The 139,075-nt window shown below is 36.6% G+C and overlaps 1 protein-coding gene and 2 long non-coding RNA genes across 3 annotated transcripts, besides 4 other annotated features; 1 reads left to right on the top strand and 2 right to left on the bottom strand.

Annotated features, from left to right (window-relative positions):
• Nucleotides 1–46,128: 46,128 nt before the first annotated feature.
• Nucleotides 46,129–67,949, bottom strand: LOC124901685 (uncharacterized). Its single transcript, XR_007060402.1, has 3 exons — nucleotides 67,881–67,949; nucleotides 46,529–46,605; nucleotides 46,129–46,256 (listed from the first exon to the last, which is right to left on the bottom strand). It is a non-coding gene; the product is annotated as an uncharacterized LOC124901685 (long non-coding RNA).
• Nucleotides 57,723–58,922: an enhancer, noted in NCBI's record as "MED14-independent group 3 enhancer chr7:80163190-80164389 (GRCh37/hg19 assembly coordinates)". NCBI's record gives its function as "activates an origin of replication core promoter dependent on BRD2, BRD4, P300/CBP and CDK7 cofactors, and independent of MED14, by STARR-seq in HCT116 cells {active_cell/tissue: HCT116}" and the evidence as "EXISTENCE:reporter gene assay evidence [ECO:0000049][PMID:35650434]".
• Nucleotides 59,126–59,627: an enhancer, noted in NCBI's record as "NANOG hESC enhancer chr7:80162485-80162986 (GRCh37/hg19 assembly coordinates)". NCBI's record gives its function as "activates a minimal SCP1, AML or CMV promoter by ChIP-STARR-seq in primed H9 embryonic stem cells {active_cell/tissue: H9 hESC(primed)}" and the evidence as "EXISTENCE:reporter gene assay evidence [ECO:0000049][PMID:30033119]".
• Nucleotides 63,764–64,263: an enhancer, noted in NCBI's record as "H3K27ac hESC enhancer chr7:80157849-80158348 (GRCh37/hg19 assembly coordinates)". NCBI's record gives its function as "activates a minimal SCP1, AML or CMV promoter by ChIP-STARR-seq in naive and primed H9 embryonic stem cells {active_cell/tissue: H9 hESC(naive and primed)}" and the evidence as "EXISTENCE:reporter gene assay evidence [ECO:0000049][PMID:30033119]".
• A 10,248-nt stretch (nucleotides 67,950–78,197) lies between the features above and the next one.
• On the bottom strand, nucleotides 78,198–106,329 carry LOC107986812 (uncharacterized). The gene is made up of 3 exons (XR_001745252.2): nucleotides 106,209–106,329; nucleotides 105,015–105,110; nucleotides 78,198–79,751 (listed from the first exon to the last, which is right to left on the bottom strand). It is a non-coding gene; the product is annotated as an uncharacterized LOC107986812 (long non-coding RNA).
• Nucleotides 80,732–134,161, top strand: GNAT3 (G protein subunit alpha transducin 3). The gene is made up of 8 exons (NM_001102386.3): nucleotides 80,732–80,987; nucleotides 98,149–98,191; nucleotides 104,120–104,261; nucleotides 113,798–113,955; nucleotides 118,417–118,545; nucleotides 130,165–130,294; nucleotides 130,484–130,637; nucleotides 133,935–134,161. The coding sequence occupies exons 1-8, from the start codon at nucleotides 80,870–80,872 to the stop codon at nucleotides 134,123–134,125; spliced, it is 1,065 nt and encodes a 354-aa protein (NP_001095856.1). The 5' UTR covers nucleotides 80,732–80,869; the 3' UTR covers nucleotides 134,126–134,161.
• Nucleotides 113,729–114,023: an enhancer, noted in NCBI's record as "tiled region #1340; HepG2 Activating non-DNase unmatched - State 24:Quies". NCBI's record gives its function as "activates a minimal TATA promoter and a strong SV40 promoter by Sharpr-MPRA in HepG2 cells {active_cell/tissue: HepG2}" and the evidence as "EXISTENCE:reporter gene assay evidence [ECO:0000049][PMID:27701403]".
• Nucleotides 134,162–139,075: the final 4,914 nt, after the last annotated feature.

Raw genomic sequence — 139,075 nt, 5'->3', positions numbered from 1 at the left:
TTTAGTTTTTGTTATTCTTATTTTCAATTAATATTTCTAAACATTTTCTGACCTGTGGCCCATTTTTATATTTATACATAAACCCTCCAGTTCTTAAAAATATTATTAATTTTTACATTATAAGATAAAGTTAGATTTTTAATTATATTAGTAAATTGTTAAGGATTATGTATCGTTAATAATACCCCAATGAAGAGCTAAATTTGATTCTTTCATACTAATAAATAAATTTTACTCTAAAATAATCAGCTAATAAAAGGATAATGTGTTAACACATAAATTATGTTTTAATGTATTGTGTTTTAGTACCAAATATACAGTGAAAAGTAACCTGAAATTTAACTACCGTTTTGGTCATCGAATATAGATAAACACTTCTTTTATTAATTGCTATTTAAATTTTTGTATTTCACATCTTAAATTATATTATTTTGTTTTTCATATTTTGGGTATTTAATTTCTTAATTATGAGGTAAGAAAGAAGGTGCAGTCTGCTTAATAAATATAATAAATATACTTCTCCATCCATGTGAATTGTTTTTATACTAATAAAACATTAAATATGTGTATATATATGTGTGTGTATATATATGCGTGTGCGTATATATATATATATATATATATATATATATGATACATTTTCTTTCTGATAATTGGTTTTGAAATACCAGAGACAACGCTTCTTGCTTTGTTGGAATATGAATCAACTGAATGTAATTTTCAAATCCGATAAAGATGGTGTTGCAAATTTACAGATAGAGATTTCTCTACTTTCAATTGTGGTTTTCAATATACTTATATTTGTCAATACCTTTAACCAATGATATCTAAAATAACTTTATAAAAATAAAGATTTAAAATTGAATAATGTTTGAAGGTCTCCTTATATCTAGGACTGCTCAGTTTGATAAGTTGAATGTGTGCTCATTTGACAACCACTAAGAGGATCTGAAACTGCTGATTTCCTTTTCAAGCAGTTAGAGTCCAAATTGATTTTAAAATCGAAATGGAAACAGACACATTTACCATTTTTGTTATTGTTAATCCCTGAATATTGGAAACTAGTGGTTGGGAAAAACTGTAGTACAATAGTAGATAGATGATAGTTATAATAGAAAGTAGCTAATTATTAAACTGTAAGATATGCATAAATAATTTGCTTTGACATCTCAGAAGGAGATGAGGAAATGCAGAGATAATAGGATATTATGTAAAACTTTGAAAAAATTCATAGGATATGAACATGTGGAAAGGGAAAGAAATGAGCTTCTAGGCAGAGCAAACAGTTTAAAAAAAGACTTGGAGGCCCTTAAACATATGGGATATGTACATGAAGCAGAGAGGCATTAAGTTTGCCTGAAGCTCTGCCAACTCAAGAAGTAGGAAATAATTTTCAAATTTGGGAAAAAAGAAAAAGAAAACTGAGGAAATATCACAGAAAATGTTAAATGCTTGGGCAAGGTATCCATTCAGTAGGAATTGAGGAGACACTGAAAGGGTATGGAAGGTTAGTGCAAAGGTTTATTCTCTTCATGTTTGGCATATCTTGGCTTATAATTGCTCTTTGCTTCATTATTTTCAACTGTCCTTGAAAACCTAAGTGTCTCAGATTTGTAAAAAAAGAACCTTAGAATGATATTCAAGATACCTGTGGTATCTTTTGCCTTGATGTTTCTGTTATTATTATTATTTTAAACTTTGCAATTCCTTATTTTCCACGATCTCCCATTTCCTTATTCACAAATTGGCATCAAATTGCCAGATTTGTATACTTTACTTTGGAACTCTAAGTGTATAAATTGAATATGTTTTGCCATACTATTTTGGGGGTATGATCTAGGTACCTCTAAGAAATACTTTTATTTTAGCAAATATTGTATATCCTTTAGAACAATTTACAATTAGAGGAAGATACGGGGTGGTGGGCATGTCAAGTTCATGTATCTTATTACCAAATTCAGATTATAATCAGTGGTCATGTCCATGGTTCAGGAGGTGACACAACATATAGCCAGAAATCAGTCATAAATACGAGGGTATAGGAGAAGAGATTTCATCTCTATCAAAATTGAAACATTTTTAGCATAAAACCTAAGACCTAATATTATATAACAAGATATCTTTATATTTGTGTGTGAGATACATTTCAAATAGCCATTTAATAACTCATTGCTATAGTCTCTTCGATGATAAAGAAAACTTATACATTTTCTGTTCATACTTGTTTGATATATTATCAAAATTAGGGACTGTAGTCATAGATTCCTGAAAGAAGTGAGCTCAGGATAGTGACATTAACCCTTGCCTTACTGTTTGTAGATGTAATACCAAATTTTAATCTTTGATGGAATGTTTCTGACCAAAATTAGTATGTAAAGTATATGCTAATACTTGGTTTAATTCTGGTTTATTATCTTAATGTCCTAATTGATCCATAAACTTGAACATCTTTTGCATTACAGAGCACACTTGTAAGCAATTTTGGAAGCTCCTAAAATTAGGGTTGGGGACTTTCACTAATATTTTTAGTTCGCTTTTTATCTAGAAGTTATATATTTTGTTTTGTTTACATCAAAAGAAGTACAGAGAATAACATTGTCTGTGTTTTTGCTTTTCCCCTTAAATGATACATAATAGACAAATTTAATATTATAAGGAGAATATTAAGCCATGGAAATACTCAGCTGTATTTTAAAGACAATTATTAAAAGTTTACCTGAATACTAAGATACACTTACAATGCAAATTGGAATGTTTCCCCGTAAGACTTTTTTTTTTTTTTTTTTTGCATGGAGATCACAGTTAAGCAAGTTGGAGTGTGCTGTCTATTTTTTTCTTAGCTTCATCTGGTATCTCCATATACTGTGTCTGTCTCCTTCTCTTTCCCTTTCCACACTTTTCCCTTAGAGCTTCCTTCCTTGTCCCTAAAACATTATTCCAAGCTGCCAGCTCAAGGACTCTATACTGTAATGTCCTGCAAATGACCTCATGGAAGCTATTAGTAGGTATAAATTTTAAGATAAAAAAGAGAAGCAAATAAGAAGCCATAACCTAGTCTAAAGGAAACATCTGGTCCCTACCAGAAGTGATGTGCTAAAAATGAAACACAGAACTGTGGGATTTGAATTTTAAGTTAATAACAATGAACACGATATAGAAATGGGTGATTTAAGCAGCTAAGATTTCAAGGTCTAACTCTTGATTAAGGTTTATATGACATTACCCCTTCCAGGAAACTTAGAAACATAGGAGACTGATTGTCTTTCATGTAAAGGATTAAATGCAAGCAAAATTCATAAAGCAGAAAATATTTGTGATACTTGTGTTTTTTGATTGACAGCAGATACAGTTAGGCCTACTCAGTCTTTCTGTAAACTTTTCTTCCTGTACAGTTACAAGTCAACTTTATACTCATTTTGTTCATAAGGACAATATCTAAAAATATCTTTTATTATTATTTTTTGTCTTTTAACTTTATGTTGTGGACATCTTAGAGAGTAGAGATAATGGTATAACATAGAGCCCAGGTGATCATACCTCAGCTTCAATGTTTATCCACATTTTGCCATTTGGGCAGTAAATCACTTTTAGATATTCAGTCTAAAAACCTTAACATAAAGGACAGACATGATATAAACGGATATTTGAATATTGGAATTTGGAGGCTAAATCAGAGATTAGATAAGAATTGCAATGACCAAGGTCCGAAGTCACTAGGAAAAAACAGTCGCTAAATTTTATGTTTGTATTACATGCATGCTAATTCACAACACAGAACTGATTGGATTTATTTAGCTACTGTGTGCTAATTGTAGTATTAAAACATCTGCAGGATCAAAGAGATCATATACAACACTGAATCCAAAACTGTCACATCTACTTTTCTTGATGATACCTCAAATAAAAACTCTATTCCATTGCCTTAATGCTAAATAGAAGCTTTGGCCCATTACAATATAAATTCCCTTGGAGGTCTGGCAGTTATTTGCAGGTCATGACTCAGCGTTAGCCAGTTTACCCTTGTTCATCTTAGGGCCTGTTACATTGAAGGCTTTCCATGAAATTGACTGAATGAATTGTTTCAATACGGAATGCAATAAAACACATTTCTAGGTACCAGTACAGGCAATTGAGAGATAGATGTGTTCAGATTTTCGATTTCTTAATAATTCAATCTTGGTAGATTGCACATGTTCAGTAATTTATCCATTTCATCTAGGTTTTTCCAAATTGCTAGCGTATAATTGTTCATAATAATTTCTTGTGATCTGTTGTATCTTTTCCCTTAGATCTCAGCATTCTCTCCAACGTCGAGCCATTCTTTGTGACTTCTTTGGTATAGATTTTCTAGATAAGTCTGACTTTTGAGAAAATCTTTGGATGAATTGTGATTATGAAAATCAGACTGACACACACATGCATAAAGTAACTAATTCAAAACAAATGGAAATTAATAGAGCCACCTCAAGTCACACACAAAGCTAAATGCTTTGCTCAGGATTCTACGGCAATTAGAAGCCGACTCCATCAGACTCTTGGTCTTTTGACCACATTGAGCTTTTATGTCCAAAGCATAACTTAGGGCTTATGTTCCCTCATTGTGCAGTTTATACCTATTCTTGTACCACCACTACTTCTACGCCTCCCTTACAGATTATAGTTATCATTAGCCAACAAATTAGAAGCCCCTGGAGAGAAATGATTATGGCTTTGCAGTCATCATTGTGTTTAGTAGTAAGTACCCAATAATATATCTGATTAGCAGTCAGAGAGCTAACACATTAACCATTTCATTTAAGCCTCATTAAATCTCTCATGTAAAGAACACTACAGTGCAGATTATTGACTAGATGAGGAAGCTATCTTATTTATCATCCAGGTATTATTCTTTATCCTTGTTCCCAGACCAAGTGACACCAAATGTCAAAACGTTGTTTGATTATAATATCCTCCCTTATCTTGGTTATCAGCTGTTTTTACCCTTACAACTTCAGTTCTGAATGGAGAATAATTGTCTAATAGATTATCCATGAATCTGTCATACACTGTCAGATATTTTCCAAACACTGTCACTCAAATGACTTCTCAATACTCAGCTGCCTCAATTAACCTTTGAGATCAAAGGCCCCATTTTTTTTTCAGATAGGGTTCACTCTGTCACTCAGGCTAGAGTGCAGTGGTGCAATCTTGCTCACTGTAGCCTCAACCTCTTAGGTTCAAGTGATCCTCCCACCTCAGACTCCCATCACTGAAATTACAGACATGATGTGCCACCATTCTCAGCTAAGTTTTATTTTTACTTTTTTGTAAATATGGGGTCTCACTATATTGCCTAGGCTGGTCTCAAACTCCTGGGCTCAAGCAATCCTCCTGCCTCAGCCTCCTGTGTCACTGGGATTACAGGTATGACCCACCACACCCAAGTCACATTTTCTCATCTGTGAATGAAAGGTGTTAGAATCCTGGGCCCTGAAAGGTTAGATTGTAATTATATGGATTCTAAACTTGGTCTTGAACTCATCACTATATAAATTTGAACTTGACATGCACAAAAGGCCTGAAATTCGAGTCAAAGTTTTTTACTATGCTCTGCAGATATTTGCTATCATCAATATCTAGGAATAGCAGACAAAATGCAATATAGTAAAAGGTATTTGGAAAATCAGAAAAATTCTCCCCCAACCAAATAAAAAAGTGAATCCAGCAGAAGCAAAGCCTAAATGAATGAAGAGGATTAGATTGTCATGATGAATTTAGGAAGTACAACTATGTTAAATCTATGATCCCTTTAAAATTTTAATAACATTTATTATTATTATTTTTATTATTATTATTTTTAAGACTGAGTTTTGCTCTTGTTGCCCACGCTGGAGTGCAATGACGCGATCTTGGCTCACCGCAACTTCCGCCTCCTGGGTTGAAGCGGTTCTCCTGCCTCAGCCTCCTGAGTAGCTGGGATTACAAGCATGCACCACCACGCCCCACTAATTTTGTATTTTTAGTAGAGACAGGGTTTCTCCGTGTTGGTCAGGCTGGTCTCGAACTCCTGACCTCAGGTGATCTACCCGCCTCAGCCTCCCAAAATGTTGGGATTACAGACGTGAGCCACCGCGCCCGGCCCTTTTTTTTTTTCTTTTTTAATTTTTTGATGCTATGCAATAGTTGCTCTTTGCGAAGTGCCACTCTCAAGTAATAATAAGTATCTCACTGGAAAGAAAGATACAAAGGTAAATCGAGTGATTATCCTTAGATAGCAGAATAAATGATATATATATATATATATATATGTTTTCCATTTTAATTATTTGCCTAATTATCTATAAAGAGTGTGTTCAGCTTTATAGAGAAAATAACAAAAACTACTAATATGTAAAATGGAAAATCATGACTAGAAGCACAATATAAAGACAACGGTTTGAATATTGTTCCAAGGAAATATCACTTTAGATAGTTACACCTGCCAGAGTTATTATAACCTGCCAGAGTTATATTTACACTTTTAGTTTATGTAAGAGTATAGCAATAAAAATGCAAATGTTTATTTACATATGTTAGTATAAGAAACTGTCTCACAAATTGGTTTTTATAGTTATCTTATGAGTATTACTTCAGTTTAAAATTAGTATTCATTCAATTTGGGGGGAATTGGTTAAGCAATTGAAGATTCCTTACAGACTTATACAAAATAGTACTTCAAATCATTGACTTCATAGACTTGGATCAGTTTTTTTCCTTCTTGTACCTTCCTCTCCCAAATCATCTACAAAATCCAAGATTTGTACAGCTTTGATAAAAATCTAGTTTCAAAGGCCAAGAACTTGATGGAGAGAGCAAGCAGAATGGCTTACGAACAATTGTCTTTTATCTGGAAGATTCGGTAAATGAAAAGAGAATACATTTCCTTCCTAGAGAAATCAAGCTGCAAATAAACAGAATGAGCTTATATCCTAAATTCCGACATCTTTTGTACACCTCATTCCCAGAATGTCTCTTTTTGCAATACTAACACTATTTCCAAAGTCTTGGGTACAGGTAACTGATAACATTAAAGCTTCTGACAACAGAGATTATTTTTTAAAATGTCATAATGTTTAGCTCTTTGACAAGAGACAGATAAGATACCTTAGTGCTTTTCTCAACTATCCCTCAGCACAGCCATTTTCTAATGTTTGTTGTACATAAAAGTAGAGTGTACTGATCGCCCATTTTTTGCCAAATATGTAAAGATAATGGAAAGTGATTTTGGAGGTGATCAGAAGACAATGGTGTGCAAAATAGGAAAAATCCAATATGAATGGGGAGCCCCTTTCCTTTCAATTTTTTAAAAGGGACATGTCAGAGATTTTATGAAAGAACATTCTAAGACTTTCCCAATCCTCCTATAATTCTTTGGGACAAAACCTGCAATGAATTTCAGATAAAAATGAAGTACAAACAATATCAATGAGTTCACCAGACAACCCCCCCACCTCCACACACACACACACACACACACACACACACACACACACACACACACACAATTCAGGGTGCATGCTCTATGTTGCAAAATATGTACCTATTTCTTGCTTTTGATCATGGATCAAGTGGCCTAATAACTTCTGACATGATTAGATTCAGAGTGTTATTGAAACCTCTTTCTATCAGCAAACTATAACAGCATGGTTGTATCTATTGGGCTTCCAGTGCAATGTGGTAGCTGTTCTGTGAGTTCTTCTTTTCCCCTTTACTTTGCCTTGTTCCTTGGGCTTCTTCTATTCCCTTTGTCCTGTGCCACAGTATCTGATCACATGATCAAGGCACTTAGGCAATGTACTGACACACCTCCTGCCTTCCTGGCACTGTGGTCAGCATACTTAAGGTAGAGATTATCATGGGAATTTCTGACTGGGTCTATGTATTTAAAATGATTGAGCAACACATACAATATCAGCAGCAAAGTGCAAAAAGTGCTTGAAAATAGAGGAAAGGACAGAGAAAAATGGTGAAGCAGTAACAGAAGCAAAGATAAATGGATACAAGATGGAAGAAAATACGACAATGTCTTATAAAAATCATATGTCTAAGGTCTAAATTGTAGTTACTGTTCACAAAGAGCAATGAGAAATTCTGAATTCTATTTTTTATTGTATATAGTGAAGTATTTATTTTTTTAAATTTTCTATATTCATAAGGTACAACATGATGTTTTGATATATTTATACATTGGGGAATGATTAAATCTGGCCTATTAACTTATCCATCACTGCACATACTTATCCATGTTTTGTGGTGAGAACCCTCAAAATCTACTCTCTGGGCAGTTTTCAAAAATACAATACATTGTTATTAACTATCATCCACATGCTGTATAATATAAGTCCCAAACATTCCCCCTGTCTAACTGACACTTTGTATCTTTTAACCAAGAACTCCCCAAGCCCCCCTGGTAACCACCCTTCTAATCTCTCTACCTCTGAGTTCAACTTTTTAAGATTCCACATATAAGTGAGATTGTGCAGTATTGGTCTTTCTGTGTCCGGTTTATTTTACTTAACAGTTCTCTCCATGTTTATCCATGCTGTCAGAAATGACAAGTTCATTCTTGATGCAGTTCTGTCAAAACCATCCCTAAGAACCTCAGGAAAATCACTTGGGCAAGCTCCCTGGGTTCTCTTTTCTGTTAAATGGAAATAAATATATTTGGCCTGCTGATCTTGCAGCCTTGTTCACTGTGGCATGGCCAGTGCCTGTAACAACACGTGGGACTGAGCAGGAGCTCAGTACAGCTGTGAACACCCAGAATGAAAGCCTTGCAAGACTCAAACACCCAGGGCTCTTCCTAAGAAGAAATCTGAAATAAATGGAAGTCTATTTTCACTTCCTTGCCTCCCATTCTCATGAAATTTCACTGTTTTACTATCGGCCTTTCCCCCCTCCCATGACCAGGAGCTCTTGAGTCGTTTCCATTTGTTCTTCTTTTGAAAAGATACACTTACACTGTTTATTTAATTTTTATGGTAGGCAAAACTTAATCATGGGTCATAGAGATATTAGTATGTTAAGGCTCAGTTTTATTTAGAGAAAGGGCTCTCTTTATTTCATAGCTAAAGCCATGTTTTAAATTATTATAGCACTATACTGCTCAATTCAAAGGAAGACAAAGGGACTGAGATCAGGTGTTAATGGCAAAAAAAAAAAAGTGATCCAAGAGAACTGTGTGGGAAGAAGCTGGGAAGGTAAGATTTCAAGGCAGGAAAGTACAGAGCTGGAATTATAATGCAGAGAAGGAAAACAGTCACACAGAAGACACAATGTCACTCTATACTCTGCATTCAGGTTTCCTTGGGTTGTCTAATATTTAAAGCCTGATGCAGCCCAGGCCGAAATCCAGGAAACTTTTTTTAAGGTCTGTGTGAGTGGGAATGGGGACAAGGCAGGCACAGGGGTAGGAGAACTACTTTCATTAAAAATTATATATTTGCCACACAGTTCTCAATAGTATATTACAAATTACATACTCTTGATTTGAAGGGGGTAAATTAATTTTGTATAAATTTGATTTAATTACTTTGTATTAACTAAGACATTCAGTTACCTTTTGAGAGTTACATATCACTTATATTTTAATTATTTTAACCCATATTATCAAGATCCACACATTTTGGAATGTTTTCTATTTTAATGGAACCATGTGGTTTTAAGATGTTCTTCATGGGTGGCTGAAGTATTCTGCTATTTATCTGGAAGAACTTGAAAATTATTTTATTGTTACCTGTAGGTTTACTTTGTTTGGCTAAAGCCATCATAAACTTCATTATTCAATGAGGCTCTTTCACGCTCTTTGGATTGTGATGTGTTTCATCTCAATTGTTAGCTTTTAAACCGAATTTTTTAATGTGGTTAACTGAGATAAGTGAACATGATGGCAAAATACATATATTTCATTGCTTCTTCTGCTATATTCTTTTCAATGTTAAATATTCTATAATTCTAGTAAGTGTATGACTTTATATATTTATGACCAAGTTTTATTGTTAGATTGAGCCCTTAGAGACTCTCTGTTTTCCAAGCAATAATTTATATGTTTTAACAGTTTTAATTTGGAATACTTAAAACATCACTTAGCATGGTTGATTGCATGTAATTACCACCTGTGAATATCTGTTGTGTGAAGAGACTTCAGTTTAGTAATATTAATATTGAAAAAAACAATATAAATATGCTTGCTATTTTGCTGTTTTCTATAAATAATGCTTTGATGTGCAAAAGAGTCTTTAGTTTCCCAGCTGTAGTCCTACTAACCCCTCTAGACTCAAGTGTTACTTCCTAAAAGGTGTCTTCCTGGACCCCTAAAAGTGGGATCTTCCTGTCCTGAGTGCTTCCTGTGCGTATTTCTGTTCCTGCAGTTGTCGTGCTATTTTGTATTAATGCTGCTCTCTCTCTGGGCCTGTTTTTTTCCACCAGACAGTGAACTTCTTAAAGGCCAAAAATGTAGACTATAATTCTTGTACTCTCCATGCCTGGAATATAAAATGTGCTGCGTATTTCTAGAATAAATGGATAAATGAAAATATTGTCTATTTTGCTAGATGAAAATCCATGATTCCACATCTGTATAAACGAACAAATGTGGCTGCGTAAAAGTGAAAATACTCTAGAAGATGGGGTCATTACTTCCTCATTTTAATGTAGCCCTCTATACATGCCCCAATATTTCTATCAGGCAACTTTTGTGCAAGATAAATGTATTCAATGTAACTGTCTGGGAAGATAATTTGTAAGAACATATTTTTCTGAGAATTTCACATTGTGTTCACTTATCTCAGTTAACAACATTAAAAATTCAGTTAAAAAAGTTTTTAAGGACTTTATTATCAGAAGCATAGCTGCCATTGTGTATATGAGTACATGCGTGTTTCTCTTTACTGTCAAGTTTTTCTGATTAGAAGTAAAATCACATTCCTTTTGGAATCCAGATATTTTTAGTGTAAGACAAAACTATTTTTAAATTGGCATATCAACACTCTTAGGCTCCAAGAGATACTCTCCATTCTCCTCAAAATAACTGTATGTGACTAGATTGGTTCTCCAGGTTCTCACACACCGTGTGACCCTAGCATTTGTAGGTGAGAACACTTATTTCATCAGAGGCTTAGTCACTTCCAATATGCTGGACTGGGCTGGCTCACACCTCTAGGTCACAGGAGTGTCCCATGTTCTGGATCAGGGAGCAATTATGCTGCCTCTGTAATAGGCCTTGCTGTTGATGTTGCTTTTACTTTGGTACTCTGGTTTTGAGTACTGGGGTCCATAATTTTGTCTTCATAAATCCTTCTAGGTATTAGATTCTGTACCAGAAAAATCACTTTCAATGAACTAAAGTTCCTGAACTTATTTTCTCCTAACAAGGTCTTAGACAGCTGCTTTGCACATTCTCTAATACATTCTATGCCTAATATAAGAATATTGATTATCTATTTGCACCAGATATGACGGCTTTACATAGACCATCTCATTTGGAATATTTTATCTAATCCAATGAATACCATTCAAACCAAATACTCGTGAGTATTTCTTATGTGAGCTGATGGTAGGGGCTGTTGTTAGGCTCACACAAGAGAGCAAGCCTTGAGGCTGATATTTACCAGTCAGATCTTCCTTACTCTTTGGTACGTCCCATCTAGGGACTCACAACTCCATTAACACCTACATGTTTGATACCCACTGTGATATACCTGGTATCAGGGGCCTACATTGCAACCAAATGGGGTAACTTGCTTTACTGAACCCTATGAAATCAAGACACAAATGCACAGTAGGCTCCCTTCTCCTTGGGCTTTTAAAAAATTTTTCCATAATAAAAATGGAAAATGGGATTGCTGCCTTCATCAGCACTAACCTTATATCTCTGGAATTTTTTTGTTCCAACCAACTATACCATACTGTTAATATTCTGATATCTGTTTTACTTGGTTCTTCAATTCAAATTTTTCTCTTAAGAGCACTAGCTTTAATCCTTAGACTCAGACACACTATAATACTTTGACCCGTAAATCATCTTGGTTGATTTTCTAACATTTGCCCTCTGGCATCAGGCACCATGATGTAAGGACTCAGAACTCTCTGTGCTATCATCACAACTCAAAAATCCTGGCCCATTACTGGCCTGGTCCCCCACTAACTCACAGAATAGCATATTCTCTCTTTTCCTTGCCTATATGAAGCTCCAAATTTTGTAGAAACAGAATTTTCTGAGATATTAATTTTTATCTGTCCCTTCTGTATCTCCTTTTATCCCTCTTCCAAGGAGATACTAAGGCCTTTGAGTTTCCTTGTCAAAAATATTCATTTTTATGGGATAAAAACAAAAGCTGCTTGAGGCCAACTGCTCTTACTGTCTTTTGTAAAAGTTAATGCTCATTGAAAAAGTGATGCTAATGACCTGGAGAAAAATTTTAAAAGTATGGAATATTTTTAAGAGTGAGAATTGTGGGAACAATCTCCAGCTTCTAGGAAGGAGACATGAGACTAGTAAGATGACAAAGACCTGGGTTCCCGCTAATAAGGGGAGACACATTACAGAAGGAATAGAAGATAAAAGAACCACAGGAGCAGGTAGTGGTGGCTCGCACTGATGGAAACAACTTTATGATCATAGCCTCAGGCCTCTCAGTTGGACAGTTAAGTCTGAATGCCACTGAACACTTTTGGAAAGGCAGAGAGATGACACGGCTTCAGACTCCCTGAAAGCAGGCTGCCAAGATGGTGGAAACTGATTTAAAATGGAAAAGCGTAGTCCTGGGTCTTCCATCAACGTGGGGCCCTGTGATGTGCACAGATAGTGTGATGTAAAGGAAGAAACCACCAGATCTCTAATAGTCTTTTTGCACCTGAAAAAGACTATTAGGTTTTATTTCTAGTGCTCTGGCACACACAGTGTCCTGAGGTTGCACGAGAAAATCAAGCCCTGATTTTCATCCATTATGTGCGATAATTTCTTTCTTATACATCTAGAATAGTATTTCTACTACACTGTCTTTTGGAGAATTGTTTTGTGGATCAGATGAGAAACTTGGTTGAGAAAGTCTTCAGCAAGAAAGAGCACTGCCCTCTCTCAAAGAGAAAACATTCCTGATATCATGAAGATGAAAGGGGAGAAGTTGACTTTGGTGGAGGGTGGAGGGTCAGGACTCCAAAAGGCCCCAAAAGAAAACCTTCCTCTAGCTTCATTACCCTTGGGGGAAGTGGTAGGATCAAAATGGTTTCAAGCTGAGCCTTGAGAAGCATCAGAATTCCTTGTTTCAATAAAGGATTTTTGAAGCAACAGAATTCCAGAAACTCAGAGCACCAAGAAGACTTGGTCATTGAACATTTAATAACCATCAGTAAGAAGTGAAGACAAGAGCAGCTTCCAGGGGTTTAAGTGCAGATTAAACTTCAGGACTTATCCGTGACTTGGACAGGAAGGAAAAGAACCTTCATGATCACAGAGATTGAATTAACCTCCAGCCCAGGGGCATGGGTACTCAGAATATAATTAGAGTTAATATAAAGAAATGTGGCCTCCTTTGCATTCTTCGTTTTGTGGCCGTAAGGTCATATTTACTACAAACATACCCACTGACATTGAAGGCACCTTATCTGAGCCCTATTTCTGCTAACTCCTACCAGGTGGTTAGGAGGTAAGGACTTAGTAAGTAAATCTCCCAGAGAGTAATGAAATGTTCACCAATCTCTCATAACTCAAGGGCTCCTTCTTTCTTCCCCTTTTAAACTCAGGCTCCTTTCCTCGGTGAATATAAAGAGTCCCCCTCTTTCTTGATAATGGGGTCCAAGCTTCTCACTGTCATGTTTATTAAGATTTAACCAGCCTTGCCCATTCCTGAGCTTCACTATTTTCTTCAATCTTTGTGCATTTCTATCCTTTCTACAATTATTGATAGCCTGAAATTTCAGTTGCTTCCAGGATATCCATTTTCACGTCTTGCCTTATGCCTACAGAGAGCCCTACAATTCGGATCCTCAATTCCACCAGCCTTTTCTATTATTGTACTCTTGACTCAACCTGATCTCCTTGATACTGACCTGCAGTACAATGCAGCGTCTTCTCTTCTAAGCTTTGAAACTAAAACTGAATAACCACTCCTCCTAATATTCTGCTACTATTACTTGATGTGACATAGAAGCATTGTAGACTGAACAGATGACACTATAAAACCAAAACAATTTAATGACATAAAGGAAACAATAATAGTGGCATAGGTTTTTGGTTTTGTTGGTTTTACTTTTAAATATTTGCTCAATTTTGTTTGTTTTAAATTGACAGTTATATATATTATGTGCAACATGATGTTTTGAAGTATATCTATGCTTCAAAAATATATATATCAATATACTTCAAAACATGTTTTACATGATGCACATCATGTTGCATACACACACACACACACACACACACACACACTGTGGAATGGCTAAATCTAGCTAATTAACATGCAGCATATCTCACATGATTATTTTGTGGCAAGAACAGTTAATATCTGCTCTTTTGCATTTTCCAAGGATACAATATATTGTTATTAACTTTTGTTTTAATGTAAAGCGCATCTCCCTAAGCATAATATGGAACCTATCACATTTATTTCTGCCAACTAATAAGCTTCTGGTAAAACTCATACTATATATCACCAGTGTTTTGGTATTTCTAAAAAACTTAGGTTGCAACAAATATTAGTGAGCAGAACATTAATGTCTTATAAAGGAACTTCTTCATGGACACTATTAATCATATTAATTGTCCTGCCTTTGAAATTTGGGTTCTTCTACACTAAATAAAATTTGGATAACTTAATTCAGGAGAAACCACTAAAAATGGCTAGAAGAATAGAAGTATTAGAAAAGTAAACACACAGTTGGAAAAATTAATATGTATGTAGTACATAAGTGGATATGGTTGGGTGGTGACCATCACTGAAGGTATGGTTTGTTAATTTAAAATACAAATTGATTTCACTTGTATAAACATTACTGAATAATATAAGGCATTAAGCATGGTTTTAGAATTATCTTAAGAATATTCTTTAATACAAAGTAAATCATCTGCCTTAACAAATCATCATGATTCAACAGGCAATTAGAAAGATTGGAAGACCATTCTAGGCAGAGGACACTACAAGGGTTAATACCCAGGAAAAGGCTTTTGGAAACCTTTGGAAAAGCTTTGGACATTAAAGACTAAGAAGACGAGTATTATGAGGATGTAGTAAAGAAGAAGAGATTGATAGAAGATGAAATAGAAGAAAGACAAATCAAATTAGAAAAGGTTTGTAGGCCATGGTAAGAGTTGTGATTTTATCCAATGAGTGTTTGGAAGCAATTTCAAAGTAGGACAATATAAGAGAAAGAGTGGAAGCAAGGGACTCAGCTAAGATACTAGTGTAGAAGGCTATGTTATCTTTCAAATTTAGTGTACAGACATGAATACTAGTAAGGAAACAAAAGGAAAAGCAGTATGCATAGACTGTGCTTTATTGAAATTAGGCCACCATAGTTAATGAAAAAAAAGTAGAGGTTTATAAGGAAAATAATGCCCATTTTATAATGATGGAATGTTCCAGTTTGAAGGATCTTAGAAGTCATCTTGTTTGACTACTTTATTGGGGGAAATTCACCCCTGATATTTCACATAGGTTCTTTTCTATTTTCCCTAAGTGTCAGCCGGTCTGAGAAGTAAAGGGACAGAGTACAAAAGAGAGAAATTTTAAGGCTGGGCATCCGGGGGAGACATCACATGTCGGCAGGTTCCATGATGCCCCCCAAGCCGCAAAACCAGCAAGTTTTTATTAGCAATTTTCAAAAGGGGAGGGAGTGTACGAATAGGGTGTGGGTCACAGAGATCACATGCTTCACAAGGTAATAAAATATCACAAGGCAAATGGAGGCAGGGCAAGATCACAGGACCACAGGACTGGGGCGAAATTAAAATTGCTAATGAAGTTTTGGGCATGCATTGTCATTGATAACATCTTATCAGGAGACAGGGTTTGACAGCAGACAACCAGTCTGACCAAAATTTATTAGGTGGGAATTTCCTCGTCCTAATAAGCCTGGGAGCGCTACAGGAGACAGGGCTTATTTCATCCCTCCGCTACAACCCGCTACGACCCGCTACAGCCATAAAAGACAGCTGTCCCCAAAACAGCCATTTCAGAGGCCTCCCCTCAGGGACGCATTCTCTTTCTCAGGGATGTTCCTTACTGAGAAAAGGAATTCAGCAATATTTCTCACATTTGCTTTTGAAAGAAGAGAAATATGGCTGTGTTCCACCCGGCTCACCGGCCGTCAGAGTTTAAGTTTATCCCTCTTGTTCCCTGAACATTGCTGCTATCCTATTCTTTTTTCAAGGTGCCCAGATATCATATTGTTCAAATACACGTGCTTTACAAACAATTTGTGCAGTTAACAGAATCATCACAGGGTCCTGAGGTGACATACATCCTCCTTAGCTTACGAAATGACGGGATTAAGAGATTAAAGTAAAGACGGGCATAGGAAATCACAAGGGTATTGATTGGGGAAGTGATAAGTGTCCATGAAATCTTCACAATTTATGTTCAGAGATTGCAGTAAAGACAGGTGTAAGAAATTATAAAAGTATTAATTTGGGGAACTAATAAATGTCCATGAAATCTTCACAATTTATGTTCTTCTACCATGGCTTCAGTCGGTCCCTCCGTTCGGAACAAAAGGAAAAGCAGTATGCATAGACTGTGCTTTATTGAAACTGATTAGGCTACCATAGTTAATGAAAAAACTAGAGGTTGATAAGGAAAATAACGCCCATTTTATAGTGATGGAATGTTCCAGTTTGAAGGATCCTAGAAGTCATCTTGTTCAACTACTTCATTTTACATATGGAAGTTGAGCATCAAAATTACTTTAAATTACTTTTAATGTAATTTTGCACAAGTTTTTCTGTCTTTCCCTATTCACTTAAAATTACACATTGAATGGGCTTCAAGATGGCTGAAGAGAGACATCTGGCATTCATCTCCTCCACAAAGAAGAACCAAAAGAGCAAGAAGACAATTCTACTTTGAATAGAGCATTTAATAGCAGACACTGGAATTCAACAGAGAAGTGACAAGAAATATTTGAGACACGGAAGGAGATGGAAGTGAGACAGCCAGCTTACCTGTGATTGGCTGGGGGCTCAAAGAGGCTCCCTAGTTCAGGGAAAGTATAAGTGAGAGATCTGCAGCAGTCCACATTCCTATTGCAGACTTCTGCAACCCTAGACATGAGAGAGGGCCCTGACCCTCACAGGCCCTGAGACTAGCTTAGGGAGCTTCCTGGAGACCATGCAATAGGATTGCTTCATAGAGGGAGCACAGGCTGGGTCCCACACACCTCCAAAGTCCTAAGCAACTGCAACACAGCACCATTTGAAAGCCCAGACTCCACCAGGCTGCATCCTGCCCTTTGGGTAGGGGTCAACAGCCTCTGCATCTCCACACCCTTGGGGGTCAACAGCCTCTGCATCTCCACACTCCTGGAGCCCAACTAACATCTCCCCATATCCACCTACAGGGATGCAGTGGCACAATGATGTTTGGACCCAGCATAGCATCAGGGTCTCTAGTGTTCTGGCACACACAGTGTCCTACACCCCATGTAACAAACAGTGTGGTACACTGGGAGACTGACCCTGAGAGAAAGGGAACCAAAGCGCATACTCTTCCAGAGACTGTATTCTGCCTGTCCGGGACTGGGACCTCTGACAGCAACCCTATCTCCCCATCAGCAGGACTGCAGGGCACTTACATATACCATGGAAACTTGCTCTCCCTGCTGCTGCTGCAGCTGCCACCATTTCCACCACTGCTAGAGGACGAAGCACATGCTCCCTAAAACTTGAGAACTGCCTGTTGATGGTTGCTATCACTAATAACAACCCTGCCCCACTACCCCAGCAGCAGGGCCAGAGTGTACTTGCGTGTGCCCTGAGGAAAGGCTCTCCCTACCCACTGCCACCACTGCTGCCACCACCTGAGTACTCTGCTGGGGTCCTGGGTATCACCTCACCCTGCACATCACAGCCTCCACCTGTGCACACCACTGAGGGTTCTGAAGACTGGCCCTCCAAGCCTGGCACTACTTACCACAATGCCTGAGCACGCTGCCCACAGAACAGACACACAAATGAGGAAAAGAAAGGTCCAATTGTTACCACTACAGAAAACCATCAAATCACAATTATAAACAATAAAACAGAAAGAAAGGAACAAAGATATACAAAAAAAACAGAAAACAATGAATAAAATGACAGGAACAAGTCCTCACATATCAGTTATAACCACGAATGTAAATAGATTACATTTTCCACTTAAAAGTTATAGATAGGCTGAATGTGTTTTTTAAAATGGCCCAACTATATGCTGCTTACAATAAACTCACTTCAACTGTAAAGACACATATAAACAAAGTAAAGGGATTTGAAAAAATGATATTCCATGCAAACAGCAAGAAGGAGTAGCTATAATTATATCAAGTAAAACAAATTATAGGTTAAAAAGAGTCAAAAGAGACAAAGAAGATCATTATATAGTGACAAAGGGATAAACTCAGCAAGAGGATATAAAAATTCTAATTATACATGTACCCAACACTGGAGCACCTAAAACAAATATTATTAGATCTAAAGGGAGAGATCTCTCAGCAGTAGATAGATTATCTAGACAGAAAATTAATGAATAAACATTATATTTAAACTATACTTTAGACCAAATGAACATAAAATACATCTATAGAACATTTTATTCAACAGCTGCAGAATATACATTATTTTCATCAGCACATGGAACATTCTTCGGGATAGATCATAGGTTAGAACACAGAGCAAGTCTCAACAAATTTTTGAAAATCAAAATTATACCAAAATCTTCTCAGAGCATAATGAAATAGAACTAGAAATCAGTGAAAAACAGGAACTTTGGAAACTACAGATACATGGAAATTAAACAGCATGCTCCTGAATGACCACTGGGTCAATAAAGAAATAAAGAAAAAAATAAAAATAAAATCTGAAACAAATGAAAATGGAAATACAACATACCAAAACCTATAGGATACAGCAAAAGCAGCGCTGAAAGGAAACTACATGGCAATAAATGCTTACATCAAATAAATGGAGAAGTTTCAAGTAAACAACCTAATGATGCACCTCAAAGAACTAGAAAAGCCATACTCAGAAATAGAAGGAAGAAACAATAAAGATCAGAGCTAAACAAAATGAAGTCTAAAAAAATGAGAAGTTAGGATTTTGAAAAGATAAACAAAATGGATAAACCACTGACTAGACTAGCCAAGAAAAAAAAAAACAGAGATCTAAATAAATGAAATCAGAAATGAAAAAGGAGCCATTATAACTGGCATGACAGAAATACAAGCGATCATCAAAAACTACTCTGAATACCTCTATGCTCACAAATTGGAAAACCTAGGGAAATCACATAAATTCCTTGATATATACAACCTGCCAGTTTTGAATCCAGAAGAAAGATAAAATGTAAACCGATCAATAACAAGTAAAAAGATTGAATCAGTAACAAAATGTCTCCCAACAAAGGAGATCCCAGGACTAGATTACTTTCAAATTCTACCAAACTTGTAAAGAAGAACTAACACCAGTTCTCAAACTATTCCAAAAAATTGAAGAGGAGGCAATTCTTCCTAACTCATTCAGTAAGGTCTGCATTACCCTGATACCCAAACCAGACAAAGACACACACACACAAAAAGGAAACTACAGGTCAATATCTCTGATGAACATATATGCAAAATTCCTCAACAAAATCCTAGCAAACTTAATCCAACAGCCCATAAAACATAATAGTACACCATGATCAAATGGGATTTATCCCAAGAGTACAAAGATGGTTCAACATATGCAGTCAGTAAATATAATACATCACATCAACAGAATGAAGGACAAAAACCATATGATCACCTCAATAGACACAGAAGCAGCATTTCATAAAATTTGACATCCTTTCATAATAAAAACTCTCAAAGAATCGGGTGGAGTGGAACATACCTTCACATAATAAAGGCCATAAATGAAAAACCCACAGCTAACATCACACTGAATGGGCAAAAGCTGAAAGCCTTCCCCCTAAGAACTGGACCAACATAAGGATGCCCACTTCCACTACTCCTATTTAACATAGTACTGGAAGTCCTCGCCAGGGCAATCAAGAGAGAGAAAGAAGTAAAAGGCATTCAAATTAGAAAAGAGGAAGTCAGATTGTCTCTCTTTGCATATGAGATAATCTTGTATGTGGAAAAAGCTAAAGATTCCATGAAAAAGCTCTTAAATCAGATAAATAAATTTAGTAAAGTTTAAGGATACAAAGCAACATACAAAAATCAGTAGCATTCTGTACACCAATAATAATAAAACTGAAAAAGAAATAAAAAGATAATCCCATTTATAATAGCTATAAAAAATAATAAAATAACTAGGAATAAATATGACCAAGGAGGTAAAAGATCTCTGCAAGAAAAGCTACAAAACACTGATGAAAGAAATCAAAGAGGATACAAACAAGTGGAAAGGCATCTTGTGCTCATGAACCCAAATTAATATTGTTAAAATGACCACACTGCCCAAAGAGTTCTACAAATTCAATGGAGTCCATCAAAATGCCATTGAACGCTTTTCACGAAAACAGGAAAAAATATCCTAAAATTTGTAGGAACCAAAAAAGAGCTCAAAGAGCCAAAGCAAGCCTAAGCAAAATGAACAAAGCTGGAGACATCACACTACTTGACTTCAAAATACATTACAACTCCATAATAACCCAAAGAGCATGGTATTGGTATGAAAATGGACACATAGATCAATAGAATAGAACGGAGAACCCAGAAAACAATCCGCATGTTTGTGGTCAACTGATTTTCAACAAAGGCACCAGGAACATACACTGGGGAAAGGATACTCTCTTCAATACGTGTTGCTGGGGAAACTAAATACCCATTTGCTGAAAATTGGAACTAGACCCTGTCTCTCATCACATACAAAAATTAACCCAAAATGGATTAAAGCCTTAAACCTAAGACCTAAAACTATAAAACTACCAGAAGAAAGATGGAAAAAAACACTACACAACATTGATCTAGGCAAAGATCTTATGGCTAAGATTTCAAAAGCACAAGTAACAAAACAAAAATAGACAAATGGGAGTATATTAAACTAAAAGCTTCTGCACAACAAAGACAACAATCAACAGAATAAAGAGACAACCAGTTGAATGGGATAAAATATTTCCAAACTACTCATATGACAAGGGACTCACATCCAGGATAAACAAGAAACTTGCAGGGAGTGATGGCTCAGGCCTATAATCACAGCACTTTGGGAGGCCGAGGCAGGTGGATCACCTGAGTTCAGGAGTTCGAGACCAGCCTGGCCAACATGGTGAAACCCCATCTCTAGTAAAAATACAAAATTTAGCTAGACGTGGTGTTGGGCACCTGTAATCCCAGTTATTCAGGAGGCTGAGGCAGGAGAATCTCTTAAACCCAGGAGGCAGAGGTTGCAGTGAGCTGAGATTGCACCATCAGACTCCAGCCTGGGTAACAAAAGTAAAACTCCGTCTCAAAAACAAACAAACAAAAGAAACAGAATAGGCTGGGCGTGGTGGTTCACGCCTGTAATCCTAGCACTTTGGGAGGCTGAGGCGGGCAGATCACGAGGTCAGGAGATCGAGACCATCCTAGCTAACACGGTGAAACCCCGTCTCTACTAAAAATACAAAAAATTAGCCAGGCGTGGTGGCAGGCGCCTGTAGTCCCAGCTACTCCGGAGGCTGAGGCAGGAGAATGGTGTGAACCCAGGAGGCAGAGCTTGTAGTGAGCTGAGATGGCGCCACTGCACTCCAGCCTGGGCGACAGAGCGAGACTCCACCTCAAAAAATAAATAAAATAAAATAAACAATATACAAGAAACTCAAGGAAATCAACAAAATAAATAAATAATCTCTTAAAAATTGAGCAAAGAACATGAATAGACATTTATTAAAAAAACACAAGTGGACAACATGAATATGAAAAAATTCTCACCATTACTAATCATCAAGGAAACGCAGGTCAAAACCACATGAACTATTATCTTACCCCAGTTAGAATGGCTATTATTAAAAAGACAAAAAATAACATGAATAGACATTTATTAAAAAATACAATGGACAACATGAATATGAAAAAATTCTCACCATTACTAATCATCAAGGAAACACAGGTCAAAACCACATGAACTATTATCTTACCCCAGTTAGAATGGCTATTATTAAAAAGACAAAAAATAACATGCTGAAGAGGGTGCAGTGAAAAGGGAACTCTTGTACACTGTTGGCAGGAATGCAAATTAGTACACCATTATGGATAAAGGTATAGATATTTCTCACAAAACTAAAAAATAGAACTACCATATGATCTAGAAATCCCACTACTGGGTATTTATCCAAAGGAAAGGAAATTAGTAGATCAAAGAAATACTTGCATTCCCTCTGTTTATTACAGCACTATTCACAGTAGCAAAGATATGGAATCAACCTAAACGTCCATCAATAGATGAATGGATAAAGGAAATCTGGTATAGATACATAATGGAATGCTAATCAGTCATAAAAAAGAATGAAATCCTGTCATTTGCAGCAACATGGATAGAACTGGAGGTTTTTATGTTAAGTGAAATAAGCCAAGCACAGAAAGACAGATATCACATGTTTTCACTCATATGTCAAAGCTAAAAATATTGACCTCACAATAGTAGAGAGTAAAACAATAATTACCAAAAGCTGGGAGGGGCTTTGGAGGAGGTAGGATGAAGAAGGGTTGGTTAATGTGTATGAACATACAGTTAGATAGAAAAAATACGTTTTAATATTCCATGGCAGAGTAGGATGACTATAGTTAACAATGATTCAAGAAATTTTAAAACGACTAGAAGAGAGAACTTGAAATGTTCCTAACATATAGAAATGATAAATGTTCTAGGAGATGGATACCCTAAATACCCTGAGTTGATCATTACAAATTCTATGCATGTAAAAAAAATCATACAAATCCATACAAATGTGTGACTATTATATACCAATAAAAAAATTAAAGCACATCATTTACCCCTCTATCTCACCCTTGATTTCTTTAAAAAAATTTATGGCTTGTAAACTCAAGATACTGGGTAATCTTTCAATATTTCATATTATTTAAAAGCTAATAAAATGAACAAAAGAAGAACTTTCAGTTTATGGAAGGTTTCAACACACTTCTGGAAAGTGGTAAAGGGATAGGAAATTACAGAAAAATAAAGTAGAACCCGGGGAATCATGCCCTGAATATACATAGAAATAGCTGCAGGGAGCAGCCAGACAAGCTGGGTTATGTGAGTTAAATCTTCATTTATCAGTAGAAAATATTCTAAATATATAATTCAAAAAATAGTGATATAACTATAGTATTTAGAAATCTGGAGGTAATGAGACTAGCTAACACCTATTCTACATGTCAAACACTATTCTAAAATATTTTAAAGTACTAGAACTTTTAAAGTTGATACTTTCATCTCTATTTTTTATGACAAAATGGAAACACCAAAAGTTATGCTCAAAGTTGTCAAGCTAACAAATGGGTAAGCCAGGATTTGAGTCCAATAGTTTAGTTCCAGATTCCACATTATTAGCTATCACATTATTCTACCTGTACATAAATTGTGAGGGTAACTACGATAATAAACAAAACTAGAAATAGTTAAAGGAGGCTATGAGAGATGGGAGTAGGAGCAGGCAGAAATAAGACAGAGTTTGCACCTTTGTTTTAAAGGGTCTATGCTGTTTTTTTTTAATTAATTAATTTATGCTATCTTATTTTTTAAACATTTGCTAATTTTCCTTAGACTTAAACAAATATAATAAAAAACCCAGGATATTACAAGCATTGAATAATACTGAGTAATATTAATGTAGTCAGATTGGCCTAATGTAGAATACATGAAAACTTTTCTCTCTTTTTCCTAGTTTCTACTCTAGGTTCATAAAGATTAATTTCAAAAATTTTACAAAAACTTTTACAGAAATACAAAGTGATTCTCCACAAATCAACAGACTCATATTTTTAAGCTTCAAATATTTCTATGACTACCCTGGGTAATATTTTAAAGTATTCATAGGATGAAAAGCTTAGGCCTAAAAAGCCATAACTTAAAATCACAGAGTTTATACAATTCAAACCCTCAGTAACGTTTATCTCCTTTCCCCTACAGACTTAGTTTCTAAGAACAAAATACAGAAAAAAGTTCATTATGTAAAGCAATCAACACCAGGAATTGATGACCTCACTGTGTGAAGGCCACAGAGTCCCAGAGATGATAATTATGTAACACAAACAATAATCACTTAAATTGAAATTAGTATTATTTACAAAGCCCCTAAGCCATCATCTCCATGTATATTTCACATGTTTTAGTGAACCAGGAAAATATAATCAAAACAACACTTTGAAAGTGATAGTTTAAAACAAAGAGAAAATTAATAAACTCCAACAGTTTTCAACCAAGTACAGCAAAAATTAAGTATGAAGTTTTAAAATATATATACAGATGGCTGGGTCATTACTTGGAGACTCTGTTTAGTAGGCTAAGTGTGCTGCAGAGAGATTGACAAAAATAAAATAAACAATAACAAAAACACCTTGACAACTAGAATTTTAAAACATTGATCTGGTTATTGGAGTATCTAAGTTTAAAATAGATTATTTCCTCCTGAAATAATCTGGTGATCCTGCTGGAAATAATAATCTATTCTAAACATACAAAAAGTGTAATATCCAGCCAAAAAGAAAAAGTCAGGAGTTTACTTTATTTGTGCTGTTTCCATAAATTCTAGGAGAAATAAAACAACAAACAGGATAATAGAGAGTATATACATTAAAGAGTACCTTTGGGATATTTTCTGAAACAACTAAAATCAGACAATTTGTTTGTTTTAAGTTTGCCTACCAAGTTTTTGATACTTCTGCCTTCAAGAGGTAGATCTTAATTCCTTTCCTCCTGGGTGTGGGGGCTGAACATGGTGACTTATTTTTCTGAGGTGACTGTGTTTAAGGGAGAGACTGCAACGCTGCAGCAAGCATGTACAATAAAATACTCCACCAATCTTTCTCCAAGGGGACCTCAAACCATTTACCAGAATAGTTGTGCAAAAGGTAGGGAAATTACCTAGACCTTTTCAGGGCCTCAACATATAATTTGTCATTGATAACCTGGAGACATAAAAGGAAGCATGACTCCCCAGTTAGGGTATGGGTTGAAGTAGATACAGGTGATAAAAAAGACTCTAAAGCCCAAGTCCAAGACACTCTGTGGTTATTTCCTTGATCTCTAAGTGCTGAACTGGGGTGGATACATTCTGCAGCTGACAAAATTTTTATATTGGTTTCTTGGCCTGTAGAATGAGTCGTTAGCATATACTAACGACTTAGCATAGGATAAGAAAAAACAAGAGAATCGGATAGCATAGGATAAGAAAAAACAAGAGAATGCCCATAGAATTTCTCACTTCTGAGACTTCAGAAACAAAACCATATTCTGAGTAGAATTGCAAGGTTTAGTACCCTCCTCAAAAATTTACGTGTGATGGTTATCCTGACATTCCCATTTAATTCATTTGAACGGCTTTTGCAAAAACTCTATGGCTGGCAATGGTCTACCACAGACTTAACCGGGTGGCCTCCATTGCAGCTGCAATGTGGATGTGTTGTTTTTATTTGAACACATGAACACAACATATGATACTTAGTGTATATCTATTGATCTGGCATATATATATATATATATATATATATATATGTATTTATATATATATATATGTATTTATATATATATATGGCAATCCCCATCAATAAATACAATAAATAAATCATTATGCTCTTACATAGGAAGGGCAGCGGGCTATGATCATGGACCAGGCTATGTTAAATTGCTTGCTGTCTGTCTCTTTCATAATACAGTACACAGGATGCATAATCATCTTTACATTCTGCAGAATGTCACTCTGTCTACAGTGAAAGAGAATATAACATTATGCAAATTGGACCAGGTAAGTATAAAGTACAAGTATTCTAAGCCTAGTTAGACACAGTGATATTGTGATTTATAATTTAAAAAATATACATTTGGTCTTTGTCCCATTTCTGGCGCAGAGTTTCTAAAACACTTAGAATTTCCTAAGTGATAAGAGCAATAAAGGTAAAGGAGCATTTTCTATTATTCATAATAATCCCTTTTTAACCACATCTGAGTTTATGTTAATGAGGTGATTTTTTGAAAACTCACTAGACCTAAGAAAAGAGATAGACAGCAACATAATAATAGTGGGGTTGGGGAAGAGTGGCCAAGAAGGCCGACTAGAAGTAGTTAATGTGTGTGCCTCTCATGGAGAGGAACAGAAGAGGTAAGTAAATACAACACCTTCAACTGAAACATCTAGGTACTCACATTGGAACTAATCAAGGAAACAATTCAGACCAAGGAGAATGGAGAAAGGCAAGGCTGGGTGAAGGCCCACGCAGGGAGCCAAAGAGAAGCTCCCCTGCCCTGAGAAGCAGTAAAAGAATGTGCGACCCTGGAAACCCATGCTTCTCCCATGGATCTTTGCAACTCTCAGGTCAGGAGGTCCCCTCATGAACCCAGCCCACCAGGGCCTTCAGTTTGACACAAAGAGCTATCTGTCTCAGCAAAGGAGCCACTCATGCATGCATGGAGACGCGGGAGCTTTAAATACTCTGGCTTTCTGGGCATCCCAGCAAAATTAGCTGCAACTTTGTCAAAGTGGGAGGTTAGACCCCTGTACATACCCCTAGGAAAAAGGCTGAATCCAAGGGGCTGAGCAGTGATGGTTTGCAGGTTCTGCTTGGAACAGAACCTTATGTTGCAGGATAAGACACGCTGGCTTGGAATTCCAGCCAGCCATTGGTAACAGCATTGTGCTTCCCTGGGACTCAGCTCCCAGGGGCAGGGGCAGGCCGCCATCTCTGCTGTTTGGGTGGCTTAGCCATTATGGCCTTTGGGCTTTGGAGAGTCCAAACCAACTGAGAGCAAAAGGGATTCCCCCAGTGCAGCACAGCTGCTCTACCAAAACATAGTCAGACTGCTTCTTTAAGTGGGTCCCCAATCCCGTTACTCCTCAGTAGGTGGGACCTCCCAACCAGGGCCTCCAGCCACCCGCACCAGTGTTCTCTGGCCAACAGAGATTTAAAGACTCCCTGGGACAGAGCTCCCAGAGGGAGGGGCAGGCCACCATCTTTGCTGTTTGGGCAACTTAGCCTTTCCAGCCTTCAGGCTTTGGAGAGCCCAAGCTGACCAGGGTTAGAAGTGGTACCCCAGCACAGCACAGCTGCTCTACAAAAATGTGGCCAGACTGCTTTCTAAAGCAGGCCTCAATCCCATTCCTCATCGCTAGGTGGACCCTCCTAATGGGTCTCCACCTATCCCCACCAGTCTTCTCCAGCTGACAGAGGTTTCAGGCCTCCCTGGGACAGAGATCCCAGGGAGAAGGGTGGGCCTCTATCCTTGCTGTTTGGGTGACTTAGCCGTTCCAGCCTTCAGGCTTCAGAGTGTCTGAGGTGACTGGGGGCTGAAGAGGACCCTAAGCACAACACAGCTGCTTTACAAAAACATGGCCAGACTACCTTTTTATGTGGGTCCCTGACCCCATTTCTCCTGACTGGGTGAGACCTCCCAACTTGGGTCTCCAGCTACCTCCTACACGTGTGTTTGTGCTGACAACAGGCCCATACCTCCCTGGGACAGAGCTCCCAGAGGGAGGGGCAGGCTGCCATCTTTTCTGTCTCACAGCCTTCATTGATGATATCTCCAGGTACTAGAAAATCTGAGGTGACTAGGGACTGGAGTAGACCCCCAGCATAGCACAGCAGCCCTAAGGAAAAGTGGCCAGACTGTTACATGGATACCTGTTCCCCTGTCTCCTTACCAGGCAGGTCCTCCAGGTCTGGGCCTCTAGCCACTTTCTGCCAGAGTGACTGAGCCAGTAGCAACTCAGCAGCTCCCCAGACAGAGCCTTTAGAGGCAAGTGAAAGCCTCTCTGCCACTGCCTCTGCAGTGGAAACATTCTTGCTACCCTTGAATTAATAAAGGAGCGAAGACCCTAAGTACCTTGTCCACACCTCCAATAGGCTGCAGTCGAACCAAAGAGACAAGGCAAGTCCATCTCCCACAGTAGGGTCCCACATACCCACAATTCTTGTCACCAGAGAGGGAACCCCTGGCTTGGGCCCACAGCACAGAACAGGGCTGATTACACTGAGCGATTGCTAACCTGTGTCTTTCTGGGGTTGAGCCCCCAGGAGACAAGTAAAGTGATGGATCAGCAAGCCAGCTCATGTTGTGCCCAGAGGGTTTGGTGCAGGAGAGTTTGTAGTTGGGAAGTGGCCAGGGATGGCCATCCCCCTAGGCTCGACTTGCTCCATAAAAGACATTAGCCCTTGGGGAATTATCAAACCTGATCTCTGTGGGGAAGTCTTGTACATCAGATAGGGCTGGTCTGACCTGAGAACTCCTTAGTCTGCTGGCCTCTCTTGGGGCCCCAGCCTGGCCACGCCTACTTACAAGGAAGTCTTGGGTGCCCTGGGGGCCCATACCATAGATAGCTTCTGTGCTAGTGAACCATGCCTGACCAGTGAAGAGTTCCAGCAAGGCAACCCCTAAGGCCATGCACCAGCCCTCACATTTTCTCCCCAGACTGCAGCTTCCCCTGTGCCCATGGCATTTCCCCACATCACTTTGCTGGCACAAGTTTGTACAGGCGGGTTTTGCTTTAATTGCCCCACCAGTACATGGGAGTGCAATATTTCCTCTGACTCCTGTCGACCAGCATTGCAAAAGGAGCCTTGGTGAGCATACAGCCAGCAAGCCCCATCCCTGCCAGCACCCTGCTTTTGTGCTAATGGTGCACAGAGAACAGGGGATCCTCCCACGCAGGTGGTCAGCACCCCATCCCAAACCAACACCACATCCTGTGCAACAGCATACAGTCTCCATCGGGGCACCACCCGCTCCCCCTCCAACTGCCTTGCATCTGCCACTGTGGTGAATGCCCACAGGGAGGCAGGCACCCCTATACCCACTAACACTTGGTTGTGGCTGCTGCACCTTGGTCACCTTGGTCCCCCTGGCATAGTAAACTTCAAACCTCAAGGAGCCAGAAAACAAAGTCGGGGCTCAATACAAGTCCCCCAGAATTACAGCATGCAGTCCAGGAGTTGGGAGCTGAAAGTTCACTCCCTAAAATCCTCCAGAAATGAAGCCAGTTAGCTGAATCCACCTTATATCACAATCAAACCCTCAAGGTCATCAGATAAGATAAAAGAAAAAAAAACCCATCCAAAGGTCAGCAACCTCAAAGTTTGAAGGTAGATAAGCCCACAGAGATGAGAAATAATCAGCACAAGAATGCTGAAAACTAATAAAGCTAGAGTGCCTCCTTTCCTCCAAATGACTGCATCACCTCTCCAGTGAGGGTTCAAAATTTGGCTGAGGCTCAGATGGCTGAAATGACAGAAGTAGAATTCAGAACATGGATAGGAACAAAGTTCACTGAGCTACAGAAGTACACTATAATCCAGTGCAAGGAAGTGAAAGATAAAATAAAACATTGCAGGAGCTGACAGACAAATAGCCAGTATAGAGAAGAAAATAAGCAGTCTGACAGAGCTGAAAAAACACACTACAAGAATTTCATAATGCAATCACAATTATTAATAGCAGAATAGAACAAGCAGAGGAAAGAATCTCAGAGCTTGAAGACTGTCCTTCTGAAATAAGACAGGCAGACAAGAAGAGGGAAAAAGAGTGGAAAAAAAAATGAACAAAACCTCCAAGACATATGGGATCATGCAAAGAGGCTAAGCCTATGACTGATTGGTGTACCTGAAAGAGATGGGAAGAACAGAACCAACCTGGAAAACGTATTTTAGGATATCATCCATGAGAACTTCCCCAACATAGCTAGAAAGACCAACTTTCAAATTCAGGAAATGGAGAGATCCCCAGTAAGATACTCCATCAGAAGATCATCCCCAAGACACATAGTCATCAGATTCTCCAAGGTCAAAATGAAAGAAAAAATGTTAAAAGGCAGCTAGAGAGAAAGGCCAGGTCACCTACTAAGGTAAGCCTGTCAGACTAACAGCAGACCTCTCAGTTGAACCCTACAAGCCAGAAGAGATTGGGGGCTAATATTCAACATTCTTAAAGAAAAGAAATTTCAATCCAGAATTTCATGTGGCCAAACTAATCTTCATAATTGAAGAAGAAATAAGATCCTTTTCAGGCAAGCAAATGCGGAGGGAGTTCGTCACCACCAGGCCTGCCCTGCAAGAGCTCCTGAAGGAAGCACTAATTATGGAAAGGAAAGACCTTTACCAGCCACTAGAAAAACACACTGAAGTACAAAGACCAGTGACACTATAAAGCAACCACATAAACAACTCTGAAAAATAACCAGCTAACATCATTATGACAGGTTCAAATCCACACATATCAATAATAACCTTAAATATAAATGGGCTAAATGTCCTAATTAAAAGACACAAAGTGGCAAGCTGAATAAAGAACCAAGACCCATTGGTATGCTGTCTTCAAGAGACCCATCTCACATGCAATGACATACATAGGTTCAAAATAAAGGGATGGAGAAAAATCTACCAAGCAAATGAAAAACAGAAAAAAGCAGGGTTGCAATCCTAGTTTCTGACAAAACAGACTTTAAACCAAAAAAGAGTAAAAAAAAAAGACAAGGGCATTATGTAATTGTAGAGGGTTCAATTCAGCAAGAAAACCTAACTATCCTGAATATATATCCTAAATATATATGTTCTAAATATATATCCTAAATATATATCCTAAATATATATATATGTTCCCACACAGGAGCACACAGGAGCACCCAGATACATAAAGCAAGTTCTTAGAGACCATCACAGAAACTTAAACTTCCACCTAATAATAGTGGGAGAGTTTAACACCCCACTGACAATATTAGACACTTCATTGAGAGAGAAAATTAACAAAGATATTCAGGACATGAACTCAGCTCTGGATCAAATGGACCTATGGACACACAGAACTCACCACCCAAAAACAGCAGAATATACATTCTTCTCATTGCCAGTGGCACATACTTTAAAATCAATCACATTGTCAGAATAAAACACTCCTCAACATATGTAAAAGAACTGAAGTCATAACAAACAGTCTCTTGGACAGCACAATCAAATTAGAAATCAAGACTAAGACATTCACTCAAAACCATACAATTACATGAAAATCAAATGACCTGTTTTTGAATGACTTTTGTTTTTGTTTGTTTGTTTGTTTCTTTGAGACAGGGTCTCGCTCTGTTCCCCAGGCTGGAGTTCAGTAGTGCAATCTCAGCTCACTGTAACCTCCACCTCCTGGGTTCAAGCAATTCTCCTGACTCAGCCTCCTGAGCAGCTGGGATTACAGGCATGTGTCACCACACCCAGTTAATTCTGAATGACTTTTAGGTAAATAATGAAATAAAGACAGAAATCAAGAAGCTCTTTGAAACAAATGAGAACAAAGATACAACATACTAGAATCTCTGGGACACAGCTAAGGCAGTGTTAAGAGGGAAATTTATAGTACTAAATGCCCACATCAAAAAGTTAGAAAGATCTCAAGTTAACAATCTAACATCACAACTAAAACAACTAGAGAACCATGAACAAACATATCCCAAAGCTAGCAGGAGACAAAAAATAACCAAAATCAGAGTTAAACTGAAGAAGATAGAGACAAAAAAAAAACACCATTCAAAAGATCAATGAATCCAGGAGCTGTTTTTTTGGTGCAAAAATGAATAAAATAGACTGCTAACTAGACTAACAAAAGAAGAAAATAGAGAAGATTCAAATAAGCACAATCAGAAACAACATGGGGGATATTACCACTGACCCCATGGAAATACAAACAGCCATCAGAGAATATTAGGAACACTTCTATGCATATAAGCTAGAAAATTTAAAATAAATAGATAAATTCTTGGGCATATCCATCCTCCTAAGATGGAACCAGGAAGAAACTGAATCCTTGAACAGAACAATAAAGTGCTATGAATAAATAACCTACCAACCAAAAAAAGCTGAGGAACAGATGGATTCACAGCTGATACATTCAGATGTACAAAGAAGAGATGATACCATTTTTACTGAGACTATTCCAAAAAATTGAGGAGGAAGGACTTCTCCCTACCTCATTCTGTGAGGCCAGCATCATCCTGAAACCAAGAGCTGGCGGAGATACAACAAAGAAAGAAAACTTCAGGCCAATATCCTTAATAAACATCAATGCAAAAATCCTCAACAAAGTGCTTCAAACTGAATCCAGCTGCACATCAAAAAGCTTATCTAACACAATCAAGTAGGCTTTATCCCTGGGATGCAAGGTTGGTTCAACATACACAAATCAATAAATGTGATTCATCACAGAAACAGAACTGAAGACAAAAACCACCTGATTGTCTCAAAAGATGTGGAAAAGACTTTTGATAAAAGTCAACAGCTATTCATGTTAAAAACTCTCAATAAACTTGGTATTAAAGGAACATACCTCAAAATAATAACAGCAATATATGACAAGGCCACAGCCAACATTATACTGAAGGGGCAAAAACTGGAAGCATTCCCCTTGAAAATTGTCACAAGACAAGGATGTCCTCTCTCACCACTCCTATTCAAAATAGTATTGGAAGTTCTGGCCAGGGCAATCAGGCAACAGAAAAAACAAAGGCCATCCGAATAGGAAGAGAGGAAGTCAAACTATCTCTGTTTGCAGATGACATTGATCCTATATCTAGAAAAACCCATAGTCTCAGCCCAAAATCTTCTTAAGCTGATAAGCAACTTCAGCAATATCTCAGGATACAAAATCAATGTGCAAAAATCATTAGCATTTCTATACACCAAATCAGTCAAGCTGAGAGGCATATCAGGAATGAACTCCCAGTCACAACTGCCACACACAAAAAAATAAAATACCTAGAACAACTAGGGACGTGAAAGATCTCTACAACAAGAACTACAAACCACTGCTCAAAGAAATCAGGGATGACAAAAACAAATGGAAAAACATTCCATGCTCATGGATAGGAAGAATTAATATTATTAAAATGGCCATACTTCCTAAAGTGATTTATAGATTCAGTACTATGCCTATAAACTACAATTGGCATTCTTCACAGAACTAGAAAAAGCTATTTTAAAATTCATATGGAGAAATAAAGCCTGAATAACCAAAGCAATCCTAAGCAAAAAGAACAAAGTTGGTAGCATCATGCTACCCAACTTCAAACTATACTACAGGTCTACAGTAACCAAAACAGCATGGTACTGGTACAAAACAGACACATAGTCCAATGGAATAAAATAGAGAACCCAGAAATAAGATTGCACACCTACAACTGTCTGATCTTTGACAAATGTGACAAAAAACAAGCACTGGGGAAAGGATTCCCTATTCAATAAATGGTGCTGAGATAACTGGCTAGCCATATGCAGAAGATTGAAACTGGACCCCTTTTATGCACCATATATAGAAATCAACTCAAGATGGATTAAATACTTAAATGTAAAACCCACAACTATAAAAACCTTGGAAAACAGCCTAGACAATACCATTCAGAACATGGGCATGGGCAAAGATTTCATAACAAAGACACCAAAAGCAATTGCAACAAAAGCAAAAAATGACAAATGTGATCTAATTAAACTAAAGAGCTTCTGCACAGCAAAAGAAATGACCAACAGAATAAACAGACAACCTACAGACTGGGAGAAAATTTTTGCAAACTATGCATCTGACAAACGTCTAATATTAATATTCAGCATCTATAAGGAACTTAAATTTATAAGAAAAAAGAAACCACAAAATTAAAAAGTGGGCAAATGACATGAACAGGCAATTTTCAAAATAAGACATACATGTGGCCAATAATCATGAAAAAATGCAAATCAAAACCACAATGAGATATCATCTCATGCTAGTCAGAATGGCTGTTATTAAAAAGTCAAAACACAACAGATGGTGGCAAAGTTTTAGAGAAGAAGTAATGATTATACACTGTTGGTGGGAGTGTAAGTTAGTTCAACCATTGTGAATGACAGCATAGTGATGCCTCAAAGACCTAAAGACAAAAATATAATTTGACCCAGCAATCATATTACTGGGTATATACCCAAAAGAATATAAATCATTCTATTATAAAGACACATGCACGTGTATGTTCACTGAAACACTATTCGCAATAGCAAAAACATGAAATGAACTTAAGTGCTCATCAATGATAGACTGGATTAAAAAAACAGTGGTACATAATACACCATGGAATACTATGCAGTCATGAAAAAGAACAAGATCATGTCCTTTGCAGGGACATGGGTAGAGCTGGAGACCATTATCCTTAGCAAATTAAAGTGGGAACAGAAAACCAAATACCACATGTTCCCACTTATAAGTATAAGCTAAATGATGAGAAAACACAGACACACAGAAGGGAAAAACACACATAGGGCCTATCGAAGTGTGAAGGGTGGGAGGAGGGAGAGGATCAGGTAAAATAAGTTATGGATACTAGGCTTAATACCTGGCTGATGAAATAATCTGTACAACAAACCCCCATGATGCAAGTTTACCTATGTAACAAACCTGCACATATATCCCCTAAAATTAAAAGTTAAAAAAATCATGGATTTTATGTGTTAGAAAAAATAAAATTACATCTGATTATTTTATAATAAAAATGAAAAAAAAACAGAGAGACAAGAAGGATATGCATTCAGGGAAGATAGAAAAAAGGGCAAAAGGTAGCAATAAGGTAATTCACTAAGGGGGATTCTGAATAATTGATAGTTATACTCAATTGCATTTGTAACCCGATAAATAAAATTAAAGCAAAAATAAAATATACGTTTATTCCATGAAGCAGCCAAGAATGAAAAATCTTCAAAATACAAAATTGGTGAAGGTATAAGTTAAGATGAACTCTCATCAGAATGCAAATTACTGTAATTCCTTTGTAAAACACCTTAGTACTACTTTATAATTTTGAAGAAAAATATATCTTACCTACAGACATTATTTTTGACATGACTTCATGTCTGTGCATAAAGAACAAGAAGGTTCATCAAGCTATTGTGTAAGTGGAAAAGTGAGACCAACCTAAAGGAACATCATGGGATGACTGGAAAAATTAAGGTCTGTTCACAAGATGGCATACTATATAGATTAAATCCATTAACTACATCTAAATGTATCAACATGAGTAAGTCTCAAAAACACAATGTTTAATAGTAATTATCAAATGTTACATATACCATGACATAATTTAGTAAATTAAAAACATTGATTCTCTATTTTCTTTTTTGACTTATTTATCACTATGTCAAGACTCCACTATCCTAATTACTATTGTTTTCTATGAGATCTTGATTTGTGTGGGCATATCTCTCTACTTTGATATTCTTCAGTAATAGTTTGTTTATTCCTGGTCTTTCATTCTTTCAAATAAAATGTAAAAGGAATTTGTCAAATAAAAAAAAATAGTGAGGTCTTGAACACTCCACTGACATCACTAGACAGATCATCAAGGCAGAAAGTCAACAAAGCTACACTGGATTTAAACTTCACTCTAGAACAAATGGACCTAACAGTTATATACAGAACATTCTGCCCAATAACTGAAGAGTTTACATTTGTTTCATCAGCACATAGAACATTCTCCAGGACACACCATATGACAGGCCACAAAAACAAGTCTCAATACATTTTTAAAAATCAAAATCATATCAAGGGTCTTCTCAGACCACAGTGAAATAAAACTAGAGATCAATTTCAGAAAGAATCCTCAAAGCTATACAAATACATGGAAATTAAACAATCTGCTCTTAAATGATTTTTGGGTTAACAATGAAATCAAGATAGAAATTGAAAAATTATTTGAATGAATAACAGTGATACAAATTATCAAAACATCTGGGATACAGCAAAAGCAGCGCTAAGAGAGAAGTTTAGAGTGCTAAATGCCTACATCAAGAAGTCTGAAAGATCACAAATTGACAACTAATATCACACCTCAAGAACTAGAGAAACAAGAAGAAACCAAATCTAAAGCTAGCAGAAGAAATGAAATAACAAAGATCAGAGCAGAACTTCATGAAATTGAAAGAAAAAACATACAAAGGTAATGAAACAAAGAGTTGGTTCTTTGAAGATGAGGAAACAAAGTTAAAAGATCATTAACTAAATTAACCAAGAAGAGAGAAGATTCAAATAAGCTCAATTAGAAAAAAAAAGGAGACATTACAACTGACAGCACAGAAATACAAAAAATCATTTGAAAATACTATAAACACCTCTGTGCACACAAACTAGAAAATCTAGAGGAAATAAATAAATTCCTGGATACATATGGCCCTCCTAGTTTGATACAGGGAGAAATAGAAATCCTGAACAGATCAGTTACAAACAGTGAGATTCAATCAGTGATAGAACACTTACCAAAAAAAGAAGGCCTGATTCACAGCTGATTTTTAGCAGACATTCAAAGAAGAATTGATACCAATCGATTGAAACTATTCCAAAAGATTGAGAAAGAGGGAGTCCTCCCTAACTCATTCTATGAAGCCAGTATCATCATGATACCAAATCCAGGAAATGACATAACAAAAAAAAGAAAACTACAGACAAATATCTCTGATGAACATAGATGCAAAACTCCTCAACAAAATACTAGCAAACTGAATCCAACAGCACATCAAAAAGAATCACCATGATCCAAGTGGCTATCATCCCAGAGATGCAGGGATATTTCAACATACATAAATCAATATATGTGATTCATCACATAAGCAGAATTAAAAAGAAAATCTATATGACAAACTTCATGGATGTAGAAAAAGCATTTGATGAAATCCAGTATCCCTTTATGATTAAAAAACCCTCAAAAAACTAGCCATACAAATTATATACCTCAAAAATAATAAAAGCCATGTATGACAAACCTACAACCAACATCACACTGAATGGGGAAAAGTTGAAAGCATTCCCCCTAATAACTGAAACAAGACAAGGATGCCCACTTTTACCACTTCTATTCAACATGGTACTGGAAGTCCTAGGCAGAAAAATCAGGCAAGAGAAAGAAATAAAAGGCATCCAAATTGGAAAAGAGGAAGTCTTAAACTGTCTCTGTTTACTGATTATATGGTTGTATACCTAGAAAACGCTGAAGACTCCTCCAAAAAAGTCCTAGATTTGATAAATGAATTCTGTAAAGTCTATTGTTACAAAATCAGTGGACACCAGTAATGACCAAGCTGAGAATCAAATCAAGAACTCAATCATTTTAACAATAGCTGCAAAAGATACCTAGGAATATACTTAACCAAGGTTGTAATAAACCTGTATAAGGAGAGCTACTAAACACAGCTGAAAAAAATCATAGATGAAACAAACCAATAGAAATGCACCCCATGCTCATGGATTGGAAAAATCAATATCATAAAAATGATCATACCACCCAAAGCAATCTACATATTCAGTGTAATTCCTACCAAAATACTGACATCATTTTTCACACAATCAGATAAAACAATCTTAAAATCAATATGGAACCAACAAAGAGCCTGAATAACCAAAGCAATTCTAAGCACAAAGAACAAATCTGGAGGCATCACAGTACCTGACTTCAAATGATACTACAAGGCTATAATTACCAAAACAGCATAGTACTTGTGTAAAAGTGGAGACATAGATCAATGAAACAGAATAGAAAACACAGAAATAAAGCCAAATACTTACAACTAACCGATCTTCAACAAGGCATACAGAAACCTAAATGGGAGAAAGGACATCCTAGTCTATAAAAGGTACTGGGAAAACTGGATAGCCACACGTAGAAGAACAAAACTGGATTCCTATTTCTCACCAAATACAGAAATCAAATAAAGATGGAGTAAAGACTTAAATCTAATACCTGAAACCATAAAAATTCTAGAAGAAAACCTAGAAAAAATGCTTCTGGACATTAGACTAGGCAAAGAATTTATGCCTGAGACCTCAAAAGCAAATGCAACAAAACCAAAAATAAATAAATAAATGGGACCTACTCAAACTAAAAAGCCTCTGCACAACAAAATAAATGATCATCAGAGTAAACAGACAACCCACACAATGGGAGACAATATTTCTAAACTATGCATCTGACAACGGACCAATATCTAGCATTTACAAGGAACTCAAACAAATTAGCAAGAAAAAAAGCAAAAAGTCTCATTAAAAAGTGGCCAAATACATGAATAGACAGTTCTCAAAAGAAGAATTTCAAATGGTCAACAAACATGAAAAAATACTTGACATTACAAAACATCAGGGAAATGCACATTAAAACCAATATGAGATATCACCTTACTACAGCCAGAATCGCATTAAAAAGTCAAAAAACAGTAGATATTGGCCTATGTGTGGTCAAAAGGGAATGCTTATACACTGCTGTTACGAATGTAAATTAGTACAATCTCTATGGAAAACAGTATGGAGATTTCTCAAAGAACTAAAAACAGATCTACTGTATTAGTCCATTTTCACACTGCTGTAAAGAAATACCTGAGACTGGGTAATTTATAAAGGAAAGAGGTTTAGTGGACTCACAGTTCTGCATAACTGGGGAGCCCTCAGGAAACTTACAATCATTTCAGAAGGCGAAGGCGAAGCAAGGCACATCTTACACAGCAACAGGAGAGAGAGAAAGAAGGTGCCACACTTTTAAACCACCAGATCTTGCGAGAACTCACTATCAGGAGAACAGCAAGGAGTAACACGCCCTCCATGATCCAATCACCTCCACCAGGTCCCTCCCTTGACATGTGGGGATTACAATTTGAGATGAGATCTGTGTGGGGACACAGAGCCAAACCATATCATCTACCATTTGGTCCATCAATCCTAGTACTGGGTATGGAAAAGAATTCATTACATAAAAAAGACACCTGCATGCATATGTTATCACAGGACAATTCACAACTGCAAAGATATGGAACTAACCTAAGTGCCCATCAATTGATGAATGGATAAAGACAATGTGGTTTATATACATTGTGGAATACTATTTAGCCATAAAATAAAAATAAAATAATGTCTTTTGCAGCAACTTGAATGGGACTGGAGGTCATTATTCTAAGTGAAGTAACTCAGGAATGGAAAACTAAATACTGTATGTTCTCACTTATAAGTGGGAGCTAAGCTATGAGTACACAAAGGCATACAAAGTGGTATAATGGACATTGGAGACTCAGAAGAGGGGAAAGGGGGAGCGGGATGAGGGATACAAAATGATATATTGGGTACAATGTATACTATTTAGGTAAGGGATGCACTAAAATTTCAAACTTCACCACTATACAATTAACCCATGTAAACAAAACCCCTAAAGCTATTGAAATAGAAATAAAATAAAATAATGAAAAGAAAAAAAAAAGCATTAGTGAAGCTAAATAAAAACATCAGTAAACAGGCCAGGTGTGGTGACTCATGCCTGTAATCCCAGCACTTTGGGAGGCTGAGGTGGGTGGAACATGAGGTCAAGAGATCGAGACCATCCTGGCCAACATGGTGAAACCCCGTCTCTACTAAAAATACAAAAAATTAGCCGGGCATGGTGGGGGGCACCTGTAGTCCCAGCTACTCGGGAGGCTGAGGCAGGAGAATCACTTGAACCTGGGAGACGAATGTTGCAGTGAGCCGAGATTGCGCCACTGCGCTCCAGCCTGGCGACAGAGCAGGACTCCGTCTCAAAAACAAACGAACAAACAAAAAAATTAGTCAACAGCAAAAGCAAAAATATAACACTATCAGAAAATATGTTTCGACATGAGAAACAAGTGAAAAAATTGGAAAGGAAAATGAAAAATTCTTACAAATTACTGATAATTTTCTAGAGAATTGAAAAAAATTTGTCAATTAGCATTATTCCCTAGCAGATTACTTTGTTATCCAAAAAGTATCTACTGAGATTTGAATATGAGTTTTCAGCCAAGTGGAATCAACATTTATATATCCTCAAACTCCAAAGCCACATAGATCACATGTTTAAACGTGCATGTCATAGGACTCTGAGTCATATGCAGAGAATTGAAGGTCATAAAATTTGGTAAATTGAGCAAAATAAAAAGGTTTTTATTGGAGTTGTGGAAATTGACTGAACAGAAGAGACATGGATGCATAGGAAAAGTAGTGTTTAGATGAATTACTAAGCTATCTAAGAATACATTTGGTCTCATAAATAAAAGTTACCATGGGAGAAATACTTGGAAGTTGAATTAGAACTTTATTTTTGTACTTTTGTTTGCATGAAAACTATTCCTAAGTTCTACAAAATGCTTATGTCAAACTAAGTGTTCAGTCACCCTGAAGAAATAATTGACTCCTTGAATTAGTCCCAAGTTAGCCACACTGTCAGCTTGACATGATGAAATCATTCAGGGATTTGTGACCCAGAGTTGGTGACAGCAGTAAAAAACAGACCTCTTCCTATATTATGGAACCATATTGATTTCTGGATGTCTTATACATTATAACTATAAGTTATATGTCCTGATAGATTATTTAGCATATTTAAAGCATTAAACTATTGAAAGTAAGCATTTTAGAGTAGTATCTTGAGAAATGTCAATACCAGTAGCCCCCATTTCATAGCAACTCAGTCCTTATAGGAGAAATTGTTACTGAATTATTCTTGTTGGAAAAACTTATTATCAGGAAAGGTTATCTCTGGGCCAGTGGGATGAAGGCTAATTCTAAGAGAACAGGAAGATAAACAGAAGGTCTTTCTATATTCCTAATTGAAAGGCAGGAAGTAGCAGAGTGACTTTTCCTCTTGATTTTTATCCCAGTAATTACATGTTTACAGTTGTTCAGCTGTTCGTTAAAGATGCAGAAAGTTCTCTTGACCTAGATAGCAAATATTTCTATAACATCGAAGATGAAAATTAATACTCAAACGAGGTTTTACAAAAAAATCTCTCCCTGATTTGTGGGGTTTTGCCTACAAATTACACCTTTCTGCCTGGTTTTACTCTTTTTTTTTTGAGACCGAGTCTTGCTCTGTCAACCAGGCTGGAGTGCAGTGGCGCGATCTCGGCTCACTGCAAGCTCCGCCTCCCGGGTTCACGCCATTCTCCTGCCTCATCCTCCCAGGCGCCCGCCACCACGCCCGGCTAATTTTTTTTTTTTTTTTTTTTTTGTATTTTTAGTAGAGACGAGGTTTCACCGTGTTAGCCAGGATGGTCTCGATCTCCTGACCTCGTGATCCGCCCGCCTCGGCCTCCCAAAGTGCTGGGATTACAGGCTTGAGCCACCTGCTCCCGGCCCTGGTTTTACTTTTATAAAGTTTATGTGATGCATCAAGCAGTGAAATGAAATGCTTTTCTGCCAGCTGTCCTGTGGAGGAATGAGGCCTTCTTCCTCAATAGTGATCATGTGTTGCTTGATTCTGAGCACCAGATTCACTAAAAATGTTTTAGTGTCTCTTTTCTTCGATATAAATTTACACAGTAGCTTAAGAAAGCCTTAAAAAGATATAAATCTTTTAAGAGCCATTTGAGATATTCCTAACCTCTCTTAAAATTGCAAACTAAATTAAGAAGGGGTTTTGAGACTACATGAAGCAAGCACTGTGCCATGCCTATGAAGTTGTAGAGGGAAAACTTTCTGGTTTTCACTAGGAGAGACTGGATGGCTTTACTTTAAAAGAGTATCCTTCTTCCTCTAAGCTTGCAGATGAAAGACACAATGGGAAGGAGAATGGAGCAGGAGAGTCAGAAAGCAACAAACCTGAAACAGAAGTGAGACTTGAAAAGAGGAGTAGCATCCACTAACACAAAATGGAATGAAACATCCCATGTGTGGAGCATAATTCAGACAAGTGCTTCATGTGTGGAGGTGTAGTGTCTTCCTCACATTCATGTTGTGCATATGCCGGGAGAAGGTATGTGGGGTGGAGAATACTGAAGCAAAAGGAGATGCAGATTACAAACTTGGGCTTTGGAGTTAGAGAGACATGAATTCTAATTTTGGCTCCTCTACTTACTTTGTAAAATTGAGCAAATTACTTAAACTGCTTAGCTTCAATTTCCTCAATATTTAAATGTTAAGAATTACCTACCTCATAGGACAATTCTATTAAGTAATATATTGATGTATAATTTTAAGTAATATTTAATGCATAGAAATCACTATATGGTCAGTATTGTTCAAAATGCTTTATTTCACACAACAAAATAGTGAGGTAAACACCTCTATTATCCCCTTTTTACATGAGAAAACACTGAGTTGAGGATAGCGTATCCAAAGTTCTTAGCATGGTACCTTATACACAAGTGGTCTCAATAAATAAGAACAATTGCTACTTAAAATAATGTCTCTGTATTTTACATTATATAGGGAAGAAAAGTTTCTTAAATGATGCAATAATCTAATTGCTGAAATTATTTGGAAAGAGAATGTGACGACTGACAAAACATTTGGATAGAATGAAAATATCTCAACAAATAATTAAGGAAAACAATAATTATATCTGCCTTAAGACTTATTGAACTAGGAATTGATGTAAATTGATAAAGTCTTCCTTGAAAAAAAAAACAGAGACTCAAAAGACATTACTCACTAAAAGAATAGAATCATAGAAAGGTAAAACTTCCTTCTCTTAGATTTAGCATAGTTTTTCCCCTCTAAGGTTAAAGAATGAAAACATTTGTTTTTAATTTTGATGTCAATAAAATGTAGAGCCCTTAAGTGTAAACACTCTAGGGAGTAAATATCTAGGCAATACCATTTCACACAAAATCGGAATGGAACAATAGATATTTAATGATTTTTGGTTTTTTTAACAAATCAAAGAAATGAGTAAACTTTTTGAGACGTGTAGATTTTCAGAAGTCCTTTATCTCCCAGGAAGCAGGAGAAACAGCTCAGAAAAATTAGTGGATTTCTTACAATTCTCTGTTGACTTCCCTTTCCAATTTAACATGCTCATAATTGTTCAGAAAATATTCTGAAATGCAAATCCCAGTTTTTGATATCTAAACAATGCTCCACGAATTTCAGTCTTCTGTGTGTAATTAATTTTTTCTTCTGGGTTACATTGCAGGTGAAATGTCAAATAGTTCTTTGACACAGCTGTTTTACTCCAAAGTTGAATTGTGAATTCTATGATTAGCCTTAGAGAAGTATTTAGCCATTTGGCTCTAGCAGTTGTCCTGTGCTTGGTAAAAATACTTGCCAAATTGCTCATAGGAGTCAATGTGATTTAAACTTTGCCATTAAAGGCAGCTATCTGGAACCTGACTATCACTGGGGAAATGGAGGAGGATATCACTCCCATTGTACAAGGAAGACAAAAAGTGTTTATTTCCTTTCATGTTGATTAAATTTCAAAGGGAAAGGTTAAAATGGAGAATATGAAAAACAGAACTTTGGTCCCATATGTTCTCATTGCCTTGTGCTGTAAATTTGAAAACACTATGTGAACTGGCAGCCTCCAAGACCTCCAATAGCAGGAACTGATATAATCTAAAATTAGATATTAATGGGGAAAGTTTCTGGGGTTATTCAAAAATGTCCTTTTGTTTGTTTTCTTTTGTGTCACTAAGTAAATGTTATAAATTGCAAGTCAAAGGTTCTGGGATGCTTCCAAAAGACAACTCCCTCTTATACTGAGCACAGATTCTGGGATAATTATGGATAACTAATAGGAATTCATTATGAAAGAGAACAAGACTCATCACAGTAAACTAGTTGTGTTAAAGGAACAAGTGAACAGACAGAACTACCACTTAAGAAAATAAAAATGAGCTTTTGTACAATGATAAGGGGTAGATAGTTACCAACATTAATAGTTGGGAAGTTAATGAAAAAAATATTTATGACATGTACCAATTTGAGAGTAAGAATGAGAGAAAGCTAAAACTAAGAACCTTAGTGAGTAATTGCTTCTGGACAAAATCCCTAGCCTTCAGTCACAAACTCAAGCCTGACTTGTTACCAATTCAATAACACCTTTCCTAAAACTACCCCTCATTCTTGTAGAACAAATATACTCTCTGCAGTTCCTCTGCATAGAATATGTATTTCTATTTCATATTTATATTACTTGGCTTTATACTAAACAAAGTGGACAAATGCCATTCAATTATGCATATTACAAATAATTATTGGTCACATTCTACTTACCAGAAAAATGTACCAGGGTCTTGGTAAATGCCAGTGCAATGGTACTGCTACAGAGGGTTTTACTAGCTAGTGGGGGAGATGGATAATAAATAAATAATAAATTTATGAAGAAAGGGCTTATAAGTCTATTAATTTGACAAACTGGTATGGCATTTCAGATAGAATTAAGAGATTTAAGAATGCAAAAATGTATGATTGGGAGAGAAGGGGACAGAGCAGGCTGGTGAGGAGATGGTGCTGGATAGGAAAGCCAAGACCTGATACAAGGGACCTGAATGCCAGGCCAAGGAATTAGACTTGATTTTCTAGGCCAGAATCTTAATTGGTAGGGATTCAGAAATCTCTATTTTAACAAGCTCTCAGGATGATTCATATGCTAAACTACCCAGCCTAATCAAATAAAAGAACCCTTTGGCCATTATCAGACATCAATAGTATGGCTTATAGATTATTTTTCTAAAATGATATAGCATTATTATTGTCTTCACATTCTTAGAATTATTTGTTGTTAAAGTTATATCAGTGATTTTTAAGTTGAAACAAGAAACTGTCATTTTCATATCTCAAACATTAAAATATCAATAGTTAACATATATTTCAATCTAGTTACTAAAATTTTACAAGTATTTAAAGAGAATAACATCACATATTATAGGGCTTTCATAACCTGGACCTTGATTATTTAACATGTGAGCTTTATCACAAACCCTTCAAAAATTAGGTCTTAATGAATTAATGTATTTATTGCCCATTCATGTATCTCGCTAACATTAGTTGAGTGCCGAATCCAGGGGTCAGGTCTAGTTCTAGACTCTAGAGATACCACAATGAAGGTGACTACAAAATCTCTGTAGTCAGAGAGCTTATGTTAATGGCCTGAAAGATCTTTTTAAAGTGATCTTCCACTAGACTTGAAGTAGGAAAACCTGGATTCTAATTTTGTCTTGGCCCTAAATTTGATGGTTTATTTGAGAAAAATATCCAGATTTTTGATCCATGACATAAAAATGTTTATATGTACTTTTACATAATCTCTAAATATCTCCTAGGCATAAAATTTCAAGCTTCTATTTTTCCACATATTTCATAAACTTCCAGGCTTTTCTCAGATATTTATACCATTAATTTTAATACCTTACTTCACAATATCTTTATTTCCATTTTGTTCATTCTCCTTATAGTATAGTTCTTATAGTTCTATTTTGTTTATTTCTTTTATCACTTTTGTCAATTTTTACAAATTGTCAGATAAAATCGTATGTATTTATCATGTACAACATGTTTCAAGGTGTATTTACATTGTGAAATGACTAAATCTAGCTAATTAACATATGAATTCATTCACATAGTTATATATTTTGTAGTAAGAACACCTATCCACTCTCTTAGCATTTTTCAAGAGTTCTATATATTACTAATCATATTGTAATACATAATAGTATCACTATATTGTACAATAGAGCTCTTGAACTTATTCCTCCCATCTAACTGTACTTTTATATCCTTTGACCAACATCTTCCCAGACCCCTTTCCTCAACTGCCCCAGCCCTTGGTAACACCATTCTACCCTTTGCTTATATGACATCAACTTTTTCAGATTCTACATATGAGTGAGATAATGTGGTATTTGTCTTTTTGTGCCTTGCTTATTTCACTTAACATTATATCCTCCAGGTTTCATATTTTAAAATTGGTACCCCTGACAAGTGTATTTACTGTAGTAGTCCATTTTCACGGTGCTGATAAAGACATACCTGAGACTGGGAAATTTACAAAAGAAAGAGGTTTATTGGACTTACAGTTCTACGTGGCTGGGGAGGCCACACAATCATTGCCGAAGGCAAGGAGGACCAAGTCATATCTTACGTGGATGGAGGCAGGCAAAGAGAGAGACTGTTCAGAGAAACTCCCGTTTTTAAAAACATCAGATTTCATGAGACCCAATCACTATTACAAGAACAGCATGGGAAAGACCCACCCTTATGATTCAATCATCTCTCACTGGGTCCCTCCCACAACACTTGGGAATTATGGGAGCTACAAGATGAGATTTGGGTGGGGACACAGAGCCAAACCATATCATTTCATCTCTGGCCCCTCCCAAATCTCATATCTTCACGTTTCAAAGCCAATCATGCCTTCTCAACAGTCCTCCAAAGTCTCACCTCATTTCAGCGTTAACTCAAAAGTCCACAGTCCAAAGTTTCATATGAGACAAGGCAAGTCCCTTCCGCCTATGAGCCTGTAAAATCAAAAGCAACTTAGTTACTTCCTAGATAGATACAATGGGGGTACAGAAATTGAGTAAATACAGCCATTCCAGATGGGAGAAACTGGCCAAAACAAAGGGCTACAGGCCCCATGCAAGTATGAAATCCAGCAGAGCAGTCAAATCTTAAAGCTCCAAAATGATTTCCTTTGATTCCATGTCTCACATCCAGGTCACGCTAATGCAAGAGGTAGGATCTCAAAGTCTTGGACAGTTCTGGCTCTGTGGCTTTGCAGGGTACAGCCGCCCTCCCAGCTGCCTTCACAAGCTGATGTTGAGTGTCTGTGGCTTTTCCAGGCCCATGGTGCAAGCTGTCAGTGGATCTACCATTCTAGGGTCAGTAGGATAGTGGCCCTCTTCTCACAGCTCCACTAGGCAGTGCCCCAGTAGGGACTCTGTGTGGGGCCTCCCACTCCACCTTTCTCTTCTGCACTGCCTTAGCAGAGATTCTCCATGAGGACCCCACCCCTAGAGCAAACTTCTACCTGGGCATTTAGGTATTTTCTTGGTTCTTCTGAAATCTAGGCAGAGGTTCCCAAACCTCAATTCTTGACTTCTGTGCACTCGCAGGCTCAACACCATGTGGAAGCTGCCAAGGCTTGAGGCTTGCACCCTCTGAAGCCATAGCCCGAGCTCCACATTGGCCCCTTTCAGTCATGGCTGGAGCAGCTGGGATGCAGAGCACCAAGTCCCTAGGCTGTACACAATGCAGAGACATTTCCCCCATTGTCTTAAGGATTAATATTTGGCTCCTCATTACTTATGCAAATTTTTGCAGCTGGCTTGAATTTCTCCTCAGAAAATGGGATTTTCTTTTCTGTTGCACTGTCAGGCAGCAAATTCTCCAAACTTTTATGCTGTGTTTCCCTTTTGAAACTGAATGCCTTTAAGAGCACCCAAGTCACCTCTTGAATGCTGTGCTGCTTAGAAATTTTTTCCACCAGATTCTCTAAATCATCTCATTCAAGTTGAAAGTTCCACAAATCCCTAGGGCAGGCAAAAAATGTCAGCAGTCTCTTTGCTAAGACATAACAAGAGTCACCTTTGTTCCAGTTCCAAACAAGTTCATCATCTCCACCTGAGACCACCTCAGCCTGGACCTTATTGTTCATATCACTATTAACATTTTTGTCAAAGCCATTCACTAAGTCTCTAGGAAGTTCCAAATTTTCCCACATTTTCCTGAGCCCTCCAAACTGTTCCAACCACTGCCTGTTACCCAGTTCTGAAGTTGCTTCCACATTTTTGGATATCTTTTCAGCCATGCCCCACTCTACTGGTGCCAATTTACTATATTAGTCCATTTTCATGGTGCTGATAAAGACATACCTGAGACTGGGCAATTTACAAAAGAAAGAGGTTTATTGAACTTACAGTTCCATGTGGCTGGGGAGGCCTCACAATCATGGTGGAAGGCAAGGAGGACTGTCACATCTTACATGGATGGCAACAGGTGAAGAGAGAGCTTGTGCAGAGAAACTCCTGTTTTTAAAACCACCATCAGATCTCATGGGACCCAATCACCATCATAAGAGTAGCATAGGAAAGACCTGCCTCCATGATTCAATCATCTCCCACTGGGTCCCTCCCACAACAAGTGGGGATTATGAGAGCTACAAGATGAGATTTGATTGGGGACACAGAGCCAAACCATATCAATTACCTATGATTTAATTCCTTCTTATTATAACTGAATCTGTAGACCTTCTATGAGACAGAAAGCAAAATAAAGCATTGCTCAATTGTTTAAGGCTTACAATTTCTGGATGTTCCTTCTTGAAAGCCTTATAGGAGCAGATGAAGAATCATAAGAAACTGTACTCTACTCTCTATGAAAACTACTTCCTCGACTTAAATAAATTGTGTTTTCTTTCAGCATAATATTTCCAAAGCACAAAGGAAAGGAGAAAAAAGAGAGAAAAAGAAAACAATGTTGGTTTCAAATATTTATGAGAGCACACTAGGTTTTGAAACTAGACCAACTGTTCCATAGAACTGATGTTTATAATTTCTTGGAGTAAACATAGAAATTAATCCTCCCAGTCTTACAACTTGAGAGTTACATTTGTCTTACCTGAGTTACCTTCTCAGGAAACCAGCTATCAGGCCTCCCAGATTATACCATGGAGCTGAAACTTACCAGATCACTGCACCTAGACAAAGAGACGCCAGACTCCTCACCCAACATGACTGCACCACCCTGCTGCCTGTTGACCAATTTCTCTGCCTTGTCCATCTCTAATTTCCATTTTCCCACACATGGTTTCATGTCTTCCCTGCTATATAAACCTCTAATTTTAGTCAGTGAGGGAGATGGATTTGAGACTGACCTCCCATCTCCTCAGCCACAGCACCCAATTAAAGCCTTCTTCCCTGACAATACTCATTGTCTCAGTGACTGGTTTTCTGTGTGGTGAGCAGCAGGACCTAGACAAAATCCCCAGTGTTTTGGTAACTTTTTTTTTTACCTAGTTGTCAATTTAAGGCATTTAAATTAACAAGTATTATTAAGTTATAAATTAAAATACTGTTAAGAATTTTTTTTAATTTAAAATACAGTGAAGAATAAGCAAATAGCTAATTACTGTGACTGTTTTCTTAAAATAACTGGAAATAATATAAGAGAGGGCAAGGTAGAAAATTATCTGTAGCAATAAATATGTTCATGTATTCATTTATTTTCTCACTGATATGGACCTTTAATTAGGAATGCAGTCAGATAGCCAATAAATATGTTTTAAGGATCTCCTATTCCTTAGGGACTCTAGAGGAGATAAAGGTTTAAAAAATATTTTAAATCTTTTTTAAGACCATGTCAGGATGGGCATGGCAGCTCATTGTTTTAGTTCCAGCACTTTGGGAGGCCGAGGCAGATGGATCACTTGAGCCCAGGAGTTCGTGACCATCCTGGGCAACATGGCTGGGTAATCCTGTCTCTACAAAAAATATAAAAATTAGCTGGTTGTGGTGGTGTAACCCTGTAGTCCCAGCTACTAGGGAGGCTGAGGTGGGAAGATCACTTGAGCCCAGGAGATCAAGGCTGCAGTGAGCTGTGAGTGTGCCACTGCACTCCAGCCTAGGTGACAGAGCAAGACCCAGTATCAAAAAAAAAAAAGTTAAAATTAAAATTAAACATGTTTTCTGTTCAGAAGGATCTTCCAGGTAAGTGGCCTGACTTCCATAGTTTGTTTTTTGAGAAGTAGGAAAGAAAGAAGACTCTTGGAATCCAGTGGGAGGGAGAAGGAAGTACAGAAAGGATAGGTTCTAACAGAAATTACAGCCTTAGGAAGATGTAATGGGTTTCAAAAAATTTATAACCCCAAACCCCCAAATTTCCCATTCCATACATTTTTCTATGGATTTTAGCTGGGATTTTTAGCTAAATGAAATCAAGAATAACTTTGTACCGAGAAAGGCTTTCCCAAGAGTGTAGAAAAAGCTGACTGTGACTCTTCACTTTGTGTTTGTCTTGAAATTCCTTTTGGCTGGTTGTCAAAGATGAGTCAATAGGCAAAAGCCTTAAGGAAATCAGGCTATAGGCAAATTGCAGATTTCATCAAGGAAAGAAAATGTTTTACAGATTCTTATCAGTCCAATAATGCCCAAGTATTGTGCTCTGCATGCCCATTGCCTAATAAGAAAATAAAATGCAAGAAAATTTATGGTAAGGAGTATTCAAAAGGACATAAATGAACAACTTGGGATTTCTCTGCAAAAATTTCAAGCAAATTTAGCAAAAATAGAATCATTTTTATTCTCATCTGTCTACAACTATTTATATAAGAATGACTAAATCACTGATTGAGGGTGAATTAGCTTAAGGTTTTGGAATCCTTTGGTGTCCTAAACAAAACTGAAATTTTAATTAAATATTATCTTTCACGTGATTCCTTTGCGTTTTTGTCTTAGAGATCTAGTACTAGTCTGCACCGTAAGGGTTTTTAATGCCTTTGAAGAAAGGCGAAAGAACATGTTCATAAATATTTTTTGCATTTGTTTACAAAGATAATTTCAACCGTGTTTAAGGGCCCCAGAGTTGATGAATTGAGGACAGTTAAGACTAGATATAGTCATGTTAAAGAAGTAACTGGACAGAGGAATAAAAGCAAAACTCATTAGTCATATAACTGTGAAGCTACTGTGATGTCCCTTCAGAAAAGACGACCTCAAATTAACCTTTATACACAAAAGCCTCCCATAAAGTGTGATTAATCTCCCCACGTGAGATTTTTGGTGCCCCCATTATGGCCTACTTTGACTGATGTGGATGTGATTTGCTTGATGGAATTGGTCAGCAGATTATCTGTCCTTTATAGTTGGTATATCATGGCTTGTTTGTTGAGAAGATCTTGGAAAACATTTTTTTAAAGTGTAGTTCATTTATTGAGCATCTAGTGTCTTTCACAGAGAAATACTTTGTTAACCTATATTAAAACATTTATTACTTAAAAATTATTTATTTCTGTTGCTTATTGTTCATTTTTATTAATTGTTACCTTTTTGATTACTCACAACAGTCCTGTGAATTTATCTGAGTATTTTGAACCATCCATTTATTGGGAAATCAATTTTAAATCTTTAAAACCACTCAAAAGAATAGATTTTCTATGACTTTCAGAAATCTCTTTAACAATTATGTAATGTTTTAAAGTATTCTCATCAATTCATATGTCCATTCGTTACTCTAATAAGACTTATTGAAGGCCTTGATGTGCCAGGTACTATGAAAGCTTTTTAAAAAATAGAATCACTCTACTCAGGAAGTCCTCAGTTCAATTCTGGAGACATATAATCTTGCTCAAGCAGTGTGGCAATAATTTTAATGGAATAGAGTGACTTCTACCATCTTTTACTTTTTATCAATTAGAAAGATGAATTATTGGAAGATGCTAAAATAAGTGAATGAAATGAGGAGTAAGAATGAGGGATACATATATATATATATATATATAAAATAAAATAGATACGATAGAATTCTGAAAAAAAAAATACATATATATACACACACACCACATCCCTTTCATCATAGGAAAGAAGATGTATTTCCAAGTCGTGGGAAGAAAAATAGCTTTCCTTGACCCTTTCTGAAGGTCCCTTGAGTAGTAATTCCTATGGAACAAGAAAGACAGTGATTGATTTCAGCTGTGCTAATAGTTTTTGGCCTGGGACTGAAGTCTCTCTCTTCCTTTCCTTTCTATTTACAGTTTTAAAATAGCTCAACAATGTGACACTGTTCTTTAAAATTCTGAGAAATGAATAGTAAAAACAGGGGAACAACACAGAGAAACCAATAACATAGCGAAACCAAATAAACAAATTTATTTAATGAGTTAACTTTATAAAAGTACCAAAATAGTTAATTTTTAAAAGTATAGCTAATGTAGGAATGTGAGACACTGGGACGAGTCTGAGGAGAAATTTGAAATCACTTAAATTCTATCAGATATGCATCAATCTGCCTATTCTACTCATTAGCAGAATTGGTCCTGCCTTGAGAATATTGCTTACAGAAGAAGAAAGTCAATGGCTAAACTAGAAAGAAGTTGAGCAATAGTCGGAGATAATTTATATTGTCATTTAACACAATGCCATAATCTGCATTCTCAGTAGTTAAAAGCATTAACAATAAAGTTCTCAAAGTAAGACTTTATCTGTATTTGTGAGAAATAATCTAGAGAATACTAGCACATCAGTTAGGAAGACAAAAATTCCACAAATATCTGGAAAAAACTGGTAATAACGAGATATTTCAAAAAAATAAATAAGGTCTTAGAATTTTACTAGGACTAATCTAAAACATGAAACCTGAAATAAATGTAGTAACTTGCAAGCAATTTACAAACTGTCATCAAAGCCTCCTGTGAGAAAGATTTCCATTTTCACTAATGCATATACATAAAAAGACTATATCCTTTTATACGGGTTTATTCTAGAGGATCACTGGAAATTTAAATAAATAATCACTTCTTTTGAGAAAATAGTTAAATAATGCAAAAGATAAATTACTTAGTTTTATAGAAGAATTTCATTAATGGCAATAGCTTGGATATCTAAATATTCTGAAACACCCAATTATTTACTTTTGTTCATGTAACGGTATATATAAATGCATTTCTGTGGACGAGAAACTGATATAAATGATTATCATGTAATTACACTTAAATACAGATAATTTTTATTTACTTTTTAAATATTCCCCCAAAACTCTATCATCAGCATTCTGTCCTATTCTATGAATACTCTCCGTGTAATTGTATTCACATATAATGTGTCTTAATCCATTCTGGTTGTTATAAAAAACACCAAAAACTGGTAGATTTATAAACAACAAATATTTAATCCTCACAGTTCTGGAAGCTGGTGACCCCAAGATCAAGGCACGAGTGGATTTGGTGTCTGATAAGGCCACTTCCTTGTAAAAGAAGCCTTCTTTTTTTTTTTTTTTTTTTTGAGACGGAGTCTCGCTCTGTCGCCCAGGCTGGAGTGCAGTGGCGGGATCTCGGCTCACTGCAAGCTCCGCCTCCCGGGTTCACGCCATTGTCCTGCCTCAGCCTCCCAAGTAGCTGGGACTACAGGCGCCCCCCACTACGCCCGGCTAATTTTTTGTATTTTTTTTAGTAGAGATGGGGTTTCACCGTTTTATCCGGGATGGTCTCGATCTCCTGACCTCGTGATCCGCCCGCCTCGGCCTCCCAAAGTGCTGGGATTACAGGCGTGAGCCACCGCGCCCGGCCAAAAGAAGCCTTCTTGCTGTGTCTTCACCTAGTAATAGGGGCAAAGAATCACCTTGGAGGCTCTTTTGTAGGGACACTAAGGCCATTCATGAAGGCTCCGCCCTCGTGACCTAAATACCTCCCGAGGCTCCAACTCCAAATACTCTTGCTTTGGGGATTAAGTTTCAACATATACAATTTGGGGTACATAAATATTTAGACTATAGCAGTGAGCAAGAAATAAATCATTATTTCAAGTCACTGAGTTTTGGCATTGTTTGTTAATGCAAGTATGACTGGTTCTATTTTGACAGATGCAGAGCCATACAATTCTATTAAATCAATAATTTCAAGAGAAAAACATTCCAAAAAATTAATGTTCATATCTTAGAACTATGTTTAACCACATTCAAAGCAACAATTTTATTTTTTCAAGAGAGCAAAAAGAATACTCATTTCAATACAGAAACCACTCATTCTTTCAAAAAATTTTGAATGTCTCTGATATGTCAGGCATTATGTCAAGATCCACCACTACAATGGTGAATAACATTTCTAGTCCTTTTGGAGCCTAAGTTTGAAGAGTTAAAAACGAAATTACTCAATTATATGTATTAATGAATGTTATTAGCATGGTAAGCCAAGAGTTTTAGGGGAAAACATAACAGAATATTTGATCTAGTCTAGGGTAGTAGAGAGGGTTTTAAAATTTTTGTTTTAAGAGGATAAGACGTCAAAGTTGCCACTTGAAAGATTAGAAAGAGCTGTCCAAATTGGGGGAGTTTAAGGCAGTGAGGAAGTACAAGGCATAGGGAACAGTTTGTGCAGTATCCTAGAGGGCAGAGAAAAAATGTATATCTGTGAGGTTAAGATGCTTAGTGTGACTAGAGAGGGAGTGTGGTGTTAGAACTTCCTGTTAGTGTCACAACAGGATACGTATGGAGAATTCTAACAAGGTCTCAGCCAACTCTACAAGAAGCTCTGGGATGGTGACCTGAAAAGAGACTGGAAGTTAGGCAAGAGGTGGATAATGCAATAAGTAATAAGGCAAACTGCTGCTGATTAAATTGAGTAGCCAAGTCAAGCAAGCTTTCGATATTGCAGCCTGCATGAATGACTGTGTGTGTGTGTGTGTGTGTGTGTGTGTGTGTGTGTGTCTTCCCCAAGGTATGTGTCTGAACATGTCCAGTTAACTTATGATATTCTTCACTTGTGAGTTACTTGGAAAACTGTTAATGCAAGCAAAACCATAGATGTATTTTTCTCCAAGGACACTTAAGGAGTGTCATAGTGAAGGAAGATGATGAGAAGAGTGTAACAATAAATAAGATCAATTAGTTTCAGAAGAAAATGAGTGGTAGGAAGGCCACTTCTCAATAAACTGGACATTTACTGTTGTCAGTTATGACACCAGTTTATTTTTCTGCCCAATTGCTCCCATTTGGTGTCCTCCTTTCCATATCCTTTACATGCTTCTAAGTCCTCATGGCCTTCTGCTCTAATTTTTAGCAAGACTTGCTTTTAGAAAGTGATCTTTAACCCATTCACTGCCGAGTGGAAAGAATAATAACAACACAAATGACTTTGGTTTCTGGGAATACAACATCATTGGGGAATTTATCTAAGGTTATTTAAAAGTTTATATTTCTCAATACCTTAATTTTTGTGTGTGTGGAGGAAATGGTGATCCTTTGAACAGACAATCTAATAATCTGTCCTCAAAATTATTGTAAATCACAAGTGTGTCCATGTGGCTTTGGTGAAATCACTGTGTGTTAAATACTCCATGTGAATCGATAATAATATATTTTAAACATACTGAACAGGAAGTATAAGAAAATATGAAACCAGTTAATATGTTACTAGAGTAAGTCAGGGATGAACTGTCTGAACAAAAGCAGGAGAAATATGAATGGAAATGAGCCTTAGGCTGGAGAGAAATTATAGAGTTAAAAATGGAAAGACTGTTTCCTTGAATGTGGGAACAAAGTGAAAATGAATAGGATACATTGGGCAATTGAGTCAAAGACAGTACAATTTAACTCATAAAATGCGGTGTGAACAGGTTTGCTGGAGGTGGTAGTGGTGGTGGTGGTGGTTGTCTGCTTTGGACATACTTGGCTTAAAGTATGTTTCTGATGTGGTTCTGTGGGAAGCTGACTCTAAAACAAGCTAACATGAAGGAAGCTTAGGGTCAACACCTGTTGGGGAAGTGACAGTGGCAGAATTACACAGAGAAGGGCTGCAAATGGGCTTCAGTGCAGTAGTAACAAAGTCTCAGCCAACTCCACACTGAGCTCTGAAGCTGGGATGAGCCTTCAGATTTATCCCAATTTGAGGCACCGGTCATTAGACATAGGCTATCCCTCATAGAAGTGTGTGACCATGGGTAAGGTAGACATTTTTGGCCGAGAGAAATTTCTAGAGAGAAATGACAACTCTCTGCTGTTAGCATTCTAGCAACTAGGGAGGGTAAGTCCAGTCTTGTCTGGCTGGGCACAGCATCCATAACAGGATACTGATGGGAAAGTCTAACAAACCTGTCATTAGGCTACGCAATATAAAAGAACTGTGTTGGAGATATAATCATCATTAATTATGTAGGCAGGTGCTATCGGGACAACTCTTTTTGTCACAGGACAAGGAAGAATAAAATTTTGAACAACTGCCATGTGCCAGTTCACTCACTTGTGACAATAGATTTTGATATCATCATGTGTAGTTAAGAAAACTTAAGCCCAGAAAGTTCTGTCTATCACCCCATTATGCTTACTAAGAAAGCTTTGATAACTTCCTTCTTCAGATATAGAATAGGTCTGAGTTATGGTGCTTTGTCTAGTGGAAGAGTTTCGATGAAGTGTATTTTGAAAATGGGAAGTTCTGGGAGGCCTCTGAGTTTTAAGAAGGAATGTGCCGAGAGAGAAGAAATGAACTCTTAAAAGTAAGGTAGAATGATGCAAATAATGATTTTGCTCACTTCACATTAAGGTAACTCTCTCTTTAAAGGGATTGGTTTTAGGTAAAATAAAAGCCAATTGTTGTGCAGTAATGTCAGTTGCCCATACTAAGCAAACTCCATGGAAGATAACAAAGACTTTCTCTACATTCTCCCAATGGTTCATTGTTGCCCATTATAGGAAAAGGTTGGGTTTGCACTACTTCTTGAAGCTAAAACAAAGGAAGGTCAATCTGATTCTTACATATTTTGCATCTGACTCAAATTGTTTGATTCAACAAATAACAAGATATAAATTTAATTGACTGCTAGATCCATGCACACCTAGAAGGAATGTTCTATTTTACATCGCACAAATTTTCAATTTTAAAATAAATACACTCTGATATCCTGAAAATGCATGAGATTTATGATGACATTTCACATTTTAGGACAAAGAGTATGTTTTGATAAATAATTCAAAAGTCCTGGGAGATTTTGCCTGGAACAGCAAAGAACATAACAGAAATGTGATAAGATATAGGACGAGGAGGGTGTATTAGAGTCATATAGCAGAGAGATGAGAATGTCAACCTCCAAAACTATGGAGGTTTTTAAAGGGGGCATAGGAAAATATACTTAGCCATATTATGGAGACTGAATAGGAAAAGTGAGAGCAGCTAGCTAGAAAAACTATTACCATGATCTAAATAGAGTTCATCTTGGTTTGAACTTAAAGATGAAGAATTCCATATTTATATACCTTGAACTTTGGTGTCATCTGAGCCTTAATTCTCTCCCCATACTTAAAACATACTTCATTTTTAAAATAAAATAATGATCTCTCCCTTGAGTATTAGTCATGAATTTTCAAATGCCTATTATATGCTTTCTTATGGAGATCCTGCCATCATATCAAATCAAACAAATAAGTGTTAGTCTTATTATTTTGTATTTCAAATGTGTTTCCCTTTACCCCCAATCTTGTTCATTTACGTTAACATTATCCCAATTTAGAACAAAAGAGAGGCCTTACTATTTTATTATATTACAAGACCATAGCAAACTCACTGGCATGATTACTTTTGTTTTACAGATGAGCTGAGTATATGATTAAAGGCACAAAACTAGGGAAGACACAATTTGAGCCCAAGACTCTCTGACTCCAAAAATAGTGTTCCTTTCACAGCACCAAATTTTCATTCCATGTTCTTTTCCCATCAAGCATCTATTATTATCTTTTTCTTGATATTATTTCTAGTATTTGGACATTTTAAAATTACTTCCCCATATTCAGTTCAGTACCCTAATTCTCATCCTTATTTTCTAATGTTTTAAATATTGTAATAGGACTCTTACTTGATTCTTTATTTTTATTTTCTTTTCTGTCAACCTATATAGTATGGCACAGGTATATTTTTTTCTTAAAATGCTGCTTCTACTTGGCCATTTCCTTACTCAAAAATATCTATTAGCTCCTTCCAACCTGTACCATAATCCCTTACCTTGGAATTTGATGCCAGCCACAATCCTATTTGAATCAGTTTTTAAATATGTATTTGTCTTTTATTGCTCTTCTACACACACAATTCTCAAATCAAACTGACCTGTTCATGGTAATTCACCACACTGTCTCTCAATCTCACCTATGTCTGTGGAAATTCCTGCCTCCAGATCTCAGGATATGTATCTTTCTTCAACTGGAAAAATCATAAATGCTGCTCTATATTGGTCTTCCAGGAACCATGCTAAGAGTTTCTAATATTCAAAAGAGCTTTGTAAGTCTCTAATTTTATAAGGAAGGAAAGTAAAAATTTTCACAAGATTACATAATAACCAAGAAAATAGTATATCCAGGGATGGGTACAGAGGAAAGACCATGTGAGGACACAGCAAGAAAGCAGCTATCTGCAAGCCATGGATGGAAGTCTCAGAAGAAATCCAAACTCCCAACACCTTGAACTTGGATGTCCAGGCTCCAGAACTGTAAGAAAATAAATCCCCATTGTTTCAGCTACCCAGTCTGTAGTATTTTGTTATGGAAGTTCTAGCAAACTAATATATGCCAGTATTTTGTTTCTTTTTTTTTTTTTTTGAGACGGAGACTCACTCTGTTGCCCAGGCTAGACTGGAGTGCAGTGGCACAATCTCAGCTCACTGCAAGCTCTGCCTCCCAGGGTCATGCCATTCTCCTGCCTCAGCCTCCCAAGTAGCTGGGACTACGCACCCGCCACCATGCCCGACTAATTTTTTGTATTTTTAGTAGAGACGGGGTTTCACCGTGTTAGCCACGATGGTCTCAATCTCCTGACCTCGTGATCCACCCGCCTCGGCCTCCCAAAGTGCTGGGATTACAGGCTTGAACCACTGTACCCGGCCGTATTTTTGTTTCTTTATGTTAAAATCAATATTAATTGAAGTTGACAGAGTCAATTTACCTAAAACAATTTAGATTTCCACCAAATATTTTAAGAGCATTCATTTCTCCATATCATAACCAGTAACTGAATTTCTTAATACTACTTTTTGGCAAATATGGTTGTCCTGCAATTCAAACATCCTCAGTATTGCTGGCAGAAGTATGAACTATGTCTCCTGACAATATTCTCTCCATCTTATTGCCTACAGAAATTCATGAAAGGATCAAATGTAAATGGACTGACTTACTCCATTTGTGCTGCTATAGCAAAATACCACACACCAGGGAATTATAAATAACAGAAATGTATTTTCTCACAACTCTGAAGCCTGGCAAGACCAAGATCAAGGTGCCAGTAGGTTTGGTTGTTTGGTGAGGGCTGCGTCCTTTAGAGAGGAGGACCATTGTGTCCTCACTTGGCAGAAGGTGGAAGGAAAAGTGAAAGGTGCATGAAGCCTCTTTTTTAAGGGCCTTAATCCCATTTACCAGAGAGGAGACCTCATTGCCTAATCACCTCTGTATTGTTGGGGAAAAGCTGAGTGTTGGGGAAAAATACTGAGGCAGGGCTTGCCTGTCTGACATAATGTCCTCTGGAATGTGTCTGGACTTGCTGGCTCCTTGCTTCTAGCCCTCCTAGGCTCTGAGATCGATTGTATTCCCATTATCTCAAGTAGCAGAACATGTTCCATATAAATGCTAAACCATCACAGCTGTAGATCATGCACCTGCCCTTTTGACCTCCACATTCTTACAACCTGTTTCTTTGTTGGATTACCAGTAAATAGTGTGGGCTCCCAGAGCTAAGGGCCTTCGCAGCCTCCACAATCGCGATGGCCCCCGGTCCCACTTTACTTCTCAAACTGTCTTTTTCTCAATCCTTTGACTCTGCTGGACTTCATCGCCCCCACGACCTGGTGTTGGGTCTCATCACCCCAACACTGTATTATTCTATTTTCATGCTACTGATAAAGACATACCCAAGACTGGCAATTTACAAAAGAAAGAGGTTTCTTGGACTCACCGTTCCACATGACTGGGGAGGACAAGGGGGAACAAGTCACATTTTATGTGGATGGCACTAGGCAAAAAGAGAGCTTGTGCAAGGAGACTCCTGTTTTTAAAACCATAAGATCTCATGAGACTCATTCACTGTCATGAGACTAGCATGGGAAAGACCCACCCCCATGATTCAATTGTCTGCCATTGGCTCCCTCCCAAAACACATGGGAATTATGGGAGCTACAAGATGAGATTTGGGTGGGGACACAGAGCCAAACCATATCATTCCACCCTGGCCCCTCCCAAATCTCATATCTTCACATTTCAAAACCAATCACGCCTTCCTAGCAGTTGCCCAAAGTCTCAACTCATTTCAGCATTAACTCAAAAGTCCACAGTCCAAAATCTTATCTGAGACAAGGCAAGTCCTTCCGCCTATGAGCCTGTACAATCAAAAGTAAGTTAGTTATTTCCTAGATACAGTGGGGGTACAGGTATTGGGTAAAGACACACATTCCAAATGGGAGAAATTGGCCAAAGCAAAGGGGATACAGGCCCCCTGCCAGTCCAAAATCCAGCGGGGCAGTCACATCTTAAAGCTCCAAAGTGATCTCGTTTGACTCCATGTCTCACATCCAGGTCACACTGATGCAAGAGATAGGTTCCCATGCTCTTGGGCAGCTCTGCCCCTGTGGCTTTCAGGGTACAGCCTTCCTCCCAGCTGCTTTCATAGGCTGGCATTGAGTGTCTGCAGCTCTTCCTCCAGGCACATGGTGCAAGCTGCCAGTGAATCTACCACTCTGGGGACTGGAGGACGGTGGTCCTCTTCTCACAGCTCCACTAGGCAGTGCCCCAGTAGGGACTCCATGTGGGGTCTCTGACCCCACATTTCCCTTTTGCACTGTCCTAGCAGAGGTTCTCCATTAGGGCCCTGCCCCTGCAGAAAACTTCTCCCTGGGCATCCAGGCATCTTCATACATCTTCTGAAATATGAGTGGAGGTTCCCAAACCTCAATTCTTGACTTCTGTGCACTGGCAGGCTCAACACCACATGGAAGCTGCCAAGGTTTGGGGCTTGCAACCTCTGAAGCCGTGGCCCGAGCTCTATGTTGGCCCCTTTCAGCCACAGCTAGAACAGTTGGGATGCAGGGCACCAAGTCCCTAGGCTGCCCACAGTATGGAGACCCTACCCTGGGTCCGGCCCCCAAAACCACATATTTTTTCCTAGGCCTCTGGGTCTATGATAGAAGGGGCTGCTGTGAAGACCTCTAACATTCCCTGGAGACCTTTTCCTCATTGTCTTGGGGATTAACATTCGGCTCCTTGTTACTTATGCAGATTTCTGTAGCCAGCTTGGATTTCTCCTCAGAAAATGGAATTTTCTTTTCTATTGCATTGTCAGGCTACACATTTTCCAAACTTTTATGCTCTGCTTCCCTTATAAAACTGAATGCCTTTAAGAGCACCGAAGTCACTCCTTGAATGCATTGCTGCTTAGAAATTTCTTCCACCAGATACTCTAAATCATCCCTCTCAAGTTCAAAGTTCCACAAATCTCTAGGGCCAGGGCAAAATGCCACCAGTCTCTTTGCTAAGACATAACAAGAGTCACCTTTGCTCCAGTTCCCAACAAGTTTCTCATCTCCATCTGAGACTCCCTCAGCCTGCACTTTATTGTCCATATCACTATCAACATTTTGGGCAAAGTCATTCAACAAGTCTCTAGGAAATTCCAAACTTTCCTACATTTTCCTGTCTTTTTCTGAGCACCCCAAACCCTTCCAACCTCTGCCTGTTACCCAGTTCCAAAGACACTTCCACATTTTTGGGTGTCTTTTTTTCAGCAACACCCCACTCTACTGGTACCAACTTACTGTATTAGTCTATTTTCACACTGCTGATAAAGACATACCTGAGACCTCGTAATTTACAAAAGAAAGAAGTTTAATTGGACTCACAGTTCCACATGGCTGGGAAGGCCTCACAGTCATAGTGGAAGGCAAGGAGAAACAAGTCACATCTTACGTGGATGGCAGCAAGCAAAGGGAGAGTTTGTACAGGGAGACTCCGGTTTTTAAAACCATCGGATCTCATGAGACCCATCAACAATTACGAGAACGGCATGGGGAAGACCCAACCCCATGATTCAATCATCTCCCACTGGGTCCCTCCTACAACACGTGGGAATTATGGGAGCTACAAAATGAGATTTGGGTGGGGACACTAAGCCAAACCATATCAACCTCATAAAGGACCTGCCTCTTAATACTATCCCATTGGCCAAACCTGAATTCAGGTGGTGGCACATTTGAAGCATAGCATGGTGCTAGTATTCACTAAGCCACTTATAACTAATGATGTAACCAGGAGTATAATTCAGATTTTTCTGGTTCCAAACTCTACAGTTTATTAATTAGTATGGGTGATAAATGTATATATACATAATTTAAATACATTGACATAAGTTCTTAGATGTATTGTTGAGTATTGAGTCACTCAATTCTGGAGACTAAGAAGCCCTACAATCTGTTGCCTGCAAGGAGGAGACCCAGAAAAACTGTTGACGTAGTCTGTAGGCATGAGAACCAGAAAGCCAATGATGTAGATTCTTGACAGAGTCTGAAGGTCTAAGAACTAGGATTACTGAGAGCAGGAAAAGACTGATGTTCCAGCTCAAACAGTAGGCCAAGAGCCCCTTTCTCCTCCTATCAATTCTGTGCTTTGCCATGATGGAACTCTTATACAAGCAAGTTTGCTAATCTCCTGCAAACAGCTGCTGTTAGCAATTCCTATGGGGGAAGAATGGGCCAGGATTTTTGCAGTTCCACACTTCAGCATAGAGCTCTAAAAGTCAAAGAGTGCTAAATTTCAGCATGGCTCTTTACAGCATTATGAAGTTACTTTTTCTAAGTAAGAGGAAAAAATATATTTCATTAATAGTCTGTTAGCTTGATTAATAACAAATATTTTGAAATGTAGTACATGTCCCTCAAGTGATACTCCAGCTGAAAATGTTATAGGTCTGGCTGGTTTCAAGAATTAATTTTCAATATATTTTTTAATTGACCATTCACCAGTATTTGACAGACTGAATCACTCCCTTCTCTTAAAACCTTTTCATTACTTGGCTTCTAGGAAAAGAGTACATTCTCCTGACTTTTTAATATTCATATTAGCTGCAACTTCTTAAGCTCCTTTAAGTTATCTTGGACACAGTCTTTGGAATTCTTTTCTTTTCTAGTTTTACATAATCTCTTGATTATCTCAGCTCCTTTTGTAGTTTTAAAGTCCATCAATTGCTGATGACTCCAAAATTACATTCTAGCCATGATTCCGAACTCTAGTCTCATATGTGAGATGGCCTGCTTGAACACTTAATTTGGCTAGTAATTATTTCAAACATATTATATTCAAAATTGAGGTCTTGATTTTCTGCCTTAGTCCACTGTCTGTTGCTATAACTGAATACCACAAACCAAGTAATTTAAAAAGAAAATATGTTTATTTAGCTCGTGATTCTCAAACCAGAAATTCCAAGAGCATGGCATCAACGTCTGGTGAGAGCCTTCTTGCTGCATGATAACATGGCAGATAGCATCACATGTGAGAGAATAAGAGCAAGGGAGCCAGAGAGAGCTTGTTTTGGAAGCAGAGGGATTGTTTCCAATACATAGACTTTTGGGGGACACGTTCAAACTATAGCAGTTTTTCTCCTCCAAATCTGCTCGCTACAGTCTTTCCCATCTCAATTGTTTTGAATTTCTTTAAGGCGGTAGACATAGACATAAATATCTATGTCTTTAGGGTTAGTTACTGGTGATTTCTTTTGTTCGTTTGTGCCATGTTTCCCTGATTTTTCTCGATCCTTGTGTCTGTGCATTGGTGTCTGCATATTTGAAGAAGTAGGAACATTTTTAGTCTTTGCAGACTGGCTTTGTCTGGGAAAATCCTTCACCAGTGATCCTATCCAGAGATTCTGGGGAAGTCATGTAGTATGTAGTCTGTGGTCAGGCTTACTGCTGGAATCTTAGTTGATTGGTTCAGCAGGTGAGTGGGCCTGCCAGGTTCTACGGAGATTGGCCTGAAGCCTGGGTTTACAGGGGCTGACCTGGCACCAGGGTAAGACATGAGCCTGAATCCACAGGGGCTGGCTTGGAGGCTGGCTCTGTAAGGGTGGTCATGGAAGTTCAGTCCATGGGGGCTGGCCTGACCCTAGAGTCTAGTGGGGTGGACCAGATCCTTGGTCTACTGGAGCAGGTCTGGACATTGGATCCACTGGAACCTGAGGCCAGCCTGGTGCTGGGGCGGGTATACAGTCTGAGTTGATAGAGGCCAGTTGGAGGCCTGAGACCATGAGTGCCAGCCTGGAGTCTGGGGCCTTTGAGACCTGTCTGGAGCTAGACCTGTGAGGGCCAGATTGGAAGGTGGCTGTGTGGGTACTGGCCTGGAGGCTAGGTTTGTGATGGCTTGCCTGGGTCTGGGGTTGTGAGAGTGGCCTGAAATCTGGGACTACAGGGGTAGTCTTAGAGCCTGACTTCCTGGGAGCCAGCTCAGTGCTAATACCTACTGGAACAGGCCTAAACCTTAGGTTTGCTTGAACGTGGGGCCACAGGGGCTAGCCTGGAGGGTGGGGCTACAGGAGCTGGCCTGGCACTGGGCAGGCCTGGAGCCTATGAGTGCTGGCCTGGTGACTGAGACCAACCGGGGGTGTCAAGTCAACCTGGCCCTGAAGTGGGCCTGAAACCTGGAGCTATGTGAGCTGACTTTGTTCTGGGTTGGTATGGAGGCTGAGGTGGGCCTGGAGCTTGAGGCTACAGGGCGAGACCTGATGCTAGGGAGGCCTGGAGACTGTATAGCAGGTTACAACTAGGACTGCAGGTACTGGCCTGGTGCTGGGGCTGATGGGATCAGCCTGGTGATTGAATGGACCTGGAGGCTTGGTCTGAGGGTACCAGCCTGGATGGCGGTGGGGGACTGGCCAGTGCTAAATTTTACTGACATGAGCCTAATTTGGGGGTCCAAAGCAAAGCCTTTTGCTTGCTTTTCTCTTCTCCCATGCGGAGGGTATCTCTCTCCACTCTATGCAGCCTGGGGTTAGGAGAGAGGTAGTAATGAGTAATGTAAAACTGTTTCCTAATCTCTTTGATGTGCCTTTTCTTATTTCTGTGCTATACCCAGGTGCTGTAACCTTTCTACCTGGTTTCTCTAGCTGTTGCGAAGGCATGTTCATTCATGGATAGTTATTCAAATTGATGATTCTGCAGAGGGGTAAGCACTGGAAGTCCTACTCCACCATCTTGCTGCTATCTAGCCTCCTTCCACCCCAATATATAGCACATTCTTCCTTACCATTACTCAGGCTCCTTTCTTTTGCTCAAACCCCACATCACATCTTTTAGCAAATCCTGCCAGTTCTACCTGTCAAATGTACCAAAAATCTCACCATTTCTTAACATCGTGATCATCTAGCCTACATCATGTTGCCTTCACCTGGATTATTGCAAATTTTTTCTAATTTTTCTATTTCTGCCCTAGATCACTTCAGTATATCTTCAACATGTTCATATCAGTTTACTCCACTCCTCAAAACCCTGCAATGGTTTTCAGTCTCTCACAGAGAAAAGCCATAGTCCTGACCTAATCTAAGAGTCCCTCAGTGATCTGGACAGCCCACACCTGTGCCCACTAATGCTCCCTCCCTCCCTCCCTTCCTCCCTTCCTTCCTTCCTTCCTCCCTTCCTCCCTTCCTTCCTCTCACCCTCCCTCCCTTCCCTCCTTCTTTTCTCTTTTCTTTTCTTTCATGCAGTCTTGCTCTGTTGCCCATGATGGAGTGCAGTGGCATGATCTCAGCTCACTGCAGCCTCCACCTCCCGGGTTCCAGAGATTCTCCAGCTTCAGCCTCCCAAATAGCTGGGATTACAGGCGCCCACCTCTATGCCTGGCTAAATTTTTTTTCTTTTTTTGTACTTTTAGTAGAAATTAGGTTTCACCACGTTGGCCAGGCTGGTCTAAACTCCTGACCAAGTGATCCATCCGCATCGCCTTCCCAAAGTGCTGGGATTATAGGCGTGAGCCACTGCACCCAGCCTCCACCTTCCTCGTGTACTACTCTTCCCATACCCACTCTACCCCAGACACCCAGATTCCCTTGCAGTTCTCCAAATACACTAGGCAAGTGCCTGCCTCACAGACTTTGCAATTATTATTTTCTTGGCTCAGATTTGTCTTTCTCCTGATGTCTGTGTTTTTCATTTCCTAATTTCTTTAATGTCTTTGCCCAAATGTTACTGGAGTTAATATTCTGCTATACCACCTAAAACCCCTTTCATGACTAAGACACTCATTCTTACAGCTACTGGAAGTATTAACAGCTGAGTTTCCTTCCAGAAATTGTCCTTAACCGAAAGGACTTCCCTGGCCAAGGTTATAACTGAGGGCAGCCACATCCAATGACTCGGATAATGGGAGCATGAGGGTTCACGCTCCTTTCAGTTTTAGCTCTGAAGAGTTTTCCCAGCTATAGACTCCCTTTAGAATCAGCAGAGGACTCTCTTGTACCTCCACTGTAGTTCAACTGTTTCTGCTGCCTGCCTTTTTCATTCTATACAGGTATATCTGCCGATGGCGTATCTTATCACTCTCCCACTTTATGCAAATATCTGCCCTAGACTCTGTTTCCAGGAAGCCTAATCAAAGAGAGTTGGTGCCAGGAGTGGTCCTAGGATGCAGACTCTAGAAAGGGATATTGAAACCAGATTATCCAGCCCGAACCCCACCTCTCAACCAGCTGGGCAATTAGGACCCCATTACTACTTGTAGGTGTGTTACTTGTAGTTCCTGATTTGCAGTAGCAGAACAATTTTTTAAACTTTCATTGATAGTGACCTAAAATGTGATCTGAGTAAGAGGCAATGATGGGTCAAATTTCACAGTTTGAGAGGTGTAGGGAAAGTGGAAATTTTAAGAACTATAGCACTGCATAGTATTCCATGGTGGGGAGGGATAGCATTAGGAGATATACCTAATGTAACTGACGAGTTAACGGGTGCAGCACACCAACATGGCACATGTATACATATGTAACAAACCTGCACGTTGTGCACATGTACCCTAGAACTTAAAGTATAATAAAAAAAATAAAAATATATATAAAGAAAAATCAATAGACAAAAAAAAAAAGAACTATAGCACTGATGGCTATTTGCTGAGAACTACCAATCCACTAGAGAAAGACAACGGAAGGCCAATGGTGGTTAGTCACTAATTTAATGTAAAGTGTAAAAGCCAGAGGGACTTTTTGGCTGCATAAAAACAAGCATTTATCTCCTGGAGTGGAGAAATGGCTTGAAAACACAATGATTAGGTGCAGGACTTAATGAGAAAGATAGCAAGTTCCAGAGAGGACTGAATTTTCAAGCTTTTTAAATCTACTACAACAAGATCAAGGTCTTCACTGGGAAGGAGTGGGACCTTGAGATTTAGAATAAGGATGCCTGGGCTGATGCATCAAAAGATCTTGAATTCTTAAATTCCCCTGGACCCTTTGGGCTGGAAGATGTGGCATACTTCCTTTTTAAAGGCTAGCAATCCCTCTTGCATGAAGCCAATGCCCAGGCTCTTGTCTCATAAGATAACATGCACCTTAAACCTTAGTGGGGATCTATGTTTTCTTCTCCTTCTGGAGAACAAGTTAATAACTGTAATCTACTTACACCATACCTAGTCAGGCAAGTTCTGGACCTGCTAACAGAAGAAAGAGACCATGGACCACCATATACCAAAAGAGCTGCAGAAGCTAGCCAGTGTGAAATTTCAGGAAAGATACTGTGTTCTAAGAGTGCTGAATTAAAGGAAGATAACACATAAAGTTGGATAAAGAAGACATATCAGAGAGAAACCCTTTTTTTGTATCAGATTCAACACCCTGAGAGATAGCATTAATGTTTTCTACGAAGACTCTTGGAAGCCTGAATATAGTGTTGTCCTATGACAAACGGCAGAGGAAGGTGGCAAAAGACTCAGAGTTGACATATTAGAAAGAATAATATTAATACATAAGGCTGGAAAATAAATCAGACTTCAAGAAGTTGCCAGAAAGCTTTATGTGTACTGAAATTTAAAAGGAATTCACTAGTGAGAGGGATTTCAGCCAGGGTTGATAATAGAAAAAACAGTAACAGACCTCTTCTTGTAGCTGAAGGCAGGTTCCACCGCTTGCCGCTTGCCGCTTGCCAAGCCAGTGAACAAGAAGGAAGTGCAGTGGAAGGAAAGTGATTTTATTCTTGAGCTAGCAGTGGGAAAATGGTCAAGTCTCTTGTCTTAAAGAAATCGTTTCAGGCCGGGCGCGGTGGCTCTCACCTGTAATCCTAGCACTTTGGGAGGCTGAGGCGTACGGATCAGAGGTTGAGACCATCCTGGCCAACCTGGTGAAACCCCATTTCTACTAAAAATACAAAAATTAGCTGGGTTTGGTGGCACGTGCCTGTAATCTCAGCTACTTGGGAGGCCAAGGCACAAAAATTGCTTGAACCCAGGAGGAGGAGGTTGCAATGAGAGAAGATTGAGCCACGGCACTCCAGCCTGGTGACAGAGCGAGACTCCATCTCAAAAAAAAAAAAAAAAAAAAAGATAACAAAAAAATCATTTCAAAAGTTTGGGCTGAGGACAGGGATTAAAAAAGGAGAAGCTTGACATGGGAGGCATGCAGAAGTTGTGTAGAGTATAGGGGCTGTCTGTTTTGCTCCAATGCCTATTTTGAGTTATTGCCCACCTGGAGTGCGGCCTGGCATCATCCTGACAGCTACCGAGCTGTAGATTATCCAACTTGAGCCAATCTTTACATGGAGGAGAATTCCGCAGCTGGGCCTTCATGCCTGGTTTGTTTTAAGTTAGCCCCTGGAATTTCTTAAACGTATAGTTAGATGTGTGCATTGTGTAAGTTTAACAAACACACAGTTCGATAAATGTGCATGGGATAAAGGAGTGTATGTGGGAAAGTGACAGGAGTGCAGTTTCACAGTACATTTCAAGGCTATATTTTAAGACTAAGGAAAAATATTTTTAAAGTTTGTTTCAAGGTTACATCTTGAGACTGGGGGAAAGGAGGAAAGAAAAAATAATTTTAAAAATGTGCTTGAAACTACACTACTTGATGAAAGTGTTTCTCGACAGCTAAGCATCCTTTCAAAGCATGGGGATAATAAGATCCCCAAACAATAGAGGCCAGGTGCTAGCATTTAATTATGATAACTGAAGTAAATACAATGTGGTAATGAAAGTCAAAGTCAGAGCAGCAGCCAGGAGATCCGGACTTGCAGAGACCTATGGACATGATCAGTAGAAATGATCAGTGTTCTTGGAGCAAAATAAATGAGCTTCTTACATGAGTATTGCTCAATATAAACAATCAGAAGCATCAAGAGTAATCATTAGGAGGCCAAGGGTAGCCAGTCTATAAAATGGAAGCCATCTACAGGTCAGGAAGAGGTTTCACCAAAAATCAACCCACCGCTACCTTTGTCTCTTACTTTTAGTTTCCAGACCTGTGAGAAAAAGAAATTTCTGCTGTTTAAGTCACCCAGTGTGTGGTATTTTTTTACGGCAACTTCAGCAGACTAATACACCATCCAGTAAAATAAATGAAACCTATGTTGCACCATAGAGGAAATGGCACACATTGTTGTCAGCATAAATATATGAAGGACTCAGGAATAGTGGACCCCATCATATCTTATTTAATTTAGGAGACTAGCTGTACAAGCCAAACAGATCCTGGCAGTTGACAAAGTACTGCTACAAGTGGAGTTAAGTAGTAACATTAATTGCAGTTGCTTTGCCCATTGTGGTATCTTTGCTAGAGCAAATTAACAAAACCTCAAGTACATAGTGTGTGGCCACTGATTTCGTGAAAATCTTTTTTTCCATTCCTATCTGGAAGGAGAAACAGAAATAGTTGTATTCATGTGAGATAAATGGCTGTAAGCATTTATGGACTTGTCCTGATTTGTATTAACATTCTCATACTCTGTCATAAATATTCCAAAGAGTCCTGAACTGTCTTAACATTTCTCAGCACATTGTATAGATCCACTGTATTGATAACATTATGTTAATAAGAAAAGATGAGCAAGAAGTGACAAATATATTTGGAAACCTTGTTAAGACACATTAACTCTAGAAGATGGTCAAAAGCCCTAAAGAGATTCAAGGCCTTGCCAGATCAGCAGAGTTTCTAGGAGTCCAGTAGTATGAAACACGCCAGGGCCTTTGTCTGAAATAAAGAACAAATTATTGACTCTTGTACCTAATGAAACACCACTTGTAAATTTCCTTGGGTTATAAAGACGGCATATTCCAGCTCCACCTTATTGATAAAGTGACGCAAAAGGCTTCCAGAACAACAAAGGGATTTCAGCAAGTTTAGGAAGTCATATGAGAAGTTCTGCTATATGAGCGACTATGTCCCAATAGATTTACAGTACTAGAGCTGGGTTTCTTAACCTCAGTACTATTGACATTTCAGGTCAGATAATTCTTTGTTGTATGTGGCACAGGGGTGAGGGGGTGGGGTGGAGTGTCCTGTGCTTTGTAGAATATTTAGCAGATGACACTAGATGCTGATAGCAACCCCTTTTTCCCACTTGTGCCAACCAAAAATGTCTCTAGACATTCATAAATGAGCTCTGGAGGGCAAAATCACCTGCAGTTGAAAACAATTATATTATAGTTGTCTACAGTGAGAAAAGGTGCCTTGTAGAATTAATGGAAAGCTCAATTGGAGAAACATAAGACAGAACCATAGGGAACAAAGTAATGCCATCTATAGCAGAAATATATACCATTTGGAAGCACTATTTTCACGCTACTGAGCTTTGGTGGAATTGGACTGTTGGAAAATAGGACATCAGGTGACCATGTGATCAGAGCTACTCATCAAGAGATAGGTTTCATAAGACCTACCAAATCATAAACTTGGGTGTGCTTAACAGAAATCCATTGTTCAGTCAGAGTATTATACCCGGCATTTGGCCCAAGCACGGCCAGCAGGCACAAGTAATCTGAATAATCAAGTGGCATAGTCACCAATGCTCCTCCCTTAGCTGACATTTATAGCCAGGTAATGAAGGAGGAAAAAAGCCAAGCTAAGCTCACAGGTGGCTCAGCTTGATAGACAAGTATAAACAATAATGATACAGCTGCTCTGTCATTTGCCTTCTTTGGGTGTAACTGAAAGTCACCTGTGAAAAAGAAAGCCTTCCAATGAGTGGAGCTGTGGTAAATAAACCTGGTTATCCACTTTGTGTGAAAAGATAAATTACTCTTAAAACAAAATGGGCCTGGGTGGTGGCTCATGCCTGTAGTTCCATCACTTTGGGAAGCCAAGGCAGGAGGATCACTTGAGACCTGGAATTCAAGACCAGCCTGATTAACATAGCAAGACCCCATCTCTAACAAAAAATTTAAAAATTAGCCAAGTGTGGTGATGCACACCTGCAGTCCTAACTACTCGGGAGGCCAAGCGTGGGGGGTGGGGGGCGGGGGGGTGGTAGCTTGAGCCCAGGAGCTTGAGGCTGCAACAGTTGTGATTGTGCCACTGCACTCCAGGCCGGGCCACAGAGCAAGACCCTGTCTTAAAAAAAAGAATTTAAAAAAGAATACAATGTAAAAATATATGTATGGATAGCTGTGAATGAATTGGCTGGATGCTCTGGGTCCTGGAAATGAAATGACTAGAAGATGAGGGACAAAGAGGTCTGAGGAAGAGAGTGAATGAACCTGCTGAAGGTTTGTATGGCATGTTAACACCCAGTAATGAGCATTCAGCATGGAAGAGGCTTGGAGTAACCAATAGGCAGACACAAAGATCCCCAGTGCTACACTAATGGGCTTAGGAATGAAGTAGCCGTGGAGACAGGGATGGAGGCTATGCATGAGCCTGACAGCATGACCTCCCACTTACCAAGGCTGACATAATTACTGCCTCTGCCAAATGTTCTACCTTCCAGCAACAAAAATTAACTGACTCCCCTATGGAGCACAATCCCATAAGAATACCAATCATTTGTCTCTACTCTGGAATAGACGGACATCCATTTTGACTGGTTTTATCACTCTCCTGGGGTTTATAGACTATTTGATCTACTGACCCAGAATGCCATAACATTGCATTGGACCAATGGACTCAATTTATAGAAAAGGAGACATAACAGTGGACCTATAACCAGGGAATCTACTTGTCCTATTTCATGTGGCACCACCCAGAATCTGTCAGCTTGCAAATGAAAGCCATCCTCAGGATACAATATACATTCTAGATGCATTTTAAAAAATGATACAGTGCTTGTGTCCCTAAGGTCACAAGGGACACACCTGAGAATTATGGGATGGAAGTAGAGATGGCCTCACTTACCATCTTTCCCAATGTCCCATGTGGGGAATCTGTGCTTCCTATGTCTACAAAATTCGACTTTGTGGGGTCTAGTTCTGGTTTCCAGAAGAGCAATCCTTCCACCAGGTGCACAATAAGGGTCCTATTAAACTGTAAATTACAGCTGTCTTTTTATCACTTCAGGCTTCTTAAGGAGTCACCAACTAGGTGTGAACAATTGACTCTAGTCATTAGGAGCAGGACTGACTGCTGTTACACAATCACATCAGGCCAGCATACACTCAGCACCCAGGTGACCAGATGAGATGTTTATTGATTTATTCCCTGCTCAACCTTAATAGTAAACAGCAAGGGCAGAAGCCACAGACTGTTAACGGTATGATGCTCGGGGGCCTGCAATTCATCATGAAAGAATCTGCATCATCTCAACAGATAAGCCACATACACAAGTACAAGTGTTAGTAAGATGACCACCTTTTCTCAGTTTGCCATGGCTTTCCTAGATTTAGCACTAAAAATCTCACATCCTGAGAAATTCTGTAGTCCCAGTCCCAGTGCTGATTTGCCCAGCACTGTCCCCATTTTAAAAGTAAAAGTCCCAAGTCTCAGGGATTCTTTCAGTCCTGGAAAAACTTGGAGAGATGATCACCCTAGGTGTTAATCTAGCAGAAGGAAACCTCGCATGGGTCGAAGAATAGGGAGATGATGAGTAACAGTTGCAGTTTTGAGACCAGCAAGCATTGACAAGGGCTGTAGTTTGATTCACTGAACACCTTCTTGTAAGTTTCCTTAGGAAAAAGAGTAATTGCAACCCTTGGACATGCCCAGATGTAGTGAGTGTACTAAACTTACCTGCATCCAAGTAATACGGGAGGTGAAAGCCCAAGTACTTTGCCCAGAGTTCCGCTTCAAGATTAAGAAATCACTCCCTTGGCTGACAGGTCACAGCTTAGGCCTTGCTCAGAAATGACCCTCAGAGAAAAGGATCAGTTTTATCCTCTTCCAGGGCAAACATACATTAAATTTCTGTTTCTTGAAAGAGATACAACAGTCCAGTCTTCTTGTCTTTCTTTCATATAAATCTGTACAACTATCTCAGCTTCAGAGCTCCCCACAAGATTGGCTGAGTTCTCTGTTGCAACTGCTGTGTATCCAATTCCTCTCTCTTCTGATATTGCTTCCCTCACTCACCTATAAGGGTGGCTTCCAAGAACACTTTCTAATAAAATTCCTGTATGTGTTTTTCATCTTAAAGTCAGTTTTCAGAGAACGTACTCTAACACAATTTTTTTTTAGTGAGCTTTTTTTCTGGACACGTTATGTGAAATTCTAATCTTTCATCTTCATCTCCATCCCCCTGCTCCTTACCTCTGTTCTCTGTTTGGTTTTTCTTAGCAACTGTCACCATCTATAATTCTATATACTTTACAGATGTATCTTATTGTCTGTGTAAATTTTAACCTTACAGATACATACATACACAGGTACAAATACTAGAAATTAAGCTCTATGAGGGCATGTCTCTAACTATTTTGTTTACTGCTGAAACTCTCATTCCTGACATATAACAGGAGAACATTGTTAGGTAAACAGATTCCTAAAATTCCAGAACTAAAATTTCATATTTGAAATCATTTGGGAAGGAGAATTATGCAATTTTAATACAGAGTAAAGAGCTCTTTAATACTATACATCTATTGATCTTCCACCATTCACCAATGATTTCAACAAACAAAATTTTATTTTATGTACTACCAGCTTAGAACCCACAAATCGAAGAGAAGAACTAGAGAGAATGGCCACTGGAAAGTGTACTGTCTGGGTGATGAGGAAGGACAAACCAATTGCAGCAGATTCCTCTAGAGAGATCTCAGAAGTGAAGAATCGCCCAGGCTGGGCCTGGTGGCTCACACCTATAATAACAGCAGCTTGGGAGGCCAAGGCAGGAGGATCCCAGGAGTTTGAGAGAAGCCTGGGCAATACAGTGAGACATTCTCTCTACAAAAAATTAAAAAATTAGGCAGAGTGCAGTGGCTCACGCCAATAATCCCAGCACTTTAGGAGGCTGAGGTGGGTAGATTGCTTGAGCTCAGGTGTTTGAGAACAGACTGGGCAATATGGCAAAACCCCATCTCTACCAAACATACAAAAAAATTAGCCAGGCATGGTGGTGCACACCTGTGGTTCCACCTACTTGGGAGGCTGAGGTGGGAGGGTCACTGGAGCCTGGGAAGTCAAGGCTGTAGCGAGTTATGATTGTGTCACTGAGCCTGGGTAACAGAGCAATACCTTTTCTCACACACACACACAAAACCTAAAAAATTAAAAATTAGCCAAGTGTAGTGGCATGTGCCTATAGTCCAAGCTACTTGGGAGGCTGGGGTGGGAGGATCACTTGAACCCAGGAGGCTGAGGCTGTAAGTGAGCTGTGATTGTGCCAGCACTATGGCCTGGGTGACAGTGCAAGGCCCTGTCTCAAAAAAAAAAAAAAAAAAAAGAAAAGAAAAGAAAAGAAAATATAAAAGATCAGCCAATGGATGTTAGTAGATGTGAAGTGTAATGGTAGGTTCTTTCTTAATGAATGAGTACTATGCAAAAAAAGTCATCTGTGGAAGAGCAAGATATCCCTAGTGAGGAAAAGAAGAATGAGTAAAAACTAAAATGGGACTCCTAGTTCGGAAAGAGTAAAAGCCCACCTATAATAGAGACTGTTATGAGAAGTACAGGCATAACTCATTTTATTGTGCTTCACTTATTGTGCTTTGCAAATATGGGAGTTTTTTTTTTTTAACAAATTAAAGGTTTTTGTCATCCCTGCTTTGAGCAAGTCTATCAGCATCATTTTTTCAACAGCATGTACTCACTTTGTGTCTGTGTATCATATTTTGGTAACTTTCTCAACATTTCATACTTACAATTATTGTTATATCTATTATAGTGGTATGTGATCTTTGGTATTACTATAGTAATAGCTTTGGGGTACCATGAACAGTGTCCATATAAGACAACAAACGTAATGCACGTGTGTGTTCTGACTGCTCCACCAACTGGCCGTTCCCCTCTCTCTCCCTCTCCTTCGGCATTCCTAGTCCTTGACACAAAACAATACTAAAATTAGGTCAATTAATAACCCTACAATGGCCTGTAGGTATTCAAGTGAAAGGAAGAGTCACATGCCTCTCACTTTAAATCAAAATCTGGAAATGATTAAGCTTAGTGAAGAAGGCAGGTCAAAAGATGAGATGACAAGCTGAAAGCTAGGCCTCTTGGAACAGTTAGCCAAGTTGTGAATATAAAGGAAAAGTTTTGAAATAAATTGAAAGTGCCACTCCAGTGAACACACAACTGATAAGGAAGTGAAACAGGCTTATTGCTGATATGGAGAAAGTTTGAGTGGCCATGGATAGAAGATCAAAACAAACACAACATTCCTTTAAGACAAAGCCTAATCTAGAGTAAGGCTCTAACTCTCTTCAATTCTATGAAGGCTGAAAAAGGTGAGGGAGCTGCAGAAGAAAACTTGGAAGCTAGCAGAGGTTGGTTCATGAGATTTAAGAAATAAGCCGTTTCCAGAAGATAAAAGTGCAAAGCAAAACAGCAAGTGCTGATACAGAAATTGTGGCAAATTATCCAGAAGATCTAGCTAAGATCATTGATGAAGATGGCTACACTAAATGCAGATTTTCAATGTCATTAAGTAGTCATATTACAAGAAGCTGCTACTTAGGACTTTCAAAGCTAGAGAGGGAAGTTAATGTCCAGCTTCAGAGCTTTGAAGGACAGGCTGACACTCTTTTTAAGGGCTAATGCAGCTGGTGACTTTAAGTTGAAGCCAATGCTCATTTAACATTCCAAAAATCCTAGGGTCCTTAAAACTGATACTGCTATGCCTGTGCTCTATAAAAGGAAAAACAAAGCCTGGATGACAGCACATTTGTTTGTAGCCTGGTTTACTAAATATGTTAAGCCCTCTATTGAGACTTACTGCTCAAAATAAAAGATTCCTTTTGAAATATTGAAATTGACAATGCACATGGTAATTCAGAGCTCTGATGATATACAAAAAGATTACTATTTATATACTACTATATAAATACTCCTAAGAAGTTATATAACAAGGACAACAAAAAGTAGTAACTATTTTCTTGTTAGGCTTTATGTAAAAATCAAGTTTGTGTTGTTTTCCAAGTTATCGATATTCCTATACTTTAATTTTAAAAAGTATTGAAACCATGTTCAATGGCCAATGAAACTGCACCTCTTGATGTTTAATATATGGTGTTTATCTGTAAACATTTATTTTGTTAATATTTACACAGTGATTTATAAAAGATTATAAACTGCTGAAGGCTCAGAGGATTGTTAGCATTTTTAGCAATTTTTTTTTGTTAAGGTATGCACATTGCTTTTTTAGACATAGTGCTATTGCACACTTAATAGACTACAGTATAGTATAAACATAATTTTCATATGGCCTGGGAAACTAAAACATTTGTGTGATCACTTTACCGTGATATTCACTTTATTGCGGTGGTCTGGAACAGAATCTGCAGTATCCTTGAGGTCTGCCTGTGATTGGGAAATATATTTGGATAGTTAGATAGTGCTAACTATATTATTGAGTACATGGTATGCTCATGTACTCAGTAATAACATATGTTACAGGAGTAACACAGGAGGAAGTAGTAAATATAGAATCATTTGTTTTTTCCAGCCAGAAAGGAGTAATAATTAAACTTGCCTTTGAGGGAATTTAGCCTGGCACAATCAGACCGATTGGACTGGGATAGAGTGGAGCCTAGAGTAAGGAAACCTAAGTGAGAAGCTGTTGCAACAATCAGGGCTGAAATTGCTGAGAAATATGATTATGGGAGTTAGTAATAGAAATGTGTTAAAGAGCAATATTTTAAAAATCTTAAAAGAGACAGAATTTGAGATAGGAAAAGGCACCCTGGGAAACAGTTGTGACTCTTATCCAATAATCATATATAAAATTCTATCCTAATTCATAAAAAAAATGTAGAAAGGTAGAAATCAACTCCAATGAAAAAAATACATATTTGTGTTACCTATTAGTACATAAGAGCTGTTTAATGTTGGCAATGTAAACTTGTTGCACCATCTGAATGTACTAACTTGAAAGAGTAAGGTTTGCTTTATTCCCTCAAGATCAAAAGATTGCTCTTAGGAAGCCCCAAAAGGCATGAACTCTCTGGAAGAAATACCAGGCTTGGAGCTCCCTGAAGTGTACATTTGAGCACCATTAGCAAAGGAGAGATGGTTTGCCTCAAGTTTCATGGGAATATACAAGGATAAAGGTCATTGCTAAGGCAGCCACAACTCAAACCACCTAGGGATAGAATGCCTGAAATCAAAACCTCCTATAAGATTGGAAACAAAATAAAGAGTAACACTGATCACAGCCTGTTTTGGCAATTTCCAGCATTAGCTGAGCCATTGAGACATCCCTAAGACGTAGCAACCTCAAGTCATTGAAGTCAGCCACAGGTAACATCCCCACGAGCAATTCAGCTTGATGACCGTAGAAACGCAGGTGATACTGGCAAAAGAGACATCTCCAAAAACATAGATTGAAATCTGGTTATTAAAAGCAGGTAGCAAATAATTGCATGTCACCTCTAGCTATATGTTTAATCATCGATGTAAAATAGTGATTACTCACACTTTTTAAAGGCTAATGTTGCTTTCTGAAGATTCCACAGAGATCCTAACCAAAAATAGCAACAGAAAATTTATTTTCATCCTCCATACTTGTGGTATTTCAGTGACTATTGGAGGTTAAGTGTGGTTCAATCTCTGTATTTGTCCTCAAATCAATTTTACTGTGATGCAATAAAGAAACAATATTCTTAAACGTCATTCTCAATGATTATTCTAAAAGACCACTGCACTCCAACACAATCTCTTGCTTTTTGTGTGTGTGCATGGGCTTGTGCATTCACGTTTTTGTGCGTGTCTGTGTGTGCAAGTGTGTGTACACAGGGCAACCATCTCTCCTAGCTGGAACATACATTAAGTTGGTGCAAAAGTAATTGCGGTTTTTGTAATTACTTTTAAAATGACCAAAAGCACAATTACTTTTGCACTGACCTTACATACATGTGTGTATGTCTGTGTGTGTGTATGTATGCATGTATAAAACTCTAACATGATGTTGGTGTTTTGGCTAGCTTCACATTTCTTGTTTTCAAGAACAAACAAAATTTACGGTCACGGCATCTAATTTAGCTTTTTTTTTTTCTGTTGTCATCTTCTATCAGTTTTCCCTTACTGTAGAACAAACAGGGCTTAACAATTGAAAAGGAGGATGCTGCTATTACTTTTAAGACTGAGGAAACAAATGTGTGACTATTGGACTAATAGCTACAATCGTATATACTGACACTATTTAAAACTAAAATTTGGCTTTTTGTTGATTTTTTTGAGTCACTCCAAAATTTTAGAAAAGAAATCCTAAGTATACTGTCACTAAGCACAGGAAAGAAAGGGCCTCCAGCCTCTATCAGTTTGTCAGCAAGAAGTAATTTTGAACATTTACTATAACTAGTACTGTGCCATATACCATGTAGACCATTCAAGCTAGTAAGATATTATCACCACGCTAGCGGAGTTTACTATTTTGATTTTCCTCATTTCTTTACGTACAGAAAGCTATATGACTAAGTGAAGCAATATGAACTAATAGCTGTATTAAGCCCAGCTCATTAATGATGCTGTGTCCGAGGCACCCAGGGGAGAAGGCTGAGAAATGAGTCTTGCTTTCCTCTCTAGCTCTCCCGCTCTCCCTCTCTGTAACACAGACATACCTAGAGTTTTATGTCAAGAATATTTTAATCACTGATGAAAAAATCACCTGATAATCTCATCAAGTTGATGAACATTACTGGTTACAACAGAAAAGTGGAAGTTCATCGTTTTATACAGTGCAGAAAATGTATACTCCTACTCCTGAAAGAGTTGGTCAGTTTTAGTTAGTAATCCCATTAGGAAGCCTTAGTAAAACATGTATGTTCCTAAAAGCAGGGTACGTCTCTGCCAAAAAGCTATGAGGTATATTTATGCTTGTATGCAAATTATATGATGTAGCCTGTCAGTTCGTTTCTGCCATAGAACATGCAAGAATTCTGTTTATTCAGGGTGCTATTATATTCAATTTCTATAAAAAAGCACTAGGCAAAAAGAGATTAAATGTGCTAAGTGTTGCTTTCAGAGTGGACTTTGTGTTCACAGGTGAGCATTAGGCCGTGCAAATCTCCTTCCTTTGGGACAGGCCCTTTGCATTGTAAAAGCAATACCACATGATTTGCACAAATCCTTGCCTATCCACCACTGCACATCTTTATACTATCATAATATGGCTTTGGAAGAACGGAACCCAGGAAGTTTTGACTATGTTTATGTATCTTCAGCCTAATATTTTTGATGTGGAAAAAGTAAACAAAGCAGGACTATGTATTTAATCTGGCAGCCTATTTTCTTGTTGCATGAATATGTAAAAACTCACCTGTTCAAACTTTGCACATGATCCCACAAGAAGAGCACCACTGACAGGTTGGTGGATTGACTGTATTCTGGCATTTTCTGGTTAAGCACATTCACAAATCCCAAAATGCACACTGAAAGATGTGCCACAGGCAACCGACTCTGTTCATAAGGAAAATATTGATTGACTATCTACCAAGCACTTTATGCTTCATATAAATAAAAAATTGTGCAACATAATCTCTGCCCTCAATCCTGAAGATTTTCAAGAAGTACATGGTATCTGTTGGGGTAGTTGAAAGCTATGGAACTTATTTAGGTGTAATTACTGTTTTTAGTTTGTAGGAAAAACCAAATTACCTGCTGTTTCAAAGAACATTGGTTTTTATTCCCTTGGTACCAAATCAGTAAGAGTCCCTCCAGCACAGCAGCTGTTGCTTAATGGCCCTAAAGAGTTAATGCGCTGCCTAAATTGAACATAGTTCAGTGTCTACACCAAGTGGGCCCTCAATTAGTGTTGATGGATTGACTTTCTCACAGGCGGCAAAAGCTCAATTTATAGAGATGGATCCTATGACACTAAAATCAATAATTTAAGAAAACTGTGTTGAATTTTATATTTGTAGCAATACAATATGTACAAATATAAAAACTATATGTATTTGTATCCATTGTTAAAAAAAAGATTTTTTTTGTTCCCTGACAGATGCTAATAGATGCTCAATAGCTTTAAGTAATAATCTAAGCATAGGTAGACCATAAAAGTTGGATAACTTACATGTATATATTCTGATTGTGATATAGGAGTGATTATAAAGAAATTGAAGGGCCAAATATCTGAAGATAAGATGTAAGCATCGCTGATTAGTAATAATAACTTTTAATCACAGTAATAAAAATTGCCCAGTAGTGAGAAACATTCTATTTGAATTGCTTATTGTAGATCATCTCTAGTGTATAGATTTTGACAACTTTCTACATTATTTTATACTATAAAGCAGATAAGCCTGTTTTCGAAGATGTGCCCGAAGCAGTCATTTAATTTGAAAGCATAATGAACTTCCTCTCTAGCCTCCATCAGGGGGGTATGGTTTTACCACCTGATCAGGTGACAGATGAGAAAGCATCTCCTTAGTCAAAGCAGAATCTTAGAGCATTAGGGAATGGACTGCTAGGTACTTCAGCAGAGCATTACTCTTGCCTCCTATGTCCAAACCACAGCTGTGCTCAACATTTGAAAAATCTGAACATATAAACTGACAAGTATCTACCACCACAAGATGGGAAGTGGAATTAGTTCAGAGAGCAAGGAGTCAGCCAAAAGATCAAAAGAACTGGAGAAAAAGCTTCAGGAGGATGCTGAGCGAGATGCAAGAACCGTAAAGCTGCTACTATTAGGTAATTTCTTTTCCCTTTTGCTTTCAAAAACCTGACTTTTTTTTCAATTGTGATATATTTACTTTTCTCAGACTTTAATTTCGAGTGTATTATCATATGGGAAATTTATTATAAAAATGTGTTTGGAAACTTAAGGAAAATTTATTTGTACTCTATCAATATTTAATAATTTTTCTGTTTAGTATTTTATTACCTTTTTGTTAAGCAAGGAGGCAAATATTTATCAGCTAATTTCTCTGTCAGTAATATGGTTTACTATTATTAAAATAAAAATCAGATACATTTATTATTTTATTGCACCCTAATCATTTTCTGAATGTCAGCTTTTTAATACTGAAAGAAATCCTTTAGCTACAAGTTATAAAGAGTTATATTATTTTGTTTAAACAGAAATAGGTTGAATTGTTTGACGTTGAAGTTAATGTTTGTTATTTACTTGTATAGTTAAAAATCAATTAGTCAAGTTAGAGAACAATGATAAGGTACTTTAAATTATATTAACAATATTACTTAGGCTCCTGAATACTGCCTGCAATATTGCCTGTACACTTGAAAAATACTCTACCTAAATCCTTTTAGAGCATTTATATATTCATTCAGGTCAGGATTTATGTCTCTTTTATTTTTTTTTCCTTCTTTCAAAACTCAGCACTGTTTTACCTTGACTATAAATTCAATAAATGTTCAATTAATTGAAAGAATAAAAATAATCCATATGCAGATTTTTTCTATAAAGCATAAAACATTTTACATGCAGTTTCACTGAAACAGAAATATGTTTTTGAAATAAAAATGATGACCTATATAAAGAATACAAAGCAAGCACTTACTTCTGATTCAATTATGAGTTGTACTTTCTCCCTGATTTTGGTTATACACAAAAGGACTTCATCTTATTTCAGAATCGTGCATATTTCACATAACAAATTTCCTCATATTTTAAGTATTTAAACACTTAAATACTTAATATTAAATGAATTAAATACTTAAACTTATTTAAGTATTCCTTCGTTGTGTCTAATTTGCTCCCAGTGGCAAGAGTGTTTCAGAAGCCAACTGTGGGATTCCCAGCACTTGCTCCTTAAAGGAAAGGAAACATCCTTGCCCCTTACACACAGGTTCTGTGCCTGCACACAGGCCCACAGCACTTGTCAGTAACTACCCAGAGGTTGGTGACTTTGAAAGATGTGGGTTAAGTACTAATGACACCAGGAAATATATGCTTCCTAACACACCATAGAATTCTGTTAGTTTCTGAGCAAGAGTGAAAGTAATATGGACACAGGAAAAGCAAATGAAAGGTAAAAGGGAAAGACAAGCATTCTTACAAATTCATTTTTATATTCCTTTTGTACTAAGATCAATGACATAAGAATGGTGATAAAACGTATTAAAAATTTCCGTGTTTAAATAACATTTCAATAGATGTGTGTTTTCAATATACCAATTATCTATTTTTTTACATATTCTCTTATTTTGTAAAAATACAAATGGAAAGCCAAAACAATGAAAGAGCTAATACCACAATTTAGACTAAGACAAAAACTATTAAACATGCCAAAAGCAATGACTCTTGAGATAAGCATATCAGAGCTGCCAGTCAACTAGAGATTCAGTTGTGACGGAAAAGAACAAGGTAGAAAGGTGGTTTCTAGGGGCTAGGGTGGTTGGGGGGAACAAGGGGAAAGGGAGTTGTTGGTCAAAGGACACAAAATTACAGTTAAATAGGAAGAATAAATTTCAAGAGATCTACTGTTCAGCACGGTGACTATAGTTAATGATGATCTATTGTATTCTTGAAAAATGTAAAGAGAGTAGGTGTTATGTGCACTTACCACAAAAATGATAACTGTGAAGTAATACATTTGTTAATTAGCTAGATTTAACCATTCTACACTGTATTTTTACTTCAACATATCGTGTTGGACACAACACAAGCATGGAATGTTATTTGTCAATTTAAAAAAATAAATTAAAAATGTTCAAAAAGAGTATATATAGATGAATGAAAACACATCACTGAAAATTGGGTCAAAAAGGTTCAATGTAATGATGGACAAAAGAAAGATTTTTTTTAAATTTGGAACTGAAAATCAATGGACTACTGATACATACAGGGTTCCAGAATTAGTAAATTTTACCACTCCACAGAGCCATTGACTGGGACCCAACTTATTGTATGCAATGCTATCAAATGAAAAATAAGTCAGATGAATTATTTTTAGACTTAAGTGTTGGTTAGATCAAGAAGAAAGAGCAATATTTGTACCAGAAGTATAAAAGAATCATTAGTGGGACTATTACATGTTTTACTTTCCCAAGGTGTTTACAATTTTATACATACAATTTCATCATTAGTAAGTAAAATACTTGGATTTATTTGGTTCCAACACTATGTGCACTAAACTCCTTTGTCACATTTTATTTATACAAAATAAATGAAATTCTCTTAAGTTGTTCCTATTTCAATTATATTACAAACATCTGGCTAAGTTTCCCTTTTGGAGTCCATCTGAATTCTACATATGATGATACAATTATCAAATTCATAACAGTCTTATAACAGCTCTACTTCATTCTCATGTTTGGATTGAATTCAAATTCTCGAAACTGTAATTTTTATATTCAATTTGACCTCATTAAGACATTATAAAAGTGCTTAGTTGAACTAAACCAAAACTTTCCACTCTCCTACCCTCAAATCTCCTCACCAATGAAATCTATTTAATTTTTCCCATCATTGAAACGATGTTCTCATTCATCAGTGTCGTCTGAATGACACTTTTAAGTTTATCAGTGAGTACATGTCACATGGAACTAACCAGTTTAACCTTAGTAGTGATCAGCTCCTGAGTCAATACCTACATTTACAAAAATAAGAAATCTAAAAAACACTTTTGACAGATTTTTTTTCAGTATGTTGATCTTCATCTAATGAATTTCTAGAAGCTTAAACTCATAACACCAACTTTCCACATTTAACATGTACTGCAAAGCGGATGTAACCATTTGGTATTATCGAACACAAGATTTCACTGAATCTGAAGAGCGGTCAAAGTGCGACTTTACAATTAAAGGATCATCTTGCAGACAGATGCCTTTTTTTATTACACCTTTCAGACCTTCAGTAAAATTACAGAACAGATGCCAAATCTGTGTTTTATTTTAGCAAAAAGTAGGCTTTTAGGAAACACTGGAGATGACTCATACATTGCTGAGCACATTTGATAACTGCAATCAAGAAAATAATGCCACATGCTTTAAAAAATTTACTTGCAAAGATATTCCAGAAAGAGCACATTTTAATAAGAAAAACAAATTCTAACGGATAAAATATTCTCATTTGTATCTAAGTACGTTTTAAAGTTTTATAAACGTTTCATTCAATGGTACTTTTATTCAAAATAATACCTATTATTTAATTGTAAACTCAATATGGATCATGTTTCCATTTTTCCTTTCTCCTCTCTTTATGCTTATTACATCAAATTTCAGTTTGAGTTTATTTTGCTGCATCAGTTTCGTTTGTTTTTTTTGCAAATTTCCATCACATGGGCTGCTTAGATTTGAAGCCCCATGGAAAGCATAGGAAAAAAATTAGCTTTCTTTTTTCTTCATATTCAAAACACCCTCTGCCACATTTATATATATAATTAACATTTATTCTACAATTTTTCACTTTTAGCTAGTGATTTCCAGCATTATCATGGGAAGTTCATCATAGATGTTCTTTTCTTTTAGTTCTAAAACCCTTTATTTTTATTTTTTCTTTGTGCTATATTGTAAGAGTCACACTATTATTATTTTAATGATGTAATCTGAGTTTTACTGTTTTAAACTATTATTCCACTTATCTGGCTTTTAGAAACATGAATAGGGATGGAGTCTAGAGATCAAAAACTACTTCGAAGGTAATATATTTATTGTATTTAACATTTTCAAACTTTTCAAATGGTTTCACTTATTCAACAAATGGATATTCTGGAAGGTATGTAGTAGGAGAATTATGATTTTTGATGCTATCTAAAGGCTTGTCACAAAATAATTAGTAAAATAAAACTCACACAGCAGAATTAGATAAATAGGTTTAACCATGCAGCAGAATGAGGAGAATACAATTTAATACTAGAACAGAATGCATTTTTAAATCACCTGAGGTGGAAATTGATTTATTAATACCTTCATCAACTGTAATGCGTTTTGTACTTCCCAGAGTGACCTTAGGCTAGCCACATAAACTCAGAGAAATAATGGATGTCAAAGTATTTTGTAACTTGTAAAGATCTAGACAAACGTGGTTTATTCTTTGGCATAAGAGATTCCCAAATATGAAATAAATCAAATGTCAATAAATGTGTATCATTATTCTTCCTTTGTCTTTCTTTTACATGTAACTAAGAGAAGTGAGGACTCAAGACTCAGGTTAAATTTAAATGATTATTTTTATTCTATGTGTGCTTTTTAATGTCTTTATTTTTTTTTAATTATCCCTAGATATGAGTGGGAGAGATTCCAGGAAACTAGAGTTGTTTCTGACTTACTGGTTAGATTACAAGTTCATCAACTCTAAGAAACACTATTTTGAAATTTTATTACACCAACATAGTCCATGCCTGTCCATGGATAAGATCAGATAAACACATTCTTTGGAATAATTATATATTAGGATTAACCAATAAGTCCCCTTCTGATCACTGGTAAAAAAGAAGAATCTTCTTAACAACATGTAAAACAAATTCCCAATAATGTTTCCAACTTTTTGTTTTGCCTTATTTATCCAAATTAAAACCATTCTTTCCTTCCTCCAACTATAGTACCTTTTTATTTTAAACATATTTATAAATATTACAAAATATTTTTATATAGCATAATGGCTACAGTTAATGACATCGTATTGCATTCTTGAAAACTGTTGAGAGTGGATAAGTGTTCTCACCACAAAAATAACTACGCAAGGTAATGCATGTTAATTAGCTAGATTTAACAATTTCACAATGTATATATATTTCAAAATGCCATGTTGTACACAACAAATACATACCATTTTCTCTGTCAATTTAAATAAACAAATTATTTATTTTATGTTTCTAGAGGTATCCAATCTTTGGGATGCATGAATATTCTTAATGCGAATGTTTAAAACTGCTTCTCAGTGAAGTGGAAAGAAAACTTTAGGCAGAAAAGACCTACTTGGAGAGTTTAAATTTTTCTCCAAAATGCAAAGGGCTACAACAACTTGAAAGTTCCCGATATTTACAGTTTTCAGAAAAGTTGCCAAATATTTACAATGTTGCATTTATCCATCAGAATGGCCCATGGCAGCATCAAATAGTTTCCAATAATTTCCCTCTTTTCCAACAAGCAAAAGCACATAGACAAATAATTTGTGTATATTTGACTGATTGTTTTAGATGCATTTATCTCAATTGATCAGCACATCTTAAAAGCAGGCTCGTAAGGCACTCGCGTAAAAGATGCAAACCATTTAGTAAAACATTCCACACTTAGCCAAATGATAGTATTTGCTAAGGAGGTTGAAAATTCTGGCTTGCTGACAATGACTCTTGCTAACTACAGTTTAACAAGCTCTCTAGTAATATTACAGAACATATTTATATTCGCATATTTTCATTCGAGCATGAATTATTGACTCAAGACAAATATTTTATCTTTAAAAATATTTATATAAGCAACATGAGCAGTTAACAAGTTATTTACCTCTCCATACTGTTAGAAAGGAAAGGTAGCAAAACACATTTCATAGTGTAAGGATTCCATGATCTGTTTTATATAAAATAAAATATACTTCCGTTTAAGGTATTAGACCCAAGTTCAGAATCCATTCCCTACTTATTAGGTTCGTGCAAAAGTAATTGCAGTTTTTGCCATTGCTTTCAATAATTTTTCTCCAAATACTGGTGTGCAAATATATCAATGTAGAATTTGAACCTAAAGTAGGATTAAAGGTAAAACTGAGTTTAAGAATCCATAAGATATGAAAAATATCCATTCTGTTTATTACAAGATGCAGTGCTAATAAAAAAGGGGGAAGTCATGGGTTTGATTCCTGTCTCAGTATATTTCAATAGAATAAATTTACTACTTAAAATTGTTTTTTAAAGATATCTAGAAATATCGCTCTCTGCCAGGCGCAGTGGCTCACGCCTGTAATCCCAGCACTTTGGGAGGCCAAGGTGGGCAGATCACAAGGTCAGGAGATCGAGACCATCCTGGCTAACACGGTGAAACCCCGTCTATAATAAAAATATAAAAAGTTAGCCGGGCGTGTTGGCGGGCGCCTGTAGTCCCAGCTACTCGGGAGGCTGAGGCAGGAGAATGGCGTGAACCCGGGAGGCGGAGCTTGCAGTGAGCCGAGATTGTGCCACTGCACTCCAGCCTGGGCACAGAGTGAGACTCTGTCTCAAAAAATAAAGAAAAATAAATTTAAAAAATCACTCTCTAACCAGAATTTTATATTCTATTATCTCTCATACTTTTCCATATTTAGTGAATTAGTTGTCTGATTTAATCTACTTCCTTTTAAACAGGGCCAGTCATTTCAGCTGTGTTCCTCCTAAAATTCAGGAGTATTTCACCTCCGTAATCTTCTACCTTAATTGACATTCAAACCCTCAACCCTGGATAATCCCTCAGAGTTCTCCATTTACCATTTTCCTGATACACTTCTCCCAACTGATTTTCTTGAATGTAATGCTGTTTAACAGCTTTTTCAGCTCTTAGTGCTGATCTAACCCTGATCCCTCTGTAAATTCTTACTTTCCTTCATTCCCAGATGTTGTAGAATAAAACAGTGTATCATTTTCAGTCTCCTGGCTGACACATATCACGTTTTAAATTTAGCTGGGCCAATAATTATTTTACTTATTCATTTTCTTCTAAAATGTTCCAAAGGCAGCTCGTCGCACATTTCCAACATCACTTTCATCTTGAATCTCCCCCCAACCTCACCCTAGATGATCACTAATATGCAACAAAACAATTATAAATGATCATCTCCAAATCTCACTAAACATTCACGTATTCTTATATTTTCACTAGTTTTAAAGAAGCAGTATTCCATTTTCATTTCAGATTAGTTTCAGCCTTTGTGCTATAAATTCTATCACCTTTCATATCTTAAAATTTTTGTTCCACTAATTATTTTTCATTTTGTCATCTTCAAAATTATCTATTGGCTTTTTCTTCATGGCAAATACAGATGTTTCTCTTCTTTAGCCCAAGAAAATTTATTTGACTTCAACACACCCTTGAATTCACCTTATATAGATATCTTTTAAAATGTTTTTATATTGAAATACTTCTCAAAGGATGCTATGCTCACTGCTTCTATTTTCTTATCCTGTTTAGTCTCTTTCATTAATTGCAATGTAAGTTGTATATATGCTCTTCTCTAGTAAAAAGTTATCCCTCACAGAGTGCAGATAATGGCCAATTCACAAAATTCACATCTCAATAATTTTCTCTCTCTTTTTTTTTAAAGACAGGGTCTTTTCACCCAGGCTGGAGTGCAGTGGTGCAATTACGTCTCACTGCAGCCCCAACTTCCTGGGCTCAAGTGATCCTCCCACCTCAGCATCCACAGTAGTTGGGACTACAGGCGTGTGCCACCACACCTGGCTAATTTTCCTATTTTTTGTAGAGACAGAGTTTCAGCATGTTGCCCAGGCTGATCTCAAACTTCTGGGCTCAAGCGATCTGCCTGTCTCGGCCTCCCAAAGTGCTGGAATTACAGGCATGAGCCTCCACCCTGAGCGATAACTTTTAAACTAAGTCTGAACTAAACAGTCCTCAATTTTATATCCCTGTATTCCTCTCTTCATTGAAGCTTGCTTCTTCTTTCCATCTATAAGTGGATTCATCTACCACGGTCTGTTCTTAAACCTTGGTGGGTTTTAGTCTGTACTCTCTTATACTCTCTTTTGAGGACCTCATAACAGAACTTAACTGATATGACTCTAAAATTCTTTCTTTTGCTCAATTTGTTGACCCATATTCATAAATTCCTTGTATCTGTCAGTGACCTGATCACACTTTGGGAGATCTCAAAATAATTTCCCAACTTTACTTTGCTGCCCATGTATCTTTATGTTTTCCATGAGGTGCCTTGTTATGTCCTTTCCCATTATATCCACTTGATATTTCAATCCTCCTTAGCTTTATGACTATTCCCTCTCCATTGTCCAAAAGTCAATGTTGTCACAAGATTTAGTTTTAGCTCTATCTCTATTGGCATAAATCTCATATTTTTCTCTTTACTGCTTCTGTTATTGCTTTAATCTATGAGAAAATCTTATGAAATAGATATTACTTTCATGATATAGATAAGAAGAAAATGACAACTTAAGAATATAGTTTGGTTTCCAAATATCAAATGTTTATTTACAGCCAAGCAAAGCCTTTTATTTGTATGTGTCAGTTTTAAGTTAATGTCTGCATTCTAATTTCTATGAGAACAAAGAACATATCTGCTTTTGTTCTTTATTGAATTATGGCACAGGAAAGAATGCATGTATGGTGAATGGAAGAATGACAGAATCAGAATCTAAAATATTCTTGTGATTTGTTCATGGTGGCTAGAACACAGGTATACCTTTGCATGTAGAAATGAGCTAGAAGAAAGTCATTTATATGTTATTGCATAGGAATTTTATTTTGTATCTGTAGTCAATAAGATGATATTGATAGGTTTTTTAACTATGTAACTAAAATGATAGTACTTGGCTTTTTTTAAAAAAAATAAAGACTACCCTGGCTATACTATGGCTCAAAGATTTAATGAGGAGGATAAAGGTAGGTAGGACAATTAGGAAACTGTTACTATTGTGCAAATTCTTGATGCAATTCTGAATTAATGCAGAAATTTTAAGTTTGAAAATAAGATTTGAGGAATGTTAGGAGACAAAGTGACAGAACTTGGTGGCAGACTGCATGTGGACGGTAAATGAGAGGAGTGATTGGGGTGGAATTGGTTATGGTTGATTATGTTATTCACTGGTATGTGAAATGCAGGATAAATATGAGGCTGGGGAAAAGGGAAAGGGATGATAATTTAGGATATTCAAACCTATGTTTTTTTTTTTTAGCAGGACCAAATGGATATCTATTAGATCAACATATGGGTCTGAAAATTAGGAGGGATAACTCTAGTAAGAACTACATGCTTGATAAATTCAATCCTCCATTTTCCTTATTTTATATTTTCCTTTGTCCAGATATCAGTATAGGCAAACCATGTGATTAACCAAGGCCTTTTTAAAAATCGTTGTTGCAATATGTATTTATACTAAAAAATAGTATACATGACTATTCCCACAATTAATGAACACTTAGACAAATATCTGCAACAGACCTGTGTGGGAAAAATCATGTAATTTTGTATTTTAGTGTTGTCATTTTTTAGCCTAAAAGGTATGTTAATAAGAAAAGAAAAATGAAATATCTGTTAAAATGCTTCTCACAATCCAAGAAAGCTCATATAACATTTTTAAACCACTTTATTGAGATATGCTTGATATGCAAAAGCTATACATATTTAATGTATGCCACTTGATGAGCTTGGAGATAAGTATACACCTGTGAAATCGTCACCACAATCCACACAGTAGACTTCTCCGTCACCTATAAAAGTTGTTTCCTGTCCTCTTATTTATTGTCACTATTATTATAAGAACACTTAACATAAGATCTACCCTCTTAGTGAATTTTTAAGTATCCAGTACATTATTGGTAACTATAGGCACTATAAATATTATCAGATATTTTAAAAATAAGTATAAAATGGAAAGTTGGAATATCTAAATAAAAGATCATTAAAAAGGAAAGATAGTATATAGCTACAATATTCTTTCTCATGAATGAAACATACTTAGTTTGGCTGATGAGGAATTTTACAGATTCATGATGCTTATTTTTTCTGTATCACAGAAATAGGTACTTGTAGTCATATAAGTATATCTGACACCATATGTTTACTGATATGACAAACTGAAAATCCACATTATTTATACAATATTCATCTAAAATATTTACATTGAATCTAATCAGAGAATACAGATAATTGAATATATTTAGAAAATTGTCTTAGACTTTAGAAAAATGCCAATGTCAACAAAACAAAATAACAAAAATATTACAAGGAAAATGTTATAAATTAAAAGAGCTTAAAAAGCATAACGACAAAAGAAAGTGTGAAACTTGATTGGATCATGAATACAAGAAACAAAAAAGGTATGGGAAACATTTTTTTGAAACAATCAGATAAATTTGAATATGGAGTATATAGTATTAGATAACATTTAGAATTAATATAAATTTTCTTAAGCATGCAAATAGTATTTTGGTTTTGTAGAAAAATTGTCTTATTCTTAGAAGATGCATTTCAAAATATTTATGGGTAAAATGTCTAATAAAGATTCAGCAAAACAAAACATAAAACTATGTTCATATATGTATATGTAAATGTATACATACATATGAGAAAGAAAGCAAACAGGACAAATAATTCAGAAAGGGGAAGGGTATAAAATGCGGGCTTCCATAACACTATATTCTTGAACTTCTGTAAGTTTTTAAATTAATTATCAAAATAAAAAGTTTGGGAAAAATAAACAATGTGTTTTTTTGGCAAAAGAAAATGTACAAATTTATCTGCAAATTTATTCATATTGCTTTATAAGGGAATTCTATCAAACAGTCCATGGGCAGAGCATTTCAAAATTACATAAACATTTTTAGAAAATTCTTTTCAATTTATTATTTGACAACTTTGACAACAAAATTTGACAAAGACAATGGCAGGTCAATCATCCTCACAGACATAAATATAAAAACCAAAGCCAAATATTAGCCAACCAATGCCAGCAATACATAAAATGCAAAAAGAGAAAAGGTTGGGGGGACTTTTGGGGGAAGATGGATTATCCCAACAATGCATGTTTAAAATACTACTAGAAAATCATTAACATTATTTACTACATTATCAAATTAAAAGAGAAAAATCAAAAGAATGTCAGGAGGTGCCAAAAAATAATTAAATAAAATTCCTTATCAATTCCTGATTGAAAAAACACCAATTAAAGTAGAAATAGAAGAGAATTTCCTTAGTCAGATAAACTGTAGGTACAAAAACCTTCAGTAACTATCATACCTAATGGCCAACATTTAGCATTGTTCACTAGAGATAGTGAACAAGGACTTATGATTAATAGGTTTCCTGTTAACAGAATAGACCCTAGAGTATGACATAGTTTCCTGCCCTTGACCTTCTCTTCAATACTCCTATCAGGGATTTTGGTGAAGGGGGATAAAGCAGGCATTTCAAACTTGAGATTCAGTTTGGAAGGATATAGTGACAAAACCAAGTCAGACTTCCAAATAACCTCTACTAGCAGAAATGCTTGCCGCAAATAAGCAAAATGGAATTTAATAAATATCTTTATTGAGGTTCAAAATCAATTAGATACACGTGGTTTGTGGGAGGATCTGTTTGGTAAGAGATGTGAAAAAAAGTAGAAAAACTTTAATTACCACAAGCTGAGTGTAGGCCAAAAAAAAAAAAGGAGGCAAACTAATCATGGTCTTTATTAAGAAAATTACTTATTTATAAACAAGCCCACCAGGAGTGAGGCAGGTCTAGGTGGCAGAATGTCAGTGCTGTTCATAAATCTGGTATCTACAGCATAATTTTCAGTACTGCATTTCGGAAAGACATTGGCTCTTACATGGGGTATGGTTCAGAGGACAAATAATCTAAAAATCATGTTCCACAAGAAAGGAGTAAAGGAGTGGATCATATTATACTTGAAATATTTCTTTAAAAGGATATGAGCACATTCTTCAAATAATAGAAAATACTTAAAGCTCACTATATATTAGTGTATGTTCTAGGTAATTTATATTTGTGATCTAATCCTCCCAAGTTTTAGCCCAATTTTATAATAGAGGAAACTGACTTTCAGTGAGACCAAATTTGATCAAGACACTTAGTCACAGTCAGAGATGAGTGCAAGCTCATATCTATTTAGTTCCAAAACATGATGAATCCAGCTATGTGATGGGCTGTCATGTGCAAAGGACAGAGAATTTTGATGTCACTCCATAAAAAGGAGAAATAATACATGGAACAAAATTAAGTTGGCTCAAAAGAGACTACCCTAAAAATCTTTTATACCAACAGTCTACCTGTGAATGATAAGCTGACACAGCAATACCAGTATGCCTCTGAAAGTACACTGCTTTCAAGGCCAGGTGTAGGGGCTCATGCTTGTAATTCCAGCAGTTTGTGAGACAGGCAGGAGGATTGCTTGAGGCCAGGAGGCCAAGGCTGCAGTGAGTCATGATCATGCTACTGCACTCAAGCCTGGCAACAGAGCTAGATTCTGTCTCAAAACAAACCAACAAAAAAAGTACACCGCTCTCATACTAATTTATAAAAAATGCATTTAAAATAATTTCTAAAGTGTTGAAACCATTTTGGTATTTATCAGTGCCTACTTAAAAAAGAAAGCGATATGACACAGCTTTAGTAAGAGTCAGAATACATAGTTTCTTTGTTTGAAGACAGATCTGAAACTTTGGATGATTATCATAATCTCTATTGGATTCATTTTTCTCACGCATAGACTGAAGAGATGTGCATAGCTGGTTGATTTCTAAGGTTTCTTTCTACTATACAATTATGTGATTTTTAAGACCACCTACAAAAAAAAATCTTATGTGTGATTACAAGTCACAATGTTGTAATCTCATTTTGCCTGTTTGAACAAGTCATCCAAAATGAGCAATCAAGCCTTGTGTGTGTTCAATTGAAGTTCAGTTACATGTATAAATATTGGGTAGATTTAAAATTCTTTTTAATATTTTCAGATTTAAAAATGTAGAACAGGATTCCTTACTTATTCTTATTAAAAATAAAATAATTTATGAGTATCTAAGTATGAATTAAGTATAAATTTAAATATTTAATTATTTGTAACATTATCTATTTCAAAGAAACAGATGCATATCTTGTTAAAATTCTCTTGGTACCCCTTGACCCAGAAACTAATATTAGCGATGACCACAATTTGGAAGGAAGAGATTATTTCAGGACACCATCAGCGGATGTGAACATGCTGTTATAATGTCTATATTTGGCTCTGTAACATGATCTAATCTCACAAGACTGAAATGACTATTGTGAACTATGACCTAGAATTATTGTGAGAATGGGGCTCAATAATTTATTTTTGAAATAACTTTGCAATAGAGTTCCAAATAATAAATGAGATTTTAAGTAGATAGGCTTTTCTTTAGGAATTTTCCTCTTAATGCTGTAATTGACTATACTGGACCTTTACATAGAAGACTGAAGTCACTACATAAAGCAAGGATGGTACAGACACCTTTTTAAAGGCTTTCAAGGGAAAATATTAACTTTTAATATGTAGTTTCATTTAAAAGTACATGCCATTTTTAAAAAAGTGATTGATTATTCTGCTTACCTTAAACACAGCATGAATTACCAGCTAAGTTACAAATAATTGTTATACAATAACATACCCTGTAGCCTTAGAAATACTTTTGGAAATGCCACAACTTAGTGTTATCTGTATGATTACCAAATGGCCATATTTATGAAGTACAGAAGACCATTCTGAATGTACATTAACTGACACAGTCTAAAAGTCACTTTTTTCACAAATTTATAAATTTTCAACTAGTCAATAACATATAGTGAATAAAATAAAATTCGGTTGTGATTTTTTAATCTGCCTAAAAGTGGTTCTTAATCAATAAAATATTTCTCTATAATACATATGCTGATACAATTCTAGAAAATCATTGACACACTTTTTCTCATTAGGCTCAATATCTCAAGATAGACAATTCATTTAAAAGAAAGTGGTCTAAATTATTTTCACTTTATTGTAGAAATTATATCATCTTTTAAATAAATTTAACTGACATTCAGAAATGAGACTTTTTTCTCATTTCTAGTTGAATACTTTGGTTGAACAAAATACAACATTAAACATACCTGCATGAGCAAGTACTGCAGTTCCTACTGAGCCCATTGACTTTTCTTCCACATCCCCACTGCTCTGTAATTTAAGACAGTGTGTGTGTATATATGTATGTATATACGTATATGTATATACGTATATGTATATACGTATATGTATATACGTATATGTATATACGTATATGTATATACGTATATGTATATACGTATATGTATATACGTATATGTATATACGTATATGTGTATATATATAGAGAGAGAAACAAGATATTCTGATATTCTGTCATTTGTACAGGATGATGCTAGAATTTCGAATATTCAGTTCCATTGTTAGAGATTTTAAAATAAAACCTATCAAGGACAGTTTTATAATATTATTGTATGACTTTTCCCAAAGTGATGCACTTCCTACAGCAAAATAGTGAGTTATTTAAAGCCAGCAAACCAGACTATTGTGCAAAGCTCATTCATTTTTGAATGAGTTGCCACTCTCACAAACAATTCTCAGCCATGCAAAATGATAGGGTCAGTTGTCTTCGGAAAATGGGCAAGATGATTTTATTTTATTCTCAACTGTTTCATTCTTGGGCATTGCAGCCTCTAGTAAATGAGATGGTTATACCCAATCTGTCAGTTTGTGTTTGATTATGTAAAGAAATTTTAGCAAGTTACTTTGATTTTTGCATCTATCAACTTTGTTGTCATATTTCACTATCAGTGATGGAGAGCCAACTAGCATAAAATCATGGAGAGGTGTGTTCTTGAAGTTTTCCCAAGGGAAAGAATCTATATATCACCACCAGAAAATGAAACATAATTTCCCATAGCTTTACCACTCTTATTTCCTCACTATCACATAAGGTGGACAGCTGTTTCAGACAACTGCAGAAACTAGATATATTTACATATGGCTATGACCAAAAAAAAAAAAAGAAAAGTTGTCCTGAATAGAACTAAATTTAGGTGTAGCTATATCTGTTCATCGAGGCTTAAGAAAACATTGTAAATCATGCAGAAACATTTCAGTGAGGAAAAAATGATGCGCAGTACAAAGGACAAAATCTCATTTCTGAAGTATGAGTCAAAGAATTCATTTGTTTTATTGAGATTCTACTGAGTTAGGCACTGTTCTAGGTGCTTTGGCTAAATCAGTGAACAAAGCAGATAGAGATTCTTTGCAACGTGAAATTTACTTTGCAGTGATGAAAGGAACATTTTTAAATAATATATGAATTATTCCTAAGCATGTAGAAGAAGAAAAGTGTTAGGAGAAAAGTGTTAGGAAAGAAGTGAAGGTAGAATAGGGAAATGAAGACTGAGTGGGTGAGAGTCGAATTAGAAATTTAAATAGGGTGGGTTGGGTGCAGTGGCTCATGCCTACAATCCCAGCACTTTGGGAGGCCGAGGCAGGCAGATCACTTGAGGCCAAGAGTTTGAGACTAGCCTAACCAAAATGGTGAAACCCTGTCTCTACTAAAAATACAAAAATTAACTGGGCATGATGGCGCACACCTGTAATCCCAGCTACTCAGGAGGCTGAGGCAGGAGAATCGCTTGAACCCAGGAGGCAAAGGTTGCAGTGAGCAGAGATCTTGCCACTGCACTCCAGCCTGGGTGACAGAGCGAGATTCCATCTCAAAAAGAAAGACTCTTCTGGATATTGGCCTAGGCAAAGAATTTGTGACTAAGACTTCAAAAGCAAGTGTAACAAAAACAAAAATAGGCCAATGGGACAAACGAAAAGCTCTGCACAGAAAAAGAAATAATCAACAGAGTAAACAGACGTCTAAAGAATGGGAGAAAACATTTGCAAGCTATGCATCAAACAAAGGACTAATACCCAGAATCTACAAGGAATTCAAACAACTCAACGAGAAAAAAGCAAATAGCTCCATCAAAAAGTGGGCAAAGGACATGAACAGATATTTTTCAAAGAAGACATACAAATGGCTAACAATCATGTAAGAAAATGTTCACTACAACTAATTGTCAGAGAAATGTAAATTAAAACTACAGTGAAGGCCAGGTGCAGTGGCTCACACCTGTAATCCTGCACTTTGGGAGGCTAAGGCAGGCAGATCACGAGATCAGCAGATCCAGACCATCCTAGCCAACGTAGTAAAACCCGTCTCTACTAAACTACAAAAAATTAGCCAGGCATGGTGGCATGCGCCTGTAATCCCAGGTACTCGGGAGGCTAAGGCATGAGAATCACTTGAACCCAGGAGGTGGAGGTCGCAGTGAGCTGAGATCACGCCACTGCACTCCAGCCTGGTGACAGAGTGGGACTCGATCTCAAAAAAAACAAAAACAAACAAACCAAAAAAAAAAACTACAGTGAGAGACCACCTTACACCAGGTCAAAATGGCTATTATTAAAAAGTCAAAAAACAACAGATACTGGCAGCGATGTAGAGAAAAGGGAACACTTACACAATGTTGGTGGCATGTAAATCAGTACAACCTCTATGAAAAAATAGTATGGATATTTCTCCGAGTTAAAAATAGGACTACCATTTGGTCCAGCCATCCCACTACAGCATATGTACCCAAAGAAAAACATTATTTTTAAAAGGCACTTGCACTTGTATGTTTATTGCAGCACTATTTATAATAGCAAAGTCATGGAATCAACCTAAGTGTCCATCAATGGAAAATTGGACAGAGAAAATCTGATATATATAATTGAATACTACTCAGCCATTAAAAAAAAAATCATGTCTTTGATGTCTTTGCCAGCAAATGGATGGAACTGGAGACCACTATCTTAAGTTAAACAATTCAGAAACAGAAAGTCAAATACCGTATGTTCTCACTTATAAGTGGGAGCTAAACAGTGCACACACATGGACATAAAGAGTAGAATAATAGACACTGGAGACTTGGAAAAGTGAGAGCATGAGAGGGAGGTGAGGAATGAAAAAAATTACCTGTTGGGTACAATGCACACTATTCAGATATTGGGTAAACTAAAAGACCAGACTTCACCACTATGCAGTTTATCCATGTAACAAAACTGCACTTGTACCCCCTAAACCTATTAAAAAAAATTAAAGATTATCCATGAAAAGTGATAGTTTTTAATATCTATTCAAATTTGGTATATCAGTTAATAATATTCCTCTTTTTATGTTGCAGGAGCAGGAGAATCTGGGAAAAGTACTATTGTTAAACAAATGAAGTAGGTATACATCTGTCTCAAGTGTTTAATATTTGATGTCTGTCCATGTATTTGACCATTCTTAAAATACATGCTTTTGTAAATGCTGATTGACAATCTTTTCTAAATCATGGATCATAGAGTGGTCATAGTTCCTGTGCAAATATACCTTGTATCCTTTAGCAGAAAGTGTAGCAGATGAATAATATTATAATTTCCATTTTTTAAAATGTGCCTCTCAATAAGACAAATGCTTAAAGCATTATATTTTAGTCATATTAATCTGGGGATATCAAGGACTTTATAATCTGATCATTAACGGTAAATATTTTAAAATGTCAATCAATCATATATTTGATTTTTTGAGGAAACAGTATTTTTAACCTCATTAGCATTTTGCCTACCTGGGAATAAAATGCTTAATTACTATCATGAATTGTGATGTATTTTTGCATTTGTTTCTCTACTTTTTCCTTTTTATAATGAAATAACTAGACCTGAATTCCTTAATAAGGAAATAATGACAAAAGAATGCAGTGTCTACCTGAATAAAAAGGTAATTGATAAGTAAAGGTAAATGGGTGAAACCTCATGGCTTTGTTACTGCTAGAGAATTTTAAAGGATAATTGTGGCTAAAAAGAAGTAAAAGAAGAAGCAGAAGAAACAGAAGCAGCAGCAACAACAGCAGGAAGAGAAGGAGGAGGAGGAAAGGAGGAGGAGGTGCAGAGAGGAGGAGGAAAGAGGAGGAGGAGGAAAGAGGAGGAGGAGGAAAGAGGAGGAGGAGGAAAGAGGAGGAGGAGGAAAGAGGAGGAGGAGGAAAGAGGAGGAGGAGGAAAGAGGTGGAGGAGGAAAGAGGTGGAGGAGGAAAGAGGTGGAGGAGGAAAGAGGAGGAGGAGGAGGAAAGAGAAGGAGGAGGAACAAAGAGGAGGAGGAGGAAAGAGGAGGAGGAGGAAAGAGGAGGAGGAGGAAAGAGGAGGAGGAGGAGGAAAGAGGAGGAGGAAGAGGAAAGAGGAGGAGGAGGAAAGAGGAGGATGAAGAGGAGGAGGACCATTTTTGAGCATATTTTTAAATTATATGTTAAAGGATCTTGTTCTTTGGGCCATATTTTATAAGGGAGTGATGCCTGCCAGTCAATAATGAAATTGGTTTCAATCTAAGACACTGTTTTCCTTTTATGTGATAATCTCATGTAAGTTTTATATCAACCAATATTTAAGCTTCACTTATCTGCAACCAAACACCTGATCTTTCCTACTGTCTCTGAAGAACAGAGCTCCTTTATTCTGTTCCCTGGGATTGCACCATTTTTGAGTTTTTAGGACCATCCTTGCAACTAAGTCATCTGGCATTCATTTATAACATTTCCACAGTATCTGCCTGCTCTTGTCTCCCAGGCTGTGATCATGCTTGAACCTCTCTTTTTTCATTTCTCCATTCTCTATGAGCTTAAATAAAGAAAAAAAAAGACCAATTATTTGGCTGCGTAAAAAATAAAACTTTTAAATATAGTAAACCGTAAATAAAATTAAGCCAAAATTAGAGAACAAGAAAAAATTTATAATAAATATGATAAATAACTGGTGACTAGTATATAAAGGCCCATAGATTGCTAAGTAAAACAATAAGCTTCCCAATATACATAAATGGGGATAGGCTATGAATAGAGAGTATAGAAATGACAAAATTCAATAGATAATGTATTTTAGTGTAACCTTATTATAAAAGTTAAAAATCAGATCACTAATGAGGTAATTTTTCATTGTAGTAAATTGACAAACAATAATTTTAAAAAATTACCCAATAATAATGAGATTTTGAGAAATGGATATTTTTAATTGCTATTTGTAAAATTATATATTACAGAGAATTTATAAAAATAATATCTTTAATATACATAGTAAGCTGGGAAAATTATTGATCTAAATATGTTTCTGAGAATTGTCAAAAGTAATAAAATATGCATAGGCATGAAAATAAAATAATTCAATAATATAAAAGCCTGTATAAAAGGCTTATATCACTATTTAAGATAATGAAATATGGGATAGAATAAAGTGCCACAAATTAAAATAAAACATAAGCAATTAGGTTGCAAAGTTACAGGACTATTCATTCTTCAATTGCAATATTATATAACTATTACAAATCATGTATTAATCTCATGTATATGAGAAGGTTTTAATATGAGAAAATGCTATGTTTACTAAAAAAACAGGTTACAAAATTGCATTAACATTTTATTTTTTATTTTATTTTATTTATTTATTTAATTTATTTATTTGAGAAAGGGTCTCGCTCTGTCGCCTAGGCTGGAGTGCAGTGGCACAATCTTGGCTCACTGCAACCTCCACCTCTCAGGTTCAAGCAATTCTCCTGCCTCAGCCTTCTGAGCAGCTGGGATTACAGGTGCCTGCCACCATGCCCAGCTAATTTTTTTTTTTTTTTTTTGGTATTTTTAGTAGAGTTGGGGTTTCACCACATTGGCCAGGCTGGTCTCGAACTCCTGACCTCAAGTGATCCACCTGCTTCAGCCTTCCAAAGTGCTGGGATTACAGGCATGAGCCACTGTGCCCGGTGCATGAACATTTTAATCTCAAGTATGATCAAATAGATACTTTTTTAAAATGAGAGAGCATTTACCAGTATTCAAATAAATTTTCTCTCAATAGTGGAATTTAAAGTTCAAAGCACCTTTGCTTTTTAATATTGTTAGGCTTTTCACATTTTCTACAATGAGCACTTCTTTTATTATTTAAAAAGAGCAAGTTTCCTGTTCTGCTTTGTCTTTCCTTTTCTCAGTAGAATTTCTGTAGAAAATAATCAAAATTAGCTCTCTTTACTTTCCACTTTCAGCCATTTTCATCACACTTTTGCCTCTGGTAAGTTGCAGAAGTTGCCCTTACGAAGATTATTTATTATGTCATCTTCGAATAGCCATTTTATTTGAAGTCTCCTTAAGTCCTTATGTTAATTCCAGATGACATCACTTTTCTCACTTAAAACTTTTCTTCAGCTTCTAGAACTCTTTCCCGGTTCGTCTAACTATCTCCTTTATTCTTCTAACTCTATCTCTGACTACATTTAAAATGTTAGTGTCTCTACTGTACCAGGAGATGCTGGCACTTCTCTACTTACTCTGCACCTTCATCAAAATGAAAACTGCTAGAGTTCTATGATTTTCACCAGAATCTTCAAGCTGACTGTTTCAGAATATTTCTTTCAAACTCACACACTTTGTCTAAACTAGAGAGGCAGATACATCTACTGCTATATTCTCTGGCTAGGTCCAAATCAGAATAAACATTAAACTTATCTCCCATCTGGCCTCTATCGCCCTAAAATTAATTACAACAACGCCAGCCTACAACGCAATAAATCTCAGCATAGTTATGCTAAGCCTTCACCCTTTTACCAAGTCATGCCACATCTACACAATTTGTCTCCAAACATGTCATTGATCTCCATTGGTCATCATTTCTGACCTAGATTAATTCAGTATCTTCCTAAGGAGCTTCTACCTCCCTTCTCTTCCCTTCATTGCATTATCCACACTGCCATGAACTGATCCATTTAAAGCTGATTTTATCTCCTGAATTCAACTCTTCACCCTTGCTGTCAAGATCAATCTCCTTGCCATGGCACACAAGACACTGGAGCCCAGTTCTTGCCGATGTCTTCATCCTCCTGTCCTGTAATTTCTCCCCTACTTCCTGCTTCACTAATGCTGACCTTTTATAAGTCTGTAGACTAACACACTATAGAAGGCTGAGCATCATGGCTAAGATCATGGACTGTACATCAGATTGTGTTTGTGGCCCAGGTGTATCACAAACTAACTGAATAAGTTGGGGGTATTTGCTTAATTTATCTATGCTGACATTTCTTACTTATAAAATGTAGATCATAATTGTATCTACTTTAAAGGGCTTATTGTAAGAAATAAGACAGATGAAGTGCTTACAATAGTGCTTGGCACATATTGAACACTTGAAAATTGTGAGCATCTATTTGCTCATACTGATCTTTCTTCCTACAATGATTCTCTCTCCTTTTGACCATCTAGGAATAACTATCCTTGAACAATCAGCTGATTATCACTGCTTCCGGGATGTCTTCTTTGATACCTTACACCTAGTAGAGTTTATCACTTTTTCTTTTCTATAGCATCTTACTATATGCAGAGTTTGTTCCTATGCATTATCATAATGTTTAAAAATCTCTTTATATGCTCTGCCTTCTTATAACTCAGTCCTCTTCAACAGAACTTTGTGGGATGATAGGAAAGTTCTCTATTTTGCCTTGAAATATGGCAGCTGCTAGCCACATGTGGCTTTAGTAGCCACTTGAAATGTTGATAGTGTGATTGAGAAACTAAATTTTTAATTTTACTTAATTTTAATTAATCATCTAGTGACTAATGTATTATACAGAGGAGCTCTAGTCTATGGTTTTGGGAAGGAGAGACTTGTATAATGTATTTCTTTAACACATAACACAGTATGTCACAGAAAATGCACAGTAAAAGCTTATTAATTTCAACAGACCTCAGAACCAACTTTGCAGTTGGAGTGCTCTATCTCACTGAAATTTATATATGCATCTCCTGGAAAAACGATGTTGTTTAAAGTCCCACTTCAACTGGACATTTTAACTTCTGTTTTTATCATTTTTCTTTGTGATAAATGTTTCTTCATCTTCTCATAGTAATCAGAACTTGTTTCATGAAGATAACCTAAGTGCCTCATGTTTATTCACAGTTGCCATTTTAATAATAATTTTCCAAGTTCAATTTGACAGAAAACTGGGATTTCTTTAATAAACTTATTCTTGATCTATCCATAAAGACATTTTACTGCATTTTTTTCTACAGCCTTTGTCTATTTTATTTACTTATGTAAGTTATTTAATGGTTTAATGCAGCAAGACAAACATGACCATGTTTAAAGTAGAAGTTCAGCAATGATTTGTAATCAAATATAAAAAACAACAAATAACAAATATAGGCTGTGCCTTTACTCCTTTCAGTTCAGATTTCTTGTATAGGAAGCTTCTAATATCTTCAAAGACATTAAAGAGGTGTTTATGCTCTTTTCCCCCCATGCTAAAGCCTTTATACGTGTAGACACAATATAAATCTTTAGTAATATGACATCCAAAAAGATGCCTAATGAATACAAAGGACTTCAAGACAATAAGAGAAAATAGAAAGGAACAAAAAAAATTATACAATAAAGATGCAAAAATACGTAACTGGCATATCTAACGATTTTAGCTTTTGATAGGTAAATCTATTTTAAGCTATTATTCGAAAACTACTAGTAAAATCTTGAGTTTGGCTGAATGAGTGGAAGGTAGAGAAGAGTTCAGCCAAATAAAATGTCAGGCATTTCAACTTTTATAACTCAGTGGCACGTACACAGATGGAGAACTGACAAGAAATTTAACAGGGCAATTACGTGTACTAAAAAAGATGCCTTTGTTAATGCTGTAAATAGAAAGCAGGCACTCCTATTTTTCAGCATGATAGGAAAAGTCATGAATGTTCTAAATGACTTCGCTTCCTCTAGACATCAGGTTGTAAACACAAGGTCAAGTTTCAAACTCTGTATATATCTTTGTCCTGGGAATCTAGAAATTTTTCTCTTAAAAAAATAGACTTTCTAAGTATAATGCTTATGATTTACCCATTTTAAAAAAGTATTTTTAAATAACAAATCCTAAGTCTTTTCATATTTATCATGGGTAGCCCAGAAAGAAAATACTGTATAAATGACAATGATAATAAAAGTCCAAAGGCATAAAATTGTTTAGAGTTAGCATATATGTATGGTCAAAATTCCTTTTTAATGAATATATACTGTAATTTTATTCAAGCAACTTAGTTGGATGTGCTTTAGTGTTACAATCAATTATTCAACTCACAGAAACTTTTCATGTTTAAATTATAGGATCATCCATAAGAATGGTTACAGTGAGCAAGAATGCATGGAGTTCAAAGCAGTAATTTACAGTAATACATTGCAATCCATCCTAGCTATTGTGAAAGCCATGACTACCCTTGGAATTGATTATGTAAATCCCAGAAGTGCAGTAAGTATGCAAATAATGACAGCTGTATGTCCTGCAATAGAGTTTGAGCCATAAAATAAGAGGACTTAATAAGTTCATAGTATTAATCTATATCCAAAATTTAAAAATATGAAACATGAATTTTGAAACATTAATTCTGTTTTGTGTAAGATTTCTTATTTTCCTTGAAGTGAAACTTTTTTACTATATACTGTAATATTATTCAACATTAGTTGTTTTCCTGAGGATTAAACTTAATATCAAATAATACACCATAACAAATAAAAATATTGCTTGTGATTGCTAAATACAAAAGAATTTATGGCATAAACACAATTTGCAATATCTCTACATTAATTTTTTTAGTTATGCCATTTCAAAGAGACTAAAAAATGTTTAATAACATAACAATTATAATTAATGTTTGACGATGATTACAAGGTCTGTGTGGCAACAGGGAAATGATTACTTGATAAGTTTTTTTTTAAAAAAGAATTCAAATTGTAGGAGTAAGCAAATGTCTGTATATCAAGTATATTCAAGTAGTCATAGTTCCGTTTGTAAGGTAGCAACAAAATTATTTTCTCCCTACTTTATATTTTGCTATCTAATTATTTTACATTAAATTATATTTGAAATCCACTTACTTTAAAAGTTTATAGGCAGACATATAAAATTATTTGGCAAATGAAACTTACAGTATTATCCAAAGAACCACAGTTGACCCCACCCAAAAAAAAGAGTAACGGAGTAGAATCCACAAGAAGAACTCACCCACTTCCATATGTCCCCTCCAGGAGCAGCTGGGCATCTGGTTACCTCCAGAGGATGCCAGTTGAATGCCTACCAACGTAATTCTTGGAAACCTTGCTATAGAAACAATAAAAATAGAGAGCAAAAGCATAGTAAGGATAAAGAAAGAGGAGTCATTTGAACTCCCTCCCCCAGCTTAGTGGACCTTTTAAATGACCACTGGATCTTGTAAATGACCACCAGAAATCATTACAATTAAAACAAAAACAAAACAAAACAAAGCCTTTTCTGTGCTCTTAATGTAAAGAAAGGGGAAATCCCCCTTTTTCCTGTCACTTTTCTTCAAAGAACAAGGAAATGCTAAGTATGGCCTTCAGGCAGATAGTTTATAAAGCAAGGAGTCAGGTATTTTACTGATTCCCATTTCTAGCTTTCTCCACAGTTTGCTCCAATCTATCTCTCTGGCTACAGTTTCCCTCTCATGTGTAAAAGGGGAACTTGGAGGAGTCGAACTCCAAGATCCTTTTATTCTTTATCTCTCTCTGACTTAGTGATCATGTTCTTATTTAAGTGTAGTTCAGTTATGGATCTGACCTTGGCTTTTCCTAAGAACGTAGGATTTTAAATTGGCTCTTAAGAAACAACATAGTATACCCACCTTAATTTAAAAAAAACAAGGCTCAAAGATTAGTTGGTTTACATTAAGTAGCTCAAGTTTATGGAAAAATCCACTTCTCCTGGATTCCATTATAGTGCTTTTTGCTATTCAAGGATTTAATGATTAGAAATATTTATTTTTTCCTCTTAGGCAATAATAGTTACAAAAATAGACGTACCCTCTGAATTCCTTTGAGAATGATTTAATGATGTTTAAATTTGTAGATGCAATACGGTATTCCATGCATTTGTGTCAGAGAAGTTGGAAATCACAATCTTGCCTATTGCTACTTATTTAAATAGACTGTGTCTTTCATAGAACCCAGAGTTTGTGAAACAGTGACGCTCTGATCACTAAATACTTGATATTTGACCAGATATGGTGTCTCATGCCTATAATCTCAACATCTTGGGAGGCTGAGGCAAGAGGATCGCTTGAGCCCGGGAGTTCCAGACCAGTCTGAACAATATAACCAGACACTGTATCTATAAAAAAAAAAAAAAAAAAAAAAAGGAAAAGAAAAAGAAAAAAAAATAGCTAGGCATGGTGGTGTGTACCTGTAGTCCCAGCTACTTGGGAGGCTGAGGTGGGAGATTCACTTGAGCTTGGGAGGTTGAGGTTGCAGCAGCTGTGATGGCGCCACTGCACTCCAGCCTGGGCAACAGAGCAAGACCCTGTCTTGAAAAAAAAAAAAGTGAGATGAGAGATTTATTAGTAAAAGTCTTAATGAGTTGACATATAGGGGAAGTGAAAATAATAAACTCTACACATTGCTGCCATCATGCTAATTAAAAAATAAAAGTACAGTTCATTCAAACTGTACATTGAATGGCATAAACAGATCAACTTAAGCAGCACTTAGCCATTGTCATAACTTCTCAAGAGTACCTATATTCTCAACTATCAGAACATCACAGTTGTCAGGCACGACATAGTTCATATTTTGATTTCCACTTATGTGAACTCTATCAGTTTCAGCTGCATTCTAGTACTTGGTTTTGAGATTAATATACTCTTGACCTGTTTAAAATTGTTTATTTAACAGATTGATTGCTAAACACTACCTACATGTGACTTTCAGAGTTCTGGTTAGCTCTCAATTATTTATTTATACAAGTGCATATACTTTTATATAGCCATTTGCACATCATCACACAGATTGCCAAAGAGAGAAGTTCTGATAGAAAATTTATGTGAGCTTTATTAGTCACTGGGTCTATAAGTTTGGACAAGTTAACCTCTCTAAATTTCAGTGTCTGCTTCCACAGAATGTTATGGCTTTCCTCCTTGAGTTACAATGACTATTAAAGAAGGAAGCAAAAACATAAGAAATCCACTATATACAGAGTATTATAGAATGTACATTTTCAGTAAATATTAGGTATTATTTTTCAATATTTATTTTGAATATAGGATCATTAAAATTTAGGTAGTGAAATCTATACATCCAACATCATTTGAAAAAATTATTTTTTATTAAACTATTATTTATGTGGTAGACATTTAGTTGGACACCGGGGATGTAGTGAGGGCTCAGCAGTAACTGAGATGGAAATAATATTTGTCATCAGGAGAGGAGAGCTTGATGTTTAACAAGTAACTACAAATATGCTATTTCAAAAAGGCTGTGCAGCTATATGTGGAGCTCAATCCTTGCTTAAAGAAGGAATTACTAAGAAGGGGAACACTAACATTAAATGAGGATGGAAAAGAACTAATTAGTTTGGTTTTGGAATGAGTTTGTAAGTTCTATTTGATATCTACATATGTAAGCAATTACAAATGTGCATTTGAAGCCCAAAATGGACACTTTGTCTAGAGATCTAAATCTAGGTGTTATTGGCATGCCATTATACTATGGCATATAATTCATACTAAGAAAGTAGGATGGAATAGGTGAAGGAAGCACTTAGATTAAGAAGGGAAGGGTATTAGGGATAACAGAGTCTAGGGAAGAGTGTTAAAAAAAAAAAACACACAATATTTTCTGCTCATTTGTTAGGAAAAGAACCTTCAAGGGAGAGGACAGAAGAGTAAAAGGAAATCAGAAGTATGCGAAATCACAGAATTCAAGAGAAGTGTTCCAAAGGGAATTATCCACATTGAAAGGTCTTGAGAGGTCAAGAAAGGAAACTATTAAATAGAATCTATTGGATTTAGAAATATGGAGCCATTGGGAATATAGTGAGAGAGGTTCCAGAAGAATGGTGGACTCCTACTCCTGTGGAATATGTGGAGAAATGAGAATAGGCTATTGGAACAGTTAAGGACAATATTTCAGGACCTATAGCCAAGGAGTAGGAGAGAGATGGGATATGTAGTTAGAGGGGAAGCAGCTAAATCGGGATTGTTCTTATTGGTTGTGGTTTAGTATTTGATAGGCTTAGAATTTCCTAAGCATAGAACTTGAAAAGAGGGTTAACAAACCCTCTTTTTTTGTTACCTATGTAACAAACCTTCATATCCTGAAGAAATAGGAAAGGAGAAATAATGAAGATATTTAGTAAATATCTACTTATCCTTTTGAATATTATTATATCCTATTTTGGAGCATATAGAATCCACTCAACTGACATAAAAGAATGCTGAAAATTGTAACACTTTTACTACATAATTTGAGCACTGTTGTAATCATCTTGGACATAGAACCCTACAAAGTAAACTCTACAATATGAACCAAAAAGCACTGATTCCTCAAGATGTTCTACAATTGAAGTTCTGTGATTAGATTTGTTTGGTATATATGCGTCCAATAACTTGGAAATTTTCAACCAATATTACTACTCAAAGATTCTGAAAACCGAGTAGCCACAAAACATGGTATTTTTAACTCAGCATTTCTCACAATTACTAGGTAAACTATATAGTCTTCCTTTCTTTTGATATTTTTTTCATGATATTTGGAAATATGACTCTAGGGTTCAGAATAAGTTCCACAAAGTTCTAAGACCACCTGGGATCCCTAATATTAACGATGAAGTTCTGAGTAATCTGTAGGGAAAACACATATTTTATTTTCTATACAATGTAGTCCCAAAGTTACACAATCTTAAGAGAATGAAGATGAGTTGATAGGTGCAGGAAACCACCATAGCACATGTATACCTATGTAACAAACCTTCATGTTCTGCACATGTATCCCAGAACTTAAAGTAAAATAAAAATGATGAGTAAATAAAATAAATATTCTTTAAAGAGAGAGAGAGAGAGAATGAGCCATTCCAGGCCCACTGTAATTCCCAAGCTTTTCCAAATACCTCATAGGGAAATAAAACTTCTTTGGGATGCCACTCAAATCCACAGGGTGTTATTTGAAAAATGTGGCAGAAAGGATGATTAGAGAAGGCTTCATTGAGGAGGTGGTATTGGGAAGAGACTTGAGTGAAAAAGGAAGTGAACCACCGAAGGACATGGAGGCAACAACCACTGAAATGCGCTGAAATGAGGGCTTGGTGAGTTCAAGGAGCAACAAATTGTTCAGTGCATCTTGAGTCTTGGTGGCAGGGAGAGAAAGGGAGAAAGGAGGGAAAGAGGGGATCAAAACATGTAGAACCTTGTGAGTCACAGTAAGGGATAAGGGATTTGGGTTTTATGTTGAGTTTTGAGTTTGGTGAGAAATTACTAGAGTTTTTAAAATATAACAATAAAATAGGAGTTAAGTGTTCGATCAGTTTGGCCGTTATGAGGAAGCTAAGTTTTCATAATACCTATACATTTTGGTGTTATATATTTTAAAAATTCACATTTGATGGGTAGGCTCAATCCTTTAAAAGCTTTAAGGAATTTTAAATTTAAAGAATTGTAATTCTTTAAATTATACCAGCTTTTCAATAAGCACAGAAGAACATCAAGAATGGAAATACACTATGTTCAATAAAGTGTTATTTATGGTTAAAAAAATAACAACTGTATATTGCCAGAAATTCTTAATGCAGTCAGAACAGTTGCGTCACCTTGAAGCTTTTAAAAACTACCTTTGCAGGGCCTGACATGCAAGGATGCTGATTCATTTTGTTTGGGTTGCAGTTCTGCTATCAGTACTTTTAAGGGTACACCATATGCTTGTAATGTGCAGCCTGGATTGAAAATCATTACCGTAGGCTCCAACTATGCACGCACAAATTTAAAAAGTAAAAGGTCTGGAGACACAAAAACCAACCTGATAGGATAACTTGCCTTTGTAGGAGGTAGTAGGATTGAAGTGGTCAAGGGAGACTTTGTAACATTGAAGTGTTTAAACTAGAACTATATTCATGATACCTCTACAAATAAAGTATATTGAAATTAAAAATAGAATATTTTTTTAAAAAGGAAGGACAGGTATGGTGGTTCACGCCTGTAATCCTAGCACTTTGGGAGCCCGAGGTGGGCAGATCATGAGGTCAAGAGATCGAGACCATCCTGGCCAACATGGTGAAACCTCGACCCTACTAAAAAAAAAAAAAAAAAAAAAAATTACAAAAATTAGCTGGGTGTGGTGGTGTGCACCTGTAGTCTCAGCTACTTGGGAGGCTGAGGCAGGAGAATCGCTTGAAAGTGGGAGGTGGAGGTTGAAGTGAGCCTAGGTTGTGCCACTGCACTCCAGCCTGCATGACAGAGCAAGACTCCGTCTCAAAAAACAAACAAACAAACAAACAAAAAAACAAAAAAGAAAAAGAAAGAAAAAAGAAAAAGAAAATAAGAAAGAAAAACAGAAAGAAATGAAACAGTATATTTGTTTGGTTTGTAAAGCTATGCTGACAAGATATATAATTTTTTCTCCTTAGGGATAAAACTGTGTAGTGGTTGTTTTATGGCATCATTCCTCCTAAACAGCACTTTAATAGTGGAAGGAGCCAATAGCATGATGCTAGTGAAAGTGACCAGAGCATATTTCACTGAACTTGCAGTTCTCTTTCATATCCATTTAACAGAGAAATGGGGTTTTAAAAATCTATCCTGTGTTGATGCAGGAAAATCAGGTTGAGACTTGATATGGCCATTTGTTGACAAAAAAGCCAAACTCCGTAAAATACTTGAAGAGATTTATTTTGAGCCAAATGTGAGGGCCATGACCCATGGCACAGCCTCAGGAGGTCCTGAGAACATATGCCCAAGGTAGTTAAGTTATTGCCTGATTTTATACATTCTATGGGGATTAAAGTTACAGGCAGATATCAGTCAATACATGCAAGGTCCAGAAAGGCAGGACAATTTGAAGCGGGACCTTCCAGTCATAGGTGGATTCAAACATTTTCTGATTGGTTGAAAAGAATTAAGTTATTTTCTGATTGGTTGAAAGAATTAAGTTATTGTCTAAAGGCCTAGAATCAGTAGAAAGGAGTCTCTAGGTTAAGAGTCTGTGGAGACCAAGGTTCTTATTATGTAGATGAAGCCTCATAGGTGGCACCCTTAGAGGCAATAGATGGCAAATATTTCCTATGTAGACCTTTAAAAAGTGCTAGACTTTCAGCTAATCTCACCAGGATCAGAAAAGGCCTTGAAAAGGGAAGGGGCTTCTCTACACAATGTAAACTTCCCCCACAAAAGACAGCTTTTATTTTCTTGTTATTTTCTTTTATTCTTTTATATATGCCAAAAAAATATATTTGGGGGTAAAATAATTTCTTTCAGGGCCTGCTCTATACTGGAGTCAGTTTGGAATTTGGAATCTTATTGCTATAAAGATTCTGTTTTATCAGTCCTAAGATCTCTGTTTCAATGTTAATGCGGGTGAGTTATGCCTGAATTCCAAAGGGAGGAGGGCCTAATGAGGCATGTCTGACCCCACCCTTCCTATCACAGCCTGACCTAGTTTTTCAGGTTTACTTTGGAATTCTGTTGGCCAAGAGGGATTTCTGTTGGTTGCGGGGCTTAGAATTCTGTTGCTTGGGGGACTTAGAATTTTGTTTTTGGTTTACACATTGAATATGTGGACCAATGACCATCTGATCAGTTTACTTTTAACAATAAAAGCTGATTGTGAAGAAAGATAGAATAAGTTATTTTCTTTTTTTACCCTTACCAGTGTCTCTTTAACAATAAGTGACATATCCTTATTTTTTATACAAAGAACAGATTTTTGATAAAATGGTAGAAAAAAACTGTAGTCAATTCAAAATAATAATAAGCTGAGTTGTATCAGAAAAGCAGCAAGTTCTTATTGAACATACTTCACTGGTAGTGTCAGAGGCATTTGAACCAGAGCAACTTCATCTTAAATAGGAGCTGAGGAAAATGAGAATGAGACCCACTAGGCTTCATTCCCAGACAGTTAAGGCATTCTAAGTTACAGGGTGAGATAAGGAGGTCGGCACAAGATGCAGGTCATAACGACCTTGCTGATAAACAGGCTGCAGTAAGAAGCTGGCCCAAACCCACCCAAACCAAGATGGCCATGAGAGTGACCTCTGCTTGTCCTCACCGCTATACTCCCACCAGCACCATGACAGTTTACAAATGCCATGGCAATGTCAGGAAGTTACCCTATATGCTCTAACAAGGGGAGGCATGAATAATCCACCCCTTGTTTAGCATATCATCAAGAAACCACAAAAATGAACAACCAGCAGCCCTCGGGGCTGCTCTGTATATGGAGTAGCCATTCTTTTATTCCTTCACTTTCTGAATAAACTTGCTTTCATTTTGCCCTATGGACTCGTCCTGAATTCTTTCTTGTGTGAGATCCAAGAACCCTCTCTTGGGATCTGGATTGGGACCCCTTTCCTGTAACAGTAACAGCCTGACATGGCACAAAATGCGCTTGTATTTGACTCTTATTCTGATACTTATTGTATTTACTGGTTTACTCGTTTCTAAAACTCTGAGTTTTAGATTCCTCACATGTAAAATGGAGAAAATATAGTGTCTATCTCATGGTTGTGAGGATTATGTGTGATATTGCATGTGCAGTTTTGTAAATTGTAATAATATGCACTAGGAGGGTTATGAGCTAAAAAAGATATCAGTTTTAGAGGCTGACAACAAGGTTGAGTTCAGACTTCTCCATTTGCCTGGGCTATTACCACAGTCAATTTAGTTATTCTGAAACTCAACATCTTAATTTTTTAAAAAATGATTTGTCATAAAGCTATTTTGATTATTTGTTTAAATAAATTGCAGACTATAGTATTTACTCAGTAAACTTCTATTTCCTTCTTTGCTGGTAACCTCCAAATGTTATCCCAACAGGACTAAGACAATAATTCCTTGCTTTGCATAAAAAACTCTCACCTCTGTCCTACTGATTTGTTCCAAAGGCATATGCAATCAACAATGCCTACAGGGATGTTCAAAAATATTATGTGGATCCAAATGTTTACCATTCTTTATATGATTACGAGGCAGTAACCCGATGACAAAAAAACATTATATATTAATTTTTTGAAACAATACAATTTTAGAATAATGAATTTATTTCCATTTTTACTCTAATTTTTTTTTTTTTTTTTTTTTGAGACAGGGTCTGGCTCTGTCACCTAGGCTGAAATGTAGTGGTGCAATCTCTGCCCACTGCAACCTCTGCCTCCCAAGCTCAAGCAATTCTCCCACCTCAGCCTCCCAAGTAGCTGGGACTACAGACATGTACTACATCCCTGACTAATTTTTTTGTAGAGAAAAATTTTGCCATGTTGCCCAGGCTGGTCTCAGACTCCTGGGCTCAAGTGATCTACCCACCTCGGCCTCCCTAAGTGCTGGGATTATAGGCGTTAGCCACCATGCCCGGTCTACTCTAATTTTTACTTGGCTTTTTTTTTCTAGAAAAATTCATGGCGATGATTAAAAAAAGAAGAAGATACCAGATTAAATCAGCTTAATTTTTATTTTACCTTGGTATAATATGTAGACCTTTTGCAAACTTAGTATGACTACAGCAAAGTATTATTATCCTCCTTGATATCATATTCAGAAGTCAGTGACATATTTCAAAATATGCTAATTTCTTCACATAATATTTTATAGTTTTTGCAAAGGAGAACTCTTCTGGGCATCATCCAGCCATGAAAAACTTTAGTTCTATTTACCTCAATATAGTTCAAAAAGATGTTTGGTGGAATTATTAGCTAAAAGAATAAGATTAAAATTATCCCAGTAAATTACTCTATTAGAAAATAGAATATGTGATTCCAAATAATACATACTTATTCTCACCAAAATATTGTTCTAGGAGGACCAACGACAACTTTATGCAATGGCAAATACCCTGGAAGATGGTGGCATGACACCTCAACTGGCTGAGGTAATAAAACGGCTGTGGAGAGATCCAGGAATTCAGGCCTGCTTTGAAAGGGCATCTGAATATCAGCTCAATGACTCAGCAGCTTAGTAAGTGAATTCACTTTAAGGGGAATTGGAGGTAAAACATTTAAAATTAAGAATTATAATTCTGCATACTTTGCATTTGTAAATTCAAATGAGGAAAATAAATGGTGTTACATTTTATTAGAGTAAAATAAAAAGCAATTAAAGAGAAATGAAAATGAACAAGGTGACATAATGAGATTTAAGAAAATATAACCAGGGGAGCATTTTAAATAACTAAGTTTGAAACTGCCTGAGAAGATTCTATGGTGCAAATATCTTCTCTTGATTAAAAAGTGTTAACCTTTATGCATAGCCTTTCACACTAACACAGACTGGTGACATGCACACTGAGGTTTTGGGCTATTCATTTCATCTCTATCCATATTAGTGAAATCATCTCCTAGATTAATTTCATTAATGACACATGCCTTGGCTCATTGGGTTGATGACCATGATACAAAATTCTAGAAGAAATTAATGAAATGATTTCCAAAATACTTGTATACTAGGAGATTCTTTTGGAGTCTCAAAAAATTCTATAAATTTCACTGCTTGTATCATCCATTTAGCATTAATTAACCATAAGGAAATTAGGGGCTTGTGACACTATTTATAATTTCATTATCAAAGTGATTTAAAATTTTCCTTTAGTGCTGGGCACAGTGGCTCACGCCTGTAATCCCAGCACTTTGGGAGGCCATGGCAGGCAGACAGCTTGAAGTAAGGAATTTGAGACCAGCCTGGGTTACATGGCAAAGCCAAGTTGCTACAAAAAAATACAAAATTAGCCAGGTGTGGTGGCATGTGCCTGTAGTCCCAGCTACTTGGGAAGCTGAGACAGAAGGATTGCTTGAGCGCAGGAGGTCAAGGCTGCAGTAGGCAGAGACTGCACCACTGTACTCCAGTTGGGGCAAAAGAGCAAGACCCTGTCACCAAATTAACCCCAAAAAACAATTATTTTAGCAAGTGGTTCCTAACATAGCCCCTTACTATATGCCTGCAAGATGTGTGCATATGTAAATACAATCTAATTACTCATTTTCTATTTCTGTTCATGCATATGTGTGAAAAAGTGTAAATATAGTTCTTTTGATGAACTCCCCCTCTCCCCGCCAACAGAAGCTGCTAGCATCGTTTAATTAAACAAAAGCAAAACAGTAATGTAAAAGTGAAACAAATGAAAAAGATCGGTTAAGGACAGAACAATGAAGCTTGCATGACACTTCAGATTTTTAATCATTGATGGACAGAATGATTAGGGAGAGAAAATAAGCTATATAAACTCTAGAGAAAAAATTTTCTGTAATTATTCATTCATCTTTATTTTAGACCCCAATTTCAAAGGGCACATTGCTTTTGGAGGAGTTTTTCCTAGCTCTCTGATGGAGAGAATGAGTCTCATTTTGTGATTATATCAACTTGAATAACTTTTCATAAGTGTCTCAGCACCTACCACATTTTAATAGTACAAGGGATCTCTGCAGTGGAGTAAAACATTGCTTTTCTAAACTATTCATTGGTAAAGGTAGTCACAATGAGTAAGAAGCTGAATTGTGGAATATTTCCATAAAATCTTGCTTAGTAAAGCTCTGGGTAGAGAGCTAGAGAGAAAGATAGATTAAAGTGGGCTCTCATTAATATATTTAGTCTTGTACAAACCACATAGTTAAAATGGGCAAATAAATGGCATTTTATTGTATTTTCTAGTATTTAATTTTAGCTTTTTCCTTTATTTAAATACTTAAAGTATGTTTTACACTGGGACTATCTACTCCATTATAGATTCATAGTAAAATTTTAAATCTGTTCATCAAGTTAAAAACAATTAAACAATATCAATTTGCATTCATTTTGTAAATGTTGCCCATATTGTAATAGTTTTCAACTACCCAGATTACTGCAGGTGCAATAGAACAACAACAGAAAAGCTCATTTTCCCTGGGTCTTAGAGAAATTTCATACATAAACAAAAAGTAATAATAATAATAAAGTGGTTTTTTTTTTCTGCTCTTAGGTGTCCTTAAAAGGAAAGCTTGCTGAGAAAGGTAGTTGAATGGTCATTGCTTTCTTCCAGAAATTAAGAGCAGATTTTTTTTTCCAAACACTGAATTACATTAGAAAACTAGATATAAAATGAGATTGGTACTATAATGTGTGTCTATTTCATATACATTATATAGAGCAAGGTCTCTAACACTTTTTTCTTTTTCTGGTAAAAGTAAGATACTTCTTGTTTTCTCAAATCTAGAGATCCTTCAAGTTAAGGCTAACAAAAAAGTGAATATAATCAGAATAAGGGAAAGGAATGCCATAGTTGGCAACATAACCTCATCAGTTCTAGCAAATTGAAAGAAGAGGGGTATGGCAGGGATAATCAGAGGAAACATTTTAGTTGACTGCATGGTTTGCTAATTGCAGCCATCTAGTGTGCCTTTAAAATTCCATGTGCTTTAAGAATTACCATAGACTTCACCAGGAAAAATACTAGTTTAAATAATTGGAAAAGAATTTAGTACTTTTAAATGATTAGATTCATATATGTTAAGGGCCTCTATTTGGTCTAAGCTTTAGATTATAGACTTGAACTCCCACATTCCATATTTGTTTATTTAAACAAGCATTTTAAATGCAAATTTGTCAGTCTGCTAATGCTTCTGCTTTGCTTGAAATCATTCATACATGCAAATAAATGTGTCCTTACCAAGGTTTTCATTTAGGTATCATGAAATGAATTTAATCTTTATTTTGGTAGGTATATTTTTGGGTTTTTTTTGTTTTCTTTTTACTCTTGCGTGAACTAACTGACCAACAACACACCTACCACACATGCAGACTTAATTAATAGAAAATTCACAAAGGGATTTGCTTGCCAAAATAGAAAATAAATACACTAGCAAATCCTGCCAGTACTTTTTCCAATACATTTACATCTTAATGTTTCACTCTTTTTTCAAAAGAAAACTTAAGCTTTTTTAGAATAAAACAATGGTGACAAATTTTCATATTATATATGTTATGTGTTTCTGAGGTGTGATTTTTACTCTCGGCCGAAATCCCTTTGGGACACTTGTCCAACCTTAATTTGTTTCAGCTTAAAAGGAAAAAGATCCTCCAAGAATAAATTACCTATATTAATAATGAATTTTTTTAACTAATAAAATAATTTTGTTTTTTCAATCTTTGTGCTAGGTGCTAAGGCGTAACAGCTTCTCAGCTTAATCACTGAACAAACAATTTTTAACACTGACTAACATTCAGCTGGATTCTACCTCACAAATTCTGTCTCGATGGAAGCACTTGAATCTTATCTTTCTATAAATGTGGTTCAGTGTAATGGCGAAATTTGTCATAAAGGCATTACCATGCTATTACTATTTGTATCTGAAAGTTTTACAGAAATAGTGATATTGCTAAGCCACTAAAAGCTTAGTATCAAAAGTCTAGACCAGTGGTTTTCAAATTATTTTTAAAGCAATAAAACACTTTTTTTTTTTTTTTTTAGTATGAAGACATTATCTCGTTTCAAGAGTTAGGAAGCTGAGAGCAGGTTTTTTTTCCTCTAATTTAGCAGACTGTTATAGCATACACAATTTAATTAGACTTATTCCTGTTCATCACCACACCTAGATCCTGTGAGGGGAAAAAAACACCATATTCAGCCTGTTAATACTAACAATTTTTAATATAGCTTCCTGGAAGGGGTAAAGACACAGTGATGCATTGATGGAAGAGGAGGTGGGAGTGGGGACAGTGGGTACGTTCACCCTTCTGTCCCCAGGAGAGCCAGGTCAGGGTGGGTTTGCAAATTCATGAGTCACTTCCAGCATAGACCAGGAAGAGAGACAAATGGTACTTCTTTTATTGCGCTAACTAGATATTGCAATGGCATTTAATGGAAATGGCTGAGTCTTGATGAGGCAAATTCATGCAAAAATAACAAACAACCTTCAAATTAGTACATTCGAACCAATCACTCTCATAAAACCGAAAATGCCTAAATTCAAACTACAGAATTTCGAGGATAATCTAGCCACTACCACTATAAGGCAACTTTTAGTTTTGTAATGATCCAGGCACTATAAAGAGAAATTTTCTTTCATACTCCTATCCATATACAAGCAAATTTATCACACAAACCACATAAAATACAGGTTAAGGCAATGTTGATTTAGGTGCCTTTAGAAGAGGACGCTGGGGGTCAGCTGTGTGCCACATTCAGCACTCTGCATTCTGCAACATTCCAGCTACCAAACTTTTAATTCGATGAGCATAGTTTGGAAAGCGCCTGTCTAGAATTTATCATTTTTCATAGAACCTACGCTAAAAATTCATTTCTACTGAATCCTGGTTTCTTCAAACGCAAAGTTAAAAATATATATATATACACACACATATATATGTATGTATGTGTGTATATATACATATATGTATGTATTTATGTATTATATATACACATATATAATTTTGTTTTGTCTTTATTAGCTACCTTAATGATTTAGATAGAATAACAGCATCTGGGTATGTGCCAAATGAACAAGATGTTCTCCATTCTCGAGTGAAAACGACTGGAATCATTGAAACTCAATTCTCCTTTAAAGACTTGCACTTCAGGTATGATCAAATATCTTTTCTAACTGTAGACAGAAGTATGCATCAGGCTTAATATTTCCTCATGGAGAAAAGCTCTAGCCCATGTTCAGGTTCAATAATCCTTGGATGTACTCACTAGCTCTAGTTTACCTTCAGTACCGCTGTCCTTTACTGTCCTTCTATAGCCTCTCACCCCAGCCTCTCATCCTGAGCCTCATCCCTCCTTCCAGGCTAAAATGCTTCTGGCTTGAGCAGGTGGGGACTAGATTTTACTTTCCTCATGCTTAAAACTGGCACTGTACTTTGGGGAAAAAAAAGAAAATGTATTTAAATAACATACAAGAAATGGGTGCCAGGAATCCTATTTCCTTTGCCTTTCTATTTTCCTATTTGCTTGAAATATTCCTATAACATCTGTTTCCTTAATTTTAAAAAATGCAAATTACCAAGATGAGAATTATTTGAATATGATACTATTTACTGCAATAACAAGGCATATTTTATAACCATGTTTTGAGTATGAAAATGAATCATTATTTTCATTGCGGTTATATTATCGAGAGCTTCCTAGAAATTCTACTGCAAAATCACTCATTTACTATACCAAGAAATGGAAACCCATACTATAATGTTAGAAAATATCCCTTAATATTTAAATACCTTTTTGTATGGATTGTGGACAATATGGAATATTAAACATTAATAGCAGGTTCTAGCTGCATTGTTTAGTAATGACAAAAATCAATAAAAATATAACTAATAAAATTACTCTTGTATCAAACAATGAGAATAATCTTAAAGAGTAAAAAACTGGAGATAGAGTGGCATGAATTATTCATATCCATTCGTGAGGAAAAAGAAAATGGTAATTAATCAACATCATAAATTTATTTTAGTAAGATAAAAGCTTCAAATATTTTAAAGTATGTGTTATATATAATATCTAAGTAGAATACCTATTATGTAGATAGTATATTTTCAACTAATACGGAAAAACTCTTCAAAATTCGTATCTAAATTTTAGGCCCACAAATAGTTAATTTTCTGAAAGATGAGCCAAAGATTAAACCAGGGTAAAGGGACTGCACCGATTGGGATCAACATCCTCTCTTGGCAAATGTAGGAAAAGTTTGTCGTCAGTCTTGGCTTCACTATTGTATAGTTCTTTTTGGCAACTACTTTCTTCAGACTCCTCACCTTTGATCCAGTTTCTGGGTTTTCCTTTGAGGCCCTGAGTCCAGTTGTTTCTCCCCCTCTGCCCCTCCCACGCCAGTGAAAACATTTTTGACACTGTCCCTTTTCTGTCTTACTCTTTCTTTTCTCCAGATGTCTCACTGAAACAGACTAGAACTGAGTGTGGGCCTTGAGGCTGCCCAGACCAAAGTTCCAATTCCAGGTTACCTAATAATTAGCAGTAGGAGTTAAGAAACACAGTTAACCTTTTCTTTATTTGCTTGCCTAATGAGTTTGTTGTAAAGATTAGATGAAGTAAAGTCCTAGTAGAGAGTTATAACTTGATGTAGCTTACCTTTCATAAGCCAGTAGAACTCTCTGTGTCCTAGATTGTCTGGACCATAAACGGGTTTGGACAAGTGATGTTACCTGTTGAATACCTAAAAGCTCACTACCCAAGTCACTCCCTACAACACCAACCAATTTGGTATTGTCTCAAAAATGATCACTCTCAAAAATTATCTTGTTTATGTATCTGTTCTTTAACATTTCAAGCCTTTGTACTTGCTAGTCTCTTTGCCTAAAGTGCTCTGCCCCTGAATCTGCAAGAAACATCTCCTTCTTATGATTAAGTTCCAAAATCAAATGCATATCCTCATGGAGGCATAACCATCTTATCTATGTACCATCCATGCTTATCCCTGTCACTATACACCCTGCAGCATGCTCATAAATGTTTAACAGCAGGGTTTCTGGGGCAGTAAGGCGATGGAGGGCTGGCTGATTGTAGCTCTTGATTTTTCTGGTGCAAATAACCCCACCATGGTCAATTTCAGTCAACCAAGGTGATGTCACTAAATGCAGAGTTGAGGAGAAATGCAAATAAACAGCTCTCACTAGCTAAGCCAGGGTGAGCCATAGCCACTGCAATATTGATACATCACATTGCTTTCCTTTTAAAAAAAATTATCAATATATGAGATTGCCTTGCTTCTTTATTAGTTTTCTCTTTTTGTTTCTGTTTCTATCTCATATGCCCCCGAGCTCCTGGAGGCTAGGGGCCATGTCTATTTATAGCTCTACTTCCAGTGCTTATTATAGTGGCTAGCATAGAGTAAGAATGAAGGTAATTTTTGCTGAATGAGTAAATGCACTATGCCAAACACTCTACATACACAATCTTTATACTTGCACAGTAACACCATGAGCTGAGTGTTGCTATCGATACTCAGGATAAGCAATCTTGGTTATCCTGAGGCTAACTGGATAGCCTCAAAAACTGGAGGCTATACTGAGATAAAAGATTTCCCCCAAGGTCTTTCACGGAAGTGCTAGAGATGGAATTAAAATGCATATCTTTCTGTCTTCAAAGACCACACTCCTTACACTGTATGGCACTGAGTTGTTAGATAAATTGGGTGAAAACCATTTTTCTGTAGAGTGTTGTTTTCAGTGTTGTTGGTCATTTATAATCTCTTTCAGAGAGAAGGCGGGAGGGAGGATAAAATGACAGCCTTTTGGGGAACTATCTTTAAGTTGGAGGGTCATGTGGTCCTTTATAAGTCAGTGCTTCTAAAACCAGGGTACGAGACAACTGCCAATAAACACGTAAATCCTCAGAAAATCATGGTCATTTTCTGAGACATCTATTTCACTCTGAACAAAGTAATATAAACAATCATAAAATTTTGAAAATTATGAGTATGTGGTGGTTAATACTGAGTGTCAACTTAATTGGATCGAAGGATAAAAAGTATTGATCTTGGGTGTGTCTCTGAGGGTGTTACCAAAGGAGATTAACATTTGAATCAGTGGGCTGGGAAAGGCAGACCCATCCTTAATCTGGGTGGGCACAATCTAATCAGCTGCCAACACAGCTAGAATATAGGCAAGCAGAAAAATGTGAAAAGACAGACTGGCCTAGCCTCCCAGCCTACATCTTTCTTCCGCCTCAGTTCCCCTCAGCTGGTACTGCCACCACATCAGCCGCCCTCCCAGAGATAGAAAGATGTAGGCTGGGAGGCTAGGCCAGCCTCCCTTTTCACATTTTTCTGCTTGCTTATATTCTAGCTGTGCTGGCAGCCGATTAGCTTGTGCCCACCCAGATTAAGGGTGGGTCTGCCTTTCCCAGCCCACTGACTCAAATGTTCATCTCCTTTGGCAACACCCTCACAGACACACCCAGAATCAGTACTTTGTATTCTTCAATCCAGTCAAGTTGACACCCAGTATTAACCATCACAGAGTAGAATATAACATTTGCATTAATGTTTAAAATAAAATATTAATTTTAAAATACATTTTATTCTTACAATAGGACTCTTCAGTTTAGACCTCCAGACCCCCTTTGGTACATAGTCATTTTCCTCTGTCCTTTTGTAGTTTTGTGATTTTGTGAAGCACTATCTTAAATCATATAGGAAGGTGAGCTATTTTGCTTTTGCATATTATTGATCCTTATGAAGCAATGAGGAGGGTTTTGCTAATTCTCTATTACAGTATGAATGCTAAAGTGTAAGGTGTTTGTGAATTGGATTGTGAAGCCCAGCTAGAAATTATTTTGATACGATATTCTCTTGGCTGGGCGTGGTGGCTCACACCTGTAATCCCAGCACTTTGAGAGGCCGAGGCTGGTGGATTACTTGAGGTCAGGAGTTCAGACCAGCCTGGCCAACATGGTGAAACCCCGTCTCTACTAAAAATACAAAAATTAGCGGGGCATGGTGGCACACCCCAGTAATCCCAGCTATGCAGGAGGCTGAGGCTGGTGAATCACTTGAACTCAAAAGGCGGAGGTTGCAGTGAGCCAAGATCGCGCCACTGCGCTCTAGCCTGGGTGACAGAGCAAGACTCTGTCTCAAAAAAAGAAAAAAAAAAAAGAACATTCTCTTTACTGTGCAACTACCACCTCTTCGCTATATACTAAAACAGGTATCAAGCTTGTTTTTTTAAGAGCCTTTGCTTTTCCTCTGACTCAAGACAATGTTATTAAAGGCATTTTCAGTGAGGAAGAGGATGGAAGATACAGTACCTCCTTACTCCAATGCAAGGAATTTTTCTAAAAACAAGTCTTTATTTAAACAATAAAATTTGGAAATATTTAAATTTTGTTACAAAATATTTTAAAATATCTTTTTCTTGAGGAGCTATTTAAAATTATTTAAATACAGTTTTAAGTTTAGTTAGAGCAATTAAGATATATTAATCCTTTAATAAATTCTCACCATTAAATAGCTTTTATTTCAAGTGCTAAATAGGATAGTCCAAAAGTGCACAGGGTTTTAGAGTGTACAATTCTGTAGTATTTCAAAATAGGAAGTATAAAAATAATGTACCTTCCAACTTTTTTTCAGCAAGTGCCCAGGTGTTAAAATATATTACATTAGCATTGATTTGTATTCACATAGCATAAGATGTCTTATGACTATTTAAAACCAAAGGCTCAATTTACATACTAAATTAGATAACTCTAAAATTTTACATAGGAACACCAAAATGAAAAATTATCTCTGCCAATGTACTGTATCATAATTGTGTATCATCTAATTCAGTGGAAATTACTGTAGAGTTCTTATCAAACCAGAACTGCAACTGTCAAACTGATAAAATAAATTATCTTTATAGACATTAATGTACTATGTAAGTGGAAAATGCAGAGCAAATGTGAGCCCTCCTATTGTTACAGAATAATTCCTCAGAACAAATAACTTAGACATGTATTTACAGGGATTTAGCAGACAATTATAGAGAAGAAACTTTCTCCCTAATTTTTCCATGATGGAAAAACAGAATTGAAAGGACTTAAAACTATATGGGAGCTAAGGAAAAAAGGTTAACAATTATTACAACACAGAGCTTTAGATTTCATAAATTACCATAACTGTTTATAAGAATGTTTGAGCAGATCTATGATATAAAAGAAACTACGGTTTTCCTGAGATATGACGTTGAATTGTGTATATCGTGGTCATTTGTGTGGCATATGAATCATCTCAGATAGGAGTGAATCTGGCTGTCCATCCAGCAGCTACATTTCAATTTGGCTTTCCTAGTCTTTATAAGATCTCATAGAGCAATAACTCATATATACTATATATTTGTTTCAGGCATGTTTATGGTTAGTATTACCAAAATAATAAGTTATAAAATATGATGTTTAATTGATTCTAGTGACAGAATTTATTGTGATGGCTTTATGAATTACATTATTAAATAATCGGAGAATTATCTAGTGGGCATTTGAAGTTTCAAATGCACACACACATTTAGTAGAAAGTATATAATGGTATTAATGATTCTGATGATTTGGAGAGCTTGGCTCCCTTACAGTTATAAATTCTTTTGATTCTGTTTTTTAATTGTGAGGATTTAAGAGACTTAGTAAGACATCTGTGCACATCCTTCCTGTCTGCAAGTATCTACCATTCTCTGTTTTCAAGACCAGAAACAAGGGAAAGATTGGTTAGACCATTTGCTATGGGTGTGTAGTGAAGACACAGATCCACCTGGTCTCATATGTAACCATGATGAGAAATTATAACAACTGCGATAGAGACTAACATCTTGAATAAATCCCATTCAATAGAATACCTTAAAATAAATTCCTACTCAGATTGAGTTTTATTTTTATGTAATCATATACATAGTAGAGAATGTCAGAAAGTGATTTTTCAAAGATAAGTACATGCTTATAGGATAAGCAAAGACATCTAACAAATAAATTACCTGCAGTAGCATTGTTGATTTTTAGCTACTCTAGATTATATAATAATTTTACAAGAATTATAAGCAGATTATATTATAATAATCTATTCTGATATGAAATGTGAATAATCTCATGTGATCCAATATTTAGCCAACTGTTTAACATAAACCGTAAAGCTCAAAGCTTTGCCGACTGCTTACTAGAACTGTAAAACTCAACTGTTGAGTCAACTGTTTAATATAAAGCCGTAAAACTCTGATGGTTTGCCCTGTATTAATGCCTTGGTCAATTTAACAAATAATCAGTGTTCGACTGTCACTTAAAAGCCTGGCCTGTCAATTTTTAGCTACATCATAAATTTTAGTTATTTAAATTTTTTAACTTTAAGAAGTCCATCAAGTGTCAGACTTAATAACAAAATACATATTATCCCTCCTTAAAAAAAAAACTTAAATAAATAAGACCAAAAAACCCCACACAAAATCCCAAATGAGGACTGTAAGTTCCATGTAACATCGTGGAAGTTAAGATTTATTATTTTATTCAGGGAGTTAAGAGTATTCAAGCATGTCCATTTCCCTCATTAATAATCTATTATATTTGACCAATCCAAAACTCCGGGCAGCAAATATACATGTTTTCTCTGATTTTAATTTTGTCTCTCACAGAATGGTCACAATAAAGCTTTTTGTTTTGATTTCATTTTTATGCATAAGGGAGAATATTCCTTCGGCCAAAAATATAAGCAATTACTTCACTTTGGGGATCTCCAAATTGTTTTCATAGGTAGTAATACTTTACAATTCCATAAAATAAGGACTAAATTAAAATTTGGGGAAAAGCTAAAACTGAAAAGTATGAAAAATAAATGACTACAATATTAGCAAAACAAAATGTAACTAGTCTTAGAGCTAACATAGTGTCCAAGAGAATCAATACAAAAACAAAACTCTGGCTATTGATCTGATTTGCTAATGAGCATTTCAGTTCAATAATAGCAGATGGCATTAGAGAAATGTGCAGTGCTCCCTGGACCTATGTCTCCTACGTCAATCTGCACACACAAAAATATTGTTTATCAAATGAGTCATAAAATGAGACGATTATAAGCATTCAACCTAAGAGAGACTTTCAGAATCCATTTTATCTATATGAACAAAATGCTAAGACTGAGCAATCTTTGTCCTCTCTTCCTTGGGAGAAAGCCAAGCCACTTAAAACATGTTTATTAGAAGCTGCATGATATGCTGAAAGAGCACTGGGCTAAAGGTCATAGTACGTGAGTTCTATCCTTTACTAATTGTGAGTTTAGGAACAAACCACCTTAGCCTCTCAAAGGCCAGTTTCTTCATTTTGGTAAAGAAATGGGTAAATACTGTTTTCCCTTCAAAGAATTGTTATGAGGAACATAAGGCCATGGATTAGAATTTATTTTTCAGGGAGAGCACACAATTCCAATATGACTTTTATTCAACCGTAAGGTATTATTCCTGCAATTGTTACTTATCACAGTTGTACATATTTATCAGAAGAGGAGAATAGCTACCTCTTACACCTGTTAACACATCATTAGTAGGCTGCAAAGAAGCTGACTCATCAGAGCAAATTAAGACATAGCCATTGAGTTTGCTGTTACTCTGATTTTCATCTCAGAGATGCTTCAGATGTTTCAGATTTGGAGAAAAGCCATTTGAAAACATTATGTTGTAGAAAATAAAATATGTAGGAAGTATATGAGGCTCCCTTTTTTTCCTCCTCCTGGGGAGTTTATGTCCCCCATAGAACCCACAAATTAGAGTTCCCATATCTTAATTCCTACTATTATTTTTATCATTAACCCCCCACACACCAAAAAACAAAACTATTAGCATGAGAGAAATAAGATGATTTTTCTCTGAGGTAAAATATTTGGTCACTCTGCAGGAAATCTGAGCAATTACAAAGTCACCTTAAAGAGAGGAGTTTCTCAGACTTTTAAGATGTGAATAGAATCTAACAATATATAATCTAATTGAAAATGTGACTAAAAGAATACAAATATCAATCGGAATGAAAGAAAATGGCATAATTGGGCATAAAAGCAGGGAAAAGGAGACTACAAAGGTTGACAAGACTAATGCAAGTTCTGCTTAGTGGAGAAAACTTACCTGAGGCATCCTAGAATTCGATTCCTACAGCCCTGCCATCACTGCTGTGGAAATGGCACATCGGGCTCCCTTAGCACAAACATTCCATTACTCTTTGTCTTGGCTCCATGACTGGTTTGTCATTAAGCAATGGAAAGGGGTTTTTTATTTTCCCCCCCTGAGGTGGGGATTAGAGTGAAAGAGATTAGGACTATGGAAATCCTTATGGGTTAAAAACCCCGTGGGTGGGGTTAGAAAGGGTGGTTTCAGTTTGAAAAGCCCACCAGGAGTTTAAACCTAGTAATGTATACTCTACCCTCAGGTCCCCCAAATCCATAAGTTAATCATCATTGTTCAATCACAGCATCACAATTCTTTGCCAAAAAGTGATCCACAATATATTCATATATGACCAAATGGAGCCTATATGTACTACATCTGAAATGCATTAGGTGATTATCTTCATTAAAAGAAAAGAACGAAACCTCCCAGAAGAAGGGAGTTTAATTTTTTTGCCCAGTGACCTGTTTGACAACATAGAACTACTGCCTGGCCTGGGAGAAGGATAGACTCCACAGTGAAGATAATTTCTGTCCACTAGTGAAGGTTTGAGAGCCAACTGCAGGCACTAGTACTAGTTGTGCACCTCTGTTCTAAGTAAATAGACTTAGCAAGTTAACAACTTTCACAGCATAGCTATCATAGCCACGGAATCTATCGAACCTATCGTGGTGCCAGCCAGGTACATAGCAGCCTCAACAAATATCAGCTGAAATAATAATTCTTAGGCAATTTGCTTAAGGGTCCCTCTGAAAAAATAAGAATGCTAAACTTACCTACCTTGCAAGTTCCTGAAGAGGTTTAAATGAGTTAATTGCTGTAAGGTGCTTATATACCCGACAAATAGTAAACTCTTATTAGGTGTGTTAAATTAAGATTAATCCATTACAACTGGTGATGTGGAACATGAAAGTCATGATCTCAACTATTTCTATTTCCACCACATTTTATAGTTTAAATGTAATTTATACTTTAAAAGTAATTTCAACAAAGAAAGAAATAAAACTCCAGTTTACGAAGTCTGAAAAACACTAAGGTTGTTTTTATGGACTAACAAAACAGTTCATGAACAATTTAAATTTCTGAATGCATATTTATCATCCTTGTTTCTGTAAGAATGTTGTTTAATTTTTAAAAATTAAATGTATTGGTTAATTTTCACATAATATAACCGTAAAGTCAAACTTTGGTCCCCTTCCTCCATTTATTTTGCAAGCCTGAAACTGCAATTTGGTAATTAGTAGCACATATAATATTCTTTATACACACCAAATTTAAATTTCCACACTATTAACTATTGAACTCTTAACCATTATCTTCAATATTGTGAGCATCTTCTCTTTTAGTCTACTGCTTAATGGAGTGATTTTGCATTAGTACATTATTTGGGGAATATTAGTTATATATATCTTTACTTGGTTCATATGTGAAATACGAAGTATAATATATTGTACTTTTGATTATTTTCAATAATCAGATCGGTAGACATTTATTACTCCAAATATAACTATTACCCGTGAAGTCTGTACAACTTGGATGCTTTTTGGTACTTAATACCTTGGTTGTAAACTATTATGATAGCCCCATACTTTATTTCTTTGCTTCTAATCTCTTCCTCATTAAGCCCAACTTCTGGACTCAGATCAAAGTGATCTAACACAACAACAAACAAACAAAAAATGTCAATTCCCTATCTAAAAATCACCCATAGTCTTCTATAGTCTGCAATATGAAATCTACATTTCTCATGTAACATGAAAGGACCAGTAAATCCACTGCTGGCTGATCACATGAGGCTCACTCCTGAAGTACTTTGCTCTTGCTGTTTCCTCTGTCACCTTTGCTTATAACATTGTTTGCTCCAGATATCCATTTGGCTCAACCCCTCATCTCCTTAGGTTTTTACACTTCTGCTATCTTCTACAACTCCTGATCACTCCATTTCAAATGACAACCCACCCCCTACACTTCCTATATGGATATCTGAAGTCTATTTTCATATGGATATTTCCTATTAAGTCTATTTTCAGATATCCATATAGGATATCTGAATCCATTTTGGATATCCTATAGGATATCTAAAGTCTATTTTGAAACACACACACCAATCACTACCACCATCACCACCAGTTTAAAAGCTTCTTAAGGCTGAATCCTTGGTGCCTGGCATATAATAAGTGCTTAGTAAATATTTATTGAATAAAGGATGAATGAGTGGATAAATTGATAATTATTAGGCCATATAGCTCAGTGTTTTTACCTTATTCTTTATGTTCCCAAAACTATAAATTGCTTGCTTACCCCAAACATGCTATGTTCTCTCATGCCTTGATAACTTACACATATTTATAGAAAACATGTGTAAGTTATCAAGGCATGAGAGAACATAGCATGTTTGCTGTGTTTCCTGCCTCTCTATTCAGTTAACATGGAATCTATTCGTTTACTTAGCAAATATTTTTTGCATGCCTGTTATGTGTTGGGCATGGTGCCAGGAACTAGGAATACAGCAGTTACTAATACAGATAACGTTCCTGACCTCATGAGGCTGCTATTGTATTAGGGAGATGATAGATATTGATGATTACCATAAAGGAAAGAAAGTGATGCTATAGAAGGTAAATGGAGGGTGGAGAGAGGTGTAATTTAAATGGACGCTCCAGGAGGCTTCTTTATGGAGGAGATATTGATGCTAAGACTTCATAGTTGAGAAAAAAAGCAACCTTGGAAGGAAGAAGGAAATCTTTGTCACAGGAAAAGGAAAGAGACTGTGTGTGAAAGCCCTGAGGCAGCAAACATTAAACAGCTCCTTTGATATCAACCTAACTTTTTACTGCCTAGCTCCTAGTTTTTAAAATTGAGTCCTCGATCCACAATGATCTCTTACCAAAATATAAAAGTAGAGGAAAGGCTGAGTTTTCAAACACCTTCTCTAAGTGTCATGATCCCTCAGGCTAACTTAAGTCTTTCTGTATGCTCACATTTTACCTTGTATATTAGAATATTTTTTACATAATATTATAGTAACTTATTTGTTTTTTTCTCTACAAGACAGAACGTTCTTCGAAGATAGGGACCATATCTTTTCATCTTTGTGCTAGTAGACCTAGCACAGTGTCTAGTACATAGAATGCAAACAATAATTGTTTGAGTAAATGAATGTAGAAAGACTTAAGAAAATAGGCAAGAATCATAACATCAGAACTACAGTAACTTCCAATCTTCTTGCAGTTTCTTTTCATTCAAGAGAATATGTCTAAACTTTTATCAAAATCTTCTGTGGCTAATGAATGTTTTACCAAAACTCTAAACTCTTTTAAACTTCCCAGTTTCTCAAAGTCAGTGTGTAAATTATTTTATTCTAGTTTGCACGGAGACAATTTTAAAAGACTGTTTTTTCTCTGTAGTCCTTGAGCAGCCATTTGACCAAATAAATTTAATTTTATAATCAATAAAAGTCAAAAGAATACCTTTTGAAGATAGGGGATCACCCATTTATACCTCTAAATGTTAACCTCAATGCACATTTTGGAGGATATTTGCAAGATTTATTATTCATTTGATGTTTTCTTAAAGGATGTTTGATGTAGGTGGACAGAGATCTGAGAGAAAGAAGTGGATTCACTGCTTTGAAGGAGTTACATGCATTATATTTTGTGCTGCACTTAGTGCCTATGACATGGTCCTCGTGGAAGACGAAGAAGTGGTAAGTCTAAAGGAAAAACAAAGCCAGGGTTAAAAGTAATCTTTGTGCTTTTCAGTAGTACTACCACATTGCCCAACTCATGAAGGTTTGCCAAAGATTTATGTTAGTTCTAGATCCTTGTTCATGATGCTCAACATTCACATTTTGCAAATAATAATCCTACCCATTCTCATTTCTGATACCTAACAGAATAGAATGCATGAAAGCCTTCACCTGTTCAACAGTATCTGTAATCACAAGTATTTTTCAACAACCTCCATTGTCCTGTTCCTCAACAAAAAAGATATCTTTCAAGAAAAGGTAACCAAGGTGCATCTTAGTATCTGCTTTCCAGAATACACTGGTAAGATTTTTTTCTTTTAGTTCCATAGAAATAAATTTTTGTATAAATATATATTTCCTATCTGGATCTTGACATTTAATACTTATGAGGATGAGGCTTATGATCATTTTTGAGTTATCTTTATGATCCAAACTGGAAAAAAAATCTTACAAATAAAGAAGAACCCTCTCTACATTGTGTACATTAAAGCAAAACCCTAATAAAATAAACTGGAAGGGGTTAGATGGACCAGGGTTGCTACTCTATAGACTTTATCAAATGACATTGGAACCTGAATTGTCTTCAAAATTATAACAGGAATGCAAATCTTATTCGAAATTGGCATTTTTAATGTATCTCCTACTGAAACCTTGTAATGCTGTAGTAGATCTCAGAGGCTCTTCAATCTCTGAGTTGTTTCTAGAGATATAGCATGAATGAATTTGAGAATGAATAATGACATCTTCATTTTCCGGTTTTCGTGGATCCTGGAATTTTAGTGCTAATCCTGTTAGTCAGCGATTGTAAGTGTGAAATCCCACAGAAGGGCTGTTTCTCCTTCAGAAAGAATTTTATTTATTTATTTATTTATTTTTGTAAATAGTTGGATATTCCATTGGTAATAAAATTACATAAGAAAAATATTTATTTTTCTTTTTTGAGATGGAGTCTCGCTCTGTCGCTCAGGCTGTAGCCTTTGCCTCGTGGGTTCAAATGATTCCCCTGCTTCAGCCTCCCGAGTGGCTGGGACGACTGGTGCACGCCACAACACCCAGTTAATTTTCGTATTTTCAGTAGTAATGGGGTTTCACCATGTTTGCCAAGGCTGGTCTTGAACTCTTGACCTCAGGTGATCTGTCCACCTTGGCGTCCCAAAGTGCTGGGATTACAGGTGTGAGCCATTGCACCCAGCCATATTTATGATTTAAACAAAAATACAAATCCAGTTTTACCACTTAGGTGCGTAAGGTTGCCCAGATGTTACTAGGACCATGGCATTTTATCAAAACAAATACTTACATTGGTCAACCTACAATTAGGGCTTATATCTTTTTTCTATAATTATAAATATTTATAATATATTCATACATTTATCATGTGATTAAGTATAATAATATATTTTGCATATTACAAATAATATTCAAATATATTGATTACTAATTAAATATAAACTCATAATTAAAGGTTTTATATTATATATATAACAGGACTTATTTCTTAGAGCAGTTTCTAGTGTACAGAGAAATGAAATGTTTCAACAGAAAGTACAAAGAGTTCCCATGTACTTTCTTTCCCATCCCCTCCTACAGTTTCTCTATTATTAGAGAACTGCTTTGGTGTGGTACATATGTTACAATTGATGAATTATATTGATGAATTGATATTAACACATTTTACATTATTAACTAAAGTCCATCTTTTTTTTTTTCTTGAGATGGAGTCTCACCCTGTTGCCCAGGCTGGAGTGCAGTGGCACGATCTCAGCTCCCTGCTACATCTGCCTCCTGGGCTCAAGCTATTCTTCTGCCTTGGCCTCCCGAGTAGCTGGGATTACAGGTGCACGCCACCACGCCCGGCTAATTATTGTACTTTTAGTAGAGACGGGATTTCACCATGTTGGCCAGGCTGGTCTTGAACTCCTGACCTCAGATGATCCATCCGCCCTCCCAAAGTGTTAGGATTACAGGCATGAGCCACCGTCCCCGGCCAAGTCCATCATTTAATTAGGGTTCACTCTTTATGTTGCACAGTTCTATGTGTTTTGCCACATGCAGGTCATGTATCCAGCATTACAGTGTTATACAGAACAGCTTCGCTGCCTTAAAAATCCCCTGTGTTCCCCCATTCATGCCTCCTCCCTCCTCACACTCCTGGCAACCACTGATCTTTTTATTGTTTCTATCCTTTTGCCTTTTCCAGAATGTAATATAACTGGAATCATATGACATGTAGCATTTTCTTACTGTCTTCTTTCATTTGCAATATGCATTTAAGTTTCCTCCATGTCTTTTTATGGATTGATAGCTAATTTTTTTATTCCTAAATTAATATTCTGTTCCTTAAACGAACCACAGTTTATCCTTTCAGCTACAGAAGGACATCTTGGTTCCTCTCAATTTTTGGCAATTATGGAAAAAGATGCTATAAACATCCATGTGCAAGCTTCTGTGTAGACATAAGTTTCTAGGTAAATGCCTAGAAGTGTGATTGCTGGATTGTATGGTAAGACTATCTTTAGCTTTGTAAGAAACTGCCAAATTGCCTTTCAAAGTGACTGCACTATTTTGCATTTCCACAAGCAATTAACTCCTATAACTCCATGCACTTACCAGAATTTGGTATTGCCAGTGTTTTGGATTTTAGCCATGTTATATGGCTTTAAAGCTTGTCCTTCAAGGAATTTTGTTTCTAGTTACAATAAAGTAGGAAACAAAGACTTATTTTTTAGAAAGTCTTTATGCTACTGCTCTATTCTGTGTCAAGTCCCCTTAAAGCATATTCTGTTATAAAGCCCATCAACAGGTCATTTTTAGTAGTCCTGTATTTTTTAGCCTACTTGTTTTATTTCTGCCTTTTCTCAACTGATTCATTGCACATCCTGCTATTGGACTAAAGTTTCTCAAGCAGAGCCTTCATTGTATTACTGCTATATAACACATCAGTGAAGAGTACCTCTCTATAGCCTTTTATATCGCATCCTAACTCCTTTGTTTTGTTAGTAACATAGTCTATAATCTAGCCCATAACATCTATTCTACTTGATTTCCTACAATTCCTCTACAAAAATCTTTCATTTCTATCGAAGTAGATTCTTCAAAGCTCAGTCTGTTTCCCGACCCTACCCTCAAGTCTAGTGCTACAATTCTCACTTTCACTTTTTTGTTTTCACTTACTTTTCTCTGTTGTAGCTACCTCTCAAAGTCCAGCTCAAATACCATCTCCTTCTGTGCCTTAGTCATCTACCTTTTCCATTCTTTTTCTCTTTTAATTTGTATAAAAACACCCATACCCATACCCACAAACACACACACAGTGTTTGATGTATACGTAAGTTTGTATCACTCACTTTGTTTTATAAATATTTTGGGATTTCTACTGTATTTTGAGCTTTTTGATGCAAAGTTTACCTTTTAGCCACCGGGAGCTCCCAAAGGGGTGAGCATAGTTCCCAGCACCCTGATAATTGACCGTTGCCTTTATGATTTTGCAATACTTTGTATATCAAAGTAAAATCCTAAAATTTGCTGATATTATTTATAGCCTATTCTTTGTAACATATGATTAATCTTTACTTCTTCAAATATTTTGTTTAACAAGGGCCAAATACATTTGAAGATGCAGGAAACTACATCAAGAACCAGTTTCTAGACCTGAATTTAAAAAAAGAAGATAAGGAAATTTATTCCCACATGACCTGTGCTACTGACACCCAAAATGTCAAGTTTGTGTTTGACGCAGTTACAGATATAATAATCAAAGAGAATCTAAAAGACTGTGGGCTTTTCTAATCAACTATTTTCTCTTCCACTCTTGCTCATGTATGCTTTTCAAAATATAAAAGAAAAGGTGCTGTATGACGTGTTTAGTTTGAATAGACATTAACTTATCTAGACATATAACTAGCATTGTAAAGCAAAAAGTTTTCCCACAAAAATATTTATGTGTTATCATCTATATCTGGATAAGTTTAAATTTCTTTGGAACATGGGGAATGGGAGTGTCTTTGATGTCCTTATATCTAAAAACTGATATATTTTGGTAACTGTAACAGTACATATCAATGACACTGGATTTTCTTGGAAATAAACCTCTACATGCAGACTATTTGTAATCATAGAATAATGAAGAAATATGGAATAATATTATTTCCATTGGCCAGATTTTGAGAGGCATTCATTTTTGTTGATAATGTAGCCATGCCAGTACTGTAGAGACTTTTTTTTTTTTAAGAGACAGGGTCTCACTGTGTTGCCCAGACTGGAGTACAGTGGCACAACCATAGCTCACTATGGCTTCTAACTCCTCAGCTCAAGCGATCCTCTCACCACAACCTCCTGAGTAGCTAGGTCTACACATGCATGCCACCATGCCCAGCTAAGTTTTTTGTTTTTTGTGAGTTTTTTTTATAGTAACAGTGTCTCACTATGTTGCCCAGCCTGGCTTGAACTCCTGGCCTCAGGTGATCCTCTCTTCTCGGCCTCTCAAAGCCCTGGAATTACAGGCATGAGCCACGGCTCTTGGCCTGGAAAGTCTATTTTAAAAGGGCATGAGGCATTTATTAGTCAATTACCCCTCTGTTAGGCAGCTGCAAATGAAATGTTCTCTATACATTTCTTTGTTAATATGAAATTACATTTGCAAAATAAATATATTCAATTTTATCTCCTACATTATTTTCTTTAAAAAAATCATTAATGCTGAATTTACTCTTGGAGTTGAAAATTTCAATAATTTATTAATTTTTTTTTTTTGCACTACCCTGGTTGAAGAGAGGGGGAAGTATATGGTCACATACACAATGTAAGGCTTTATAAGTGAATAATAGTTTTTAATGGAACGCCCATTCCCCACATTTTATTCCAGATTGGCATGGAACATTATGACAACTGACGACCACATGGGCTTTGGGATGACAACTCTGGACTTCAAGAGAGAAAAATAATTTAATGTTTTAGCACTCATATGTTTTTTGTTTTGTGAATAAGAAGTGGGAAGGAAGAACAAGCAGATTTTTAGAAGGTAAATGTTGAGCTCCTCCCTTGGTTCTGCATGGTCCATTCTGACTATCATATTTTATTCTAATGGTCAAAGTCTTCCTTTTTAAAAAACCAAGTTGGTGCTTTACAAACTAAATCAAGTTATCTATGAAGATTACAGGTGATTTTTTTCTTTTTATAAATTGTCTACCATTTGCAATACTTTTTTTTTTTTTTTTTTTTTTTTTTTTGAGACAGGTTCTCACTCTTGCTCAGAGTGGAGACCAGTGGCCCAATCTCAGCTCACTGAAACCTCTGCCTCCCAGGCTCAAGTGATTCTCCCACCTCAGCCTCCGGAGTAGCTGGGATTATAGGTGCACACCACTACTGCCCGGCTTATTTTTGTATTTTTAGTGGAGACAAGGTTTCACTATGTTGATTAGGCTGGTCTCAAACTCCTGACCTCAAATGATCCACCCACCTTGGCCTTCCAAAGTGCTGGGATTACGGGCGTGAGCCACCATGTCTGGCCCTGCAAAACATACTTTTAAAGCATGTCTGGGCCAGGAGCAGTGGCTCATGCCTATCCCAGCACTTTGGGAGGCCAAGGCCGGTGGATCATGAGGTCAAGAGATCAAGACCACCCTGACCAACATGGTGAAACCCCATCTCTACTAAAAATACAAAAATTAGCTGGGTGTGGTGGCATGCACCTGTAGTCCCAGCTACTCGGGAGGCTGAGGTAGGAGAATTGCTTGAACCCAGGAGGTAGAGGTTGCGGTGAACTGAGATCACGCCACTGCACTCCAGCTTGGGCAACAGAGTGAGACTCCATCTAAAAAAAAAAAGCATGTCTCACTATCATTTATCCTTCTATACTTCTGGAAAATGATATATAGTCAGAATATTAGGTCAGCTAGGACTCTTAAAAATATTTAATTAAATTCTTATAAGCTAGGTGAGTTGCAGGGAAGATAAGTTAAACAATTTGCCAAACTGCGGTTTAGGTGGATTTAGATAATTCTGTCTCTCAGTGTTGCTACTTCATTTTTCTATGATGTATTTTCCTTCTAAACACATAAAGATAATCATAACTCAATGAATAATCTTCACTTAAGTGCCTGTGGCTTTTTTTCCCAAAAACAAAGAGCAATTATCAACAAATACAGTCAAATTTTAAAAATTATATTAAAAAATTAATTTGAAATTCCAAGATATCAAGCACACATGAACAAAAGCATGAGCAATCATTTAGTTCAGGCATTCCATGAAGTTTTCTAGCTAAGAATCACTATCTGTATGACAACCATCCAACGTTTTGCTAGAAGACGTTCAATATTATGAGATTTTAAATAAATATTACAAATACTATATTTCATTCATCGCTTTGTCTTTCCTCCCTTCCCACTCTACATCAACCTGTTTTCTTCCATAAGTGTGAAGAGACTCTTCCATAAAGGAAAATATATCATTTGAAATGTTACTGACTTAAGTTTAGGATTCATTTTTTAGACAATGTAGGTGGAAAGGGTGGGGTCAGAAATGGTTCAGTTTGCTTTTCAGAAGTACATAACTCTTGACCTCATGATCTGCCCGCCTCAGCCTCCCAAAGTGCTGGGATTACAGATGTGAACCACCAAGTATCTACTAAAAATACAAAAATTAGCTGGGTGTGGTGGTGCATGCCTGTAGTCCCAGCTGCTTGGGAGGCTGAGGCAGGAGAATCACTTGAACTTGGAAGGTGGGGAGGTTGCAGTGAGCTGAGATCATGCCACTGCACTCCAGCCTGGTGACAGAGCGAGACTCCATCTCAAACAAACAAAGTACATAACTCATTTTGCCCTGTGCACAAAAGTGACAGGCATAAATATTTACTTCTGAAATATTGTTCTCTGAGAACATTAAACAGTACGTTAAATGACCAAAATGAAAATGGAAGTTATCTTGAATTATTTTTAAAAAGAAAACCGTTAAATTCCTCCCAATATTATGATTTCACTTAAAGAAGTTTTCTTCATCATCACAAATATTGCCATGCTAAATAATGAATTCTAATTAAGAAAAGAGAATTTTTAGTAAAGAAAAAAATTAAATAGATGTTTGTATTAATTCTTTAATGATTGCAACCTTTAAAATTTAATTATTTCAGATTTCACTTTTAAAAGTTTAATACAAAAAGTTAGAGTAGAAGCACAGCATTTGGGGCTAGTTTTTAAATATAACAAAATAAAATATGGAAAAGTTTGCTTCTACCCTGAAGAAACTTCCACTGAGAACAGTAATGTTGGTTAAAATGAAAACATGCATTTCAAGCTGAGGCTCAGGCTTCTATCTGTGCCGTCGGTGCCCTTGCTTTTTGCGGTTGCTGCTCAGTCACATGCTCAAACAAACAAACAAAAATGAATGCCATTCAAACTCGCTCAAACATGATTATAATGCCAACACACTGCACTACCTCAGAAACAAGATGTGGGCTTATATACAGTGGGGTCATTAACAACCAACCCTCACAGCAATTTTCCAGAAGCATCAACTGGCCAATAAGTTAGACTTTGCATCCTGGGATTAGTGACTAGTGAGTTAAATAAAGATATACTTTTGTGTCAAAATATGGAAGTGGCCGGGAGTGGTGGCTCACGCCTGCAATCCCAGCACTTTGGAAGGCCGAGGTGGGCAGATCACCTGAGGTCAGGAGTTTCAGACCAGCCTGGCCAATATGGCAAAACCCCGTCTCTACTAAAAATACAAAAAAATTAGTTGGGCATGGTGACGCACACCTGTAATTCCAGCTACTTGGGAGGCTGAGGCAGGAAAATCGCTTGAACTCTGGAGGTGGAGGTCACAGTGAGCCAAGATTGCGCCACTGCACTCCAGCCTGGGTGACAGAGTGAGACTCTGTCTCAAAAAAAAAAAAAAATATATATATATAAAATACACACACACACACACACACACACACACACACACACACACACACACATATATATTATGGAAGCAATCAACTCCACAAAGATGCTGTATGGAAAAGGGGTTTCAAATTCTGTGGAATCGCCAACATTGACTATGAATATCCAATATCCTATTGGTTAAAAAAAATTATGAACAAATATACTCTTAATAATAGACTTAATAATAGTCTTATTAAAATATCACATAAATAGCAAACTATTTTCTCAGGCCATAGGCCTGTCCTAATACCAATTTCCTACCAGATACGTCTTCCTATTTACTTATAAAATGTATTTTTAAACACTTGGAGAGAATGACTTAGGCTTGACTTAACCAAATACTTTAGACATGAGGAAACATACGTCTTTTGTGTTGATTTATGTGTCTTTACTATGTTATACACTTCAGAATTAGAAGCAGACCTATTGGTTAAAATGTATGACTACTAAAAATAATATGATTGTAAGAATTATGGAAGAAACTGAGAATCCTGTATCTTAGAAAAACTTTAAAAACAGGAGAAACAACTCTGTGCTTGGGATGGAGTAAATATTAACAAGATAATATTAATATAACCAATTGAAGCCCCCTTTCCATTAATGCTTCAGACATTCTTACAAACCAATCTATAGCCACATGGGGGCACACTTACATCACAGGTTTTTCCCTCCAAATATTAAAAACAATACATCTAGATGACCAATAACTTTAGTGAAACAAATAATAAAATCTTGTTAAGAATCATAGTATATTTTTTGACTTTAACTCAGTAGTATATTATAACATTCTGAAAACATAATATGTAATATTTTA

Source organism: Homo sapiens, chromosome 7, assembly GCF_000001405.40.
Source record: "Homo sapiens chromosome 7, GRCh38.p14 Primary Assembly".
NCBI classification, from domain to species: Eukaryota; Metazoa; Chordata; class Mammalia; order Primates; family Hominidae; genus Homo; species Homo sapiens.
This window is presented reverse-complemented; position numbering and strand designations above follow the sequence as displayed.

Coding starts and splice junctions, on each gene's coding strand:
- GNAT3 (NM_001102386.3), top strand. CDS start 80,870: ATGGGAAGTGGAATTAGTTCAGAGAGCAAGGAGTCAGCCAAAAGATCA. Junction 113,956..118,416: donor CTCAATGACTCAGCAGCTTA/GTAAGTGAATTC, acceptor TGTCTTTATTAG/CTACCTTAATGATTTAGATA. Junction 130,295..130,483: donor TCGTGGAAGACGAAGAAGTG/GTAAGTCTAAAG, acceptor GATACCTAACAG/AATAGAATGCATGAAAGCCT.